This window comes from Microtus oregoni, unplaced genomic scaffold (genome assembly GCF_018167655.1).
Source record: "Microtus oregoni isolate MIOR12 unplaced genomic scaffold, Mior012 000021F_ref0000039, whole genome shotgun sequence".
Taxonomy (NCBI): domain Eukaryota; kingdom Metazoa; phylum Chordata; class Mammalia; order Rodentia; family Cricetidae; genus Microtus; species Microtus oregoni.
In genome coordinates this window covers 21,943,262-22,063,422 of record NW_024543080.1, presented here as the reverse complement: position 1 = coordinate 22,063,422, position 120,161 = coordinate 21,943,262, and the positions used below count along the sequence as shown (strand labels likewise).

Sequence of the window (120,161 nt, the reverse complement as noted above, 5' to 3'; positions counted from 1 at the left end):
TTTTAAGAATCTCACCACTGATGATTTCATAAATGCGTTGGAAGAGCAAACCAGAAAGTCTGCCTAGAAGTTAGCAGAAGTGAAACAAAACCAGGGAAGGAGAAATACAGGTGTTTATCTCACAGTGGAGATTCAGGAGTTTCCACGTTTGGGCAGAAGCAGACAATGAAAGTGGAGAAGCAGCAGAGCAGGGGTCAAGAAGGTTGGAGAGGCGGCTCAGGTAAGAGCTCTGGCTACGCTTCCTGAAGACGTGATGTGGGTTCCAAGCACCCACATCAGTTGACTCACAACTGCCTGGAGCTCTAGTCTTGGAAGATCTGATGCTCACCTCTGGCCTTCATGGGCACTCATTCATACACAATGTGCCGGACACTCACTCAGACACAGACACATTAAAAATACTATCATTAGGGCAAAGGCACTCACTTTCCAATCCTGGACAGGATGAAGGAGACAATATCTTCACTGAGACACAAACACCCTGGAGGCATCTTAGAAATGACAGTTCTTGTTGCGGGATCCAGAGAGAGAGTTCAGGAATATGGATTTGTGAGGTATTGCTTCAGACCTCACTGCTTGAAAGAGCGATTCCTATACTCAACTAGCCGATGATAGCAGTCTGATAGAAGTGCCTCAAGAGGGAAATACAAAAATAACCCATTTAGATTCGAGGCATAGCAACAGACGTAACAGCATACAAAATAATAGTAAGTGGGGCAAATAATAATTCATGGAGGAAATAGCTCTTTTCTATGTGTCCCACGGAAAGGAGACCAGGGAAGCCTGCCGCCTAGGCTCGGTGGAAGTCCTTACTAAGGAGAACTCTGACCTTGTCAGGATCTAGTAGCATCTCCAAAGAGGAAGTTAGGGAAGGGCAGTCATGGGGTCTCGAGTGTGAGAGACAGTCAGAGGGTAGTTTGAGGGCATGACTGACAGAATTTGTAAAGCTCATAAGTGACTGGCCTGGAACGTCCCCGTGTAGCACCCCCGTGACCTTGAATTTCTGTCCCTTCTAAGTGTGTGCTGCCCTGCCTGGTTTATGGGGCTCCGTGAATCAAACCCAGAGCCTCATGCAAGCCAGGCAAGCACTTTCGTTCACCCTACCAACGGAGCTACACCCCCGATTCAAGGAGGTTTTATCCTAGAATAGATTGGTTTGAATGAGCTGTTATTAAAATTATGCAAGTTTAGGCAGTTTGTGTTGCATAACATGGCCTGATGGGATTTGTCTGTTCTGCAAAGCTTGTTTACAAATTATGGCTTCCACTTATGTTCCCATTGCAGCATGTAGCGCAGTGTTTGTGTATGTACTCCATAGACGCTGGACTGAACTAGTAAGTCAGCTGTCAGAGAGAAACAAGGAGTTTCCCATGCCTGCGCTTGTAAGTTTAGGGCTGTGGATTGCTGAAAATGTGGATTCTTAAGTTGGATTTGATGGTCTAGATTTGGGGCAGGTGGTCCAGGGACTTCCCTGTTGAGGAATACTAGCACAGCTGTCTGGTGAGAAGAATGTACTTTAGTGTTGTTGGGTGGTAGTGGCACACGCCTCTAATCCCAGCACTTGGGAGGGAGGCAGACGCAGGTAAATCTCTGAGTTTGAGGCCAGCCTGGTCTACGGAATGAGTTCCAAACAGGGATACACAAAGAAACCCTACTGCCCCTCACACACACAAAGACTTTCAGTGTTAATTTGAGGGAAAAGACAAGACCTTAGAACTGTCTTTTAACATTTGGAGAGAAAGGCTTGATAAATGATTTCAGGTGATCTAAGAGTGCCATTTCCTTTACATCGAGCTGACTGACGGGAAGAAGCAGAGTGAACTGTGTATCTCAGAGTGCATGACCACTCGGCGAGCCAAGCATCTGCACACAGAGCACAGTTGTGAGTGCATGCGGGTAAAGGGGAGAATGGAGGGAAAGAAACTGAAGCAATATTGTCATAGGAAGACACTCTTGATTGTATCTGGTCACAGCAAATGCTGTCAGTATATTCTAAATTGTCTGGTTTATCAAGTATTTTTATTGAGGTGAAATTCACATAACACCAAACTGGCTGTTTGAAAGCAAACATTAGGTGTTCCCTGAGGGTTGTGCCGTTACCACCAACTTCTAGCTCAGAAATATTTCAACACCGTGATGAAAACCTTCTCTTGAAACAGCTCCTTCCAGTACTTTCTCTCTGTAGGTCCTTCCAGCCACCACAGCCTCTGCCTTGGTGGGTTTCCCGTTCTGAATATCTCCCCAGAGGTCCATCATACCATGTGTGACCTTGTCTGCCTGGCTTCTTTCACTTAGCCGGTGTTTCTGAGGTTTTCCCCAGTCCAGCATGGACCCATGTACAATTCATTCCCTTTTATGCTAGTGATGTCCTACTTAAGGGCAGACCCCCCCCTTTTTTTAATTGATTGATTGATTTATTTGTTTGTTTTTATTTACCCATCTGAAAACATTTGGGACTTTTTGGCTATTTTGAACTGTGCATTGTTTGTGTGCAGGTACCTGTTGAGAGTTTTTTCTTTCTTTTTCTTTCTTTCTTTCTTTCTTTTTTTTTTTTTTTTTGAGTATACCTCAGACTAGAGTTGCTGGGTCAGATGGTAAGTCTGTGTATAATTTTTTTTTTTTTTTTTAGTTTAGTTTTTCGAGACAGGGTTTCTCTGTAGCTTTGGAGCCTGTCCTGGCACTAGCTCTTGTAGACCAGGCTGGCCTCGAACTCACAGAGATCCGCCTGCCTCTGCCTCCCGAGTGCTGGGATTAAAGGCGTGCGCCACCACCGCCCGGCTATAATTTTTTTTTTTAAAGAAATGTCAAATTATTTCCCAGAGTGGCTGAAACATTTTACGCTGAATCGGAAGTAGAGAAAGATTTAAAGTTCCCCACACCTGACAGCTGTTATTTATTAGCTTTAAGCTGCAGCCATCCTCTGAGGAGTGTGCCGCTCCTTGTGGTTTTGATTTACCTCTTCCTGAAAGCTAATGGCCAATATTTGATTTGCTTGTTGATAATTTGTTTTTGTTTTTTGTTTTTTTTTTTTTTTTTTGGTTTTTTCGAGACAAGGTTTCTCTGTGGTTTTGGAGCCTGTCCTGGAACTAGCTCTGTAGACCAGGCTGGTCTCGAACTCACAGAGATCCACCTGCCTCTGCCTCCCGAGTGCTGGGATTACAGGCGTGTGCCACCACCGCCCAGCCTTGTTGATAATTTGTATTTATTATTTGGAGAAATGTTTATTTGAGACTTTTGTCCATTTTAAAATTTGTGGGGTTTTTTTGATGTAGTTATATTGTAAAAGTTGTGTGTGTGTGTGTGTGTGGTGTGTGGTGTTGCTGTGGATTGAAGCATTGAGTACATTCTTTCTCTCCTTTTAATTTTGAAGTAGGAGCTCACTGAGTTGTCCAGGCTGTCCTTGAATTTGTGTTCCTTCTGCCTCAGTCTCCCCAGTAGCCTGATTACAGGCCAGCTATTGCACCAGGCCTGGTATGAGAGTTCTTTAAATAGTCTGGATGCCAGGCCTTTGACGGATATGATTTGTATATATTTTCTTTCAATCTGTGAGTCATTCTAATTATTTTAGATAGATTTAAAATCATCCTTATTCTATCAACAAACTCACTCTATTGCATTCTGATATCCTTTGTTCTTTGTTTAATTTAACTGTATCTGTCTATTCTTTGAGAATTTCATACATGTGTACAATGCATTCCCATCATAGCTGCACATTCTGGTTGTTGGAGCTGCGGGCTGTGTTCCTGCCTCCCCAGCTCCTGGTCACCTGGCTAGCTTATGACCCGAAATAACAACACACAAATTATATTCTTTTAAACACTGCTTGACCCATTATATCTAGCCTCTTCTCGGCTAACTCTTGCACCTGGACTAGCCCATTTCTAATAATGTGTGCAGCACCCCGAGGTGTGCTTACCGGGAAGATTCTAGCCTACGTCCATCCTGGGTGGGAGCTTCATCACGTCTGCTAGGGCCAGCCGCAAATGCATGAAAACTAAAGTTATGATTTCCTCCTTTAAAAAATTTTTTTTATGTGTGCTGGTGCTTTGCCTGCATGTGTCTCTGTGAAGGTGCCAAATCCCCTGGAACTGGAGTTATAGACAGTTGTGAGCTGTCATGTGGGTGCTCGGAATTGAACCCAGGCCCTCCAGAAGAGCAGGCAGCACTCTTACCCACCAACGCCCCTCTCCAGCCCCTGTAATTTCCTCCTTCTTAATCCTAGTAAATGCAGGAAACAAGTTGCTCACGGGAACCTGTTTTGGAATGCATAAGTGGAAAAAGAAAAAAACAGGAGATTCATAATTGCTTTTCTAGAACAAATGTCCAGATTTTTTTTTATAAAGGGGGGGGGAGTTTGCGAGAGATGGTGGTTCATACCTTCAATCCCAGCACTCAGAGAGTGGTGGTCATTCCCTAAAGCTGGAGTTCTAATAGTTGGTTGCTGGGAGCCCATAGAAGGAATCGACGCTTCGCTTATTTTTAAAATTCCAGGGAAGGAAGCTGATTGGCCCAGCTGAGGTTACATGCTCTCTGGAGTTGGGGCGGGGCTTCTTGGTTTGATCCCCTTCACCGTGGCTTTGTTTAGAGTGCTGCAATTCCTGCAAAGAAGAGTCCTTCCGAGTAAAAATTGGGGTGTTCTAAACAGCAACTATTGGTGTCCCCCATCTATGCCTCTGCAGGCGGCACTGGAAGCTTCTGGGTCCTTGTTTCCACCCGCACACGTGGTGGGGGGAGAGCTCTCTGAGCTCAAGTCCAACGTGGCTCAGGCCCCTCGTTCCATCCCCATTGTCCTGGTTCTGTTCTGAGGCAAAATTCTGTTCCAGTGTTTATAGGCGATCCGTGGATAAAATCATGACTGTGAGCAGTGGTGGTCAAGCAAGGCTTAATGGAGGTGAGGGCCGGGAGAAGAACAAGGGGTGTGCGTGTGGAGGGGGCAGTGCTGGAGAAAGTACAGATTTCTTACCTGATCCCTGCTTTCCCCACAACCCAGTTTACCCAAGAACAGCAAGCCTGTCATCCACAAGGGGCTGAGGAAATGCGACATTGGAAAGGTAAGGTCTGACAGGCGCTAGTCGGTCGAAACATCCATCCATTGTCCCTTTAGTGCTCAATCTAACTGGCGCCCTGTAGGTCTGTACTCTGCTGGGAGTGGATGGCGCTAAAGTAGCCAGAACCCAGGTTCTGTGTGAGGAAGCCTTCTAATCGGAAGTGAAATAGCAGAGAAAATGAAGAGTCAAGGTTTATTTGGTGCCTGGCCCCTCGGTTCTGGTCCGTGATTGGTTGGCTTGTTGTTTTGGGCTGTGGTAAGGCTGCACACCACGGTAGAAGCTCCTAGCCAGCTGCAAAGACTCACATTGCAGGAAACACACGAGGTAAAGGAGGAATTGGAGTCCCACAGCCCTTTTCAAGGCCACACCAGTCCCTCCAGGACCCAAGCTTTGTGTCTAACTGAGGACTTAGCCTTTACATCATGAGCTTTTGGAGGTAGAGAGGCATCCCAGATTCAGAGGAAAACAGGGGAGGAGGGCAGCGGAAAGGAAGTGTTTCCACCTTGCAATGTTAAGCTGCAAGAGACTCTCTGCTCCTGTAACCAGCCCCAGCATCTTCCTAGAATCATTAAAGTTGGACCGCCTTGGATCTTGTCTGTTCATGCTCCAATTCTCCAACCTCCCCCTCCCCTCACCGGCCCATGGCTCTCCTCCACGCTGTTGTTCAAGCTCATTGTATCCTTTTCAACACAGATGGGGAGCCCTGAAGTTTGCCTTCACTCACTGAGGGCGGGTCAGCAATACAGGTCAAGCTGGGAAAGCCATTCGCCAGGTACCCTGGCACCTGAAAAGGGAACTGGGAAGGGCAGAAGCTCACAGGTAGGAGGATGGGGGCACAGATCTGCCCATGCCCCTCCTGAGACAACAGTACTGCTTTGAGTCCCACTTTAGATCTGCTGAGCTGCTTGACAAGGTCGGTAGGAAAGGCTTCTGTGCTGGACCAGAGAGGTATCTGTGATTCTTGTCAACACTTGATTGGGGGCAGAGAATGGGTTTTCCCCCAAGGACTGTGCTCAGTGTGTCTTTCTACCAGGGCTAGAAGAACAGACTCAGACCTATCCATTTTGTAGACAGAAACTACTCTTTGTTTCCCAACTGCTCAGCCCTGAATAATCATACAGAAACTATATTAATTACAACACTACTTGACCTATTAGCTCAGGCTTCTTATTAACGAACTCTTATATCTTAAATTAATCCATTTCGATTCCTCTTTGTAGTGCCACAAGGCTGTGGCTTACTGGAAAGTTTCCAGGCCCTTCTCCTTCGGCAGCTCCATTGTATCTTTGACTCCACATACTCTCTCTCTCTTTCAGCCTGGCTACATTCTGCCCTGCTACAGGCCGACGCAGCTTCTTTATTAACCAATGGTAAAAAAAGAAAAATAAAACGTATTCACAGCATACAGAGGGGAATCTCACATCACATCCATGTTCCAGGGCACCGAGTAGGTTTTAAGGGTGAACAAGCATTCCCTACCTAAAATATTGTGGAGAGAAATGATACAGTAATGGTGGTGGAAAAAGATATCACCAGAGGCAAGCCTGCTGGGTTTGCTTCTCTCAGCACAACACTGCGTTGCTGTGTGCCTTTGGAAAAGTTACTTTACCTCTCTGTGCTTTAGTCTCCTCCTTTGTGAAATGGCTTGTACAAAAGGACTTACTTCTCAGGACTGTTTGTGGGAGTCATTGAGTTAACATGGGGGTTCAGAACAGTATCTGGCACTAAACAGTGAGCTGTTTAGTAATATTGCTGTCCCCAAAGCTGTTATCTGTGGTATCTTGAGAAGCTCTGCAAAGCTGAAGTTACAGAATGTAGAGTTTGTGGTATTAGAGCTTTGGAGCCAGAACAAGTGACGAGGTAGAAGGATACAAATGACAACATGGGCCATTGTGGGCTCAAGGCTGGGTTCAGGGCAAATGGCTATAACTGCCTGGCAGGGACAGGCCAGCGAGGCGTCCTTGTGCTACTGGCTTTGGGGGAGAGGCCAGGAGTTGACCTGGGGTCCTGGAGCCAGCAGCCATTGGATGTCGCAGAAGGCAAGAGAACTGTACATGGAAAACACAGAGCCTGGATAAGGTGGCCTCAGAAAAAGTAACACTGGCTGGGGCCCAAAGCAGTTCCTTTATTAACCAATGATAGTCACAGCAGACAGAGAAAAAGCTGCAATGAGATGAAGTCTATTCTTGGCATTTCTGTCTCAAAGATCAAGTCCCCTCTTACCTAGTGCCCAGGCTCTTCCCACTGAAGGTGCTGGTAAGAGCCCTTCACCCTTGCCTTCAGCCTTGTCTCTCAGCCTTGTCCCCCAGCATTGCCCTCAGCCTTGCTCTTCTTGCTCCCCAGTCTTGCTGCTTTGCCTCACCCCCTAGTTTTGCCCCCAAGTCTGTTCCCCCAGCCTTGCTCTCTAGTCTTGCCCTCTAGCCTTGTTCCTTAGCCTTGCTCCCCAGCCTGCAAGCTGCTGCCTTTACCTATCAACTCTCCAGCAAAATTCTTGTTACTTGAGTACAGGAATCAGTGTCCGCAGTGCTCAGGAGGAAAGCTAACAGAAAGGAATTAACCCCACCCTGACAAAATTACAGATAGCCACCAACTTTTGCCTGAAGCTTCTGGACTTCAAGAAGGTAACAAATGTCTATTCTAATCTAGGCATTCTTTTCTTCTTCTTCTTCTTCTTCTTCTTCTTCTTCTTCTTCTTCTTCTTCTTCTTCTTCGTCTTCCTGAGACTTGATCTCACTCTGGTTGTCCTGGAATTCCTTCTGCAGACCAAGCTGGCCTTGAACTCAAAGAGATCCACCCACCTCTGCCTCCCAGGTGCTAGAATTGAAAGTGTGCACCACTATGCCTTGCTTGATAAAGTTATTCTTTTTTTAATTTTTTTATTGATATTTATTGAGCTCTACACTGTCCTCTGCTCCCCTCCCTGCCTCTCCCCTCCCCCCTTCAAACCTCCCCCAAGGTCCCCATGCTCCCAATTTACTCAGGAGATCTTGTCTTTTTCTATTTTCTACTTCCCATGTAGATTATATCTATGTAAATCTCTCTTAGTGTCTGCATTGTTGTCTAAGTTCTCTGGGATTGTGGTTTGTAGGCTGGCTTTCTTTGCTTTATGTTTAAAAACCACCTATGAGTGAGTACATGTGATAATTGTCTTTCTGTGTCTGGGTTACCTCACTCAAAATAATGTTTTCTAGTGATGTAGGTATGCTTAATGGAAGAAGGTGATGGGGTGATTATGGCTGGGTTTTATACCTTTGATAGAGAGTTATCAATGACTCTGAAAAGGGCCTGAGAACCCCCAAATGCTAAGGACATTGCCCCAACCTATCTTGGCTAAGGCAAGAAACTAAAGAAGTAGGTAAATATCTGGGTTCGTCGAAGGAAAGAGCCTTCAGGGAGATCAGTGAGTTCTGTTGTAGGTGAGCAGGCCTGCATTTGGACTACACAGGCATGTTTGTGTGTTCTGCTCCAAGTATGGAACCACTGATTTTTCTGGAGTGTAGAGGAAACTTGGCTTTCCTCCCAGCAACATGGCTTTCCTCCCAGCAACATGGCCCGAGTGGTGGTTTGTAGGTAGCAGCATCCATTGTAGGGGCGTGTGTGGTTGGAGGCACGAAGAGACTAAGGCAGCTTCATCCTGGTTGTAGGTGAGATTGGAATCTGCTGAGTCAGGGGTTTGGGCATCCTGCCTGCCAGAGCTTTCTAGAACAGGAAGTTCTTACCCCGTAGTGTAGTATCACCAAGAGAGTGAGCATCTATTTTCAAAGCTCCTGCCCTCCTCTCCACCTCCCCCCTTTCCTACTGCAGTCTGCCTCCTCCATCCAATCTCCCAGAATGCTTCACTCTGCCATAATGAGATGCTCGGTTGCCGCGCAGCCACTGAGATCTGGAGATGGATGGGGTCTCCTGTACTGCCCTGAGAGGATGTTAAAAAGACATTGTATTCATGAAAGCCGGCTAGAGGAGGCAGAGGGATGGAGAGCCTGACAACACACAGAAGCCATTGTCCAAGGAAAATAGTTATTCTTTCTGCCCATCTCCTGCTAGCTGCAGTAATTGAAGACATGCTATATTCATGGAAGTCACCACAAGGGTCAGGCATTGTTTAGACTGAATTGGAAAATTATTCCTTCTGAGATTGAATTAAATGCAACATCATTAGGACTTGATTAGCTCAATGTGGAGTAAGGAGAGAAAATCCAATTCAGAGACTACGTGGTAAGGAATGAATTCGTTTTTTTATTCAAACCCTGTTAATTCCCTAGGCAGGTGTAATCTCCTCAAAGTAAAAGGCCCTGGGTAGAAAGGAAGCAGCCAGCTTAAGCACCTCATATCTGCTTTAGAAAAAAAAAAAAAACTGTTAGTTAAAAAGGTCTATGTGAATGCAGCCTGATAGCTGTGTGACAAGAAATCTTGGAAGTTAGAAATATTTAAAAAAAAATAAATGAAAATTCCTTTATTGCTACTAGAGGCAAAACAAATTCATTGCTGAATGCAGCCCAACGGAACCTGGATGTTCAGTCTAATCGGAAGATTCTCAGTGCTGTTAAAGGATCCTTGAGATGCCTGCTTCATCTAGAAAGATTTTAGTTGAAATTATCCTTGAGCTGGGAAGTAGCTGACTGTACCCCCCAGCCATGCTTTGGGTCACCACAGAAAGAGGTCCCAAGCAGTGGGAGCTCAGATCCTTCTTCTTGCTTCACTCCCCTAGTGCTAGAGGTTATTTTATAGTCGTGACCCTGTCACCCTTAACTACTCCTTGATGAAATTATTCCTGTTTTTATAGACGAAGGAACTGAAACCCAGCCAATCTGGTGTATTGATTTTCCTTTTAGACAAGCCCTTGCTATGTAGCCCATGCCGGCCTTATCATCCTCCCGCCTCAGTGTTCTGACTGCCATCATGCTTGGCTCTCAGCTAAGCTGAGTGTGCTCATTTGATGCTTGTCAATGGTAGGGTCTGCCTAAATCCAACTTGGCTCGTGGGCATTTGCTTTCCCTTCCAGTTTACCGATTATGGGGTCTAAAGCAGGACTGGGAAGGATGCCCAAGGCCAGTGAAAAGCTAGGAGCGTTAGTGTGTGTTTGTAATCTCAACACTGGGAGGGTGGAGTCAGGCGGAATCTCTGTGACTTAGCCTTTCTAGGTGGCCAACAGGTTCAGATGACATACTATTTAAAAAAAATATTAGGCCGGGCGGTGGTGGCGCACGCCTTTAATCCCAGCACTCGGGAGGCAGAGGCAGGTGGATGTCTGTGAGTTCGAGACCAGCCTGGTCTACAAGAGCTAGTTCCAGGACAGGCTCCAAAACCACAGAGAAACCCTGTCTCGAAAAAAGAAAAAAAGAAAAAAAAAACAAAAAAAAATATTGTGGAGAACAATTAAGGAAGGCACTTGATAGCACCCTCTGGTCTCTACACATGTGCACTCAAGTGCATGCTTTTACACACACACACACACACACACACGTGCACACACAGAATGATGATAGTAACTGTGGCTTTCAAGGAAGAGAAATTACTTCAAAGTACAAAGAAGAGAAACTATTCATTATGGGAACACAATATGAGTCTCTAGTCATAGAAAATCTTCTAGAATGTATTACAATTGGCTTTTTTTTTGGATGCCTACTTTCTATACTTCCGTGTGAATTCCCAATATGAGCACAACTTTTTCTTGATTAGGCAAACGTTTGCATCTTCTGTCACAGTAGGCTATGTTGGTTGTGTTGGTGGCTTGTCTCAGTGAGCATGCTCTTGCATCCCTGTCTCTCCCTTCACTGTGCATTTTAGAGGCTAGAGAAGAAAGAATGCAAGTATCCCTGTTAAGTTTTTGTTGTTGTCATAGAGAACAGACCAAAAGTGACTTGGGAAGAAAAAGGTTTATTTGGTGTTCATATTTCAGTCTATCATCTAGGAAATCCAAGGCAGGAACTTTGAGCTAGGCTCTGAACCCAGATATTTTAGAGTCATGATGATTACTGGCTTCTTCCCCATGGGGCAAGCTTGCTTTCTTATAACAACCCAAGAACATGGTTCCAGTGAGCTGGGTTCGGCTTCATCAATCATTAATCAAGAAGATGCCCCACAGACAAGACCACAGGCCAATCTGATGGAGGCAAGCCCTCAAAGACATTCCCCCTTTCTCAAGTAACTTTAGTGTGTGTTGTGTTGCCAAAAACCAACCACTACAGCAAGTAATTAAATATAGTGACTACCCAGCAAGGGACTACCTAGCTAAGGGGAAAAGAAAAAGATGGTGAGAGAATCAGCCTGTGATGGAATGTGACGGGTGCTGTAGCCATATCAACAACCTCTCCATTAGGGGACATTCACTGGACTTGTGTTCTAGGACCCAGAGTCTAAGTGTCAACCATTATTACAAGATTGAACCATGCTTTGCCAAGTATTATAAATAACTACAGAGTCAATTGTTTTGTTTTTTGTTTTTCGAGATGGTTTCTCTATGTATCTTTGGAGCCTGTACTGGAACTCATCCTGCAGGCCAGGCTGGCCTTGAATTCACAGACATCTGCCTGTCTCTGCTTCCCAAGTGTCGGGATTAAAGGCTTGCACCATCCAGCTTGTTTTCACTATTTTGGAGAAGATGACAATAGTGATCCCCAGGCAAAAATATCTAGTGAGGAGCAGATTCAAGAAGGGTCTTAACAATTCTGTGTGTTAATTAAAAAAAAAGTCTTTAGGAGATATGTTATAAATACTTACCTTTTATTTTTATTCTGTGTCTGTGTGTGACTGTGTGTATGCATGACCTCCTCCCTCGGGAGAGGCAGAGGATCCCCAGATCTGAGTTAAGAGGCTATTACGAGCCGCCTGACATGGGTGCTAGGAACTGAACTTAGTTCTTTGCAAAAATAATACTCTTTCTTAACCACCGAGGCACCTTTCCAGTTTCTCATTTTGAGGATGTATTATAGATACAATGGTGGCTCATGAGGAGAAAGAAGCATCAATTAAAGTGTATTTTAAGCTGGCGTCCCACTAACATCAGTTCTATGAGTTACCTGCTTGTGACTTTCAGGAAATCAAGTATCCTGCCCTCTATGAATACATTTAAATTTTTATTCGGTTTTATTTCCATATCCTTAATCCTCACTTAGCCTATTTTTGATAACTTGCGGAGTTCACGCACTTTCTCTGGAATCAAAGGTTACATTAATTCCTCCATACTATTTTTTCTTTCTTCCTCCAAACTTTACCAGGGACACATTTGTCTATCAACTAAACTAGGCAGGTCCAATTCTATTCCCGTCTCCAGGGCTAAGCGGTTTTCCATTCCATAGCCCAAACCTAGCACACATGGGACACACATATCTATTGGGATTTGTAATATGGAGAGCAAAGTTTAAAGCCAAAAACGTGTGCTCTTCTTGCTCTCACTGGACTTCCATGTCAAATTCTCATCTGGTCTTCAGTTCCAAATGGATGTTCTGGAAATCGATACAATATAACTTACAAAATAGGAAGTTGCTGATTAAACACTCAGTGATTTGTTCATATTGTTTCAAGTGCAATGAAGTGTCACGTTGCACTCCCAAGCCTTTCTATCCCAGTCCCCAAGACACTCAATTATTCTCCCTTGGGATTTGAATTTAAAAGATATTATTTCAGGAACCATCTCTACAGGGACCTTGTTATTTGGAAATGTTATTGAATGAGAAAAAAATTAAAATAACATAATATATTGAAAGATTCCTCACTAGATATCATGAGACGGTCATATTCCAAATATGAAGAATAGAGTTTGGATTAGCCTGGTAGAAGTTTCAAGTAGGAGGGGACAGTAACCTCTTGGAAATCGGAGGTGTTCTCTCACTGGAGCAGGAGGTAAACAAGGAGCTGGAAGCTTGAGTTTTTTTGTTTTGTTTTGTTTTTCGAGACAGCATTTCTCTGTAGCGTTGGAGCCTGTCCTGGAACTAGCTCTTGTAGACCAGGCTGGCCTCCAACTCACAGAGATCCGCCTGCCTCTGCCTCCCGAGTGCTGGGATTAAAGGCTCGTGCATCACCACCCAGCCAGGAAACTTTTAAATACTGCTTTGTTCTTGTCCAGCTTGATGACTAGGATTAGATACTTAACCCCTTTCAAGTTCAAGTCTCATATTCTTATAAAGAGGAAGTTGGACCTGGTAATCTCCACAGTTTTGATATCAATTTGCGCATTCGTCGTCATCTAGTTAACTCGTAGGGACAGTGAGTCAGTGTCTAATCTTGGAAGCCACTGAACTAAGTGTTGGAGAACTGCAGGCGTAGCTCTAACAAGCTCCCCGACTGTGGAGAGTTATCACCTTGTGGGTGGTTGAATTGTCTGGGGCCTATGTCACAGAGCATCATGTAGTTGTATTATTCGTGAGACTTACAGAGCAGCAAGGCCCAGCTGACTAAGAATGCTGCCTCTCAGTTCCCAGGTTCTAGCTGACTCATTACCGTCGTCTGAGTACATTAAATCTGCATTATACTTGAAAATAATTAGTTTAACCCTACTGGTATGTAAGCTGAAAAACAGCAAAGGTTGTGAGTTCTACAGATTTTTTCCTCCCTGAGATTGTATGGATGAGTCAAGGAAGCGTTGAGAGCTAGGGAGAAAGCAAACTGGTAGGCCTTTTAGAGCTGATCACACAACAATAAAGTTGGCTGCAGATAAATCAAGTTGGAAAATTAATAGCTAAAATAATTCAAGGGCTTATTTTAATTTAGAAGTACCAAGAAGCAAGCCCTTTTCTGTGTGAAACAATATGGGAAACAAAACTCAAGCGCATACAAATATACACACAAACTTTCAGAAGCATGGGTAAACTAATTCTCGATTCTTTAGATTGGGTTGAAGTCAGAAATGGAATAACAACACAGGAACATTGCTGAGAGTCAGCACTTCTTTATTACAGGGGTCCCCTACATAGGGCTCCATAGATAATTTCCTTTGTCTATAAGGCTGTCTTGTTAACGGGACCCAAAAGGATGCTCTATGAAGGATTCATGTCTTCAGGTGTAATTCTGAGATTCTGCAATTTGATGAAGTGGCTTTTATGCATTTGAGTGATAAATATGAGAGATAAAATTATAGGGATGCCATCTATTACAAAGAAGTTGGGGATAAAATTATAGGGATGCCATCTATTACAAAGAAGATGATGGAGCTTGTCACAACTAGAGTGATGAGGAGGACAAGGACTCTCAGCTGACTTGTAAGGTCTGTCCTGATTTCAGAACCCTGCAGCTCAAAAGTCTAGGCTGTAGAATTCCGAATCCTAACGCCCTACCCCTTTGTTATCTTTGGTCATGTCAACCAGTCTCCGTGGCTGGATCTACAGAATGTCTAGGCTGTGGTGGGGTAAGGGTTATGGGACGTGTGGAAGTGGAGTGTTTGGGGTGTGTGGGAGGGTAGCCTTCCACGGACGTCTCTAAACATTATTACATTACCATAGTGATTGTGAAGAACTGATTTTCAAGTACTGAAAAAAGCAGAACGGAACTTTAAAAAAAATATACAGAATTTTGCTTTAAGGACTAGAACCCCATTAATGCTTCCCTCTGCCAAACAACAGTGGTCCACTTTCCGGCCAGGCTAGACTTAGGTTTCTTAGACTAACAATCTGGGGACTTGGCTTGCCCGGGTGCCAGGCTGACCCCAGAGCCTAATGTGGCACTGGGTTTTTCTCTCTGTTTGGACCGCAGAGGTGTCTGACGGACAATGCCTGCAGCACCAAACCTTTGGCGCAAGCAACACGTGACTCTAAAAAAAAAGCGTTATTTCCAAAGTTGGGGATAGAAAGCTTGTGGAATAAAAGGGAGGGTTTAGTTCGAAATGAAGAAGCGGAGATTTTTCTTTTTTCTAATTTCCTACAATGGGAAATGATTGATGAGAACCGGTGATAGCCGGACGCTGGCAGTAGCAGGATCGGGCCGGTCTCTTAGGAAGAACAGGTCCCGGTGGTCCCAAGCGTGGCTCCAGGTCACTTCGCCTGCTTTGTTTCGGACTCTTTACCGGGCTCTCGGTTGGTCTCCCTCTCCAAGGATCCGCCCGCTACAGGGCGGGGCTTCAGGGTCAAGGTGGACCAATTCCCCAGCCTCGCCCCTCCACGCGCTTTCGGATCCCGGGATGACTGACAGCAGCTGGGTCCAACCTGCGGCTCCAAAGCGTGGCCTCCGCCAGGGGCGGTCGGAGGCGAGGCGCCGGGGCCAATCGCGTTGCAGACTAGGGGGCGGGGCCTTCTTGCCAGCTCCAGGCGGGCGCAACCAGCACTCCCTCGGTCAAATGAGAACCGGAGAGGGGCGGTCCTCCGGTTGGGGTCCAGCCAATGAGGAAGGCGGGATGGGCGGGTCGGAGTGGCAGCCGCCGGTCCTCTGCTGCGAGCTAAGGTTTGGAGAGTCGGTGGGGGGACCGCGAGTGGAGCGCGGGAGCCCGGGCGGCGAGCGGGTGTGAGCTGCCCGAAAATGCACTCGGATGCTGCAGCTGTCAGTGAGTAGCGCAGCGCCAGCGGGTCGGATGCGGGCCCGCATACCCCGTCCGCTCCCGTCCTCCCCTCTCCGCCTCTCGGGTCCCGATTGCGCTGGAGTCCCTGGTCCAGGAGTGGGCTGATTCCCTCCCGGAGCCCGAGGGCCGTGACGCCGCGGGCGGCTGGGGCGGGGGCAGGGGCGTCGGGGAGGGGGTGGGGATTGGCTGGCTTTCCGCGGTGGGGGAAGGGGGGGACATGCTCTGAAGGCCGGGGGCCGAGAGTCTGTGGTGCATGGAGGTGGAGACGGTGGCGGGCGCTGGCAGCTGGGGCCGGGGGTGGCACGGGCGGACAGGGAGCGGGCCTATGGTCTGGGTGCAGGGTGAGGCTTGCGGGGCCCGAGCGGTGCGGTCGGCCGGTGAAGGCGGGGGAGAGCGAGGGGAGCGGGGGCGGGGACAATGGGAAGGAGGGCTGGGGGCGGGGGCGGGAACAATGGGTGGGGAGCGGGGGCCGCGGCCAGGCCGGTGAGGGGCTGCAAGCTGATGTAACGGGGGGCACGGAGTGGCGGCACCGCGGTGGGATGGGATAGTTGAGGAGTCCCGTACACCGGACGGCGGCCAGGGGTGGCGAGAGGGCTTGGGGGCAGGTGTTGGGACGTTGGGATCCCTAGAGAAGAGGATGGCGGATAGCGCTGCCATGCAGTTTAGGGACTGGAACAGGGGGCAGGGAGGTGTGTGGAGTGAGTTAGGAGGAAGAGGAGGTGGGGTTGGGGGGGGGGGAAGCGGGGACTAGGAGGGCTGTCATTCCGGGTTCGGTGCTCACGGGGCGGAGTGGGGGGGCGTTGGACTGTGCACTGGGGGAGGTGCTTCCTCCCGGGAGGGGCCAGGTCCTGCTTAGGAGGTGACCGCCCTGAGCCTGGGGGTGCGCGGAGGGGAGGGGGCGGGGCCGGGTACCCGGGAGGTGTCCCGAGGCTGGCAGTGGCCACCACGTTTGAGGAGCGGCGGCGAGCGAGGTCAGCTTGGGCTGGGGTTGTGGGACCGGGAGGCGGGGCAGGGACGCCGTCTGCAAGCTGACCCAGCCCGGTGGCGTCCTGGAGGTGTGGTGAGGGGGCCAAGCATAAGGGGGTGTTGGGGTCCTCGGCGGTCCATAGGTTTGGCAGTATGTGACGCAGTTGTCTTAATTTCTGGCCGTCAGGTGTGGAGGCTGATGAGTCAGGACCCGCTACCCTGTATGAAGGGCGGCTTCGGAGGCTCAGCACCATGCCTGCAGGAAGCCACCTCGGCCCGAAGCACCTGGAGGGCGCTTTTTGGGTTTCCTTTAGGGTCTGGCTCCTGGAGCCGGTGTGAAGGGAAAGGCAGGCTCGCGGAATTCTGGGACTTGTAGTCCCAGCCGCGCCGGGCCGCGGTTGGGTTGGTTGCACGTGGGTAACTGTGGAAACGAGTCCCAGAATGCAGCGCGTCCCTTGGAGCCTCCCTGCTTGGCTAACTCGTGCTTTAAGCCGCGGAGATCCTATGCGTTCTCTCCGGGGTTCATTGGGACAGTGTCCGTCTCAGAGGGAGAGCCCAGGCCAAACCCTGGCCCTTTTCTTAGTTAATTATTTTTCCCTGCATCTGGTAGCCTTGCGGAGCGAATGCTTAGTCTTGAACCATCCTGCACACACTTCGTTCTAACGCAACGTTTAGCTTGGAGCATTTAGAGTGGATTCAGCGTGTCGAAGCCTAGGGTGAAGTGTACAGCCTTACATAAGTATGGGAACTAAGTAGAGACATGTATATCCTTTGAGAAGAAAATACAGAGAACTGTACAGGTATTTCGTGGGCTGTTTGGTTTGCCCAAGAATTAGGGGATTTTTTTTTTTTTATGAATTGAGAAGAACAGCTTAATGAAATTAGGGGTTGAAATAGTCCCTTGCCTGAACCTGAAATGAACCCCCAAAGGTGAACAAAGGGAAAGTATGGTGTCTTCCGCTTTTAGGTAAGTGCAAAGCAAATGAGGCTATTGTTTGCTCCTTAGCTGCCCAGTTTGTAAAGATTTTACCTCTTGGCTGTTAAAGGTCTCTGAGTTTGTGGACTTAAAGCCACCACATCCTTGTAAAAGGAGACTGCTCATTCCTGACTGCCCAGACCCAAGTAATCACACCGAGACTATAATAATCACAACATTGTTTGACCAATGACTCAGGCGTATTTCTAGCAAGTCTTACATCTTAAATTAACCCATTTCCACTAATCTGTCTATCACCATGAAGCTGTGGCTTACTGGGTAAGGCTCTGTTCTGGCGTCTGTCTCCTTTGACAGCTATATGGCACCTCTCTGACTCCGCCTACTTTCTTTCTATATCTCTTCCAGCCTGGCTATATTCTGCCCTGTCATAGACCAAAGCAGCTTTATTCATTAACCAATAAAAGCAACACAAATATGGAAGGACATCCCACATCACATTATTTGCCGGTTCTTTTTAGTGATCACTCCCAAATCTAATGTAGGGGCTATAAGATTGGCTCAAAGGTGACCAATTATTTTTGTATGGTGAATTAGATATTATGAAACTATTGATAATAGTTAACAGAGGGGGCTTTTAATGACCGAATGATATATATCTTGCAGACAAGTTTTAAGATTTAGAAATCACTTAACATGGTTACTTAACATGCTTAAGACAGTCCTAAACTTGCATAGATATTTCACAATGCTTGTAAAATTTTGTTGTTATTATTTTAAATTATGTTTATGTGTGTGTGTATGTGTGCATGTGTGCAGATGCCATGGAGATCACAAGAGGGCATGGGATTCTTTAGAACTGGAGTTACAGGCGGTTGTGAGCTGCCCAACATGAGTGCTGGGAATGGAACTCAGGTCCTCTGCAAGAGCAGTAAGCACTCTTTACCGCTGAGCTGTCTCTTCAGCCCTTCCAGGATGGCTTTTAAAATAGTCTGAGAGACTGGTTAGTGTGTAATGTTTTGAGGAAACAATTTATGCCTCTCCTGTTTTGATTATATTGGCAAAATCTCTCAGAAAATTCTTGTAATATGTGTGTGTATGGAAATTTTTTCCAAAAAGTATTTAATCTTGGGATTTGCTCTTTCCAAATCATAAGGCCAAAAAAAAAATGCATGAGGTCTATAACTGTCTTCAAAATTTAAAGAAATATTAGTCTGCATTTCTTTTATTTTCATTTGTTCCATCGTATCCTGAAGGACAAACGCTCTTTCCACACATTTTCTTCATTCGGTCCACAAGCCCAAAGCTCTAGGCAGTATCGAGCCTGCACTGTCCACTCTAGTTTTGGGGGACCTGTGCTTTTTGGCCCTTGGCTGGGTCCTAATTTTTCTTTTGGATTTTGCTATGCATTAAAACAGTTAAAAATATTTTATCAATTTTTTTTTGTCTTTTGTATCAGAAAGGATATTTTGGGGGGCGGGGAGGGGGAGGCAGTTGTTTTAATCAGGGTTCTAGAATAACAGAACTTACAGAATGAATCTCAAGGGAATTTATTAGAGTGACTTACAGGCTGTGTGGTCCAGTTAATCCAACAATGGCTGTCTATGTGCAGAAGGTCCCAGAATCTAGTAACTGCTCAGTCGCTGAGGCTGGAAGTCTCAGCTGGTCTTCAGTACCTACCGAAGAAGTAGGCGCTAATGATGGTGAAGGAATGGACATTCTAGTGGGGCAAGAACAAGCAGGTGAAGGCCAAAAAGTTTCTTCCTTCTATGTCCTTATATAGGCTTCTAGCAGAAGGCATGCCTAGATTAAATCTCCAGCCCAGCAGTGTCTTCCCACTTCAAAGATCCAGGTTAGATATGGATCTTCCCACTTCAAAGTAAGCAAAATCCCTCACAAATTAAGCCAAAATCCCTCATAGACGTGCCCCTCCAGTTTAGATTTTAGTTAATTCCAGATGCAGTCAAGTTGACTACCAGTAGTCTTTCTACCACCGTGCCAGAGAGCAAAGCTCTCCTGTCCTTCTGTGAACATTGATGCTTCTTTCCCCATTCCTGGCTTGCAAAGGGGCCCTACTTGGTGCTTGATAGCAGCTGATTTTTCTTCAAACTTACCATATCTCCTTTGTTGTTATCTTGAGCTACTGCAACTTACTTCCTTCTTCTTGTTTTTTAGTCTCATCTTAATCACCGTCATGGGCATCCTTATAATTGTAGCTAATAATTAATAGCCAGTAATCCTGCTGACACAGCAGCAAACCGCCGTCTGTCAGAAACCTGGTTCTTCCTGGCCTGTCAGTGTGCCTTCGATAAGCACTGACTCCAGGGACATCTAGACTTCGGGTTGTGCCAAGGTGCGTCCATATATCAGATGGAGGCTGTTTATTTGGCCTAGTTCTGTAGTTAGGCCAGGCAAGAGGAAACCAGCACTGGTTGATTTTGTGCATTTAGTTCATGAAGCCACAGTAATTTTAGTCACCCTCCTTGGAGCCTTAGATACTTCTCATCTTTTTTCCTGTTTGGTAGTAGAAGGGAGAGTCTGTGTTTTCAATACTTATTTTGTTACTGTGACCACATTTTTGAGAAAAGCAACTTGAGGAAGTTTTTTTTTTTTTTCTTCTGGCTCACAGGTTTGATTGTATCTATAGGAGGAGAGATGACTCGCCATTTTATCTATAGTGAGGAGAGAGGATAGCCATTGTAGTGGTCACTTTTCTTCTTTTTTTTTTTTTTGCAGTTCATTCATGGACCCAGCCTAAGGGAAGGTGCTGCCCGCAATCGTAGTGGGTCTTCCTTCTTCTATTAAACCCTCTGAAAAATGCCTTCATAGAGATTCCACAGTGTGTCCCTTAGGTGATGTCAAATCCAGGGAAGCTAGCGAGAAGATAAATGACCACGGGCGGTATCTCTTTCTATGCTCCACAGTTATCCTCTCTTCCCAACTCTTTGCTAATGTCTTGGGTCTGACCCAGTCTTTTATTCTGGTAACCAGTGGTCCTGGGTGAGGCTTAGCCTTTGCTACATTGGTCTCTCACCAGTTGAATCATCTTGGCCTTTAGTAGATGTGCTGGAGAAGCAAGCACGAATCATCTTGGCTTTTAATATTTGCTTTTCTGCTCAAAAACTTCGAGGGCTTCCAGGTGCTCAGTTAAGTATGGCCTCCTCAGAACAAGAACTCAGGAGAGTTCAGGAAAGGCAGATGAATCTCTCTGAGTTCAAGGCTAGCCCAGTCTATAGAGTGAGTGTCAGGACAGCTGGGGCTACACAGGGAAACCCTGTCTCGAAAACAAAACAAAGTAATTGAAAGGTGCCTCGTGGTATAGCATGGCTTTTGTAGTTGAAGTCTGGTTTTTCTCCTCCCTGCCTGCCCTCAGAGCACATGACAATAAGGGGCCTGGACACAATTATAGTCCCTGAGACCCATTGCCAATGGCCTACTTCCTTCAGAGGTTCCATAGGTTTTACAACCTACCAAATAGTACCATTACCTGGACACCAAACATTTGCAATATGAACCTTTTGGGGCATTTCATATTCAAACCATAATACAGCTATATGTAACACTTAATTTTGATTGAAAGTGTCTAGTCTGGAGAGATTGACATGTTGGTATGTGTAAGGGACTAGGGAAAGTCTGTTTGGGACAGAAGGTTGGAGCTGTCAGCAGGTTTGTTTGGGAGATAGGTTGGTGTTATTTTGATTTTCTTTTTTCTGTCTTATGACCATACCCTGGTATTAAGGCTTTATTTCTTCATGAAATGAAGCGAAATAGTGAGCCAGGGGTTGGAGGGCTCAGTGGTTAAGAGCATTGGCTGCTCTTACAAAGGACCTGGGTTTGGTTCCCAGCACCCACATAGTGTCTAATCACAGTCTGTAATTCCAGTTCCAGAGGATCTAACGCCCTCTTTGGCTTCCGAGGACATCAGGCACACACATGCACAGACATACATGCAGGTAAAACATGCATGCACATAAAAACAGAGGACAGTGCGGTGAGATTATTAGTACATCCTCCCTTCCTGTGGTCCAGTGTGTAAGCTAAAGCTAAAGGTGACAGGCAAGGACTCGGCTTGAGAGCCTGAGTTGGTATTAATCGCTTCCTGCAGTTTGTTCTTACTGTGAAATTCAGGTTACAAGTACTCTTGAGAATTATTATTTTAAGAACGCATTTTTAAAAAAATGTGTCTTAGGAAGAAAAACACTGAAATGAATTTTAAATGGAATTGTGTGCTTTAGTGTCTGTCACAGGGCAGTTTTAGCGCCAAGGACTTATTTATTTATTTATTTATTCTTTCTGGAGTGTCCATGATTCTGCAGAGTGCCTGTTACCTGAGGTTTGGATTGCTTTTCTTTTAATTAGAAACAAGTTATTGTCACTTAGAAAGTTGTTTTTGAAACTAGTGACTATTTAGAATAAAACACAAGATGATAAGAAAAAGACCCCTCCTCCTGGGTGGCACTACTTCTTGGTGTGTGTGTGTGTGTGTGTGTGTTTTTAGGGGGGGGTAGGTTGTTCTTTGTGGATTCTTTTTTTCAGGAATGTCTAGCAAAGCTTTTTCTACCTGCTGCTTATATCTGCAAGGCTTGCAGAGCAGGGAGTCATGCAGCCTGACAGGGACAGCCCTGTCTTTCCTAGAGGGCTCTGCCTCTTCCCTAGGGAGGGAGCCTTACCCTAGCTGTGAACTGATGGGAGGTACCCCAACCCTCCCTCCTCTCTACAACCTGAAGGCGGAGGTGAGCAAGGAAAGAAAGCTGTAGCCTGGGGAGAACCATTGTGGTGGGTCCTCAGCCAAGGGCTCTGTTGGTTTCAGAGGCTGGGCCCAGCCCTGGGCCTGCCTGAGGAATCTCGCCATGTGCCTGTGGGGGTTCTTTTGGTTGTGTGGTTGGTTGGCAAGCCCGGCTTTCTAGTTTTCCAAATGAGTCTAGTGCTATATTTAAAGCCTGAACCCAAACAAAATGAACACTTTTCTGTTTAAACTCGCCACAGTTGGTTTCCAGTGCTGGCAACTAAGAACTCAGACATAGCCCTGTTGCTGGTCAGTTAACCTGGAAGAGGCTCTGAAGAAGAGTGGTTGTCTCCTTTCACTGGGTCTGCCCGCAGGCTCCACTTAGAGATGACCAAAGACTTGCCCAAAGGGTTCATGTGATGTCACTTGGAAGTGGGAGCCAGCATTGCGGTGTTCAGGACTCTGGATGTCACCTGGAGCCGTGTACTTCTGTCCCCAGTGACGGCCAGCCACTTTTGTCTCTGAGAGAACCAGTTCAGAAGGTGGGACACGTAGAAGCTGGCCCTTAATTCCTTGTGCATGTTCTGATTCTAGAATTCTAACTGGAAATATTTGCGGGTTTTTCTTGGGTGGGGTATTTTGTTTAGCCAGAAATAAGCTTGATCGTTCTAAAGTGTTCCTGGTCAACTTTATTGAGGTTATAATTTGCATATTATGAAATTATAGCCATGTAAGTATATAGTTGGGTAGACTGGTAAACAAAGACCCTGACAGAGCCCCTAGTAAACCAAGATACAGAACATATTTATCACTCCAAGAGCCTCTCTATGTCGCTCCCACCAGTCAGCGCTTCACCTAGACCCCACCCCAGATACTTGGCTCTTCAGATGTGTCTCTGGTCTCCTTCATGCTGATGCTTAGTTCTTTTTCTTTTCATGGACATATTACAGCATCACACACACCGAGTTAAAGGAAAGTGTCCATGCTGTGTGAACCACGTGTGTCAAGAGTGGTGCTTTCACCGCAGGGATAACTCCTCCAAAGGCTGCCCAGTGGGTTGCTTTTCTGCAACCCAGTGACACGCCACACCACTGTTCGCTCTCGGATGTCTTGGTGTCTTCCCATTGCTTGGTGGAAGGCGGTCTGGGAAGTGGGAAAGGGCTTGGCAGGCGCCAGCCCTTGAGTGAGACTGTCTGGACTCACGCTCTTGCTGTGACGCTTACTGTTTGTAAGATTGTGGGCGAGTTACCCCGCTCTTTGTGCTCAGAGATTTTATGTTTAGAAACTGCCTTCCCATTTAGGTGGAGGGCGGTGGTGCATGCCTTTTAAGCCCAGCAGTCGGGAGGCAGAGGCAGGTGGATCTCTGTGAGTGCAAGACTAGCCTTGTGTACAGAGTGAGTTCCAGAACAGCCAAAGCTACAGAGAGAAACCCTGTCTTAAAAACCTTAAAAAAAACCATGCCATCTCCGGGGGCATGGCGCTGTTGTCACCAGGTGTGTTCACCAGGTGTGAATATCGAGGACCTACTGTGCACAAGGCCCAGGTCTTCATTTGTCAGGAATTTTCATTCTGGTGTGGGTGAGGGGCAGATAGTAAGCAGGTCTGTTTTGTGGCGCTAAGTTCTGTAGAGAACAATAAAGCAGAGGAAGCATGTGTGGGGGGTGAGGGCAGTGGGAAGAGAGGGACACAGCACACAGGCTCTCCGTGTGTGGCAGGCCTGATCTGAGGAACAGCAAGGAGACTGGGATGCAGGGAGAAAAGATGAGAGAAACCTTCCTGAGGAACCTGTGAGCTGCACCCCCTGAGGTGCTTCTGTGGCTGTTGATTAGTGATGCTGGCCTCCTTGGTAGGCGTGGCATCAGAGAAACCAAGGAGGAAAAGAGACATTCTGTTATTTGGGCGACTGATATGTCAGTCAACTGTCTCCAGACCCTGTTGTAACTAACAGACAAGGTCCCCTGGAGCCTGCTTCTCCAGAGAATGTGCAGGGGACAGAAGGAGTGGGCAGGTGAGGGATGAATGGCAGCTGCTGGGTTAGTGGCTGTCCAGGGCATTTGGGACCAGGAGGAGGCTCACAGCTAGACTTCCTAGCAGGGGAGGAAGGGGAGGAGTTGCCCTGTCAGCTTAGCCTTTGGGGTTTTATTGGGAAAACAGTTCATGAGTGGGTGCACTTGGGAGGACAGAGGGAGCGGGCAGATCTGTGGCAGCCAGGTGGGGGTGTGGGGAGCCGAGTGCAGGAAGAGGTGAGGTTGCAGAGTGGGACCTGTGGATTGCCCGAGTGGACAGGAAGCAAGAGAGGGGAGGGGAGACAGGACACTTGGAAAGATACAAAGGGACTCGGGGGGGAGGGGGATAACGTCTCTTACCCCTGTGTTCTCCACTCCCACTCAGAGTAGATCTGTTGCACCCACATTTCACAGGTGAGGAAACTAGAGTACAGGAAAGGTAACCTCAAGGTCGTGAAGCTTTTATACAGTGGCTTGAGACTTGCTGGGCGTTCTGGCTCCAGGGTAGGGGTGCTCCACACTGCAGGTGGACGGGCCCCAGCATTGCATGCTTGTTTTAGCTGGGCCTTCCGGCTCCAGGGTCGGGGTGCTCCACACTGCAGGTGGACGGGCCCCAGCATCACCTGTTTGCTTTTCAGTTCCGCCTCCGAGGGAGCATGCTGTGTCCTGGCCGTTGACTGGCCAGGTCAGTGCCCATTGGCACCTCTGATTCTTCCTCTTGGAGTGACTTAGTGGGTAGGGTGCCTGAGGTTTTGCAGCTTGGTCCTCTATACCCCTTTCTTGGCAAGGCCACTTGAAGTGGCAACAGGAACTTAGCCCTGCTGGAGAACTGTGGCCCAGAAAAGTACTCTGTACTCTTACTTGTGGTGGAAACAGTCTTAGTTGCTGAGATTTCATCTTAAATAGGTGTAGTGGAAATACTCCTGTGAGTTTTAGAATATAGGTGATCCCTAGCAGCAGTGCAGAAAAAAGCCAGAAAAATGCGGCTCTCCTTAGGGCCACTCAGTAGCTTTTATAATTAAGTTAGCCTCACCCCCACTTTTCATTTTAGGTCCTGGTTAAGTGTTTATCTTTAACATCTCTAAGATGCCATTCCCCAAACTATGTCCTGAGCAATTATTAAATGGGACAGGGTGGTTTTCGGTCAGTCCAGGGGTATTGTACTGATGGCCTTAAGGATCCATCCCCTTGTTATCCCCTCTGACTTGTTTTTCTGGCCGTTCCAGGTCCAGGCCAGGGCTCTTCTGGATCACGATAGGGGGAGGTGGAGCTGGTGTGCGGTGTGGGCAGTGGAGCTGGCGTGGGCAGTGGAGCTGGTGTGGGCAGTGGAGCTGGTGTGCGGTGTGGGCAGTGGAGCTGGCGTGGGCAGTGGAGCTGGCGTGGGCAGTGGAGCTGGTGTGCGGTGTGGGCAGTGGAGCTGGTGTGTGGTGTGGGCAGTGGAGCTGGTGTGGGCAGTGGAGCTGGTGCATGGCGTGGGCAGTGGAGCTGGTGTGGGCAGTGGAGCTGGTGTGGGCAGTGGAGCTGGCGTGGGCAGTGGAGCTGGCGTGGGCAGTGGAGCTGGCGTGGGCAGTGGAGCTGGTGTGGGCAGTGGAGCTGGTGTGCGGTGTGGGCAGTGGAGCTGGCGTGGGCAGTGGAGCTGGCGTGGGCAGTGGAGCTGGTGTGCGGTGTGGGCAGTGGAGCTGGTGTGTGGTGTGGGCAGTGGAGCTGGTGTGCGGTGTGGGCAGTGGAGCTGGTGTGTGGTGTGGGCAGTGGAGCTGGTGCATGGCGTGGGCAGTGGAGCTGGTGTGGGCAGTGGAGCTGGCGTGGGCAGTGGAGCTGGCGTGGGCAGTGGAGCTGGCGTGGGCAGTGGAGCTGGCGTGGGCAGTGGAGCTGGTGTGCGGTGTGGGCAGTGGAGCTGGTGTGCGGTGTGGGCAGTGGAGCTGGTGTGCGGTGTGGGCAGTGGAGCTGGTGTGCGGTGTGGGCAGTGCTCTGCCAGTGCGCATTGCACACCAGCTCACTGATGCCTCCAGGAGTCTCTGGAGAGGATCCTGCCAATCTGGCTCAACAGATGGGGGCACTGAGGTACCGTGAGTTAGGTTGGTGATACATGAGGTGTCTCAGCTGGGACCCAGCAGTGGAGTTGGGACTCTGGCCTGGAGTGTACCAGACCTGACATTCTTTCCTCTAAACCTGGCTCCTGCAACCTTATCAAGATTGAAGGGTACTTTGTCTCTGAATGACCCCATGGAACTGTGTTCTCAATGGTAGACAGGGTGAGGAGACAGAATCTGGAGTCTTTTGTACCTTGGCACATTGGGAACACAGCCAGCTAGTATGTCCTGAAGTGACCGGATCCTTTGAGATGGCAGTGGCGTGTGCAGACACTGGGTGCTGGGTGGCATGCCTCCTCTTGGGGTGCCTGGTTGCTTCTCTCAGCCTCTTCCCTGGGTTCTGTGAGAGCGAGGGGGAAGGCGCCCGCCAACTGGATGCTTGGCTGGATTTAATTTTGGATCTTGTACTCTGCAAATGCAGTGACTGCTCATCAGTATTCCTTCTGTAGCTCCCTCCTTTGGCTTTTTGTCCAGTAGCGAGTGTGTGCTGGACAGAAGTTAACACTTTCCTCCCTTGCCTGGCTTGCCTGCTCTGGGTCTCAACCCTTCTCCACAGGGTGCTGGGTTAGTCTCCTCTGCAGAGTCCTGGTCAGTGGAGAGGCGTTGGCTGCTGGCAGGTGATGGCTGAGTTGAGGTGCTGGGTGTTAAAATCCGCTCTCCCATTTTCATTTATTGACTGGGTCAGACCCTGCTCCTCTGGGTGTCAAACCCTACTTCCCCGAGTGTCAGACCCTGCTTTTCTGGGTATCAGACCCTGCTCCTCTGGGCCTATAGGCTACTTGAATGTTACGTGGATAGCAAGCTGGGCTTGGTTTGACTCTGATGGGAGGAGGTTTAAAAGGTGTTGCCCCTCTGACTTGTAGCCAGCACCTAGTTGTCACCTACCATGCCCCAGGCACTGTTCTCTAAGCATTTTAATTGTTGCAATGTCCTTGTAAGATGGGCACCACTAGCCATTTAGTAGAAGAAGAAATGTCCACTTCTGGCAATGAAGGCCATGCGGTGTGGAACTAACTGTGACCTGGCTTCTTTTGGGGTCTCCTACCTAGTTTTAGTGTGAGAAAGCCTTTTTACAGCACTGTGTTTTTCCTTTCTTTCCTTTCCTTCCTTCTCCTCTTTTTTTTTTTTTTTTTTTTGTAGCCCAGCTGTCCTGGAACTTGCTCTGTAGACCAGGCTGCCCTTAAATTTACAGAGATCCACCTGCCTCTGCCTCCTGAGTGATGGGATTAAAGGCATGCACCACCACCGCCTGGCTAACACATTACTGTGTTTTAATAATTTTGCCTTAAAAGTAAGAATGTACAAATACATACATGGGAGACCTGTGCCATCTCATACAGTCAATAACTTAATTTGTGTGTGAAGTTGTAAGTTGGAATTAGATCACTTAAAACATTTTGTGTTTAGTTTTCACAAGAGTATAGGTTTCATTTTTAGAAGACACCGTATCCCAAGCCATTTTGGAATGAACTTATTTTACTGTAGTTTTTTAAAAAATTACATAGTGTACTTTTCAAATCCTGTGTCCTGTGTATCTCTGAGCTCAAGTTCCAGTCAGTAATGACTTTTGATTCCACCTGCCTTCTGCCCAGCTCAGACTCGCCTTGATCTTGGGATCCTCCTGCCTCTGCCTCCTTGAGTTCTGAGAGGGAGCAGCATTTTAAACAAGTTCAAGCTTCAAGCCTCACCCTCAGCCACATACAAGTCTGCTTTGCCTTCAGAGCTGTGCATCTTGACCACTCCGCTCACCTCTGCCCTCCTCAGCCTGCTGGGTGCTGACCTCTGCTCTGTCACTGTTGTCTTCGCTGTTGGCTGTGGTCTAAGATGTTCAGAATAAGCGGATCTGTAGAGGCAGGAAGGAGATTGGTGGTGGCCTCATGTTGAAGGGGGAGGGGACAAGTGAGGACCGGTGGTGAATGTGATAGAAATATGGTGACAGTCGGATAACTCCCTGAATATGCTAAAGCCACTGCATTGGCTACCTCCGATGGCGGATGACGTGGAATGAGAACCGCATGTCAACAGAGCTGTTCAAACACCATCCCAACAGGTGGCGAGGCCTGTGAGGATGCCTGATCCTCCTGGAGCGTGACAATCTGCTCTGGGTGGGGAGGTCAGATACGAGGAGGGCATGCTCCAGTAGATAACTCAGGGAAGACAGCCGCTGGGCCTGTGAATTCCAGGTGTCAGGGAGGCAGAGGGCAGAGTAAATTGCAAGGCCCTGCAGTAGGGCGGTCTGCTCTGGGTGGAGAAGTCAGATATGAGGAGGGCATGCTCTAATAGATAACTCAGGGAAGACAGCTGTTGGGTGTTCAATTACCTCGATTCGAGAAATAACCAGGCTAGCTGAAAGATAAAACAATTGCATTTTTATTTATTATAAGGGGTAAACTCACGAAACAGGAACGAGAAGTCCAAGCTCAGTTGTGTTGCCAGGAACCACAGAGAGAGCGCACCTGGGCCATGTGGCATTTTTCTCCAGTCCCAGAAAGCCACACCCTAACTTGGTCCCACCTCTTAAAGATAATTGGTTGACAAAGATTCCCCATCAGTTGGGCCTGTGAATTCCAGGGGTCAGGGAGCAGAGGGCAGAGTAAATTTCAAGGCCCAGCAGTAGGACATGACTTCAGTACTTGAGGAAGAATGTGGTTGGAGCAATGGAATGATCCAGAAGGAACAAGACAGTCAAATGGGGCCTTGCATGGACTTGTGGGAAGGGAAGGAAGCCAGGTAACCTTAACAGTGGCTGTCACTGAGTTTTCTTCTTCCATAACACTTAGAAAAGTGGAGGTCCTTCCGTGTGTTGGCGTTGAACCCTGTGGGAGAGGTGCAGCCCTGCAACGCATGGTCCCTATGATGCTGTGATTTTGATACCTTTCCTTCTGTTTTGCTTTTCTGGCAATACTGTGCCTGTTATTCTGCTCTTACCCAGAGCTCCTCCCCCTTACCCCCTCCCCTGCAGGGTCACCTCATGATTTTCATTGTCACAGAAAAGGCATTTATTGTGAGCACAGTGGCATATTTAAAATGTTTGTACCTGAGAACGCTGCTCGCTGTTTGGCAGGCTGGAATTTAGATAATAATCAGATACTTTTGTGAGTCTTCGACCAAGAGAACACGGCGCATTTGAGATGTCATGTGCCTCTCCTGTGAAATGCCGCAAATAACTGCTAGACAGTCGGACTGGCTTAGCACAGAGTAATAAATGGACCGCGCTCTCAAAGATGGGGAACAGATTAGACATTATTTGTAAGCATTAAGTTTTTAAAAATGTACTTTTAATTTTAACTGACACAGTAATTGTACATGTTTTGAGGGTACAGCATGACATTGTAGTGCATGTGTGTCATGAGTGGTGATCAGCTCATGGAGTGATTGGCACATCTGTCACCACAGACATACCATTCCCGTGGGCCTATTCAAAGTCCTCTTGACTGGGTAATTTGAAATATGCATGTATCTGTGGCCGAGCATATCGAGCCTCGTGTACTACGTAACACAAGAACTGATTCCCCTGGTGCGGCCCTGCCCCAGACTCTTGAACCATCTCTTCTTCATTCTTCCCTCAGACCCTTGGTAGGCTCTGCTGACCAATATTCTGTACTTTTTGGAGCAGGATCTAATTCTGCAGCCCCGGTGGCCTAGTGCTTACAGTGTATACCTCACTAAGCTGGCCTGGAGCGTGCTCTGAGGATAGGCTGGCTCTGGACTCCCACCAATCCTCTCATTGTCTCTTTGTGCCTTACTTCTCTCTAAATGCCCTCCAGTTCCATGTGTGTTGCTGCAGACGCCAGGGCTTCATTCTGTTGTGGCTGTGTAGTGTTCCACTGCATACATGGCTGTGTAGTGTTCCACTGTGTACATGGCTGTATAATGTTCTACTGCATATGTGGCTGTGTAGTGTTCCACCGCGTACATACACCATGTTTTCTGCATTCATCTGTTGCTGCATGCTGAGGCTGACTGCTTGCCTTAGTGAGCAGTGACTCATAAATATGCTGAGGCCCCCTGTGTCCTTCTCCCTTTAGCCTCCCTATGTACACCCAGCAGTGAGGGCGCATCATATGGGGCTCTATTTCCTAGTTTTTGAGGAGCCCCACACTGTTTCTTAATGGCTGTACTAATTTATTTCCACTAGGAACATTTAAGAGTTTTCCACATCCCATGCAGCAATGCTTGCTGTCTTTTGGATAATACTTTTTTTTTTTTTTTTTTTTTTAAAGACATGATTTCTCCGTGTAGCTCTGGCTGTCCTGGAACTCACTCTGTAGACCAGGGTCTACCTCTGCCTCCCAAGTGCTGGGATTAAAGGTGTGTGCCACCACTGCCCGGCTGGATAATATTATTTTAACCTGGTGAGATAATGTCCCATTATGACTTTGAAAGGCATTGCTCTGGTTACTGATGTTGAACTTTTTCATTTTTCATGCATTTGTTACTCATTTGTCTTATCTCTTAAGAAATCTCTTGAGCCAATATCCATGCAGGTCGTTTGTCCATTTTTTTTTTTTTTTTTTTTTTTTGTCCATAAAGGCTCTTTATTTATGTTTTACATCTCTAGAAAAAGAATCCCAGGATCTTCCCTCCTGTGTGCTTTCGTCTTGCCTCTTCATGGTCCATGATGCCAGCTGAGGTGGTCAGTACAATGAAGCCAAACTGACGGGATGGGAGCAGATTGTTCTGCCATTTTTCTAGGTCTTTGAGTTGCACATCAAATCTAGGGCTTATTACTCCACACTTGTTCAACCTGCCGGTGAGGTTCACGACGATCTTCCCAGCTCTGTGGTCGTCAATGATTTCAAATTCACCGATATAACCATGCTTCATCATCACGGTTAGGAACCGAACGATGACTTTGGAGCAGGGCCTGATGAGGACCTGGCGTTTGCCTCTCTTCTCTGCATTGTTGATGCTCTTGAGAGCATCGGCCAGGACGTTCATGCGCACCATGGTGGCGGCACGGGAAGATGGCCGAAAGAGCTCGTTTGTCCATTTTTAAATCGTGTTTTTCTTGTTTGTTCTTTTTTTGCTATTGGCATGTTTAAGATCATTCATGTCTTAATAAATTCCCAGGCAAGTGAAGAGGCTTGCAGACACTGTCTTCTCTTCTGTAGGCTGTCTCTTCCTGCATTGACTGCTTCCTTGCCTTGCCTTTTCATTTGCCGTTTGTCAATTTCTGCTTTTGCTACCTTTTTTGTTTGTTTTTGGGTCCAAAAACAAAAAATATCCAGATGTGTGCCCTGAAGCACTTTCCCTATTATTTTCATAGTAGTTGTGTAGTTTGGGGTATATGTTTAGGTCTTTGACCTATTTTGAATTGATTTTTAATTAATTAGTTAATCAATTTTTTTTGTTTATTTTTGAGGTATCGTCTCACTATATAGCCCTGGGATCTTGAAACTCACTGTATAGACCATGTGGGGCTCAAACTCACAGAGATCCACCTGCCTCAGCCTCCAGAGTACTGGGATTGGAGGCATACATAGGCCTTGATTTTTTTTTAATATCTCTCTCTCTCTCTCTCTCTCTCTCTCTCTCTCTCCCTCTCTCTCTCTCTCTCACACACACACACACACACACGCACACACACACACACACACAGAGAGAGAGAGAGAGAGAGAGAGAGAGAGAGAGATTCATTCCTTTAAGTTCTGTGACTCTAGAGAATACCAGAACATGCTATTTTGTTTACTGTTGCTTTGTAATTTCTTTGGTTCTTTGTTTTGTTTTTGTGTTTTCAAGACAGGGTTTCTTTGTATAGCCTGGCTGCCTTGGTCTCTTTGTAGACCAGACTGGCCTGGAGCTCAGATACCCACCTGCCTCTGCCTCCCGAGTGCTGGGATTAAAGGCGTGTGCCACCACCCAGCTTTGTTCTGAAGTCAGGTATTAGAGCCTCAAGCTTTTTTTTCCCTTTTTGCTCAGGAATTTTTTTGTTGTTCAGTCTTTTGTGAATTCCACACAGATTTTTAAACACTTTTCTATTTTTGTGAAAGGTGTTAATATTTTAATGGGAATTGATTTGTATCTTGAGGTTGCTTTGGGAAGCAGTATATTTTAGCAATATTCTAGTCCGTGAACATGGGGTTTTTCTGTTTCATGTTCTCCCCAGTTTCACCAGGATTTTGCATTTTTCAGTGTAAAATGATGGTTGATTTCCTTGCAGGTATTGTGGTCTTTGTTGATGCTTTCTTGGTTCTTCCCAAACAGTGATGTTCTTGCTGTTGAACAAAGGCTCTTTTCATGCTGTTTTATACCCTGGAGCATCCCTGAATTTATGAGATGTAACAACTATGGTATTAGTTATCTCTATGACCTGTCTGTCTCAGTCAGTTGAGCAATCAAATCTCTTGTCTGCAGATGGATAACTTGGATACCTCCCCTGTTTTATGTTGTTTTATTTTGTTCTCTTACGGCTCTGGTCCATTTTTCCCTTTAAAAGTTGGTGGAGTCTTTTCAGATTTAGCCAGTTTTAATATTTTTTAATATTGAAATGATTTACGTACTTGATAACTAAGGCAGTACATTTTATGTGGAATGTGGTCTTATCTTCATAAGGAGGTGGAGTGGAGGAAGTAGCTCTGAGCTAGCAGTGTATCTTAGTCAGTGGTCTATTGCTGTGAAGAGACACCGTGACCTTGGCTGCTCTAATAAAGGAAAAATGTTTAATTGGGGCTGGCTTACAGTTCAGAGGTTTAGTCCATTATTATCTTGGTGTGACATGGGGGTGTGTAGGCAGACATGGTGCTGGAGCCTAGAGTCCTACGTCTTGATATGCATGCAACAGGAAGTATTTGAGACTCTGGGCATGACTGGAGCATTTGTGAGACCTCGAAGCCCACCTCCACAGTGACACACTTCCTCTAAAAAGGCCACACCTACTCCAACAAAGCCATACTTCCTAATGGTGTCACTCCCTTTATTTCCTAATCTGTCTATCTCCTTGAGTACAGGCCTTAGCTCCATTCCACTCTGGTGCTCCTTTTCATTATAGATCTTCCTTAGAGTTAACACTGATAACCACACCACAGAGTCTATACTAGGCTGTTCTGAGATTTCCTCTGCTAAGGGAATTAATCCAAAACTCTTAAGACTCAGGCAAACTTTTTGGACAAGGCCACAGCAGCCACTTCCTTCACCAAAATATCACAAGAACGATCTTGAGGCAGCATGCTAAACACTCGAGCCAGCTGCTCACAGTCCAAATCACTCTTAACAACATTATCTTCCATGCTTTTACTGGTGTGACCCATTGAGCAGCGCTTAAAGCTTACAGCTGCTTTTCTCATCCACAGTCCCAAGGTCCTTTATCCTTCAAACAAAAGCATAGTCAAGCCTATCACAGCAATACCTCTGTCCCTGGTTCCAACTTCTTCCTCAGTTAGGGTTTCTGTTGCTGTGAAGAGACACCATGACCACAGCAACTCTGTTAAAAGAAAACATTTAATTGGTTTACATTTTTAGAGATTTAATCCATTATCATCATGGTGTGATATGGTAGCATGCAAGCCTTCATGTCTGCATGGTGCTGAAGAAATAGTCAAATGTTGTATATCTTGACTTTTCAGGCAACAGGAAGTGGACTGTCTCACTGGGTGTAGCTTGAGCATATATGAGACCTCAAAGCCCACTTCTACAGTGGCACATTTCCTCCAATGAGATCACACCTACTCCAACAAGTGCCATTCCTTTTGGGGGGCATTTTCTTTCAAACCACAACCACGTGTGACTTATTCCCAGCTTAGCCAGTGCTACCATCTGACCTGTTATCTGAGATAGTTAAAAGAAAAAGCCATCTCAGTGTGATCCCCTTTCCCCCATGCATTCCAGTAAAGATTTATGTGCAGATCATTTCCTTGCTAAGGTGAATAAAGACTTCATTTTGGCCTCATGAGGCCATGTGTTCTCTGAAGGAGTTAGCTCGCAGCAGTCAGTGCAGTTGGTGCAGTGGATGGTACAGTAGGCATGCATGCCAGGCGCTGGGAGCCCGGTGGCACCATGTGCAGCTTTATGCCATGCTCATGTTAGCTTTCATGTGAAGGTGTGGCAGATAAGTTGCCACTGGGTAGAGTTATGTCATGTGTACCTGCTCTGTCTGCATGCCCTCTGGCAGGAAAGTTGAGAACACAGAGTCTTGGGATGTTCCTTCTGAACTCTTAAGCAGGGTTCACAGGCTCATTACTTACCTTTCTGTTGTAGGGATAAGCGGCGGGCTGCTTCCCGCCACCTGGCTAGCTTTACCCGAAATAATTACATGGAAACTGTATTCTTTTGAATACTGCTTGGCCCATTAATTCCAGCCTCTTATTGGCTAATTCTCACATCTTGATTAGCCCATTTCTAATAATCTGTGTAGCACCATGAGCTGGTGGCTTACCAGGGAGATTCTTAACCTGCATCTGTGTTGGGTGGGAGAATCATGGCGACTGCCTGACTCCTCGGCTTCTTTTTCCCAGCATTCTGTCTGTCTACTCTGCCTACCTAATTTTCTGTCCTAGTAAAGGGCCAAGGCAGTCTCTTTATTTAACCAATGAAATTAACACAAAACAGAAGACTCTCCCCCATCACCTTTCTCATGCCACTTGTCACGTTTGAAGACGACTTGAAGCACCCCGACTGTATCACAGTTTGTTAGCTCTGTACCTGCATTCATTCACTGTTCTGAATCTTTGTTGAGCACTTTATATGAGCAAGTAGTGTTCTGGGTATTCGGGATACAGCAGAGGACCAGATCCTGGCTCTGTAGAGACGAGACAGTTTTTCAGCTTATGGTATGTGCCACACATGTAGCAGGGAAGAGCAGAGTGTCCATGGTGGCAGAGCGCAGATGACATCCTGTCTGTTGGTCTGCAAGATTGGGTTTATTTAAATGACACACTTAAGTGTGACGACACACCATTTTGTTCTTAGTGGGAGGAAGACTCAAGGCCAGGGAAGCATGTGCAAAGACTCTGAGGTATATGTGTGTGGCGTGCTCATGTACGCGTGTGGTGTGCTCGTGGACATGTGTGTGCTGTGCTCATAGATGCGTGTGCTGTGCTCGTGGACACATGGGTGTGTGTGTGGTGTGCTGGTGGGCACATGTGGTGTACTCGTGGACATTTGTGGTGTGCTCGTGGATGCGTGTGCTGTGCTGGTGGGCACGTGTGGTATATAAGTGGACACTCGTGGCATGCTGGTGGATGGGTGTGGCGTGCTCGCAGAGCGTCAGGAGATGGATCTATGAGCTGCAGGTAAGGCGAGTGCCTGCTCTGGGCCCAGATAAACCGCTGTCTTTGGCCTTGAACACCTTCCCCTTCTACTGTGGCTGAGTTTAGTTTGCTCCACATGCTCCCTGATTATTCTCTGTTCTTCTGAAAGACAACCTCTTTCTATTGATTAGCATGTGCCTTTAATCCCAGCATTTGGGAGGCAGAGACAGGAGGATCTTTGTGAGTTCCAGGCCATTCTGGTTTATATAGTAAGCTCCAGGCCAGCTAGGATGGTGTGTAGAGAGTTGGTGTTAAAAATCAAAAAGAGGGGCTCTTTTATCATGTTAATTATATGCATGTTTCTACGTAGAGACCCATGTTTATCTCTTCCCTTCCATCCACTGCAGTCCTGCACAGTCTACTGTTGTAGCTGTTGTGCTATTTTACCCCAGGCATTGGCAGGCAGTGACCTAGGGGCCAAGTCCTACCCACCGCCTACTTTCTACAAATGATATTTTGTTGGAAAACAGCCTCACTTTTTTGCTCATGTACCAGTTATCTGCACTGGAGCTGCAGTGGCCAAGTATGTGCACCACAGACCTATGGGATCCGCAAAGCCCCAGGTACATGCAGTCTGACCGTCAGCAGTTTCTCTGCCTCTGCTCCAGGCTTCATGCTCTTCCCTGTTCATTTTAGCTGTTGCTTGGCAGAGCTAGCGTCTTTGGTTTTAGAATTGCTTCCAAGTCTTCCTTTAGCCTGCTGTACTTTTTTCCAGGGGTAGGAGATGGCTGTAGGGTAAGGGATGGCTGTGGGGGTAGGGATGGCTGTGGGATAGGGATGGCTGTGGGGATAGGGATGGCTGTGGGATAGGGATGGCTGTGGGATAGGGATGGCTGTGGGATAGGGATGGCTGTGGGATAGGGATGGCTGTGGGGTAGGGATGGCTGTGGGATAGGGATGGCTGTGGGATAGGGATGGCTGTGGGGTAAGGATGGCTGTGGGATAGGGATGGCTGTGGGATAGGGATGGCTGTAGGGTAAGGGATGGCTGTGGGGTAGCGATGGCTGTGGGGGTAGGGATGGCTGTGGGATAGGGATGGCTGTGGGGATAGGGATGGCTGTGGGATAGGGATGGCTGTGGGATAGGGATGGCTGTGGGATAGGGATGGCTGTGGGATAGGGATGGCTGTGGGGGTAAGGATGGCTGTGGGGTAGGGATGGCTGTGGGATAGGGATGGCTGTGGGGTAGGGATGGCTGTGGGGGTAAGGATGGCTGTGGGGTAGGGATGGCTGTGGGGATAGGGATGGCTGTAGGGTAAGGGATGGCTGTGGGGGTAGGGATGTCTGGGGGTAAGGATGGTTGTGGGGGTAGGGATGGCTGTGGGGTAAGGGATGGCTGTGGGGATAGGGATGGCTGTGGGGGTAGGGATGGCTGTGGGGGTAGGGATGGCTGTAGGGTAAGGGATGGCTGTGGGGGTAGGGATGTCTGGGGGTAAGGATGGTTGTGGGGGTAGGGATGGCTGTGGGGTAAGGGATGGCTGTGGGGATAGGGATGGCTGTGGGGGTAGCGGATGTCTTGGGGTAAGGATGGTTGTGGGGGTAGGGATGGCTGTGGGAGTAAGAGGCTGGGGTAGGTAAAAAACTGCAGGACAGGCAGAATAGGAATTTGATTGCTTTTAATTTGTAGTTTACTGAAGGGAGAAGCCATTGCTTCATAATGTTGGCATTTTCCCTTCCAGAAATAACCATCTCTACAATTATGTTTTTCACTGAACATGACTGTTTCTGCATTTGTTTCACATTTTAGAGTTTATTCCTATGTGTATTATTGCTTTTTGATGCTATTATAATTGAGATATCTCAGCTATATTTTACAATTGGCATTATGGTAGGAAGGAAGGGTTGTGTTTACTGTGCATTTAAATTGTTTCTCATCGTTACAGATATATAAAGTATTAGAAATTAAAGTGTTGTTTGATGGTTATGTCTGAACTTAACCCGAAATCACGTGATCCCTGATAGTGATGTGTCGGCGAGTGCTGCAGAGTTCTAATCTACAGTGGTTTAGTGGAGTGGTCTGAGCCCTCCCTTCCCTTTCATCTTGCACAGATCACAGCAAATGGTAATTAAATCAGACGACATTTTCATACCCAGTCAGCGTTTGTTGGTGGGTTTGAAAATACCCAGAAGATAATTTAGGTGAGGTCTTCCTCAGGCAGGCGGGGCTGTGCTGTGCAGAGCTGACTGTGGCCTTGCTGTGGACTCTAGAGGGCCGCCTGTCACCTGCAGCCAGCCCACCCCGCTCGCTGTGCAGAGCCTTTGGGTCCCGGAGAACAGTTGACTTAACCTTGCATTTATCCTTTGGAACTGAAAGAAGAGCCAGAGATTTTTATGAATCTGTTAGTGCTTTCCTGAATTTATTCTCTGTAAAGCGTTTGATCTTTACCCTGACATCTCTGCCTTAAGGATGTGAAATCTATTTTAGATTTCAAGGTCTATTACTTACCCTGAGCTTGGAACAGATGAACCATAAATCCAGTATCTCTTAACCTCTGTGAATTTATCTTTTATTGCTATTTTTTTTCCTGCTAAATTCATGTCTTCTTAACTTACGCTATGAAACTAAAGGACTATTGGTGTTATTGGTTTCATCTGTTTTTCCTTTGCCTTTTTCAACCTAGCGGTTGTGGTAGGAATTGGGTATGGAAATGGATACTTGATATGGCATGTGACTTGTGAAATGGGACCTTTTCTTGACTTATATAGACTGTAGTTGTAAGCATTCCTGTGTCTTTTTCTGTGTGGAGATTTCCTGCCACCACACCGCTATGTCTGTCTGTCCATACTTCTGTGTGTATCAGTGCTGTTACAGGTTGAGGAGAGGTGTCAGGCCCCTTGCCGCAGTCACAGAGTTCTGACTTCGGGGTCTTTGATAGGTCTTTGGAGTTATACCTATGTAAATAGAAACTATTTCCTATGGTTGCTTGGTGTGGAGTTGGTAGTTTTAATTGAGTATTCCAGGCATTGTGGTTGGGGCCTGACCCGTCTTGGCATTGTGTAGACAGCCAGTTGCTTGGTTTCATTGTTATAGCACTATATAGGGTAACTTGTTTTAACTAAAACCCGTGGACTGGCAATTTGGACCAACTTCTAGACCCCAGGGTTGAGGTGTGAAGCACAGTGTTGCTTTTGGCTTACACTCCTGGGGACTGGGTTGAGTGTAGAGGGGAGAAGGTGGGTGTGGAGTAGGAAGAGAAGGATTTGTGGGCTGGTGTGAAAGACACTCAGAAGCCGGGGCAGGGTGTCGTAGCATGAAAGTGGGGTCTCCCTGTGAGGGTAACCTGCTTCCTCTCTCGTGCAGCTTCCATCTTTAGTACAGGAAAGGGGAAGGTTGAACAACCTCAGTTTGTGTAGGCATGCTAATGCAAAATCTGGCATGGGCTGAACAGCAGGCTAGTGAGGTGACATATGGTGGCCACAGGGATGTGTGCTACATGCGTGCTGGCCTTTGACATGTCCTTTCTGCCTTCCCTTCTGTTGTCCTCAGTTTCAAGACAGTCCATGGTCTGAGCCTTGGTTTCCGGTTGGGGTCTGGAGCAAAGTGATAAAGGAGTGTATAGGCCTGCTTTCCTGCTCTAAACAGGATGCTGAGTTGTTGTGGTGTGGGAGTTGTGGACTTCAGCTCCCCACTGCCTCTTGTAGGCCTGGTGAACACCATTGTTTCCAGCTTGGAGACTCTGTCCATTTTTATTTAGATAAACATGAGGAGGTGTGTGTACTGAGCACACACATGCACATACGTACGCTCTTCCCGTGTGTGCCTTTCTCAGCCTTTCCTGTGCAGGTGTGTGAAGTGCGCCATCTGGATTGACCCTGTGCCATTTACCTTAAGCATGACTGGATTACTCAGGTTCAAACAGTTAACAGGGGCCTTAGCTTTTGTTTGTTTGTGTTTCTAAGATTGGATCTTGGACATGGCCCCAGTGCACTGGGATTTCAGGGGATCACCACCACGCCTGGCCAGGAGTCCATCTTTCAGGTCTATTGTAGATTCTAGACCGCAGCGGCTGCTCGAACAGTGCAAGTGTGCATGTGTGTCCTCTGTTCCTGTGTCCCCCTGTGCATGTCAGGGACATCGTGTTGCCTGGCTCCCAGCCCTGCAGGGCTGCCCATGAAGGGATTCCTAGGGCAAGGGAGCCTTTTTGACAACCCAGCAGACAGCTCACAGGGTCGCATCTGACCCTGGGAGTGCTCTGTGCAGCTGGTCCATGTCCCCAGTGCTAGTGGTGAAGTGACTTAGAATGGTGTGACCCCAAGAGGGCCTCTTTTAGGCCACTTTCAGTCTAACACGTGTGATTGGAAAGAAATGGAATTAGTGTTAATCCTGCTGCTATTATAAAATATAAAAATACTTACTGATACTTTTTCAAATATCAAGTTATTAATAACCTTTCAGCTTCTTTCTGTAGGCTGCATATGTGGACATACTTTATAAATCTTGTCTGCATGTGTGTGATGCTAGGGATTGACCTGGGGCTTCATACGTGCTACGTCAGGTTCTACTGCAAACATTTGACGTGGGAGATTTCAAAGTCTGGTAGTGCACTGCAGTTGTTCTGTGCCGGGTTCTGGCATGGAGCAGCCTCCGGAGTCTCTCGTGCCTGCCTTAGCATGTAGTCCCGAAGTGGTTAGAGGTGGCACATGGATGCTCCTTAGCTTGGGGACTGCTTCCTCAGGAGTGTGACTTTTCAATCTGTGGTGTTTTCTCCTGTTGTGGGGCCTGCAGGTCACTGCACACCACCTGTGTTGTGGACCCCCCCTCCCCCCGCCCATAAGGCCGTTCTTTGTGTGTTTAAGGGAGGTGGAGGGGTAATGCCTGTGACAGATAGTACTGTATAATCAGCCACCGAAGAAATATGCTGTAAGGTTGCAAAGTGCCAAATATTGGGACACCATTCTGTCATTTTTCTGGCTGCGAGTGTGCTTATCATAACAAAATTCCGGGGGAAGGATGGGAAAGCGAGCCCATTTCCTCAGAGATCTGAGCCATTTTCGATTAGCATGGCTCCTTTGAGTTCCTGACATTATTTATGTCTTCCAGGGAAATGCAGGTTGGCTGCTGGCAGGATTTCGCAGCTCCTGCAGTATTCTCTTTGTACCTTAAGAGTTGACATGAACTCCCATGACCGTTAGCGTTTGGTTGCAGATGGGACTATGTGGTCAGAGCTGGTTCTGGGGAATGAGTCAGTAGTTGCATTTGTTGTTTACCTGTAAATATCCTGCTACTCGAGGCACCGAAACAACTGCTTACGTTTACTTTTGAGCTTTTGAAATTTCTTACTGTCTGAGAACCAGCTAACACTGATTTCTTTTCTCCCTTTTCTTTTAAAGACTTTCAGCTGAACTCTCATCTCTCAACACTGGCAAACATTCATAAGATCTACCATACCCTTAACAAGCTAGTAAGTCAGTCTTTAAAGATACAGTTGCCAGCTTTGATGTGGCCGCTTTGGGCAAACGCTTTTGATAAAAGAATTTACGCTCTGGCTGTCAATCGCTTATGAGAATACTGAGTTTTCGTGCTTGCTGTAGGGTGTGCAGTTTCTTGGTGTTAATGATCATGTTTCTTACAGAATCTGACAGAAGACGTTGGCCAAGACGATCACCAAACAGGTAAATGCAAACACTACTGACTTTTAAGTAAGGATGCTGAGGAATCATGGCGAAAGGGAAGCTGTGGCCACAGAGGCTTTGAGTTATCCACCTAGTGCCCTCTGTTAATGCGTCTTCACTGTTGAGGACCCCAGGTGAAAAGGCAGTCATGTGACAGTGCCTTCCCAGCAGGGAATCTGTCTCGAAGCTCTGGGTTGTGCTATTGCTCCCATTTCCTCAGAGGGCCTGAAGATTCTTTGTAGGTTTCAGGAGCAGTCCCTATGCTCACGCTGAAAGGCACTGGTAACGCAGCCCAAAGTTGTTCTTCAGTTGCACAGCAGAGGTGTTTGTGTCCTGTGGAGGTCCTGAGAGAATGACTACTCCTGGGTATGGTGGGGGAGAAGGTTTACTGTAGATAAGAGGGAGAGCATAGCCAGAGGCATCTGGAAGGGTCCAGAGTGACCAGCTGACTGAAGTGGGCCATCACAGCAGAGGAGGGAGGAGAGAGGGACAGAGGGGAGCCAGGAGCAGCGGCCAAGAGGGCAAGAGGCCAACAAAGGGAGGCTATAGAGGAAAGAGCAGCTGAGGGAAGGACAGCCCAGCCCAGGCTCTGGCCAGCAGAAGTTTAGGGTAGGGAGGGTAGGGTAGGGTGTGACAGTGGATTCAGGGTCTGAGGGATGCAGGGAGAACCTGGTGGCCACTTTAATAGGCACCTCAGCTTTTTGTCCTGGGTTTGAGACCTAACACCGAGGGTTCCTGAATGGGAAAGTGAGCACCTGCCTCTTAAAGTTGTTCTCTAGACCTGTGGTTCTGAAGGAGGAAGAAGTGTTATGCTCTCCTCACTTCAGCCTCTTCTGTAAGTTTGGGGTATGGGCTCAATGTTTGCCCAGCTGACAGGCACCCAGCCCATGATGCAACTGACCAGGGCGCTGCCCCCTGAGAACCACTTCTCTAAGCTAGTCATGATTCTAAAGACCAGGACCATGCATGTGAACTACAGCTACAAAATTTGTGGCAGAAATGATTAAAATGTATTGTGAAATAGAAAAATTACTTTATGGATTCAGGCTGCTGTGACAGAATACCCAAGAGTTAGTGACTTATAGTCATGTATGACTCTCGTTAGAGGCTGGAGAGCTAGTAACTTACAGTCACGTATGACTCTCGGTTCTAGAGGCTGGAGAGGCAGGCGGCAGATCACTGTTCTCCCTGGTGGCCTTTTGCTGTGTTCTATGTTCAGGAGAAGAGGCACCTTGCAGGATCTTTTCATGAGGTGGTTCTCAGTCGTCAGGGTTTCAGCTCATGATCCAGTCAGCCCCAGAGACCCCAGCTCTCCATCCCAGTACCCTGGGAAGTGGACGTCAGCATTTGAATTTTGGAGGGTCGCCTTCAAGCCAGAGCTTGTTGAAGAAATTTGAATGGCCCCAAAGTGAGTGGTGTGGAACTTGATGGCTTTTGATTTCCGAGTCTACCTCTTTCCCTAGTCCTTTGTTGAATGTTGTTTTTCCCCAGATGTTTTTATGCATGTATACATGTTTGTTTTTTTTGAAACATCCATGGTATTTAATTTTTCATTTAATGGTAGATTGTTGGCATGTAGACCTTACCCACATCATCCTTCCAGATTGATTCAGAGCTGATTGAAATGTAAGCATAGGAAGGACCTTGAAGAAATAGTCTGTTGGAGTGCACTGACTTTACACTACTCCCTGGGTCCAGACAGACACACCTGCTGTGTACTGTACACCAGCCCATGATGGAGACAGCTTCCTGCTCTGCTGGGGAGGGAGGCATCTCAGAGTAGCTGGGCTCTCTCTCTGCTCAGGTTCCTCTTTCTGCATCCCCAATTAGACCAGGCAGGGGAGGATGGGATGGGGAACAGACTGTGCCAGGTGTGTGGAGGAGGTCAGGGGCAAACATTTTCAGTAGCACGTTATAAAAGGATATGTTCTCTTTTGAAATTGCTGCTTAATTGTCCAATTCATGGACATATCATATGTTCTCCAGCTTCCTGATGAGCATTTGTGCTTGGGTTTAACTCTCAGCTATTTTCAGTAATACTGGAATAATATCTCCAGGGTCAAGTTCATAATTAAGGAAAGAAACACAGCTTTCTACTTGAAGCTGTTGGTGGTCATGAAGATTTTTTTGACTTAACAGTTGGTGGTGGTGTTTTAGTTTTTAAAATAAGATTTTGTATTAGTAAGACTCTAAGATTGTCTTAGCTATGGTAACAACACATTTCTGATTTCTGAATATTATATAGTTAATTTTGGAGTTTAGATTTAAATGAGTAATGGTTACTATGGAAATTTCGTATCTAACTGTTCAACTTAAAAATGACAATATAATAGCTGTAGGTTTCAATTAAGGAAGGTGACGGAGGAAGGAGTGTTTGTTCTGGTCCCCAGCTGTGTCTGAGGGCCTGGACAGTGTCGGTTGGTGCTCATGGTGTGTGTGTGTACTCTGTGCATATGTGCGTGTGCTCATAGAGTGCATGCACACTCATGATGTGTGTGAGCATGTGTGCTCATGGTGTATGTGTATGCTCATATGTTTTGGTGTGTATGCTATAGTATGTATACATATATATATGGTATATGTATGTGTGCAGATGTATACATGGTACACCATGTGGGTGTGCACCGAGGGGCCAGAGATTGACATCAAGATGTCATCACTAGCTTCTCTACCCTATTTTTTTTTTTTTTCTGATATAGGGTTTCTTTGTAGCTTTGGAGCCTGTCCTGGAATTAGCTCTTGTAGACCAGGCTGGCCTCGAACTCACAGAGATCCTTCTGCCTCTACCTCCTGAGTGCTGGGATTAAAGGCATGCACCACCACTGCCCAGCTCTGTACCCTATTTTTAAAAATAGGGTGTCTCACTGAATCTTGAGCCCACTGGTTTTGGCTAGCCTTGGTTGGCCAGCAAACACCCAGATCTGACTGTCTCTCTGTTCCCCTGGGGCAAAGGTTACAGGCACGCGCCACTGTGGTCATCTTTTTATGTGGGTGTTGGCAATCAAACTCGGGTCCTCATATTTGTAGGACAAGCACTTTACCCATCAAACCATATCCCTGGACCAGGGCTTGGTTACTAGTCTGTCACCACAGTTCCACATCTGCCTGTGGCATCTGTTGTGTTTCCTACTCTGCAGCATACACTGTAAAACTTAGAGTGGAAAATGAGAGAGGCTTGGAGACAAGCAAGTGTGTTGTTTCTTTGAATGTCTTGGCCCACCAGGAGTCTGAGCACCTACCATACCATAAGCATTGTGTTCGGGAGAAGCCAAGACCATGCCAGAAGGTGGGGCATCCCATCCCCTGCCTTGTGCTTCTGCTCTTCCACAAGGGAGCTAGGGAGGTGAGGATGAGGAAGAGTAGCTCTGAAATAGAGAATTGAATTAACAAAAGGAAAACACAGAGCGGGGAGCAAGTCAGAAAAGTGATTATGCGTGCCAGAGTCAGGGTTCCTTAGAGATAAAAGGAAAGGAATTCCGTTTGTCATAAATAGCAGGAAATTTTGTTCTTTTAAAAATTGCCAGTTTTGCCAGGCAGTGGGGGCGCAAGCCCTTAATCCCAGCAGTTGGGAGGCAGTGGCAGTCGGATCTCTGTGAGTTCGAGACCAGCCTGGTCTACAGCACGAGTTCCAGGACAGGCTTCAAAGCTACAGAGAAACCCTGTCTCGGAAAACTTAAAAGAAAAAAAAAATACTAGTTTTATTTGAACAGGTAATTCACCCGTATGTTTAAGAAAGTGAAATAAAGTCCTAGGTACTGGTGAGATGTCTATGTATTTGTCAATTGACACTGTGAAGTCTCTGACATTGAGTGAGCAGCGCAGCAAACTTTATGGAAACACTTGGTGGGGCAGAGTGAGCTGCGTGCAGTGTTGCGACATGAGACAGTGCTCACCAGCGTGAACAAGGCAGATTGAGGTGTGCGTTTTGAACGTGTGGTTAAGTTTGGACAAGTCAGAAACAGCCTTTGCCCCCTTTGGGGATGTGTGGGAGGACTAGTAATTGGGCCCATGAGTTGGTGGATCTTCTAAGAGATTAACTCTAGCAGGGCCTCTTGCTGAGGCCGGTCAAGGAAGATGACTGCACGAAGGGGGAAGGACCTGCTCAGGCAGCAGTTCAGAGTAGCATGCCAACTTAAACTGTTAGGAAAGCAGCAAGGTGGATAGCTGATCCAGGTGACTTCAAGTAGCCTTTAAAACTTGATTTTCTGGGACAGTACTAAAATAGACCTATTGAAAAATGTCAATAGTATTTTAAACTGTTTAATATGGGAAGAAAGACTATATTAATTGACTTAAATGAAAAGATAAAAAATAACTCGTTCTCTTAAAATACTAATCCCCCCAAAATGAATCAGAACATTCAGGTAAAAACCTTTATATACGATTGGGTTTTAAAGTTGTGTATAGTATGTGTGTGGTATGTGTATGTATGTGTGCGGTGTGTATATGTGGTGTGCAGTGTGTGAATGTGTGTGTGTGTGTGTGTGTGTGTATAAGGTGTATATGTGGAGGCCAGAGAACTTCCTGGAAAAGGTTCAAATCTTTTTTCCACCTTTATGTGAATTTGGGGGAATCAGACTCAGGTTGCCGAGTTTTCATGACAAATCCCTTTACTAGATGCACCATCTTGCTGGTCCTGAATTTTATTTTCATTGTCTCTTTAATGATGATCTTAATGTCATACCATTTAGAAGAAACTTGTGTCTGTAGTTTAGCTTTTTGGAGGCTGAGGCAGAAGGACCCAGGGTTCAAAGCCAGCCTGAGCCTGTTTGGAACGCTCAAGAGCTGGTGTGCTGGTCTGAGCAGAACATCTGCCTGGCTTGTGTGAGGTCGGGAGACCATGCTGCCAGGCAGAGAGTGCTCTGTGACTGAGAGCCGCAGAGCTGTGGCCTTGAGCCCCCTACCTGAGATGTCAGGTGGACTGTAGCAAAGAGGCCATAGGAGTTCGGATCTGGAAAAGTTCTAATTTTAGGCAGCTTGATTTGTACATATTGTAGGAACACATTCTGTAAATACTTCATTGTCTGGGGAACTCAAAGTATTTCTTTACTATCATAAATTATTATATATAGGAATGAACCCAAAAAGAAACTACAAAGAAAGATGTAGCCGGGTGATGGTGGCACACGCCTTTAATCCCAGAACTTGGGAGGCAGAGGCAGGCGGATCTCTGTGAGTTCGAGACCAGCCTGGTCTACAGAGCTAGTTCCAGGACAGGCTTCAAAGCCACAGAGAAACTCTGTCTCAAAAAACCAAAAAAAAAAAAAAAATAAAAAATAAAAAATAAAAAAATAAAAAAAAATACCAAAGAAAGATGTACCTTTTTCCTTTCCTGTGTTGTTGTTGTTTTGACACAGTGTCTTGATCTTCAACTCGAATTGGCCTTGAACTCTCTTAGGTAGCTAGTGTTGGTCTTGCAACCTTTCTGCCTTAGCCTCCTGAGTGTTGTGTGCAGTCGAGGTGATAGGCATTGACCACTCCTGCCCAAGATGCACGCGTGCCTGTGCGCTTTGCAAAGTCCTCGTAGGTTCTCTTGGCTGTGATCTGGCGGGCAAGAGAAGCAAGAGAAGGAGCAGAGGAGGCCGGATGCAGGTGTGCAGCAAATCCTGTGTATGTTGTTGACTCAGGTCTTGTTGGGAAATTGTTCTTGTAAGTAAACATGCAAAACACTGCTTTTCTTGTAACCTGGAAAGCTCTCCCTGGGTCTGTGTCCTCCCCACCTGTGCTGTGAAGCAGCTATGCAGGGGCAGACTTGGAGAGGGTTGTCATGGCTTATTTGTGGAAAATGGCCAGTAATAGTTACTATGCCAATACTTAGAACAGAAGATTGGGAAAAAAGTCATGTCTGTCTCTTAACTAGGAGAGAAAAGTGTTGAATAAAGTAAGGTTCCAAACTCGAGAACATGAGTAAGGTCTACACAGATATGAGATATTGATGCATGAAACTTATAGAAGAAAGCAGTCCTTGGTAAGAAAATTAGTTGATGTAAGGTGTTTGTGTGCTTACCCAAGATGCCCTGTTAGTGAAAGCAGACTTGGTGCTGCTGTTTCTAAAGAAGCCGGTGCTGAAGGAGCTAGTAAATTACCTTTTATTGGAGGAGACATTATTTTCAAGTGCTCATTTCTCATGGACTGAGGAGATAAGTGCCTTTTCCTGTGTTCTGTAAATACTGTGGGAGGGAGAGACTGCTGCCAGCCCAGACGCTCTTGGAAGGAACTGTCTGTCCCTCTGGTGTGTCCGTATCTAGGGTGGCTGAAGCCCGCTTGCAGTGGCAGGCATGTCTCAGTTCTGGACACTGTTTCTGGATCCATGACTAGGTAGTGCCAACATTTTCCTTCTTATGGCCTACCCGAGGCATCAGTGAGCAAGGATAGCATCATTATACATGCTGATCGTCTGCAGGAGCTCAGGACACTGCAATGTTTAAATGCTGGAGTACATTAGTGTGGTTTGTGACCAGGACACTTACCTGTAGGGAAGGTGAATGAGTGTGTGGGGTGGTAGGCACCCCCTCTCCACCCCCACCCTCCCCATCCCCGCTCTTTCCCTCTTCTCTGCTGCCATTGTGAGAGGTAGAAAGAACTCTGTGTCTCTGAGGAACCTTCCACTCTTGGACAGATGTAGTTAGGCTCCAGGCAGGGTTTCTGGGTATGATATGTCTAAGCCTCCTGGATATCACGTTCTAGACTGAGGGAGCAAGCGGACTCTGATGCCCAGGGAGTCTGCAGTTCCGGCTCTGGGCTTGAGTCCCTTTGGGACCCTGGAAGCATATCACCAAGGAAGTGCAGCGGGGCGGTAGAAACCCAAAAGTGGGGTTTGGTTCCAGCTCACCACTGCTCACAGCAGGTTGTGATTTGGGCTGCTGACCACACTTGCCCTGTCTCTCAAGCCTCCCAGTTGACTGTGATCTGACCTCAATCCATTTTCCTAGCTCTTTCCCAAATGTAGCTTGAGCCTTTGTTCCCGTGCTGTGGCCCCTACGTGGCCGTGGAGCCACTCCCGCACCCCAGACTCTCCTCTGGCTTCTGGGACATCATAGAGGCCGTTACCTTTCTTTCTTAGCCCTTTGATGGCTGCACTCCCTAGGGCTAGGAGTTATAGAGGTTGAGGCTGATAGTGACTGATAGTGGCTGTGTCACCGACCACCAGTTCCCTACCCTTCACCTGCACACACCTACACATAGTGTGTGCCATCGGGTGTTTGTTGAATGGGTGTTCATTCGCAAGAAAATTCTGAGAGGGCCAAAGAGAGAGAACACCTTTCCCATTCTTCAAATGATAAATGAAGAAGAGGCCTAAACTAGGCCAGCAGTTGCCCAGTCTACAGTTGAGTGTCCATCGAGTGCAGATTGCCAAGCCTAGCGTGCTTCCAGATGGATGTCCACAGCCTTTCAACTCAGGGGTTCTAGAGACTGTGGGAAGTCACCGAAAGCCTGTGCTGTGGTTTCTCCCAGCTATTATGTAGAGAACTGTCATTGTCCATCATGCACAGGGTTCTTGTGAGAACTAATTGGCATGTCTGGGGCACTTATGCCCTAATGGGGCATTTAATATCATCTAATGATGGTTTAAGACAGTGTGCAGTGAGACTGCCCAGATTTTACCATTTCCTTCCTTTGCTGAGGCAGTAATGCTTTCCTTCATAGTCCTTTTCATTAGGGGTGAGTTATGCAAGGGTTAAAAATAGGACGGGCATCACTGTGTGTGTGTATTCCCACTATTACTGAATATTGTCAGATTTTCATGTCCTTTTCTAAGTTACAGTTAGACAAGCCCTGTCTGAGGTTGGCAGTCCTTTGCAAGTGACAGAAACAAGGAACAGTTACTATGAAACTTTGTTTTGAAGTCTGATTTCTGTCCACCCTCCCAGTCCCCGCCCCCCGCCCCCCCCCCCCCCCCCCCCCGCCTCAACATCCCTTGAAGCCTGTGTTGGTACTGGTGTGCTGATTAGTCTGCTTGCCGCAGGAAGTGTGTGTATGTGTCGGCAAGACAGTTTGTCTTGAAGGAGCATTGACATGTAAGAAGTAGGGCATCTCGGTGACTTCTGTGTGCCATCTTTTCAGTAAAGCTCCCTTTTACTTCTGTTGCAGTGTGGGTTGCTGGGAGTAGTCACTTGTGTAATGGCAAGGTTTGTTTCTTGATAGAACATTTTCTCAAATAGGGGCTGAAAAGTCATTTTCTCTCTGTAATGGTGTTGACTGATACCACCTAACCACTCACAGGGTAGGCAGGCCCCGGGGTTAGTTATTTAGCAGTGGGATTGTTTGGAAGTCAGTGTATGCCATGCCTTAATTTTGTGTTGTGTGACTTTGTTCCGTAGGAAGCCTGCGGTCCTGCAGTTCCTCAGACTGCTTTAGTAAAGTGATGCCACCAAGGAAAAAGAGAAGACCTGCCTCTGGAGATGACCTATCTGCCAAGAAAAGCAGGCATGACAGGTAGAGTGCAGAGGCTGTCGATCCAGGTTCAGGGCGTATGCATGGAGGTTACAGGACTTCATGCAGTGAATGCAAGTGCTGACTGAAGTAGTCTTTGCTTCTGTGGGTGATGCTTCAAAGCGCAGTTATTTAAGGATGCTTATTGTATGTCTTGGTTTGTAGAACTTAAAAAGAAAACAGGCAATTTGAATTTTTAGAAATGAGTTTTATCTTTTTTGGTTTTTCAAGATAGGATTTTTCTGTGTAGCCCTGGCTGTCCTGTAACTGCCTCTGTAGACCAGGCTGGCCTTGAACTCACAGATCAGCCTGCCTCTGCCTCCCGAGTGCTGGAATTAAAGCGGGGCCTTTAATTTTATCTTAATCAATTATCCTCTGTAACCAGCATGGTGTCAGCTTCTTTACATTGACGCCTGGATGGCAGAGCCTGGGAAAGACAGAGCCTGGGGAAGCCTGTCCTTTGGAGAGGGTCTCACTAGCTACAGCCACAGGACCAGAGCGAGGCAGCTATTCTGAGTGTCCTCACCCACCAACCACTTGAAATTTCTTCTCATATTGCTGAGAATTTAATGAAAATGGAAAAACAAGGCTACTTAAATCACATGCAGACAAATCACGTGTTACCTATGATGGTGCAAAAGACTGTTCAATGTTTTTCTTAGGTATCTTTATTGTTTTGCCTTGATCTTAATAAGTAACTTTTTCTTTAATCACATGACAAATCATGTCTTTTCTCCTTTTTTCAATTGTTCCCCGTTCCCACTCTGGGTCATTTCATCATTTCACGAGTGGGCTGCATTCCATCTTTAAACAGAGGGACTGGGATGATTTTTGTTTCTTTTCTTGCTGTGCTGGTTCATTTGTTACAGCTCTGTTGGAGGAACAGAGACAGAGTGAAAAGGAAAGCAATGCCACAGTTGCTATCTCAGCAGAGATGTAACTAGCTGTTGTCAGAAGAGGGGGTTCCTAAGGCCCCCACCAGCTCTCTTCTGAGCAGTACTTTTCAGGTTTATGAGGCTAAGCACCGTGCATCAGGGAACCGATAAATTCTCACACTCTTGTAGCATTCTGTGCTATAATTTTTTTCAGTATAACTTGGTATGACACTAATGGACTATGAAGAAGCCAGTTTAAAAGCTGGCAGCAGTTCACGTGAAACTTTTGAGTTTGATTCTTGGCCTTTTAAGAACTCTGTTTATATACCGTGAAGTTGCTACATTTTAAGTAGATAATTCAGTTTGTTCTAGTGTTCACCGAGTTGGATAAGCTGTCACTGCGATCCAGTGATGGACATTCCACCGTTCCAGCCAGTCACTCCCAGCCCCAGGCAACCATCTTTCTACCTTATGGGATCGCCTTGATGGCATCTTGTCTAAGTGGGCTGGGTTTCACTCCTTACAGTTAGCGTGATGTTTCGGAGGCTCGTCTGTATGATAATGGGCACCAGTGTTTTGTTTCTTTTAGCTGCTGTATTATTTTTCCATTGTATGGTCTTAGGTAAGTTTTATTTCTAGGGAATTCTTACCTGGTGCTGCTATTCGGGAGAACTACAGTTTTTTGATGAATTACCAGCTTGGAGCTAAGATAGGAATGCTCAGTCCCTTTCTCTTTGAACCCCTGGTTGGTATCCATTGCATTTACATAGGAGAAGGAAGACTTGGGGTTTGTAGTTTCAATAACTTAATAACTTAATACCATCCAGCATGGTATCCTAGCATGATAGCTGCTGGAATTTCTGTCAGAGATCTGCTCCGGCAATCAGTCACTGTCTAGGCCACGGATCAGTGTTTATGAATAAATTTACTAAAATGGAAAGTTGTCTATGCTCTTTATGTTATTGTCTAAATAAAAATTATTATCCACAAATGTTAATAAGTCTGTATATATGTGATTTGTTAAAATATATACACGTTTTGTAGCCAAGTCACACTTGAAGCTCCTGCCCCTGCATGCTCCATGTGGGACGCTCCCCTCAGGCCTGTCACAAGATGCGGGGCTCCTGAGTTGCAGAAGGCTGCTCTGCTTTGAAAGCCAGGCCTCCAGCGCAGGCTGCCCAGCAGGCTTAGGATGGGGCCCCAGGAGCCGGGGAGCTGTCCTCCCTCTCCCAAGAGACTTTTTAAAGCCTTGCACCGGGATCAGTTTTGTTCTGGAAGCTTGGACATGAGTTGATGTTTACCTTTATTTGCTTAATGTTTTCTGGAATAACTGACTACTGACAAGTTCCTCCTCAGTCTGTGCCTGGGCTTAACCCCATTTTCATGACACAGAAATCAGGAGAATTTAATGGAGAGATAGGAGTAATTAGTGTTTTTTAAGGGTCCTTATGAATGCTTTATTTGACATGTTTTACTTAGAATCATCTCTAGTAACTTCTAGTGAGGCAAGTTTATCAAGTAACTAATATATTTTATTCTTACTGGTTGTTGATAAGTTAGTTGTATTCCTTACTGTTAAATTCTTTATTAAGATATTAAGATAGTTATGAAACTGCTTATGCTTGAAAAAGCAAAACCTTTAAAATGTGTTTAAAATCCCGGGTGAGTAGACGTCTGGCTTATACCAAAACCTGCTATGGAAAGTACCTGCTACCCGAACTCAGTGTCTTCAATAACGTAAAAACTGCTTTTTCAATTTGTAGCATGTATAGGAAATATGAGTCCACGAGAATAAAGACTGACGAAGAAGCCTTCTCTAGTAAGCGGTGTCTGGAGTGGTTTTATGAGTATGCAGGTAGGTAATGACCTGTGACGTGTAAAGCCGATCCTTAGGAAAACGGGAAGCGTTTTAGAAGAGATTGCAGAACTCTAGAAATGGGCTTTCCCAAGTGTGTGTGTGAGAGAGAGAGACTGCGTGGGGGTGGGGCATAGAGGCAGAACAGAAGCAAGGGGTATAGTTGGAGCCAATCACCAAATATCCTAGTTATAGCCAGCAACTAAACAAGAATTCAGAACCCTAGGTAGGAACTGAAAAGATGAAGTACACTCGGGAGCAACCCTTCGGATTGCTACGAAATCTAGTCAGAATGCTGATAATGGGTAACTATTTGGTTTAAGCATTGAAGTAAGCTTTGCTGTTTTGAACTTGGGATTTCCTTATATCCAGTTCCTCTATTCTGAAAAGATCACCTGACAGAAACTGTTTGTGCTCTTGGGTAAAATGTCTTCAAATCGCGCGGCCTCTTTGCAGTTTAAGTCACCAGTCGGACAGCTCGGTGGCAGCCTTGGCCTGTGGTCACTGCCTGGTGTTGACGGAGGGGAGGAAGGTCAGACAAAGTTCTGGCTGTATGGTTTTCGGCCTTTCAACTTTCTCCCCGTGTTTTAGTCCTTTCCAATGTGACTGGTGAACTTCAGCACGATCCCCTCGACTGTCTCAGTAGCCCTTAGCCGTTTTCCCATCACGGGTCTTGGTTCCAGACATGTGTCTCTGGTTGTCTTACTTAGAAGTAAGCAGAGCAGCTCATGTGTGCCATGCTCTGACATTATCCCCTCCTGCCCGCCGCTTAAAACATCCCAGTTGTCTCCAGGATGCAAGGCCTGGCTCTGCTGTCCTCTGATAGTAACTGTTCTTTTCACTTCTTACCGTATTTGCTGACTATGAAATCTGGGCTGGGGGCTCCTGGATTATGTTAACAACCTTACGGTCTTCCACAGGACTTTGGTATACAATTTAGGATCTGCGTTTTCCCTTGCTTGAGCTCTACCCTTTGCTCTCATGAGAGTCTTGCTCTTCTCACCACAGAGACTGATCCGGGGCACCAGACTCTCCTGGGCTTCGCAGGCGTACCCTGAGAGAAGAGCATGTTTCTTTTGGGTATGAACCCGCACAGGGCAGTTTGAAAGGATACAGCCCCTACTCTTAGTGTTCACTCGTGTAGAGCCTTTGTGAAGTTGAAGTACCTCTGTACTTGTAGTGAGTTCCTCTTCTCTAGGTCCAGCTGGATTTTGTGTGCACGGCATGGATACTGGGGCAGACACATCGTGGTATTAGAGTACATCTATTTTCTACCTTCCTTAGAACATGAATCTTTGAAGACAAGTTTAATTTAATGTAAAAGTGGTTGACAGTTTCCATGGGCTCAGAAAAGGTCTGAGTAGATGAAGACATATTCTATATTTTCTTTTTGTTTTGTTTTGTTTTTTGGGTTTTTTGTTTTGTTTTGTTTTGTTGTTTTTTTGATACAGGGTTTCTCTGTGTAACAGCCCTGGCTGTCCTGGTACTTGCTCTGTAGATCTGACTGGTCTTGCCTGCCTCCACCTCCCGACTGCTGGGATTAGAGGTGTGCACCACCATGGCCCGGCTGGTGTTCTGCATTCTTAATACATTAGGAAGATCTTTTGATTACCTATATTGATTCACATTTATTTCTTTGAAAATATGTTATATAATTATGGAAATTTAAACAAAACCTAGCAGAGTAGCATAGCAGTTTTGATGTATGTGCATGTATGTGTGGTTTTTGTTTTGTTTTTTAAGAGGGCAAGATGGAATTGCCTTTTTGCTTGCTTTTCTTTGACTGTAGAAGGTGACATTTTGGAAAAAAATAAAGACACCTTATTTAGGTTCCTTAGGGTCACTCATCCTTGTAGAGTTTGTGTGGATGAGTTTATGTGTGTATTTAAGTCCCTTAGCCCTCTCTCCCCATTGTTAGCCTTCTCTTCTTGTGTGCCTTATCAGTTGGAAAAATGGCTTCAGACTGGGAATGACCGCGAGTCCCAGTTGGTACCCTGTTCACTTTGACTGTCTCAGACTCTGAACTGGAAGTGCAGGTTGGGCACAGGCTCTGAGGCACCTGGTGGCCTTTGGGGAGAAGCCGGGAGGCTCCATGAGGATGACCTAAGAACAGATGTGCTGGTTTGAGCTGAGGACAAATGCTGACTCCCCGCCTTTGAGGCATGGTAGGCCCTCAGGTAGAGCGGTTCACAGGGGTGACCTTTGGTCCTTTCCAGAGCCCCCATTCCACCTACGGCCCAAAGCCAGCGTGGTTAAACACACGCTGATGTGGAGTTTCTCACCTTTCCACGCCAGTGTAAACCCAGTTACTGATTCCAGAAGCTGGATGAATAAGCCCTGTCCTCTGGGACTTCACTGTGTCTGGTTGTAGGCTTATTCCCCATTCTAATTCGGAACCGTTCTCTTTGTCAAAATAGGATTGGCCAGGGCAGATTCAGTGTTTAGTTTCAATTCCATCTGAAAATGGAAATGTTTACCTTTTCATTAGAATGAAAATAGCCAATTTTACATCAACAATCTATCAGGTGTCCTCTAAATTACAGCCAATGTGAAAGTAAGAAATCAGAGTGACATAGGTGTTTGATTTGTTTTAAACAGGACTCCAGTATAGCTCACATGTAGGTCATGTGATTTCTGTAGGCCATGATTGTAAGCTCTTAGGTTATTTTGAGTTAAATTCTGTAGTATTTGTCCTTTGATCTGTGAAAGCAGGATTAGGGACCAGAAGAGATGGTCACATAAGACATGGGTATTTATAAAAATGCTAACGTCTGGTTTTGGAAGATAGGTTAAAAGCTACCAAAGAGACCCAAGGGGAGCTTCTTTTGCTACAGTGGTATGTCCTGTATGGTCATGAGAATGTCAGTGTGATGGTCTTGGGGTATCAGAAATAGTTAGGTATGTTTAGTTAGAGGCCCTATTTAAAGGGGCAAGGGTCGGGGCATCACTTAGCTTTTTGACTTTTCTCCAAATCTGTCATTCCAAGTGTGTCTCCACCTCCTAGTGAGCCAGGATATGCATAGCTTCTTATTGGAGATACAGATGCATATGTTGTCCTGTCTCAGACTCTACTTTCAGAGTGCCCTGCCCGATCCAATGGTGTATTCTTGGCATAACCTTGCTTGGCAAAAGTTGTTTATTACCTTACTCTAGAGATGAATTGATAGATTTATTCTAAAATTTCATCAAAATCCCTCTGTTAGGGTTTCTTTTGCGTTGATACACATCATGACTGAAAGCAGCTTGGGGAGGAGCTTAAAACTTCCAGGTTACAATCCATCACTGAGGGAAGTCAGGATAGGCACTCAAGGCGAGACTGGAGGCAGGAACTGATGCAGAGGCCATGGAGTACGGCTTGCTCAGCCTGCTTTCTTACCGCACACAGGACCACCTGCCCAGGAGTGGCACCACCCATAGTGAGCTAGAAGGAAATACAGAGAGACAACTAAAACTCAGGGCCATTTGAGGGGTAATATGCAAACTAACACAGTAGAAGTTTCCTAAAATATATACGTACATGAAGGCGCTCTAGATGAAGTAGCCAAACAATGGGGGAGTCAAAGCCCACTGGCTGTCTCATGTCACCAGATGAAGCTCCCAGTCCAGTAATTAGATTGCATCTGATTGAGTTGTTGGCCACAGGGGTCTCATGGAAATCCCCAAACAACCCAGGCTGTTGCAAAATCGTAAGTTGTTCTCCACAAACTGATAGCAAGGCCCCATTGCTCAAAACAACACCTAACATTGAACCTGGAAACGTCAAGCTGGTACCTACCTAGAGCCTTCACTCCTACATTCTAGCATTTTTGGTACAGGAAGGTACTCTGCATTCTACCAAGAACACCATCCAGCCACAAACCCTCTGACAATGATGTCCTGCCTGAAAGACACGCTAGGGCAAAGATACACAAGGTCTGTGGGATTAACCAGTTAGTATCTGATTTGATTTAAGGCCCACTCCATGAGGCGGAATGCACTAAACACTGCTTAGTGTGACAGAGAACTTGAGACTAAACACCTAGGGTACAAGTACTACTGTTCTTAAAAAGAAAATAAAAAAGGAACATGCTATACTCATAGCTTCCTCCTGAAGCAGATGGGATCAAATGCAGAGACCACAGCCAGACAATGTGCAGAGAGTAAGAAGCCCAGGACATCCAGTCTAAACAGGAAGTCTATCAAATCTCTGGCCTCGGGTCTCAGGGAACCCTGAGGAAGAGGAGACAGACAGAGGGGTTGGAGACCATCAGAAAAACCAGGCCCTCTTAAACCAGCATGAAGAAAGCCCATGTGAGCTCACAGAGACTGAAGTAGCACGCACAGGGCCTGCCTGGGCCTGCACCACATCCTTTGTGAGTATGCTATGGCTTCCAGTTAGTGATTTTATGGGACTCCTGACTGCCAATGAGTGGGTCTCTGTTTCCTGTGCCTTTTCTTGGGCTCTTTACTTGTTTGTTTTGTACAATTCCAATATGTTAGTGTTTGTTTAATCATATATTTTATTATATTGCTTTATTACAGTTTTTATTATTTAAGACAGTTTTTAAATTTAAATAGATTTTGACCATAATTCTTCCCCTTCCCCAAGTCCTTCTAGACCCTTCCCCTGCCACTTTTATGTTCTTTCTCAAAAATAAAAAACCCCATACAACAATAAAATCTTTCAAAACCAAGAAAAAAAATAAAACCACACCCCAAAAGAAACAGAATACCAAACTATAACCAAATCAAAGCATCTAAAAAAAAAAAAAAGAAAGAAAGAAAGAAAGGAAAAGAAAAACCACAAAAACTTGTAGAGTCCATTATATATTGGTCAGTTAGTTACTCCTGAGCATGAGGCCTCTCGTGGAGTGGCTCAAATACCCAGTGTCATTCTGGAGAAAATGGATTCTCCCTCTCCTGGCAGGTTTAAGTGACAGTTCAGTTGTTAACCTTTACCCTAGTGGATAGGTTTTCACACATTCAGTCATTAAAGAAGATGTTCTATAGACTTTAGGCCAGTCCTATGGGGACATTTCTCATTTAGGATTCCTTTTTCCCAAATGACCCTGGCTGTGTCAAGTTGACATAAAAATTAGCCAGCACACTCCCAGTGAGCCGTCTTCTCACAACTAGATTGAGAGTAGTGTTAAATGGCAGAGTGATGAGCATATTTTAAGTAGTGTGTATTAAGAAGCTATGTTTTACAATATTCAGAATATATTCTTGAGCATTATATTCTATATGGTGAAATCATAGTTTATAATACACAGACATGTGTTTGTAGCTCATACAATGATTGTGTGTGCACAGAGTTTGTAGAGTTGGGGTCATTTACGTCATCACTGCAAACCTTTTTTGTAGGGGTTCTTTTTTTGTTGGCCCTGGCTGTCCTGGAACTTGATATCTAGACCAGGGTGGCCTTTAACTCAGCATAGAGCCACCTGCCTTTGTCTCTCGAGTGCCCCAGCTTGTGCTACCACACCCAGCTACAAGCGCCTGCTCAAGTATTTCTTGAGCAGTGTTCATTTCGAGTGTGGCTAGCAGGCTAGTAAGTTGAAAACCATCATTTTTGTAAGAATGTGGATGGTAGTGTCCGATTGGAGGTCCCAGAGGACCAGAGCAAGCAAGACACATACAGGGCAGGAGCGTACGTTTAGTGGTTGGCATCAGTGGAAGATTTTTAAAGTCAGGTAGAATAGGAACCTAGAGGAGAATGAAGCAACAGATCCCAAGAGTATCTGTGGATAGCAGAAAGGCAGCTGTTCCTCAAGAGCAAACCTTGTAGCAAAATGTAAAATAATGGGTGTTTCCTTAAGTCATCTTCAGTCTTCCAGCTCTTGTCTCTGTTGGCAAGAATAAAGTCAGGGTCACAAGGACAAAAACTGAGGTACAGGTAAAGGGAGAAAAAGCTTTAGAATCGTCTGTATTGTACATTTGCATGCATGCAGTGAGAAATCTAGGAGGATGGCCTACCTGGTAAGGAGAGGGAAACACAGCTTCCAGTTTTTATACTGTGTATCTTTTATACCCGAGCATTTTGTCATGGAAGTGCATTAATGTGTAATTCCTGTGGGTGTGCACACATGTAGACATGTGTGCTCGAGCCTGAGCTGCATGTCTATCAGCATGGACTCCTAAATGTCTTCCCGTTTGAGTTACAAGTGATGTGATCGTGCTCATTCTCACTGCTCTTACTTACATTACTTGGAGGTTACTACTTGGAAGGGGGATAGGCAAGTGATTATCCGCAAAGGTGATAGTAAATTATGATATTGCTGGATGCCCAAAGAGAATTATCTGGACCAAGGTAGAGTGTGATGCAAGTATGTATATATTCCATACATACACATTTTTGTGAAGGGCTTATTTGGGAAGGATACTTAGAGAAATGCTTTAATAAATTATCATGTCTAAGGAGTTGAGAGGGCAGAGAGTAAATCTGCTTTTTAAACTTTTTTGTATTCATGGTTAGATGATATTTGCACTATATATTAATGTATAACCCCATCTCCTCCCCAAATTGGCTAAACTTTTGATTTCTCTCATGGTCAAGGTAAAATTAAGGAATGCAGAAAAAAATAACATAAAAAAGATGACCCAGGAGTCTTAACTGGGGACATCCTTGCTGATTCATGGGAGTTTTCCTTGCACCAGGTTTCTGCCTGACTCCGAAATGCACCTCCATCAAGACATGTCTTTCATTACTCTTCCCTCTATCCCGCCCAGCCCCATCCTTCATGTTCCCATCCCCACCTGCCCCCAGTCTGCTCAGGAGATCTCTTCAATTTCCTTTTCCCAGAGAAATCCATGCATCCCCTGTGGGCCTTCCTTGTTACCTAGCCTCGCTACAATCTTGTGGATTGTAGCATAGTTATTTATTTTACATCTAATATCCACTTACGAGTGAGTACAAACCATGTTTGTCTTTCTGCATTTGGGATACCTTAATTAGGATTATTTTTTCTAGTTACATCTATTTGCCTTTAAATTTCCTGATATCATTATTTTTAACAACTAATACTCAGTAAATGTACCATATGTAAATACTGAGTAAATAAACCATATTTTCTTTGTCCATTCTTCGGCTGAGGGCCATCTAGGTTGTTTCCAGGTTCTGGATATTACAAATAAAGCTGCTATGAACATAATTGAGCAAGTGTCTGTGTGGTATGATTGAGCATCTTTTGGGTATATGCCCCAAATATTGGTATAGCTGGGTCTATAAGAGGTCTCATAGGAGCTCACAGACCCCGGACCAGCAGCTAAGAAGCCCACATGGGACTAACCTAGGCTCGCTATATATGTGAGACAATTGTTTAGCTTGGTCTACTTATAGGACTCCAACTGTGGAAGTGGGGTCTGTCCCTGAAGCTTTGGCAGGCTTTTGGGAACCTGTTCCTCATACTGGGTTTTCTTAATATGAGGAAAGAGCTCAGTCCTACCTCAGCTTGTTATGCCACGCTCTATTGACACCATGGGAGGTCTGCCCCTTTCTGAACAGAAACAGAGGAGGAGTGGGTTCAGGGATGGGAGGGCAGGGAGGTGGTGTGAGGGGAGGGGAACTGCAGTCAGGCTGTAAAATGAAGGAGAAAGTTTAATTACAAAAATGAAAACAAAATCCCAGAAAAAGACGGCAGTTGACTATGGAGAGCAGAGCTTCTGCTGTTCCTCAAACACAGAACATCTATGAGTACAGAGAAGATGGCAGCACCAAGAGCATGCTTTCCTTTGTTGAGATTGAGAGGAAGAGGCTGAGCTTGGGCAGGAAGTGACGTAGGACTTTGCGGCAGGTGCTTCCTTGGATGCTCAGGTTCATCCTTTGGAGAGCAGCACTGTGTGCTTTTCCTGTGGCTTAGTCATTGCTCTGATGTTCTGCCTTGGCAGATGCAGGGCTGAGGCACCACTGCCCTTTTTGAGTCCCAAGCATCGCCACAGTGCATGTCCTGTGACTTGTCTGATAAACATCGCTTGATACAGACATAGGAAGATTATAGATTCTGCTGGACTCAGCGGCTTACTGGATCCAGGCGCAAAAGGACATTCTGTGGTACTAAGAGTACTACTTCACTCATTGAGTAAACTCTCTGAGGTTGTAGGAAGAACAAATAAGTCTCGCTCTTGAGCTTTTGGGGAAGGAAATCTGGCTGGCACTTTTGAATGCAGCGTCCCGAGTGGAGAAAACCAGCGTTGCATGGAGTCACGGTGGGCATGGTTAGTGTGGCCTGCAGGTGGAGTTGGGGGAGATTGTTTGGTTTCACTCTCAATGGTTGAGTGAGTTATCTGGGGAAGAAAGAGAAGGACTGAGAGGGAGGGCAGGCTGAGACACAAAGTGTATTATTACTCCTAGCATATGTGCTACTCCTAACCACCTGTGACTCCAATTCAAGTGGATCCTTTGCCCTCGCCTAGAATGCATGTGCACATGTGCATACACAGACAAAATCATAAAAGAGAACAGAATGATACATGCGGGACATGTATCCTGGCTCTAGGACTGGAGGGGATCAAATTCCACAGTACTCGGGTCTCTAATATCAAATGAGCTAGTAGCTGAATCATATGACCAATGAAAATCTCCTGTTACTTTAAATCATTTCCAGATTTTATTTATAAAACTAAATATACAGTATTCTGTATATACTGTGTCAATAGATAATATGTCCTATTTAATGGCAAGAAAAAATCAATATGGATTTAATTAGACAGTCTTTTCAAATACTTTGAATTGGTTGAATTTAGAGATGTGGGACTTTATTTGGTGTTTTTTTTTCTATGAAAGAAACATATATTTTATAGAGACCAGTATGTGATTCTTTGTGATGATCCTAAAATTTTTTACATGTGTTTATTATTGGTATCGTTGCCAAATAAGAATGTAGAGTTTTTAGATGCTTTAAAAAGTTGTTGAAATGGCCTTGTCCTTAGATAGTACTGACTACCTTATCCAAAGGTTGGAGGATACAGTGGTGATTCAATTCAAAGTACAAAATAGAATCCCTAAAGACTCAATCCTTATGGGTTTAATTGAGTATTTTCCAATTTGTACTTGATTTCTTCCCAAAGGAGTTAGTAACGGCCTTGGATTATATTTGATACAGTGCCAAATCTAACTCATGTGACACTGCATTCTACAGGAACTGATGATGTGGTGGGTCCCGAAGGCATGGAGAAATTCTGTGAAGACATCGGTGTTGAACCAGAAAATGTAAGTCTGCCTTTCAGGACAGCAATGTGCTCTTTCTTGTCTTTATTTGTCTTTTCCCAAGTAAGGCAATAATAAAAGAAGCTTGTATTGAAGTTTGTGTAAAGACGCTTGTGTTGGCTTGCTATTCTGGTTCTAGTTCAATCCATAAGTGAATTTTTTTCTTTCTGTTTATTTTATTTTATGTATGTATGTATGTATGTATGTATGTATGTATATTGTTATATGTATATATTTAAGGCAGAGTTTCTCTGTGTTGTCCTAGATATCCTGGAATTCACTCACTGTCTAGACCAGGCTGGCCTCAAACTCAAGAGATCCACCTGCCTCTGCATCATGAGTTCTGGGATCAAAGGTGTGCATTATGGTTAGATTGGGGGGGGGGCTGCTAGCTCCCAAATAATGACATGGAAACTTCCTATTAGTTATGAAAGTTTGGCTCTTGTAACTTGAATTAGTCCATTTATATTAGTCTGCATTCTGCCACGTGGCGTTATCTCTCTTCCATCTTGCACATCCTCCATGTCTGAGTGGCAACTCCATCTTTCCTTCTCTCAGAGTCCTCTCTGTCCCTGGAAGCCCTGCTTTACCTCTTCCTGCCTAGCTGTTGGCCATTCAGCTCTTTATTAGTCAATCACAGTGACACATCTTCACACTGTGTACAAATATTCCACCACAGTTCACCAGCACTGTCTACCCTGAATTTTTCCTTTTTAAGTCTTGTGGTGTAATTGTGGTCATTTGCTGGTTTGGTTTCTTGTATCTAAGAGGTACATTAAGTGATTAATCTCGGTGTGTTAAGAAGGGTGTGGGCACACACACCCACAGTGGCAGATGAACAGTGGGTACCAGTCACTGTGTGCTGTGTACCTTTAGCCCCCTCAGTAGCTTTTCAACTTAATACAGTTCCGGATTTTAAATAATTACCCATCAAGGGTTGAGTAGGTAGTAATTACCATAAATTTCCCACAGGTCTTTCACTTCTAATTGAACTTAGCTCAGGAAGTGACTGATTTTTAGTGTAAAAGCACTAAATATTTCCCTTAGAATTTGGAGGTTTTTAAATGTTTAATTATTTTTGCCTGGTTCTTTGTCTAGTTCATGATAGTGTTAAATATTCTTTCTTGTTCTCACATAACATATTACACTAAAATGAAAAGTTACGTTCACGCATGTGCCCTGGTTCATAAGTGATGCAGCTTAGTTTTACAGTAGCTGCCAGTATAACAAGCATGGCAGACCCTAAAGGAGTCTGTGGTCTGGACGAGGCCTCAAGGGACCATCTCCTTTGTTGAGACGTTTAAAGACTTCTGCTGCCCACGGTAAATGCTGTGCTTTTAATAAGAACTAGGGATTGAGGTTTTACCCCTTTTGGTCTTCCTTTCCCATCTCACCCTTGCTGTTTCTGTGGCCCTCTGGCTGCTCTCTCCCCACAGCGCCACCAAGACAACAGTTAAATGCTCTAAGGTACCTTTGGATGTGTCCGTTATGTGGGGTTTTGTCTTGTAATTTTTCAAAATTAAGGTTTTTTTAGTTCCATTAATTTGATAAATTATTCACGTGGGTGTAGAAGTTTAGAGACGAACAGGTTATTAGTATTTCACCTGCCGGCATCCATGGGTACAGGGAAAATGGTGGCGCTGGCATTCAGGAGGTAGTTTCTCCAGGTGTTAGCTGAAGGGTGGAAGGGAGAGACAGAAGAGGGACAGGCTGCAGGTCAGAGGAGCATGGGAGGCCAGGGTTAAGCTGCAGGACTCTGAGGGATGGGCTGAACATTTAGCCTGAGGCGGAAAGCCTGTCTCTGTGTGGGCTGTCCTGGCATTGATTCTGACTGGAAAAGGAAAAGTGCTCAAAGCTCCTCGCCTGTAGCAGTTCTCAAGAAAAGGCCGCTATTCTTGCCATCCTTGTTGGCGGTTAGGAACCTTAGAGAACTCTGTTTCTGTAGGAATAGAGACAGTCTTGATATGTGAAATTATCTCGAAGACTAAAAGACTAAATTCAGCACTGGGTTGTTTCCAAGCATGTGTTAGCGTGCTTCTGTTCTGATGGCAGAGTAGAAGAGGTGCTGTCTCACATCCCGAAGAGAAGATGTGTTCAGTGAGCCCGATAGCCGTCATCACCCCTTTGCCTCCACTAGCAAGCACTTTAAAGGTATTTTAACTCTCCACCTCCTGGTAGTCATAGCTAGGAAATTTTATCATGCCCACAAAATTCAAGTCTCCTTTCTTTTACTACATGTTTTACCTTAAAAACATGTAGCTTTCTTACTGGTTTAAACCAAGGACATCTGCCAGGTTATTTCCCCAGGGTGACTGTCCCCTGTGGCTGTTTAGCCAAACCTGGTGTGTGCATGTGTGTGAGTGTTCATGTTTGCAAGTTCACGTTCCTTCACCCTCTCCTTCTTATTAAACACATTTTGATGTAGAATGTTAAAAACATGATTACATCACTTCCTCCTTCTCTTTCCTTCCTCTAAACCCGTCCATATAGCTCCTCTTTGCACTTTCAGATTCATGGGCTTTTCCCCATTAGTTGTTACGTGCACGCACACGTGTGTGTGTGTGTGTGTGTGTGTGTGTGCGTGTGTGTGTGTGTGTGTGTGAGTGAGACACTCTTCCACAGGGAAGACTATTTCTCGCACTCTCCGTACTGGCTTTCCTTAGTTGCTTGAAGTTCTTTGAATAGGGTTAAGGTCTTCTGCACATTCCCTATCCACATGAGCATGTCCATTGGTGCCGTCCATGATCTGCTCATTCCCTATCCATGTTATCCACGTTAACATGTCCATTGGTGCCGTCCATGATCTGCTCATTCCCGATCCGTGTTAGCATGTCCTCATGTTCTGCTCATGTTTGTTTTACTTTGTGCCTGAGTTTTGGGCTAAATAGAGGCCTAGCTTGATAATACGTGTAGTTTACATAAGCATGTGGGTTGGTTCACCTGAGGAAGTAGAAGTTAACTTGTCAGAGTGCAGGACATCTGAGCTGTGGAGAAAATCTGCTATGTGTAGTCTGAAAAACATCCCTTAGCAATCATGTTTTGACCTCTTTAAATAAAAATAAAAAACCCTACTGACTTCTTAATTTTTTTTTATCACTAGTTTTTTTTTTTTTATTATATTATCTGACATTTTGTAGGTGTTTGTCAAACCCAGACTAACTCAGTTTTAAAGCCACCGTTCATATGTTGGTGACTGGACAGCGGTGAGCAGAAGCTCTTGTAGGACGCTGGAGTGGTTAGTGGCTGAGGTCTGCTTTGTCACTGTGTCTGTGTATTTTAACAGGTGGTCATGCTTGTCCTCGCTTGGAAGTTGGATGCACAGAACATGGGCTATTTTACTCTGCAGGAGTGGCTGAAAGGAATGACCGCTCTCCAGTAAGTCCCGGGGCTGCAAGGGTCACGGTGGTTAGCAGTTAGAAGATGGCTGGGATACAGGAAGGGGCTCTCCTGGTCTCCTCTGGTGCTTACCTCACCCCTGGGAACTCAGGATGTGGTAGTCCGAGAGAAGAGAAGCCTGCTAGTGTGGCAAGCCTCCCTTCGGCCAGAGATGGAATACACCCATCCTGAGGACAACGATGGGTGCCTTTTAGTAACTGAAGTGTTTGTATATTGGTTGTGTGGCAAAGAGAGCATTAGTATTTTCCTGGAATATCTCTGGGAAGAGATTGGTCTGCCTTCCCCATGCGTGTGAGCCATGTATGTAATATAAAATTTTATAATAGCCAAATTTAAAAAAATTGACAGTTTTCACAGAGAAACCCTGCCCCTAAAAATAAATAAATAATAAATATTGTCAGTTTCAAACCTTTTTATTTCATCAAAGATACCCAAAACATTATTGTTCTAATATATATCACTCTTTAAAAATTAAGCTATTTTCTTTCTCTTTAAATTTTCAAAATTTAGTGTGTATTTTATATTTTCAGTCCATCCAGTCAGTCTTATTAACTATGTTGGACCCCTTAGTCCAGATTAAGAAAAAACAGCCTTATGTATTTACTTGGTGTGTGTGTGTGTGTGTGTGTGTGTGTGTGTGTGTGTGGTGTGTAGGTGCACACTTGCTTAGAGTTTCATTCAGAAAGATACATCCTTCTACTAACTAGGAGGGAGAGAGTTGTGGGGGGGACCCCAATTCAGATGGTGTTGAAGAAGAAGCTCTGGCTTTGGCCTAAGAACCAGGAATGTTTATCGTTTTCTTTCCCCCTAACTAGGAGTAATGGACTTGACTGTTGCTGTATTAAACTTGTAACTGAAATGGTTTCCTGATTTTATTTAAATCATGGTGGGGTTGTCGGCTTTGCTATCACTGCCCTGTTGATACCAGCCTCCACTGTGTATTCCGCCTTCATAACTCATGCCCTCTCTGCTGTTTGCCCATCTGAACCTCACGATGTAAGACATGCCTGGCTTTATTTTGACTGTGGCACAGATGAGGAGACCAAGGACTTAAGGACAGCTGTGTGTAACTCGTGAAGGTAGAACTGGGAAGAAAAGCCAAGACGTTTGGTTCCTAACTCACAACCGTGGTCTCGAGCGTGGCCAGTGGCAGAGGACTGTTAGGTGGAAGTTATCGTCCTTGTACAGATACACAGTCCTTGCCTGTGGGCGCTACGGTTTTGGGGTGCTGGCCTCTGGATCCCCTGGGTAGTACTGTCTGTCATGGTGGAGAAGGCTGCCGCAGGACTTTGAAGCCTGCTGGCTCATCATTTTCCTTGCTGCCTTCTGAGAAGATTATTTCCCAGCTGTCCTTTTTAAGTGTCCTTGTGATGCAAACGCATGGCCATGCCACGATTCGGCTTCCAGGCTTCAGAGGCAGCCAAGGCATCTTTCAGGTCCAGTTGCATTTGTACTTAGGGGATAAGATGCCCATATATATGATTCTCTCAGATGTTTATCTTTATAAAAATTCTTATCCATGCCAGGCCTTGCCTGTGTTTGAGCGCTGTACTTCCTGGAAGAGGCCTGTGTCTCCATCCTAAGGGGACAGGGGGGCCCACAAAACTCTTAGCTGTGAGTTCTGGTCTGTGGTGCAGTGCACTTGGTGTCAACAAGTGGATTCTCGAAGGTGGCGATGACCTAATCGTAGAAATTCAGGGTTCAGTAGTATGACTCACTGTGAAAGTGGAGGAATCTGCTCTCTCTCTTTTGTGGTTTAAAATTTGGAGACTGGTTTCCTTATCCAAGATGGAGGTAATCATTTAGGATAGAATTACTACAATCTCAAATTTTTAAGAACCTTCTATGCAGGAAACATTTGAATGACACTGAAATGCTAAGTGTCACATCCTGGACAAAGGAAACTGTGAATAAGATCAAGATTCTCTCTCAGTGGTTCTCAACCTGTGGGTCACAGTCTTTTTGGAGGGCAGGTCGAATGACCCCATCACAAGGGTCACCTAAGGCTATCAGAAAACACAGACATTTATACTACTGTTCCTAACAGTAGCAAAATTACAGTTATGAAGAAGTAATGAGAATAATTTTATGGTTGGGGTCACCACAATATGAGGAACTGTATTGAAGGGTCGCAGCTCTAGGAAGGTTGAGGACCACTGCTCTATTGTATTGCCGTGATCTGACAGGTGTGTTGGTTTAAATGAGAATGTGCCCCACAGCCTGCATATTTGAATACTTGGTCCCCAAACTGGTGGCACTGTTTAAGGACGTTTAGGAGGTATGGCCTTGCTGGAGGAAATCTGTCACTGGGTTAAGCTTCGAGATTTTATAACCCTGCCTTGCTTCTAGTTAACCTCAGTGTTAACAGAGTTCAAGCCCCTTTCTGGCCAGACTGGCTCGGTTCTGTCTTCTGCTCTAGCCATATTCCCACTCCTTTCTTCCTGCTCCCCTGACTGTGAATGTGGGCAGGTGCAGTGAACAGTAACTATGCCACAGCTTGAACATCATACTGCTGTTAAGTTTCCTCTGTTAGACAGTATAGACTGATACTTTCGATTCAACCCCACTCAGGTTTTTAGGACGTTTCCTTGGCAAATATAGATGATTGTCTCCAGTACAGTTTCCAGAGCTGTCTGTGTCCATCCCGCCCCCACCCCCACCCCCAAGAGCTGGCAAGTACAGACTTTCCTGTATGCAGCTCTCTTGGCACTCTAGTCTTCTATGCTTGGGGTCAGGATCACCCACTAAGGTCCGTCTATGGCATCTAGGACTTTTCCTAACCCCTGGCTTTAAACCCTTCTACATTCCTCTAGTAAACCCATCCAGAGACATCTGAACCACACTGTCAGGTGACAGCCTTGTCCATCTTCCTTTTGGTTCAGTTCAGGACTCCAGTGCATGGGGCGGGGTGGGCCAGGCACTGAAAGTTATGCTTCCTGGGTGATCCAAAGTGCAGCCAGGGTGACAGCGAAGGGAACTGTCCCCAAGACAAAGTCCATCGGGGGCAGGGCCTGGAAATAACACTTAGAGGTTCAGAAGTAATAGTCACTCTGCTAGGTGAATCAGCTAAGTCCTGTTTATAAGATAGCTTTACCGAGGCCACAGGAAACACAGGGGAACACACTTGCATTACCCGATGGAAGGCGGCCTGTCTGTCTTTCATCTGTTAATGCTTTTGTCATATCTTAGATTTCTGTTTGGAGATCTGTTTTTTAAGAAATCTGTTTTAGATGTCTTCTCCTGGTTTTAGTCATTTTCTTTGTTTGTTTGTTTGTTTGTTTTTCTAGTCAGGGTTTCTTTGTGTAGCCATGGCTGTCATAGAACTAGCTCTATAGACCAGGCTGGTCTCTAACTCAGAGATCTGCTTGCCTCTGCCTCCTGAGTACTGGGATTAAAGGCGTGCGCCACCACTGCCTGGCTGGTCATTTTCATTTTGTTAAACCTGTGCTATGAAGTGCTTTAGACTGAAGTTGCAGCTCATGTACGTTGATACAAACCTGTACTTATACGCAGTGACACACATTTTGGGTCACTTAAATCCCTATCGCACAGCACCAGACACAGAGCTGCTTATAAACAATGGGAGTTTATTTCTTACAGTTCTGGAGGGAAGCCCGGGCCAAGGCTCCAGCGGCCCTGGCATCTAGCCGCAGCTTGGATTTGGCTAGTTGTGTTGTGTGTTGTGGGGTGCCTTACCGCTGCTTTGTGCTCACAGGTGGTCAGGGCAAACAAGCTGCCTTAGGCTGCTTTGTTAAGGACGCTAATCCCCTTCATAAAGGTTTGCCTTCGTGACTCAGTCACCTCCAAAACTTTAAAAATAATGGTTTTATTTACTTGTTCAAAATCCCATTAACCATTTTTACAGCATATTCTGATCACTGCCATCCACTGCTGTTCCCACCGTCCCTTGGTGCCCTCACCCCGTCTCCCTCCTAGCTTCACATCCTCCCTTCTGTAGTATTATTTTTTGGTTATTAATTCTTACCTTTGTGCCTGGATGTGGGCCCCCCACTGAGCAGGATGCCCACATTTTCATACGATTGCCTTGGGGGTTAAGATTCAGCATACAGCTGTGAGTGGGAGAGGAGGGGCGACCAGGGCTATTGCCCCACGGTGGGACTGTATTAGAACTAGACGTGCCTTGAGCTTGGAGAAGGGTTAGATCAGTGGCCAGTTTTGTGTAAACTAAAAAGGTGGCCTAGAAAAATAGCTTGGACTAAGTGAAGGGGCTGTAGAGAGGGCAGTCTGTACTTAGAAGTGTGTTTCACTCACTGGGTTTTGTGACTTTATCCTGTATATACAGTTAAGGTGGAAACATGCCTACTTCTAGAAAGCTCTCTCTGGTTCTTCACTCTCCCTTTCCTATATATAATCTTATCCTGGGAAAGGGTCCTTGTTGAATGGCCACTAGATGGCAACCTATTGTTCCAAGCAGGGTGAGCTCATCTCCTTGTAGCATGTGTTGTGAGTTTTTAGGGAAGCGCCTGTGTGGCGGAATGTACCTACTGGATACATGAGGTGTACTTCTGTATGTGCATTTGATATTTATCTCATTTAAGTAAGAGATTTGTTCATTTCTCACAATTGGATGTAAGTTCCAGGTGTCTGTAAACATGGGGCATCTTTCTTTAGGGATGCAAAGGTCACGCCCAGGCGGGTCACAGATCCTGTGTTTGGTTTCACTGCTGCTCTGCCCAGCACCCAGGGCTACTTTGTCTTCTGGTTCTTGTGCTTGAGTCTGTGAAAACACTGTTGCCTGGGATTAAACAAAACACTCCATTTCAGTCTGGCCCTTGGGTTTCCTTTCCAGTGAAGAGTAAACTTGTTTAGATATACTGGCTTCCTCCTCCGTAAGCCATTGCTGTTTATAATAATGCTATTAATTTTTTCTTTAATAAGATCTTGGTCTGCAGTAGTACATTCAATGCCAACTAAGCCAGCTGCTGCTCTTGTATCTCAGACATACCTGCCCGTATGCTGCCTTGGGTGTTTTTCTCATCTCTGCCATCCTCGTTTGGGTCCTGACGCTAGTGCTAAGACTAGCGTTAGACTCTCAGCATCTCGACTCTTCCTGCCCCCACACTCTTGAGAGATTCCCAGAGCTGTGGAGAGTGCAATCCTGACCTCTCCTGTGGTGGGAGGACTCTCCATGGCGGGAGGACTCTCCATTGTGGGAGGACTCTCCATTGTGGGCTCTGTTTGTAGGACCCAGTATAAAACCTCGCACAGGGGAGCACGGGAGACTTGAAGGTCTGACCCTACCTCCTCCTCTCTGTGTGCACTTTCCCTCTGTTTATCTTCTCTAGCGCGATGCATTGTTTTTTAAGCTTTAGGACTTGCCATGCTCCGTTTGCCACTGGTGCTTTGCACCTGCCATCCCTGACATCTGGAGAACACCACTTCTCCAGAAACATGCATCTCGTTCTTGGGTATTTCTCAGCTTTCATGTTAGTCCCTTGAAGAAACTTTTTTCTTACTTCTAATTTTAATATTTTATTTTTTGACACTGGAAGAAATATGGGAATTCTAGATTGTTCAGTTCTTGAGAAGTAAATCCTCTAGTTTTGGGATTCTAGACAGTATATTTTAGGAGAGAGATGCAAGACTCACTTATATTTGTACTTTGCCACCAAAAAAGAGCTTTTGCAGATTTTACTAAAAACAAAAGTAGTGTACTATATTTTGAGCTATATTATAGTTTTTAAAGTAAGCACTCATTTGATAATAATAGATTATATACTATCTATTCTAGCAAATAAATAAAGGCTCTGCAGAGAAACACAAGAAGCCACCCTCCGCATCGGGCATCTTTAGTGTTGCTGGGGAAAGGGAGTTGGTGTGTGCAGGCACACGGGTCACTGTGCATGTGGAGGTCTAATCTAGACAGTCAGGAGAATGAGCCGTGGTAGCCATCCTTTTGGTTTCAAATGAGTGAGTTTATTAAGTATGTCATAGCAGATGTAAGTAAAAAAATAAGTCTATAGTAACAAACATCAGCAAATTGGGTGCACAAACCATTCAGCGGGATTGACTGGAAAAGCCATTCCGTAGCCCGGAATGATAGACAGAGACCCAGGCAGAGAAGACCCCTTAGATGACACTTCCATAAACAAAAGCAGCAGGAAAGTTAAGTCCGGGGCTTGCGGCAACCCAGCAGCATTGCTAGAGTTCCTGATTGGGTGGTCCAGGCGGAGCAGTGTCCCTCCGGTGGACTTCCAAGTAAAAGAGCAAACAGAGACCTCATCAGATCTTCTGGAAACAGACTGGATTGGAGAACTGAGGTGGTCAGCTGGAGTCACCCGTCCACCTTGAGTTGTGTCCTGTCCTGAACTTTCAGCCTCTCCCTGGCCACCTCCTCTCCCTCACTTCAGGCCCTTTTATATTATAGGGTAACCCGTGGTAACCCTGGTGGAAAGAAGTGATTTTTGCCTTCCAGCACTTTTTATACTTGGCCTGTTCTATTGTTCTCTTTAGTCCCTGTCACAGTTGGGGGTGGGCAGGCGCATCCATGCCCCCGGCAAGCATGACATAAAGTCTGTTTGAGTGAGGGCTGGGACCGGAGGAGAGTCAACCCCTCTTCCAGAGCCAGCTTCTCAGTGAGTTCAAACAGTACAGGACAGCTCACCAGTAGAACACAAGGTCAGAGGAGGACTTTGTTGTCGATTCTTGGTGATGCTAAGTGAGTTCTAGGGATAGGACCTGGGTCACCAGACCTTGTGCCACAAGTGCTCCACCCCCACACCCCCCGCCAGCCATCCTATTGGCCTGGTTCTCATCTTTAAGGCTTATGTGTTGCAAAGAGAAAGTTAATTTGTAAAAATAACTAATTAGCTGCTTCCTTATCAAAAGTATAAACACTGTTGCTCACTGGTAAAAACACATTGTCATCGTCAGGGCTCCCTGGAGAAACAGCTGTTTTCAAGTCTGGGGCTGGAACATTCTGTGCCAGAGAGCAAGGAAATGCTCGGAGATTGGTAGAGGCATGTCAGGAGGATGCAGACAGGGTCAGTGACCCCCTGTCCAAACTGAGACTGCTTGTGCATTGCAGAGAATAGAGAGAGCAGCAGATGGAACCTGCTCAGTGAAAAAAAAACGGCACACTAAGTCCACAGAGAGACAGAGAGGACGGTGTAGCCCAGAGCTCCTCAGGGTTGCAGGTCAGGAGCTGTTGCTCTGCACCTTTGGGGATGGCCCTAGCAAGGATATAAAACAGCTGTGTGTGGATGAGTTGGGGTGTGGAGTGGCCATCCAGCCCCGCTGCCCTTGCTGCACTGGGAGAGGCCTGGGAGATGACAGAGGCTGGGGTGGGGCACAGGGTTGGCACTTGGAGTGACTACCAGGTGCATTCACTAGGGGCTGTAGGAGAGCACCAGCTGAAGGCATGAGGGGCCTTCACTGATGTACCCGAATGTCACTGATTTGCAGGCTAGGTCAGTGTCACCACGCTAGTCCGTCTTTCTCATCTGGAAGTGGATTTACAACCTACTTCTGGGGATGTTGAGGCATCAGAGAAACAGCAAGTCAGAAAAAAACCTGATGAACTGGGTAATCAACAGTCTTGAGATGTCATCACACAGACCATTTTGTATTTCGAAGACCTTGAGATGGACACTCTGGGGCTGGGAGAAGGCTCGGTTCATTTGCTGCACACTGCAGTAGGGTTGAGTTGCTCCTCAGACCCCATATAAAAAGTCAAGCACAGTGGCATGTACTTGGAAATCCGGCACAGGGAGATGAAGACAAGTGGGTTTCCTGGGGGTCCATGGGGCTCTCCGACAAGCCAGTCTAGCTTACTCAGTAGATTTCTGGCTAGTCAGAGACCCTGTCTCCACAAGCAAGTGGACACCTGAGAAATGACGACTGAAGCCACCCTCTGGCTCCTGCATGCATACACATGTGAACACACAAATAAATGCTAAGTGGGGAATCCGGTGCTTACTCCTCCCCCCAGCCATACAAATTGATTTCAGCAACAGGGAACAGCTTGATGTGGCAAGCTTCCTCACAGTATGCCCTGGAAGGACATGGGGACACAGTGCCATGTTCCCATCAGCAGCACGCATAACCACGGGGAAACTACCTGACAGAGTGAGAGGCTCCAGAGACAGCTAGAATGGCCTCTAAAGCAGCGACAAGGGCACTTTGTCAAGCAGCTGGCGATGATCCAGCTTGTGTGCTTGCTAGCTGAGAAACGTTGGCAGGACACCGAGATGGCATGAGGGTTGATGGGAAGTGGCACAGCACAGGCGCACACATGTGAGAGGAGTGTAAATGTGAAGGGTGTGTGCATGTGTGCTTGGTTGCTGTGTATCCATGTTCCGGTGCCTTTATCACTTCCTAAAGAGCGCAGAAAGCAACTGGTCATGATGGACACAGTCCAGCTTCTGGTGTTTTTATTCTTTTGGTTTTATATTACTCCAATTTAAAAAAAAAAAGCAAGCAAACACCCACTCAGGTTGTAATTTGCCTTTATTCTGTTTCCTAGATGTGACACAACAGAAAAACTCAGAGCTACTTTGGATTACTTAAGATCATTATTAAACGATACAGCAAACTTTAAGCTCATTTACAGATACGCGTTTGACTTTGCACGGGTGAGTTCTCTGGAACCTGTCCAGATGTCCCCCCTCCCCACCCCTCTTTTATTGCCTTTGGAGATTTGCTTTTTACAAAGACCTTGAAAAGTTACTCCTAGGGCATGAATAGGTTTCTAATGCTTTGAAAAACTGATTCTGGGCCAAGGTGTGTGTTAGCTAAAAACTTGAGTGGCAGCCATTCCGAAATCCAGCTCCTGTGCCTGGCTGAGGCACAGCTGTATCGGAGCACACAATATCAGAACGGTCAGATAGGTTTGAAAGGCTGTCCCTTCTCATACCACAGACCTTTGTCCATTGAGGGAATAGAGTACTGATCAACCTAATCCAGTCTCGCTTGGAAACTGTTACTATATTTGGAAAGAATGTGAATTCAAACCAAGGCTGATTTCCTGTTTGTTTCTTTAGTGATTCAAGTCCAAGTTTGTGGCGGTTCCCTGGGGTGGGGGTGAGGGGTGGGAAGTCTGCTGTATGTTCCCAGAGACCCGGTCACAGCCCTTGTAATTGTGCTTTATTCCAGATTAGTGTTTTCTGTGTGTTTATATGTTTGTTGGGTTCAGATGGCTAGACTTCACTTGGCTGCTTTCTTAATAGTTCTGTTTGTTTTTTAGTTGTGAGGAGGGCTTCTCCCTTCTCTGTGCTCTTTTTATTCTTCACTCTTTGGTTCTACCACTTTAGCACTAAAAATGTATTCCATGGTGAATTCTAGTTTGTCTGCAGTGGTACTTTAGTACTGCTCTGTGGAGCCCTAGTTCTTGTCATACTGCCATCTAAGTCACCATGTGCATGGAATTTACTGACGCTAGAAATAGAGAGATGAGATTACATGTAATGTTTGCCGGAATGGCATTTGTGTAATTAAATGTAGGAGGTAGAGGTTAGGTACCTTGATTGTCCTTGAACTAGCGTTGTAGACCGTGCTGGTCTTAAACTCACAGAAATCTGCCTGCCTCTGCCTCCTGAGGACTGGGAATAAAGGTGCATGCCACCACCACCCGGTTCCCCTGGATTTTTATAATACATGTCGAGGTCTCTTCAGGAATATCCTAACTTTCTGCACACACAGGTCAACTCTTTGTGACTTCCTGCTTAGGTGTTAGAATTTTCTCAGCTGCCCTCTGTGCTTTAGATTCATGTCTCACTGCTTCTTTCTAGCTTCATTCATTCTGGATCAGTCCCTGCAGCCCACCTGGCAGGAGCTCCTTGGGTCTCCTCTTTCTTGGTGCCTCCAGACCACCTCTCATGGTCTATATACATGGTGTATGTTAGTATGTGCATCCTGTTGCCCCATGACAACAAGGTGTTGTGTTTCTTTTTTTTTTTTTTTTTTTTTTTTTTTTTTTTGGTTTTTCGAGACAGGGTTTCTCTGTGGCTTTGGAGCCTGTCCTGGAACTAGCTCTTGTAGACCAGGCTGGTCTCGAACTCGCAGAGATCCGCCTGCCTCTGCCTCCCGAGTGCTGGGATTAAAGGCGTGCACCACCACCGCCTGGCCAACAAGGTGTTTTATCCACGTTAGACAGGAGGTGGCCAGAGGCAAATGGAGAAATTGACCTCTGTCGTGCTGTTAATAGACAGTAGATCACACTGAAACAGAAGACTTAACAGAGAACTTGAATCTGTGGCTTCCTCCAGCCCCAAATAACCATGTCCCAAGCTGCTCGCCTTGTGATGTCGTGATGTTGCCTGACTGTCCAGCCTGTCTGCTTTCTGCTTCTGCTTCTAGTCACCCGTTCTGCTCATGGTGGGCCATTCTGTTTGCGGTGGGCTGTTCTCCTCACGATGGGCTGGTCTGCTCACTGTGGGCTGTTCTCCTCACGATGGGCTGGTCTGCTCACTGTGGGCCGTTCTCCTCACGATGGGCCGTTCTGCTCATGGTGGGCCGTTCTGTTCACGGTGGGTCGTTCTCCTCACGGTGGGCTGGTCTGTTCACGGTGGGCCGTTCTCACGGTGGGCTGTTATCCTCACGGTGGACTGGTCTGCTCACTGTGGGCTGGTCTGCTCACTGTGGGCCGTTCTCACTGTGGGCCGTTCTCACAGTTCTGTCTGTGCGCTTACATTTCTGCACATCTCCAGGGCATCGGCCCAGCCACTTGCAGCCTCCTGGGCCAGTGTGTCCTGCAGGGTTCGTGTCACAGTCACTTACACAGCCCCAGTGATTGCTTGATGTGACATAGGGGTTTGGGTTCAGACTGTTCATGCTCCTGGTAGATTGAGGACCATGAATTTTATGTGTGTTCCGTAGAGTTCTTTGCTTTTAAGGAACATCTCAGTAGATACTGGTGAACTTTCCTTTTTATAGGATGATGAATACCAACTACTCATATTTTATCATTTAACAACCAAACAATTCAGTCCAGCCTGAATATACGCTAAGGCGAACTTATTAATAAGCCTTTATTTTGTTTAGCTATATCCTACGAGTCTGTTGTAGGTACCCAGGTTGATGCTACTTCTGAGCTCTTTCCTCTTATGCGGACCAGTCTCTAATACCGAACCAGACTTCCTTAGCAGTCCTTTCAGGACAGAGCTGCTGTGGAGGAAGAGGAGGAGGAGGATTCCACTAAGATTTCGGCTTTGCCTTCAGTTTTGCAAGCTGCTTCTCTGGGTACAGACTCGGAGACTGACACTGCCGTCCCTGTGCTCTTTCTGTCGTCTCCAGCACTGTAGCTTCTGGTGTCATTCCCATCTTTATTTTTTGAGCGTATTGTCTGTTTACTGAGATAGTTTTTCTCTTTTCTCTCCTTTCCAGCAAGTAGTCAATGATGCCCCTGGCACGGTCCTCCTGGTTATTGTTCTGATTGGGATTTGTTGGGTTTTTTGAATCTGTGGGTTCATAGTTTATACTAACATGGAAAATCTTTTAAGTGTTACCCTTTAAATGTATTTTATGTTCTGTATCTTTCTTCAGTTACAAGATGTTTGTTATGTTTCTTGATACTGTTCCGCAGGCACTGATAGCACATTCTGCTCATTTTAAAGTTTTATTGCTGTGTCTTCCATTATTTATCTTTTCTTTTACATTGTCCAATCTCCTGTTAACGTCTTTCATTGCAGAGACTATTTTTCATTTCAGAAGTTCCATTTTTTTTTTTAACACCTTCCATTTTTCTCTTCCTCAGGACAGTATCCTTGTGCCTCCTCAAGCATCTCGAGTTTGTTTACGAGAAACACTTGACAACTTTATCTGCTTTTTCCAGTGTCTTCTGGGTGCTGTGTTGGGCACGGTTCTCTTAATGGCGACTCTTGTCATAGGGTGTGGTCACTGCCCTGGTGGTTGCCTGGGAGTGTGATGTGAGTTCTGTGTTGGCTGTGGGTTTGCCTTTCCTTGCCTCTGCTTGGAGTCGGTGTGGCTTTGAAGGGGTGGTGCAGAGCAGCCTTTGTCCTAGCGGTGACTTGGTGTGTCAAGGCAGAGCCTGCTCGTGCCCAGCGTGGACACTTCCCAGGCTGGCCGTGGAAACACACGCCCCCATCTTCAGTCCTTGGTCCACTCATTTTCTCCTTAGTTCCCATAGTCCTTCTGGAGACCCTGACTGCGCACAAGAAGTGTGTGGCCAAAGACCAGAGGAGACGGTTCAGAGACTTCCAGGCTTTGGGTTGCGCCTCTCAGCTCCTTTCCCTCTTCAGCCTCCAGACTTTCCTCTAACGCAGGAAAACCCCTGGGCTCTGATTGAGTTTCCTTTTCCTTTGCTGGGGCCTGGAAACCACCTCCATGGTGAAGGTGTCCTGTAGGGCTTCCCTTGCTTCCTCATGGGAAGTTAGGGTCTATTTTCAGAGTGGGAGAGCAGGCACTTCTATCTTCTTTCGGTTCAGAAAGCAACCAGGGTTGTTTCTAAGTGAAAGTCAAGTCTGGACTTGGTTGAAAGCAGAATACAGGCTGTAGCAGGCTTCCTGCGACCACCAGCTCCCTGCCATGGCTCTGATGCTTACTGTTTGCTATGACTGTTCCACCTTAGCTTAATGCTTGTCCCACCAGCCCTTATCACCTGTTTCTCTTCCTTTCACTCTGAATGTCCTATTCCGTGTCTGACTGGCTGGCACTGGGCATCTCCTTCTCTTTCTCCCTTCTCTAGTTCTCTGTCTCTTCCTCCTACTTAGCCTACTTCCTCCCACCAGCCCTGCCTATCCTTCTACTGCCTAGCTATTGGCCGTTCAGCCTTTTGTTAGACCAATCAGGTGCCTTAGGCAGGCAAGGTGAAACAACATATTCTATATAATTAATCAAGTGCAGCATAAACAAATGTAACACATCTTTGCCTAGTTAAACTAATATCCCATAATAACAAACCTCTTTCTCCTACTCTTTTTTTTAACCTGCTAGAGAAATAACTCCTAGGAGTAATAAGTTGTAGTTAACACAGCAGATCTTTTTTATTGCATTTCAATGAAAATTGAAATACTTGACAATGTTAATAGTATCTTAAATATTGAAAAGCAACTGTACATTAAGTATTCTGAGTGGTACTTTAATATACTAGAAAGGGACTATAGTACAGTAGCTCTCAACCTGTGGGTCCTGACCTCTTTGGGGTTTGCAAGCAACCTTTACACAGGGGTCGCCTAAGACCATTGGAAAACACAAGTCTTTACACTATGGTCATAACAGTAGCAAAGTTACAGTTATGAAGTAGCGACAAAAATAATAATTTTATGGCTGGGGGTCAGCATAATATGAAGAACTGTATTAAAGGGTCACAGTGTTAGGAAGGCTGAAATCCATTGCTATAATATTAGAGAATGATAAAATGGTTCTTCTGACATTCTTCACCAAAATTGGAGTTCCAGGGGAATCATTCTCTCACTTTTAAAGCTTGACTCTGAAGAGGTAGTTCATTAGACTGCTTGTTCTTGCCCAGGACCTGGGTTTGGTTTCCAGAACCCACATGGCAGCTCACAGCTACCTATGACTCCAGTTCTGTGGGTTCTGATGTCCTCTTCTGTCCTCTGAGGCCACTTGCACATGTGGTACACATATATACATATGCAAACACTAATAAACATAAAATGTTTAAAAATAAAATTAAAAATTTGCAGCCAACTAGAAATGAATCCAGCTATAAGTGTGTATTTTTCCTCTGAGTCTCACTATCCTGTAGTTTTGTAGATGTCATACAATTACGATACTTCAGAGGTCGCCTGGCCCAGTCTTGTCCGTACTTGGTGATGAAGTAGTGTCAGACTAGAGGGGCAGCTGAGAGCCTTTGCCCTGCCAGCCCTTTCCACGGTGATGCTGCCTTTCCTGACTCACTGTGCTTGGACCGAGTTTGCCTGCTTGTGTGCCTCTGTGACCTGGAGTTAGAGACAGTTGTGAGCCGCTAAAAGGGTGCTGGGAATTGAACCTGGGTTCTCTGGAAGATCAGTCAGTGCTCTTAACGGCTGAGCCATATTTCCAGCCCTCCTCTGGGGTCTTATAAAGGGAAAAATAAAGGAATAAAAAACACAAAGCCTGCAACAGTTCTCTTCCGTAACTGGAATTTTCTCTTAGTATTTCCTGCATAAGATTTCCTCCTTGGTATAAGTTGTGTTTCTTATATAACTGGCACCATGTGGCCTCCTCCCAGTTGACAGTGTTTTCCCTCAGTTCCCTTGGGCTTTTTAAGATGGCATCTTACAGACTGATCCCAAACAACTGGTCCTCCTGCCTTAGCCTCCCAAAGAGCTGCAATTGCCTCTGCCACTGCAGATGGCTTTGGCTCCTTTGAAAAGGACCTGGTGAAAACAACTTGCTATTGGATGAAGAAAATGAGATAGAAAGCTAAGTAGAGTAATTTTTCATTTTGGTGTGAGACTGACAAGTGTATTTGGCTCTTTTATGTTCTCCCTAAGTGGAGGCAGGCTGCTGTGATCAAAGTCGGGAGGGCTGGCATTGTGAGTACTGAGTAGAATCTGGCTGCTGTTAGCAGCAGTGGCAGAGGCCATGAGTTTGCAATGTGGCCGGGGTCCAGTGTCCCCTGAGAGAGCTTCCTCCAGCAGAGCCTTCCTGTCCCGACACAAAACAGCCATGGCCTCAAGAGAGAAGTGTGTCAGACTTGGAGCCCAGGAGTTGGAGGGGCCTGGTGGGGGATGCACTGAGGGACACTTGGAGGGAGTAGGCTTGGAGCAGAGCTGGTCTTTGGAGAGAAGTAGGCCTTCAAGATGAGGAAGGCCGAGAGCAAGCCAGCGGGCAGAAGAATGAGTGATGGGCCTGTGGGGAGGTGTCTGTTTTCCTTCTTGACATAGGCTGTAGCATTTGAATGGAGGATTTTTTTTAAAATATTTATTTATTTACTATGTATACAATAGTCTGTCTACATGTATGCCTGCAGGCCAGAAGAGGGCACCAGACCTCATTACAGATGGTTGTGAGCCACCATGTGGTTGCTGGGAATTGAACTCAGGACCTTTGGAAGAGCAGGCAATGCTCTTAACCACTGAGCCATCTCTCCAGCCCTGAATGGAGGATTTTTATGGGCAGAAGATGCATACATGTTTGATGGGAAAGGGTCCTGTGGCAGGTTAGCTGGATACCAGATCATACTGGTCAGGGCCTTGGTGTCCTCTCCCTGTTTGCAGTCGCTGTCAGTCACTGCTGCTTAGCAGCTCTGCTTACGTGATTTGGGAAGTTCAAGAGTTTACACACAACCAGCAGTACCTTCTCTCTCCCAGGACAACACACTGCACCTGATTATGGATGCCACAGGCTACGCTAGGTCTTGTGCTTAACAGAATTCTTGTTCACCATAAGCAGAATCTGCTGTGAACACGAGGATTTCCTTCTCTAATCTCCACTGAACTCACTAACCAATGTATTCACCTAGTTTCTGCACAACTCACAACATAGACTGTGACAGCTGCCCCCACCCCCATAATTTTCCCTCGTACTTCACTATAAATTGCAGGGAAAACAAGCTAGGCCTGGCCAGGTGAGAGACAGGATGGGGATAATATGACCCTGTTGTCTACTCTCAAGCCCGTAAACCCCCAGAACCAGGTTAGTTTCAGCTTTGGACTCTTCTGTGGGTACCCAGTTTGATTAGCAGTTGCTTGTCCAACCATTTGGCTTGTGAGTATCTTCGTACTCCAAGCTCTCCTCATGTGCCCAGGGAAGTAGTGCAGGCACCCAAGAGTGACCGCTCATGCCCGGAACCAGAACACACCTTGAGTGTGAATCTCCAGGTTCTACTACCTCCAGCTGCCACTCCCGGTCCTGGGGATGAGAGCGGTGTCTGTCCTGATCGCTGTCGTGAGTTGAATGAGTTTGATTGTAAAGGTTGGAGATAGATTCACAGAAGTGGAAGTAGCTGTGGGTCCTTCTCTGACACAGGCCTCAGGAAAGTGCCACTGTTTGCTGAGGGCAGTGCTCACAGTAGTAGGTTCTGTTTGACCAGACCCAGTGGTAAGGGAGGGAGGCAGTGCCTGCTGGAGGTAAGTTGAGCTTACTTAAAGCCTTGCAAATGTTGTGATCTCTCTGTGCGCTAATGTTGTTGGCTCAGTTCTAAGCATAGTTCTTTTTAGTTTTTTTTTTTTCAGTGAGAGGGTATTTCTCAGGTTTTGTGACTTGTGTGTGTGTGTGTATGTGCCTTTTAAAAAATATTCTACTCAAAACCAAACCAAACCAAAACTGAGTTGTCATATCTTCAAGTTTCATGAACTGAGTCACAGTAGTGATGATGTCTTTGAGGTCTACCGAGACCTCTGTTTTCACTTTACATTTATTTCTTGGCTGTATAAGTTGGGCTGTCTCCCCTACCCCCACCCCCGCCCCCAGACCAGGATATATCAGATTGGTCTTTACTTTCGGCCTTTGATTTCATATGCCAATTTGTAGCCTGGTTTCCACCATTCATCTTAGGAGTCATGGCTGCTTCTGTGGTTTCTTGAGTCCAGAAAGCCTCTTAAAAAACTTTGGACTTTTTTTTTTCATTGATGATTTTATCTTTTCATTGTAAGTTTAATAACCCAGGACTTTTTTCCCCCATCTAAATCTCAAGCCATTAAAACGTGAAACCCGATCAAAGGCAGCCAGGAGCCTTAGCGGTCTCTGATAAAGCAGTACAGAAGGGATGGAGCTTTAAAGGGATTTTTGTAACACTGTAACATTGGAGTTACTTTTACTTCTTAAGATTCTTTGTTTCAGTTTGTGGTAAGGCCTTTGTGCCACTTGAGAAAAAAATAATTACCACACCTAACAAGAGGGTCTGCCCAGAGGTGCTCGACACAATCAAAGGCACTTAACAGACCCACCTCAGCAAAGCCTGATTATTCCTGGCGTCTGCCATCAGCCTTCGGCATCTGGAGTGCTTTCCTTCCAGGCAGCATAGCGTCTTGGACTAAGGCTCTGAGGTTGAGGGCTGCTGGAGAGCTTGGCGCTGTGTGCAGCCGCTGTGTTTATTCTCTGAGGAAGATGGGACCCTGTTAGAGTATGAGCGTGGGGAGGGGCGGTCAGACCTGCTGTGCTTCTGTTACTTGAAAATTTACTCTCTTGTATTAGAAAGTTAGCATTCCCAAAGCATTTACTCAAAGAGGAGAGTGTGCTTCCTTCTCCTTCAGCCCCTTTGTGCCTCCTGGGTTATGACCGAGGGCCATCTCGGAGCTGTTACCTTCTGTTCTGACCTGTCTGCCTCTGCTTCTCTGTGTCCAGGAGCAGTCACTCTCAGACCCATGGCGACTGTGCTACTTTATTCCCTTACTAAGAGCTCTTGGATGACCCTGCTGTGTCCCTTGAACTTGAAAGGTGATTTAAAAAAGAAATAGAAAAAAAAGGCCCGTTCATGCCGATGACTACCTGGTGGCATCCCGGCAGAACCGTTTCATTTGAATCAGGAGCTCCCTTACAGGGTGTGACTTCAGGGATCATTGCTGAAGTGTCTCTGTTTCAGTGCATGAGAAGGCTTTTGCTGTGGCCCTTCACCGTGGCGTTTCCCCGGTCTGTGTGATGTTTACCACTTTGGTTACTGCATTTTGCCACAAGGCCAGCATGCGCACTGTTGGTTGTCAGGGAGAACTGTTCAGGTGGTGAGTGCATCCATAATATCTCTCTCTTGTTTGCTAGGCAGAAGATGGTGTTAGTGATTGGGAGCTGCTGGCTGCACCCTGCACAGCAGGAGTGAGCAAGTGCTGTTCCGCTGTCCTCGTGTGAGTCTCCTGCCCTCCTGCCTCCCTTCCCTCCGTGTTCCGGCATGGCCACCCAACGCGTGCAGCACAACCTTCCCTGAGTAAAGTTTGTCAGGCAGTGGCAATGTTGCAGAGTCTGTCCAAGTCTTCTGTACCTTTTTTTATTTCCGTGTGTCTCCTGTATGACAAGGCTGTTGATGATGAGAGAAGTCACAAGGTCGTTCAAGACCAGATGAGACACCGGGGACAAACAAATGGTTATAAACTCCAGCGAAAGGGAACTTTGTACAGTGCCAGTGTGGTCAGTTGGTGCCGAACACGATTTTGCTAAATGGGCTTTGGCTAGATCTTGTGGTCCCACGTGTGTTTCTCAGTAACTTATTAGTTTTCTTGTGGCTTGCTTCACGGCACAGTGCACTGTTGCTGTCTGCCACACCCACTTCTCAGGCTAAGCGATGTTTTGTGTTCACTTCTGCAGTGCTTCATAGAAGCAGAAATACAGCCCACCTGCTGGGGTCGGTGGAAGACTGCCAGTCTTTAGATCACCCCTGCTCTCCTCTTCCCCTGACAGAGCTAGTGCTGCCAAGACATGATGGACCGTCTGCTTCGCCAAAGGATAGGCGGAGGACATTGTAGAAAGGAGCATGTCACCCCCATGCACAAAGAGCTGCCACCGGGATGTCTTCCCCCATCACCAGGCTTAAGTTGCGTAGCCGTTAACAGGGAAGGGTGGTGCAGTGCTGTTTGACCTGGCTTGTTCGTGAACAGCTTTGTACTAAGCGACTATGACCAGAAGCCTCTTTGAATGTCTTTCCAAAGTGGCAATTTTCCCCTTGTTGGCTTGTTGAACGAGCCTCACATAGCTGTATTGCTTTAATTCTGCTGGAGATCAGTGGCATAGATGGGAAACTGACCATGTGCTAAACAGCACTTGTGTCTGAAGGCGCATGTGGCCAAGGGTGGTTGTAGCGTGGTTCCCTGACGTGGTGAGGTGAGCACTGACCTGCTGCCGTGGATAGCCAAGCACTTCTCCCTGTCATAGACACGGCCGTCCTCTTGCAGACTTCCCCTCCAGGTGATGGGCCGCATGAAGGAGTGCTATAGATGTGTGAGATTGCCTCCTGGGATGAGAACACATTTTTCCCCTGTAGGAATCGATCGCTTAAGTTTTAGAATGGAAATGTGGAAGAAGAATATAATGAGAAGTAGAGTCTTTAGAAGTAAAAGTGGAGTGAGCTTACTTTGTGTGTGTATGAGGTCTGTCTCCAGCTTCCCATAGTCACTAGCTGCTGTCCTAGGAGTCACATGTGACCCTGCTAGGTAAGTTCCGTGGAACTGGAGACCCTGTTGCCCTAGAGCAGGTGCATGAGCATGGCTTCCGATTGGGAGAGATGCTCCAGGGCTCCAACCCTTTCGAGGAGCTGCATAGAGTTTCAATATATTTAGGAGGAAGAACAGTATTTACCACATGAAGTAAAGCTGTAGGAAAACTGAGTCTCTGAGGAAAGTCACTTCTAAGCTCTTAAAAGCAACCCACTTGCACGTCCCTGAGTCCACCTGAGGGCTTTTGGATCAGAAGTTATAACTCTGGTAATTATCATAGTGGAGAGCAAGCAGGCTATGGTTTTTATTTGCCGAGGAAATGATTGTAGCTACTACTACATAATGGATTTGGCATTAGGGTAAAGTTATTCACATCAGTCTTTCTCAAAATAAACTTCTATGTGACATTCAAATGTCAGGCCTTCCATTGTGTTTGGCTACCATTTCCTTAGTCCCCTTCAGGGTTTTATGCTGTGTAATAAACGAACTGTTTGTTTGCCAATTTCTTGCTGAAGTGAAATGCATGTTTGAGTTATCAGAGTTTGTGATTTAGAAGCATCTGGCTTACTCTTGTTTTTGTTTGTTAAACAGGAAAAGGACCAGCGCAGCCTAGACATAAACACTGCCAAGTGCATGTTGGGACTGTTACTAGGGAAAATCTGGCCCCTTTTTCCAGTTTTTCACCAGTTCTTAGAGGTACCAAATTTATTACTTTATGAAATGTGTGTTTGCTTGCTTAGGACTACCACGTTTTACCTGACTATTTTCTGTGATTTTTCTTGTCCTAACTTTCTGCTCATAGGAGTTATGGTTGCTGATTGCTCAGTTAGCAGCTGCGTGTCTTGGAGTGTGTGTATGTGTGTGTGTGCGTGTGTGTGTGTGTGTGTGTGTGTGTGTATATGCATGTGTGTTGTGGGAGCTGTGGGCCTGCTCTTCGTCCCACCCGGCTCCCGCACGGCTAGCTTTACACCAGAAATAACAACACACAAACTGTATTCTTTTAAACACTGCTTGGCCCATTAACTCTAGCCCTTACAGGCTAATTCTCATATCCTGTTCAACCCATCTCTAATAATCTGTGTAGCATCAGTCTTACCGGGAAAGATTCAGCATGTCTGACCTGGCAGCTTGCTTCATGGCGTCTGCCCGGGAGAGGGGAGCATGGCCTCTGAGCTCACTTCCTCTTCCTCCCTGCATTCTGTTCTGTTTACTCCTCCCACCTATGTTTTAACCTAGGCCAAGCAGTTTCTTTATTACTTAACCAATGACCTTCCTCCATCACATGTGTCTGTGTGTGCGTGCATGCATGCATCCATGTGTGTGTGTGTGTGTGTGTGTGTGTGTGTGTGTGTAAAGTTGTGTGTATCTGAACAGTCAAGCATTCTTCTCTTAGCCCCATGTAGAGACCCCACTAGTGTTAGACTCCCAGCTCTTTGTAACAACAGAAATTGAGACTTACTTTCTTTCAGATGAATTTCCAGTTTTAAGCCAGCTGTAAATATCAGCCACCAGCCTCTCACTAAAATGAGTTTGTAATTTGTTCTTAACTATTTTCGTCTACAAGTGCCTGGTGGAGTTCTTGGATAGCTGTGAACACTGGATTAGGCATGGCATCTGCTATGCCCCCCTCCCCATGCGAGCCCCTTAAACATGACCTTTGCTTTCAAGAATGATGTAGGATCTTTGAGGAAAAACGTGTCTTGCCCAGTTCCAACTCCTGCTTGAAATAATCTCCCTTTACGACTTGCTTTATGTAGTGGTCCAGAAAGCTGAGCAACTGATGTGATTTTTGAAGACTGTCACTAGAAACCACTTGTAGTAGAAAACCCAGTTGTCTACTAACTGGGACTCCGTAAGGCAGGAAAAGCTGCTCGCTAGTATAAGTACCGCTGCTGCGAGGGCACTCTCCCTGGGGTCTGTCCCAGCCTCTCTGTCCATCGCTGAGACTAAGCCCTCACTGTCAGAACAGGAGTAGGACTGGTTCTTGTACGCAGTGAGTCTAGTAGGATTTGAACCTTCAGGTGAAGGGTCTTTGGTTAAAAGACGTGGCTCTGAGTAAGTTTGACATTGCTCAGTCCCAGACAGCTAACTGGCTGTTTTGAGACTGATTTTCACTTTTGTGCTTCAGAAGTTAAAGCCTGTGCATTGCTCTGACATTAGATTGTGTTTTCCTTTTAGAGGGTGAAAGCAGCCCTTCCATCCCAGTCCATCTCTTGCCTGCACCCTCAAAACCATCAGCTTGACTCTTTGCCCTTTTAAGATTTATATTATTTTGCTATTTTTGATTTTATTTTTTTTTTCACAAGGATTTTTAAAATGTTAGCTCTGGATTTTGCATTTAAGCCTTTAGGATACTGTATTATTCCCCCTGTGGCAGGTTTCTTGTTTTGCAGTGATAGAGCTACCACTTCATGGCTATCCCAGTTTCGTCCATGATGAGACTGGCGGCCGGCATGTGCATAGCTCTCAGCAGTGACTGCCTGACGCATGCCCTTGAAGTAAGCAGCTTGGCAGTGGGCAGGACTGTTGCGCCGGGTTGCCAGTGGGACCAACGCCTTGATTAGCACTTACTTTGTGCTTTATATAAACTCTGTGGCCCTCTCATTTAGTCTTCGCAGCGTTGCTGTGTGGTGCACGCTACTACTAGCTTAGGTGTGTCCTTAGAATGATATTGCCATGAAAAATTCTACTCTTGCTCTGTGTCACTGTTTCCTAGACTGCTGCTTCAGTTGAGTTAACCCTGCATGGATTTTCTTATGTGGGCTCATACAGAAACTGAATGCATCCCACTTGTTCATTTTGTGTCAGTAACCATATTGCTTTCCCCCGTCAGCAATCAAAATATAAAGTGATAAACAAAGACCAGTGGTGCAATGTGCTGGAGTTTAGCAGAACCATTAGCCTGGACCTCAGCAACTATGATGAAGATGGAGCGTGTGAGTACTGGCTGCTGGGTGATCCCTCTTTCCTCCTCTTCCTCCCACTCTTCCCTCTCCCTTCTTCCCTCCCCGCTTCCAGTTGAGCCCAGTGCCCCAAGCGTGTTAGGTAAGTGCTGTACCTCCACAACACCTCCAGCCCTCACACTTCTGCTTCTCTCTCTCCAGGGCCAGTTTTGTTGGACGAATTTGTGGAATGGTATAAAGACAAACAGATGTCCTAGGACTGTATGCATAGCAGCGAGAGAGTCACTGTTACCACGGTTACGTCACCCATTAGCCATAAACTGCTGTTTGTAACGAAGCGCATGCTGCTTTTCTTGCACAGTCTCCCTCCTGCAGGGTGTTTTGGTGTTTGCTATTGAATGGGCCTCTCTGCTTGCTGTGTAGCACTGTTCTCCTGGAGGCTGCTCTGCAGTCCATTTCACACTACAGATTGGTGAACTGGCCAACGTCCTCACTGTGATTATGTGTACATTGCTGTTTCAATTTTGTATATGTGTATAAAATGAAAAGCTTCACCTAGAGATTATTTCTGCAAAAATGTATTGTAAAAATAATTTTGTGGCATATTTCTAGTCCCCTTTTTTCCCCCAAATGAGCCAATTATACTTTATTTGGTCTCAAATGTAGCATTTCAGAAAGTGTTGTAACTGTCCCCGTGAGCAGATATTGCCAGAATTAACCTCATTGCTTCTGGAAGAAGTGGGAGTCATGACTTACAGTGGCACATACCAAATCTGACTTGGTTTCCATGACAACTTGGGTATTTTAAAGTGATAAAAAGTTATAACTATTTGAGCACACAGACATATAACATGCTACAAAGCATTTCTAACACAAAGCTATAGGCTTATGAGTTTCTTAAATTATTATTTTCTTCATTTTTTAAATGTTAACACTGTTCGTAGCTTGACCATAGGTACAAGTGAACAAATTAAAATTGCTCCTTTTAAATTTTAAATTGAAGCTTAGGTTTTCCTAAACCTTTTGCTGTTTCTCCCTTTGCGTTCCTCTAGCAGTGATTGGTCTGCTGAAGCTCTCTGTGCCACTGTAAGTAAAACGTCTTTGCCACCCCCGTGAGCCTACTGGCTTGCTGGCAGTTCATAGCTGCAAAGCACTTTTTACTGTGTCTTGAGTTTCCAGTTACTCTTTTACAGTGTCTGTAACCTCCCAGGGTTTTGTTTTTGTTTTTTGTTTTTGTTCGTTTTTTTTTAAAGACCACAAGTGAGAGATGTTTTGTTTTCTGTCTTTGTTCTTCTGTGCTAGGCATTTCCTGGCAGCATGTCCATTGCAGGCAGTGGACCCAAAACCACCAGCATTGAGCTAACCCTGTTCACACTGGGACCTTTCCCAGAGAGGCCACTTGTCATTCCCTGAGTCACGTGTTCAGAAGGGTGATAGCCATTATGTGGATACGAAAACCAGAGCAAACACAATGGTGTTTCTGGGTTTGTATTTTATGTCTTTCTTTTATTTGTTTGCCTTGCCCCTCTTGAGGAAGTGTGTAGTTAACAGGCTTTCCCCCAATCATTTGGTGCTATGACTCACTCAGTCCCCAAAGTTTGTGAAAACCCATCTGAAGACTTAGCCCAGTAAGGAGCTAATGGCTTGTTTGCTGGGTGAATGGTGTAGCGGGGTAAGATCTGTGCCTGCCCAGGCGAGCGATGACCAGAAGATGTTGGGCCAAAAAAAAGTCGTCTCCATTAAATGTGAACCTTAAATGGCATTAAATGAGCGAAGCACACAGACAATGCTACCCTCGATCACTGTTTCAGTTCCTTCCCAAAGTGTTGCGATTTTCATCTTATTTCGTCCCCCGATTGAACCACCAAAGACAGAGATGTTGTATGTATATATCGTGTGCGTGCATATACACAATTGGGATGTGGTAGAATGCAGCTACTTGCCTTTTTCTACCAAATAATGAGGTTTAGTTTGCTGTGAAACAAACCAGAAGTTTTTTTTTTTTTTTAAAAAAAACAAAAACAAAAAAACAACAGCTCAATATTGCTTTAGCTTCCTCCATCATCCCTTGTCTGTAGTCTCACAAATTAGTAGCTGAACACAATGTAAGCTTCCTGGGAAACCACAGCTGTTGAGACTGCTATGTGACGGGGTTCCAGTGCACGCAGGTACATGACAATGGGGGCCGGCTCAAGGCAGGTGCGGCCCCGTGGAGGGTGATTCCTCTTCAGGTACACCCGAGGTGAAAGAATCACCCTTGAGCTGGATCAGCTGTCGATTGCCTCAGTGCAAAGACAGATCGTAGATGGAATTGTTTTAAATGTTGCGTGAGAATCTGGAGAATGTTTTAAACACTAAGCACAGCGATTCTGGGAATAAAGGGTTGTTACCAGGGTGAAACATTGTATTTCATCCACAGTGAACATTTTGATGATAGAGACTCAAGTAACAACCCTCAGGATATATGGTATGGAAGCCCGCATTCCGGAGGGGATAATCAATATTTGGAACTCCAAATACTCTCTAAACTGCCGTGAGAACTGAACCTCTGTGACTGCTGCTTGCCCTTGGTTTTCTCGATTTTGCGGAGCTGTTTTTAAGGGAGGCAGACCAAGTCATAAGACACCTTTTCTTGAAGAATTGCCAAGTCATGCAAGTTGAAGGATCACCAAGAGCACTTAGGGCCGGCATTGGAAGAAGTCGGGGGCTTTGGGGTCACCAGTCCCTGAGCTCCACCCACCTTTCCTCTCTTCATTTGTGTTCCAGGCCCTGCAGTGCCCTCTGCTAGGGAATACGGCTTGTAGATGTTTACACAGCACTAGATAGAAGTCAGCTGGCTAGATTTCCCAGGTACCCTGATAGCCTTAGGCGTGCCCCTTTTGAAGTATGAACTCTGAGTTCAGTATTTATAAGTCTAACTAGACAAACCTCTAGGTTCTGGTTTAACAAATTTCTGTTGCCTCTGAGTCTCCACCTAACCATACTTTTGAAGTCTATACAGAAAGCTTTAAGAGTTTAGTTTGTGCCCTTGGTTTTTATTTTTTACAACTGCTAAAATACCTCTGTAAGCCTTATCGTTTATCCTTTCATATGTTGTATAAAAGTGTATAGAATTCATTGACCAACTGGTAACGTTGGGTATCTGTAAATGAGACCAAAATGTGGGTTGCTTTTTTTCATCAGATGATTTCTCTTGGGCGTTGCTGTGAAATGAGCAGTAGCCAGCCTAGAACTGTGAATAATGCCTTGTGTCGTCAGTATTTGCGTTCCCTTCATGAAAGTGCAAGTCCTGTGACTCCAGCTTAACCAATACACTGTTATGCCACCCAACGAGCACAGCAAACTGGTTTAGGTTCTAATGGAATTGATGTAAAATGATATCCATAAATAAACAGATATTTGTGTTTGGTTTCAGAACTGATTTTTGGGTTCTTTGTCCTCTTGGTTTCTCCACCCAGAACATTTTAGGGTAGTTTAAAGTATTTTTTTTTCTTACAACCATTTGCTTTCTACCAGCCTTTTCTATTAAAAAATGTTTACAGTACAGGGGAAGAATGCAAGAATAATACAATGAACATGTATATTCCTGTTACTTAGACATATTTTATGGCATTTACCTGTGTGTGTGTGTGTGTGTGTGTGTGTGTGTGTGTGTGTGAGAGAGAGAGAGGGGGGGGGAGGGAGAGAAAGAGGAAAGAGATTGATTCTCTGTTTACATCACTTTTTGAATTGTTTGAGAGTAAATTACATTATAAAACATCACACAGATTTTGGAATACGTTATAATCTATACCACTGTGTGTGTGTGTGTGTGTGTGTGTGGTGTGATGGGGTAATCTATATAGTGCTCACACTCAATTTTAACAATGGTAATGTTGCTTGATACACAGAGTTGATATTTCCCTAATTGTATGAACGATGGTCTTTATGGGTGCCTTATTTTCCATCCAAGGATAGGAATTGTATTTGGCCTTCATAGCTCCAGTGTCCCAGAGTCAGAGGCAGGGGGATCTCTGAGTATGAGACTAGTCTGAAATGCATAGTGAGTCCTAGAACAGCCAGGGATAGATAGACAGTGAGACCCTGTCTGGAAAAGGTATTTATCATGTCTCAATTTCTTTTGAAAAGAATGTTTCCACATAGAGCATCAGAAATGTTGGCAAGAGTCAACACTCCTCACCAAATTGTGATGGCAGAACAATTTGCTGTCGTCTATTGGTGTGTTTCTAAGCATTGAATGCTAATAAGAATTGACATGGCCAAGAACTAAGCAGTAACGACCATTTTACTGCCCCGAAGGGCACCATCCAGTTAAGCTGTTTGTATCAGCCTGCTCTCCACTCGTCCTGTACTACAGTGTGAGCCGAGGACAGGCCTTTGACAAATCCTGGAGGACTAGAAAGCGTGTGTGGAAGAAAGCAAGTCGGAGTTTCCAGGCTGGCAAAACACTATCAGCACATAAAGGCATCCAGGAAGACCTGGATGCGAAGAAAGGCCAGGAAGTGATAGCTCTTGGAGTCTCATAAACTTCGGGGAGGAAGAAAATAGCGAAATAGATGAGAAGCGAGTCCAGCAGCACACTCTTCAGATTGGAGACACACATGGTTCTTAACACTATCATTTGGCCCGAAAGCTAAGGGTCAAGCTAAGAAAGCCGTATTCTTCCAGACTCGGGAGAGAAGATGGCAAGTGGATATACAAAGAAATTTAATCTCAAGTTAATGGGAAGGAACATGGGTTGGTTCTGGCTTCCAGTAGGGCATGAACCTGTGGTGTGGTCAGCAGAGAAGTATGCAGTATGTTATCTAGTAGTAGACCCTTGGACAGTGTTGCATACACATGGAGAGAGACACGGCACACAAAGCTCTCCAGCAGTGTGATTGAACCAAAAGGTAAATGGGAACAATCACCAAGGCCTAGTCAGAGCAGCTGAGGTGCATGGCAGACATGGGCGGGGAAGAAAGTTACAAGGTGGTTCTCAGGGACTTTTTAGGCTGAAAGAGCTGGACATGGGACACGGGGTAGAAATTGAAGCTGAAGATAGAGCTTGGAGGGGGCTGGAGAGATGGCTCAGAGGTTAAGAGCACTGGCTGTTCTTCCAGAGGTCCTGAGTTCAATTCCCAGCAACCACATGATGGCTCACAACCATCTGTAATTCTATCTGGTCCCCTCTTCTGGCATGCAAATAGAACACTATAAATTTTAAAAAAAAAAAAAGAGCTTGGAGATAGGGTACTCTCCCAGCATGCACAAGGTCTTGGTTACAGCAGCACATATGAGATTCATGCTAAAGCCGTGGTTCTCAACCTGTGGGCCATGACCCCTTTGGCAAATCTATCTTCAAAAATATTTATATTATGATTCATAATTCTAGCAAAATTATAGTTATGATGAATCAACAAAAATAATTTTACAGTTGGGGTCACCACAACAGGAGGAACAGAAAGGGTTGCAGCATTAGCAAGGTTGAGAACCACTGTTCTAGAGCGGACTTTACGGTGCGCAGGGTGGTATTCATGCCTCTAAGCTCTTGGGAGGCTGAGGCAGGATAGCACAAGGCCGGCCTGGGCTACAGTTTGAGATCCTTTTTGAGAAAGTTAAGAAAACCAGGACTGGAGAGATGGCTCAGCAGTTAAGAGCACTGGCTGCCCTTCCAGAGACCAGGTTCAATTCCTCGCACCCACATGGTGGCTCAGAATCATCTTTAACACCAGTTACAGGGGATCTGATGTGTGCTGGCCTTGGCAGACACTAGTCAAACATACACATGGTGCATAAACATTCTTACGCAGAAAATAATTTGTTAATATTTTTTTTTAAAGAAACAGATGAACATTGGGTTGAACCCAGGGTTACAGAAATGAATAAAGTCGACACTGTGTGTGATCTGTTTATACCTAAGAAAGTCATGTGCACTTTCCATGGATGCTGTAGTGTGTGTGTGTGTGTGTGTGTGTGTGAGAGAGAGAGAGAGAGAGAGAGAGAGAGAATACCAAATTCTTATAGCTCCAAATCCTTCTATGAAAAGTAACTTTTATGTAGAAATTCAGAGAAAAGTGTGTTCCCAGTTCTGTTAGAAATGACTTGTCTTTGCAGTTCTGTCAGCCAGAAAGACAACTAATGACCCATGTGGACATGACACCTCGGGCTTCCTGACCCCAACCACAGCTTGTGAGGCAGAGGGCTACCCAACAAGGGCACACATACTACTTTCGGCAGAAGAGTTTAATTTCTTTCCTGGTTTAAATTCATTCCTGGTGTTTAATCTCCAATCCTTTAACAGAAAAGAAGTACGTTTTTAGATGTTACAGAGGCCCTGGTGAGACTTGGAAACTGAAGGTAACTGGGGAATTGTAAAGAGCACATAAAAGTCCCATCTCCGGAAGAAATGTTTAGTGCTCAAATTCCTTTGAAGGCACTCTAGAAAATAAAAAAGTTCTGTGGTGAGCCTGGACTGTGGGAAGGTTAGCTCTCCAGTCTCTGGGTGCTTCTCCTTTAGTGACTTTGAAATGGTGACATTGGGGATTGCCCCAATTTGCAGTTCTAAGATGACAGACTCATGTTCCTCAGAAATTAGATGGGTCCATGAGGAGAGGCTGCAGCTGTGCCTGCCACCAGTGAACTGCATCGCTAGAGGGCCGGCTTCTCAAGCCACACTCCGTGTCTTTCTCTGCACTTAGTCATTCGTTCGCGCTCCTTGGCCTGTGGTGGCTCTTTTGTGTTCCATCCTGAGAGACGGTTGGCTCACACGGTAATCCTTTGGTAGTCTGAAATCATAAGCGAAATAGCACACATTTCCTGGCAGCCTGGCTGCAGGTCTCAGTGCTCGTGAGCCCTGACGTCTACTCTTCCACCTCAAGGTCGATTTTCAGATTCTCAGTGAAACTGCCAAACTTTGATTGTGTGTTAGGCAGAATATCCATGTAAAATTGTTAAGAATGTGTAGAAGTTTCCAAAAAGTTGAAATTCAACAAACTGATGAGTGAGAGGGCCACTGTGGTGGTATTTTATTTGTGATCTAGCAAATAAAGCTTGCCTGAAGATCAGAGTGCAAAACTAAGCCACTAGTTAGCCGTAGAGGTCAGGCAGTGATGGCACACACCTTTAATCCCAGTACTCGGGAGGCAGAGGCAGACAGATCTCTGTGAGTTCAAGGCCAACCTGAGCTACACAAATTAATCCAGTCTAAAAGAGAAACAGTCAGGCAGTAATGGCTCACATCTTTAATCCCAGAACTAGGAAGGTAGAGACAGGAAGGGGTATGGAATTTAAGGTGGGAGGACATAGGAGAGCAGAACATATATTCAGTCTGAGGATTCGTAGAGACAGGATCGCCTTTCAGCCTGGGGTAAGAACTCTAGTGGCTGGCTGCTGTGCTTCTCTGATCTTTGAGTCCCTGCCCCCCAATATCTGACTCTGGGTTTTTATTATTAAGACCGACTAGAATCTGTGCTATGGACCTCTGAGTACAGTCTTAAATCAGAGGTTATTAGTTATTTTCTGTTACTGAGATAAAATATCACGACTGAAAATAACTCATAAACAAAAGAGTTTATTTGGGCTTGTGGTTCCAGAGGAATAAGAGTCCATCATGGCTGGGAGTCTAGCAGCAGGCAGTCATGGTGACCAAAGCAGGAAGCCAAAAGGTCACATCCCGAACTACAAATATGAACAGAGAACTAGAAGTAGGGTGAGGTTATATGATGTCAAAGCTCACCCCCAAGGGATGTACTCCCTCAAGCAAGGCTGCATGATCTAAACTGCTGCAAACAGCGCCATCAAGTGGAAACCACATGTTCAAATGTCTGAGACTATGGGGAACATTTCTCGTTCAAACCACCACAGTGGGCGTGCGCCGCTAGCCCGCAGTAGACCAGAAGGATACTGACTCAGCTCGGCTGAGGCACCCTGCTGTGTAGGCGGAGGGGTACATGGATGATGCAAAGAGGGTCTCCTCAGAGGTCAGATGAACACTGTGGGTCTAGCTTTGCTGGTTAGTGTGCAGTCTGGATGTCTGCAAGTTGTGAGTTCACAGATGAAGTTGAGTCTAGTTGGTGGCTTACCGGCACAACAGCTGTCTCTTGAAGACAAGACAGCCATGCAGTACTCTACTCTGGTCTCTTGACTGTCCTATAACATTTTAGGAAATATATAGAGCATTTTCTGTATCACCCATTTTGGGTAAAGAGGGTGATATATTTAGGTTTTGGTTTTCCTACATGGTTCTTGAATTACCCCTCCCCAAGGTAGGCCCTACAAGCTTAGAACATCTCTTACTCAAGTCATGGAAGCTCTTGGTCTTGGGTTACCCATGTTGTCTGATAGTCACAGGCCTATTCCTTCTAAAGCAGAGCTTCCCCATAACCTGGAGAGAAGAATTCTGTCCCAAAGACCAAGAGGAATCTGGCAAGGCCTTGCTGTGTTTCAACCCAGCCCGCTAATGCTAGATCATACACTTCTCCCATCCCGTTTCAATGCAGTTCCCCATGCCTCATCCGAAGGACAGGAGTTCTTCAACACCTGAACATTGACAGTTACTGGGATATGATGGTCCCCGAGAGGACCTGGGAGCCCCACACCCTTGCCATCCCATTTGTGGCATTTGTAGCATCCTTTATACTGGTAGATAGGAGTGTATCCCCAAGTTCTGTGTCCTTACACAAGTTAACTCATGGAGCAGGTGTGGAAACCCCTTTAATAGCCAGCCAATGAAAAGCACCAGTAAAACATGACTGACATTTGGAAGTCAAGGAGAGAATCCTAGGACCTGAGCCTCCACTACAGGAGCTGATGCTGTCTCTGGGAAACAGTGTCAAAGCTGAATTACAGGACATCTAGCCAGTGTGTGTGCCAGCACCATCTGTGCTGTAAGGATTTGTTAGAAAAAAAAAATGATTTCTTTTTTTTCCAACACAGAATATAGATTTTTTTTTTCTAAGTTAAGTCCTTTATCTGAACAACTGGGAAGCTGAGATTTCTCTCCATTCCTGTTTGGTAGGAAAGTTAAAGATACTACAGACATCTGTCAGGAGCTAGGAAGGCTGGAGTGGGTTACCTCTGTGGGCTGCTTGGTTCACTTAAGGATCTCACACGCCCTCTACAGGAGTCCTCTCTTTCTTCTGTCAAGCCTTTCTTATCCATGCTTCCTTCCCTCCCTGAATTTTCCAGAATCCCTTATAAATGGAATCCTATAGTAACTATTCTGGTTAACGTTCAGATGTGAGACCAGGACTCTGGAACGCCATGAGCGCTAAGGATGAACAGAAAGTAGTCCTGGACTCCGAGGACTAACGCCCAGTCCTAAATCAGAACACTCCCTGGTGGGACTGTGGTGGTCACCCTAGCCTAAGTCTTGCCACAACCAGAAATAAAGCCTTTCTGGAAAAAAAATCCATCACCCCTTGAAGTAATAAGGGCAGCGGCGGGGCTGCGTCCCCAACACCCCAGCCGCCTGCCCAGCTAGCTTATGCCCCGAAATAATTACACGGACACTGTATTCCTCCAAACACTGCCTGGCCCATTCTCTTCTAGGCTAATTCTCACATATTAATTTAGCCCACCTCTAATCATCTGTATGTAGCACCCCAAGGTGCGCTTACCGGGGAGATTCCAGCCTAGTCCATCCTGGGTCGGAGCTTCATCCCGGGAGCGGGGCATGGCGTCTCTCTCAGGCGTCTGCTCCCGAGAGAGCTGTGGAGCCTCTGAGCTCACTTCCTCTTCCTCCCAGCATTTTGTTCTGTTTACTCCTCCCACCTATCCTCTAACCAATAAAATGGGCCAGGGCAGTGCCTTTATTAGCCAATGACCTTCCTCCATCAACTCCTAAGTGATACATATATGAACTAAAGCTCAGCTTGGCCAGTGAAAAAGAATTCAGAGTCAAAGCAGTGAGGCGCATTTTCACTTCATGACCCTAGCAGGTAAAAACAAAACCACAAAATCTAGTGACAGGCACACAGCTCATTTCATATAACCCCACAGTGGTTTTTCTTCCTGTCCACTGAGGTTTTCCTCTCAACGCTATCATCTCTCTTGGATGTTCATCCTAGTCTTTCCGCTATAAACGACCGACCAGCGTGCATAGTTATCTCAGGGAGAACTGCTATATGCAGTCTCAAACATTGTGATGGATTAACTTGTGATTTATTTTCTCAATTTACAAAAGCAATATGTACAAAAGCAATATGCATTTAGAGGAAAACACATTTTTGGTTTTGAATTTTGATTCCCCACCGCCCCGGGCTCATGATATAAAGAACAGTACTCTTAAGATGGTAGGCAGAGATCCACAACTTGAATCAGCCAGGAGGCTGCACAGTGAAACAGATCAAAGGAGAGTCCCAAACCCTGTGTATGAAATCTGTCCAAGCCGCCAACGAATTGCTGCAGGACTGATTGCAACTGGCTCTGGTAAATCTACTAACATAAAATTGGAGTTTTCACTCAGTATCCAGAGGCTATTATTTGAACCAAAGCAAGTTTATTAACATGCTTTGGAGGAAGTGGGTACAGTCTAGAGTTTTCACCTTATGATAATCACCAGATCCAGGAGGAAAATCTATATGAGTAAGAGGTAATCTCCAGAGATGAGACTATCAACAAAGACTAGGGGAGCCAGGGTTAGAATGAATGGAAAGGAGTTTTAAAGAATGTAATTTTTTACCTACAAAAAAGAGAGAAAGGAGGGAGCGAGGGAGGACGGAAGGAAAGAAGAAAAATATGGTAATAATAAGTGCCAGGTGGTGGTGGCGCACACCTTTAATCCCAGCACTCAGGAGAGAGAGGCAGGTGGATCTCTGTGAGTTCGAGCCCAGCCTGGTCTACAGAGTGAGTTCCAGAACAGTCAAGGCTACACAGAGTAACCCTGTCTCAAAAAGCTAAAATAATAATAATAGTAATAAAAATAATAATAGTAGTGGCAGCAGCAATTGCAGCAATGCGGAAAAAGAAAGCTCCAGCAGAACTGAAATATTAACTATGGAATGTAATTCTAGGGCCAAAACATGCAATACTACAAATACTAAACCCATGGTGGAAAAAGTCAGTGGAACCAAAGACTGGTCAGTCAGTCCAATCTGACAGACAGGGTGTGAGAAAGGATTGAAAGATGAACATAAACACAGAATTATGTGGTGTAAAAAAATCTGCTCTTCAGAGAGTTGGAGTTATAGACAGTGAGAGAAAGAAGAGAGAAAATGAATATTAGACTTCCGTGAGAATTGATAAAACACAAATATTCACAAATTAAAGGAGACTGGAAAACCCAAAGTGGTGTGAATACGTATGTGTATATTTAGTGTGTACGTATGCATCTGTAGAGATGTAGAGATGAGTGGTTCTCAACCATAGTGCTACAACTCTTTAATACAGTTCCTTATGTTGTGGTGACCCCATAAAACTAATTTTCTTGTTACTTCATAGCTGTAATTTTGCTACTGCTATGAAGTGTAACGTAAATATTAGATATGTAGGATATCAGATATGCTACCCCATGAAAGGGTCATTTGATCTTCAAAGAGGTGAAGGGTCTCGGCTCACTGGTGGTGAACTACTGGTATAGATCATTGTCAACCCCCTGAACATCAAAGAAAGCAGAGACAGTACAAACAACATGTTATAGGATCCCAGCACTCAGGAGGCTGAGGCAGGACAGCTAGCTGTTGGAGGGTAGCCTGGTTATATAGCAAACATGAGGAAAGTCTGGGTCTATACTGTAAGACCTTGTCTCTAACAAAACCAAACAATAAAAGAAGGAAAACATGATAAAAGTAAAAAAGAGAAAAAGATGCGTCTCCAGCCCAGAGGGTCATGCTAACATGTTTATCCATGTTATCCCATAGATTAGACACCAAGTGTGGAGGTTTGAATAGGAATGGTCCCCGTAGACTCATGTGTCTGAATATTTGATCCATAGGGAATGGCACTATTAGGAGGTGTGTTCTTGGAGGAATTATGTCACGCTGCGGGTGGGCTTTGAGGTTTCAGAAGTTCAAGCCAATTTGTTTCCTGCTGCCTACAGATCAAGATGTAGAACTCTCGGCTCCTTCTCTAGAGCCATGTCTACCTATTTACCATCATCCTTCCTGCCATAATGATAATGGACTAACCCTCTGAACTGTAGGTCAGCCCCAATGAAATGTTTCCTTTATGAGAGTTGCCGTGGTCATGGTATCTCTTCACAGCTGTAGAAACCCTAACTAAAACGTTGGAGTAGTAGTTTCATTTGGCCATTGTCTTAGTCACTGTTCTGCTGTGAAGAGACATCACAACCAAGGCATTTATAAAAAAAAGTGTTTAACTGGGGACTGGCTTACAGTGTCAGAAACTTAGCAGGAAGCAGACAGGCGTGGCACTGGAACAGTGGCTGAGAGATTTACATCCTGAGCTGCAGGTGCTGGGGGCTGGTATGGGCCTTGAAACCTCAAAGCCCACTCCTAGTGACAGACCTCCCCCAGCAAGGACAAAACTACCCCAATATGGCCATCCATACCTCCTAATTCTTCCCAAACAGCTTCATGTAGTGACATTTTATTTGTTATCTAACACATAAAGCTTGTCTAAAGATCAGAGTGGAGAACTAAGCCACTAGTTAGCCAGAGAAGGCAGTCAGAGGTGGCTCACACCTTTAATCCCAGCACTAGGTAGGTAGAGACAGGAGTAACATGGCTGGGCGGAGAGAGAATTATCAGGCAGGAGGAGACAGGAGCTCAGATGCAGTCTGAGCATGCAGTCTGAGGATTCATAGAGACTGGATCACCCCTTTGGTCTAGCACTGGTAAGAACTCTGGTATCTGGTCACTCTGTTTCTCTGATCTTTCAGCTTTCATCCCCTAATATCTGTCTCTGGGTTTTTATTATTAAGAACAATTAGAACTCGTGTTATAGTTTCACTCCCTGGTGACTAAGTATTCCAACGTGTGAGTCAATGGGGCCATTCTCAGTCACGCTGCCATAGTCCTGGAAGTGAGGACTGAGACAAGACCAGAGGTGATCATTTGGGGTGCTGCAGTGCTTTTTTTCTCCATCTAGATGCTCGTCATATGACTGTATTCCGTTTATCAAAAATGTATTGCATTAGCAAGTCTGTGTGCGTGTTCCTGTATGTTTTGCATAGTAAGTGTCTTGGATAGTTTTATGTTAACTTGACACAAACTAAAATCATCAGAGAGGAGGGAACTTCTGTTTTCAATTGACATAATATCTCTATAAGATCAGGTTGGAGGCAAGTCTTTAGGGCATTTTCTTTTCTTTCTTCCCTCCCTTCCTTCCTTCCTTCCTTCCTTCCTTCCTTCCTTTCTATTTTGGTTGTTCAAGACAGGGTTTCTCTGTAGCTTTGGGGTCTGTCCTGAAACTTGCTCTGTAGACCAGGCTAGCCTCAAACTCACAGAGATCCACCTGCTTCTATCTCTCTAGTGCTGAGATTAAAGGCATGTGCCACTACTGCCCGACAATAGGGCATTTTCTTAATTAGTGATTGATGGGGGAGGGCCTAGACCATTGTGGGTGCTGCCACCCCTGGGCTGTTGGTTCTGGGTTCTATAAGAAAGCAGACTGAGTAAGCCATGAGGAGCAAGCCAGTAAGCAACATTCCTCCATGGCCTCTGCATCAGCTCCAGGTTCCTACCCCGCTTGAGCTTCTGTCCTGACTGCTTTTGGTCATGAGCTGTGATGTGGAAGCATAAGCTGAATAAACCCTCCCGTCCCTAACTTGCGTTGGTCATCGTGTTTCATCAAAGTAATAGTAATCCTAACCAAGACAGTAAGATAACACCGAAATTTGCTCACAAAATACAATAGAGAAAACTACCCAGCCCCACTGGCCTCAGCAACAAAGTCTAACATTTAAGAAGGCAAGAACACTAACATTCTGAAATCATTTTAGATAATATCACTGCAAGCTAAGAGCTTTATATTAAAGACTAGCATGCCCAGGGGTTTGCTTGTTTGTTTTGTTTTGTTTGATGAAACAACAACAAAAAGGTATAGAAGTCTTTGGCAAAATATTGTAAAATTAAATTGAACAAAAAATATAAAGATCATCAAATTAGGTTTGTTCTAAGAATGAAAACTTGGATTAACTTTGAAAGGCCATGCAATCTGCTGTGTTTGTCAGAGAAAGGAAAAGAAACAAGGACAGTCGTTCCCATCTGGAATCCCAGCCCTCGGGAGCCTGAGACAGGAGGACAGCTGTGAGCTCCAGGACAGCTATGACTATGTAGTTTGTCCTATTCCACCCTGGGCTGCAGAGTGAGACCCAATCTCAAACACAAGAGAAGGCATAGTGATACACTTCAGCAGCGCCTGTGCTGGGGGCGGGGGTGGAGACAGATGATTAGACAGCCTAGATGAGCCAGTGAGTGCCAGCTTCCGCAAATGATGCTGTCTCGAAAACAAACAAGGTGGAGAGAAATCTAGGAAGACCATCTGAACTGAATCTCTGGCCTCCGCACACATGTGCACAGATGAGTGTATACATACACACATAGATACTATATTATGTATGGATATATAATATATACCACCCTAGAAAATCTTTAAATTAGGTGACTTTACAGCTCTAAATGGTCACAGAATCTTCTCTTTTCTGTTCAAAACACTGGGGGATGAGTGGATGGCTTAGTAAGTAAGAGCTACGGAAGTGTGAGGACCTGAGTTCAAATCTCTAGTATCTATGTAAAAAAAAGCTGTGCACAGCTCAGAGCTGGGGAAGCAGGGATAGCTGATGGGGGAGAGTCTTCTGTTTTGTGTTAATTTCATTGGTTAAATAAAGAGACTGTCTTGGCCCTTTAATAGGACATAAAATTAGGTAGGCGGAGTAAACAGAACAGAATGCTGGGAGAAAGAAGCCAAGTCAGGGAGTTGTCATGGTTCTCCCACTCCAGACAGACGCAGGTTAAGATCTTTTCTGGTAAGCCAGCTCATGGTGCTACATAGATTATTAGAAATGGGTTAAGAGGCTGAAACTAATGGGCCAGGCAGTGTTTAAAAGAATACAGTTTTTGTGTAATTATTTCGGGTAAAGCTAGCCGTGCGGGCAGCCGGGTGCCGGGAACGCAGCCCCGCTGCTCATATTAAAACAGATAGCAGTATCCTGGGAGCCTACTGCAGCCAGCCTAGCCGAAACAACAGGCTTCAAGTTCAGTGACCCTCTCTCAAAGTTATAGGGTGGAGAGTGATAGGGCATGCAACATCCTCCTCCCGCTTTTATAGGTCATGAACTGGGCACAGTTACACACACACACACACACACACACACACACACACATAGATACAGATACACACAGACATACACACATAAAACACACAGGCACACACAAACACATATAGACACAGACACACACAGACACAGACAGAGACACACATGGCCACAGACACACACAGAGACATATACACATACACAGACACAGAGACACACATAGACACAGAGACTCACATAGACACAGACACACACACAGACATATACAGACATACACTGTTGTATGAGCTGTGGGCCTGCTTTTCGTCCCGCCCAGCTCCTGCACGACCAGCTTTACCCCAGAAATAACAACACACAAACTGTATTCTTTTAAACACTGCTTGGCCCATTATATCTAGCCTCTTCTCAGCTAACTCTCACACCTGGACTAGCCCATTTCTAATAATGTGTGTAGCACCCCAAGGTGCGCTTACCGGGAAGATTCTAGCCTACGTCCATCCTGGGTTGGAGTTCATTGCGTCTGCCTCAGAGAGCAGAGCTATCGCGTCTGCCCGGGAGAGGGGAGCATGGCGTCTCTGCTCCAGAGAGCAGAGCTGTCGAGTCTGAGTTCATTCCTCTTCCTCCCTGCATTCTGTTCTGTTTACTCCACCCACCTATGTTCTAACCAATAAAATGGGCCAAGGCAGTTTCTTTATTAGCCAATGACCTTCCTCCATCATTTCCCCTTTTTCTGTTTAAACAAAAAAAAAGGAAGGCATAGCAAAATTACATATAACAAAACAGTTATCAAGTAAAAATTACAATATTTACATCTATTTTATCTTTATCATAACTAAGGAAAACTATAACTATTCTTTAACTCCATCAAAGACTCCAGAAAGATACAATATTACCTAAGCAAACAAGAAATAAGCAACTTCCAAACTCTAGAAATGACAGAGACATCTTGCTGCCTGGACAGTCACCCAAAGTTTCTCTGTACCGTTGGGGCATCCATCTTTGGCCTACAGGCCCATAATTTCCAGCAGACATTTCCATGAAGCAGGAAATTTCAAAGGCAGTTCAGTCACTATCTGTTGTGTCCTGCAGAATGTCTCGCAGACTCTCTTAGATGAGAGCGCTTGCTTGCCTCTAGCAAGCAGAGTAGACCGGAGAAATTGTTGCTCCCAAGAAAACATGCTTTACTCTTTCCCAAGATTTCTCAGGCTTTCAGTGGATTCAGTTGTCCACACGTCTGGGTGCCAATATACACACATAGACATACACAGGCACACACACAGACACACACCAAGAGACACATACAGATACACACAGACACAGACAAACACACACAGAGGTATACACACAGGCATACACACGTGCACAGACACACACACGGACATAGATACACACACAGACATATACAGACACACACACACATACTCCTGCATAAGTTGGAAGGAGAGAGGTTTCACTATCAGACTTTCCTCAACTTCCCTCGACTCTGCTCTGTGCAGCTCCCCACAGTTTCTTTTGGTTCAGGCTGTTTAGCTTTCATTGGTCCATATATTTGGGTATATGAAATCAATGACTGTCTACTTTCTGCGCTTGTTTCTCTTATGCACCACTCTTATGCAGGAGTGTGGGGCCTAGTGACATAGATTTGGACACCTTTCCCCAATCTAAGACATTAAGAACATTCTGCACCTTCCAAGCATCCACTCGGTCGATTCATCTTCCAGTAGGTGAAAGCCAATGACTTCTTCAAATGACTGTCTAAGAAACTAGGTGGAAGGTGCCTGAGGAGTTTTCTAGATGGCAAATGCCACCTCATGCTTTTGACTCATTTCTTTGCGTGATCCCGTGTTTCTGGAAATGTTTGCTTAGAGAAAGTGCTGTGAGAGGAGACCTGGCTCAGGCTGGGGTGCCAGGCTGGCTGAGAACTCTTCTTCCAACCCAGGTGACAGCTGAGCACCGGCAGATAGCTGAACATTTATGTATTCGCTGGGATGAAGCTTGGCTGAAGACACCTAGACTCTTGTAAACATTGCCCAGGAATGATCGCAACACACAAGACCTGCTGCTACTTACGGCTCATCTCAGGCAATTTAATTTTGTAACAACCGATTTTAAGAATACCCTAACATACCGAGTCAGTGTAACAACCAAGTTCCAATTTCTTTTTTCCCTATCATCAATTTGATAAAGCCGAGGCTTAGAAATGCCAGGTGTACAAGAGCCAGCACTTCCTTGGCTTGTGCGTTTGTTTCTTGGACAGGAGTCGACTCAGATTCTCTTAATAACGTGGGCTCGTTTCTGATACTGCTGGAACCAAAGGCAGGTTCCCATCTCCATGAGAGCAAAGCTGAAATAAGAGCAGCTGAGATTAAAAAGGAAGAACAGCGGAAGAATTTATCACCCATAGCAGTGTTCCTCTCCAAAGGAAGCCTGAGGCTGCCATTCAGGGGCCCAGCGCATGTCCATACAGGGGGCCCGTCCATTCCTAAACCTACTCAGGTTAAGTTCATAGAGATTAAAGCGAGCACAGGAGATTAAAATGATGGGCACGCCCAGCGCTTGTACCATTGAGTTCACTCCAATAAATGAACGGGCTCTTTGAAGGCTAACACAGGAGTCTGACCCTGTTCCCAGTGACCAACACTGTCCCCGAACAACAGCAGTGACTCAACAGTGTGTAACTGAGATCCTTCGATTACTGCTCATGGCTTAGCGACAATGCCATTCTCTGTCCCTTGCAACAGCATTACCATCACTTTACCAAAATAGTGTGAACGTGGCCCCATGGATTGAGTCATTCACAAATGAATCCCCACAGCCATCTGCACCGCCACTCTTGGCTTGATCCACTGCCTGTGCTCACATCCAAGAGCGTTCTCTTGCCAATTGTTCAAATCTTCTCCCACTTGCATTTCCCGCTGATTCATTTTACTCAGTCGGCTTGTTGTGGGCATGTTCCTGAACATTAGGAGACTTTATGGTAAGGGATGAGCTGCCAGAAAGATCCTCACATTCAGCTCTTCCTGAGCCCATCAGAAGGCCCGGGCTGCCAGGCCAACAGCTGACTTGAAAGCCAAGAGAGGTGGGTGTTTTCAAGGAAGAGTGGGCCGTGAGCAGAGCAGCTGCTTCTGGACTCCATTCAGATGGGTAAGACTGCCACTAAGATGCTCAGTACAATATGGAGGAGTTGGAGGATGCTGGAAGAGCAGCCCAACATGCCGTCTCCTTTGGCCTCTACCAAGCGCCCACCAGATAGCCTGCGGCAGGGGAGGAGCGATCAGTGTCACGGCCAAGGAACTCCGAGAGAGGGAGTCAGCCTCCTCTACAGTTAGCTGCTGGGAAAGATGTCCCTTTATCCCTCGAGCATCTCCTTGGTAACGGGACCCCAGAGAAGTCGCCTGGGACAATGATGAGAGCATCATGTTCTTGAACTCATGGCAGATGCCTCTCCCATAGATGCAGTCTCTATGGACATGACTTAGAGCTCTTTAGAGCACAGAGTTGTCCAATACACAGATAGATGGCATCTATCTCAAATGTTACTTGGAGCAGGCTTTGTGTCTCAGGCAAGAGAAACGGAACTCGAGCTGGAACCAGGGACTAGAGGCAGAGACCCTTTACTTGGGGTAATTTCTCTGGATTGTGGCGCCCGTACTATGTGTACTACAGTACTATGCCTGCCTTGCTGCGCCTGCACTACAGGACCATTCACTAGGCAGGAAAGGGCCTGGAGATTTAAACACACAAAGACACACAGACAGAGACACGAGTCATCCTTAAAACAGGAATGCCCCCAAGAATGCCCCCTTTATTGTATCCAGGGGCAGCTTATATAGGGATCCTTAACTGATAGCCACACCCCAGCCAAACCCACCAGAGCAGCTGCAAGCATAACACGCTGCTTACAAGAAGTTCAGGATCTGGGGGTTCACAGCTCCCAACACTGGATAAGGTTTGTGATGACTAGGTGATGGGTCAGTATCCTTGCCACACCTCAGTCTTGAGGTATTCCTTCTTTTACAGTCCCTCATGAGGGGGATAATACCATTACAGGCCTGGCTGTGTCCATCCACTCCTGAACAGTCATAGTTAAGTTTGTGTGTGTGTTATTGATCAGCCTACATCTTGTGGTTTATGCTGGGGAGATCGTGGCTATTCATCACACAAACAACGTACAAAGTCTTTCTGCTGAGCATCCATGCTCACAATGGGGCATGCTGCTGTCTTCCAGGGTAGGGTCAGTCTGAACAAGATGCAGAGGGAAAGCCTTGGGCCACACACTAGAGAGTAGCTCAGCTGGGAGCCCCGCTTAACCTTCCCAACCCTCAAAGCTTTCGTTCTGTGCAAATGTTTCTTGTTTCTGGTGATTTATTTGCAACTTAGTTTCGCTTTGTCAGCTTCTGCCGGGAGTCTATCACTTAGCAATTGAAAATAGTAAAGTGTCACAGAATCGCAGCCTTTTAGAACAAGAAAGGATTTGGGGAATGAGTTAGTCCATTTTTTGTGCAGCAGAAACAAGCGCAGTGTCCTGGAACCAAGGTCGCTAGGGCACCGGTCAGGGCTGTGACTAGAATGTAATCCGAAGCTGTTAAGAGTGAGCCACGTGGAACTTCATGGATATTAAACCAAGCACCAAATAACCAGGTGTCCATCGCCTCCATCAAGCCAAGGCTTTTGCTGTGTGTCCAAGGCTAAGTGCGGAAGCCTGTGGAAGGATCCGGAGAGTATGCCAACACTATCATCGTACTTGGCTTTGCACGACTTACAGAAACCTGACTCTTGAACCGTGTGGCCCCGAGAGCTGTCACAGAGCTGCCATCTTTGTGGTGCTCTCCCTGGCACAGGTGGAATCCTACCGCATGCTCCTCTCCCACTTGTCCTGTAATAGAGGGCGTCAATTACAGAGCGAGAAGATCAGTTTCTACAAAACTCATATGTTCCACAGTGGGAGCATGAGGATTAGAATTATTAAGCAAAAGGAACAGAGATGTGAGAGAAATAAGAGGCAGAAATACAGAGCAGCATTGGGAGGGACTTTCGGTGAACGCTGAATCCGCCTCGTTTATTCTCCACATGCTCCTACACTTCACTCCAAAACGGGAAGGGGAGGCTGAAGACTTCATTAACATGATATAAGGAATAGACTTGAATTCTCTGACCTTAGGTCCTGGTGGAGCGGATCCACCCTATATCCAGAATTAACCACACCCTAGGTCAGAATCTCTTATTTGTAGCTACACCTGTTGTCAACAACTTTGAGAGAGTAAAAGTAAGCTCAGACTCTCTGACCTCCAGTCAAGGTGGAACAGGCTCACACCTGTGGGCCCTCACACATCCCCAGACAGGGAATCCGCCAGAACCATTATAAATTACCCAGTTGATACTTTGTTATAACACCTCGTAGAGACCAAGCTAACCTCGGTGTTAGTCTCACATTAACCCATGACTCATTCATTCAATGGCCATCATAAGGGGCCCTGCCATGCTCTAGGTAATCCCTCTTACGTCCATTTCCCCACACCTTCCTATTGTTGTGATAATTTTCTCAAACCCAACTATACTGCAATCCTATTTGAAGCCGTGAGTCTTGCAAGTGAGTTGAGGAAAGAGGGAATGTGTAAGAGAGGAAGGTGGGTGTCAAGTCAGCATGGCCAGATGGCTTTGCTACTTCTTGTTGAGTCCTCCATTAATCGTGTGCTGTTCTGGCAATATGATGCTTTCTACACACCCGACTTAACTACCAGCAAAGTATGAGCAGCCATGCCTGGACCACTGGTATGCACGGTACATCCACCTCAGCCCCATTAGGTGTGGGGAAGTTTGAACCACGAAGCCCGGGGCTTCTCCATGGAAGCTATTCCACTTGCCACCGCGGGGTTGAACCTAGGACCCGGAAAGTGCTAGGCAAATGCTCTAACACTGAGTTCCGCCCATAGCTGGCTCTCGAGGGGGCTTCCCCCACTCCATCTCTGTGCTTCCTTCTATCTGGAAGAAGGGGAGACTGGTCACCCTGAGACTATAACCTGGAATGCCCAGACATTGCTGAGCTGAATGTCTATGAATGTTAATTTTTCCCTGAGGCAACCAGACCTTACAACTCCGAATAAGCTCCCCTGGTGTGGTGGGAGAAAACAGAGGCTGTCCTTACCTTAAATGTTTGTGAAGTTAATTATTTATGCCAGGCTTGTGTGGATGCCCTTGAGCAGAGGGTAGGGAAAGGTGTTTTTCCACTTTCTCTGTCCGGTTCCTCCTCCAGGTCCACATCATTACTGCAACTTACCTGTTCCTCCCTGGCTTTCCAGTCAGGCTAGTGGCCCTCCTCCATCATTCCTGATGCTTCAGGCCACTTTGCTTCCTATCACCAACCTGCTAGAACAGACTCTTGATCCATGGCAGCAGGCTGGGGAATTTACAGAAGGACCTCAGTTAAGAAGCTAAAAGATAAGGCTGGTATTGAATGACTCTTCACCATTATACTCCAGCGGTTTTGACCATGGTGAAACCTTGGCATCCATGCCCAGCCTTCTCTCCCCTGGAAAGGCCCTCATCAAGGGTGGGGCACCTGGCTCAGTGGCTTGATAACTTTGCTAGTAGGTGGCAAGCATCCATTCAGCTGATTTGTGCCTAGCTTTCAGAAGAGTAGAGTTTCATTTGCCATCTGTCTATACAATCATGCATCCCGGTGTTCAGAATTCTTGGAACTGAGGATGGATAGAGACGGACACTGCCCTGCCTGGGACACATACCAAGGCTCCTCCCACAGAGCTGCCTGGACACTGTGCTCCTTTCTGGTTGAGGCCAGACTGCTTTGCCCTGTGCCTTTGCCAGCCTACATCATAGGCATGAAGCCTCTTGGTCCAAAGGTTCCCAAGCAGGTTCTGGAGCAGTGCCCATGTGTCAAGAAGGTTTCGTCGGCCTGCTGAGATGGGGGACATATTCATGGAAACTTTACTTTTTAAAAAAGGAGGTTGGTGGCTTCATTTGCTTTCACTTGTAGTGATCCCCACACAACATAAAACCTTCCTCCTTCATCAGAAGTAGTTTAGGGGAAGAAAGGGTTTGTTTCAGTTTATAGACTTTAGTCCATCCCTGATAAGTCAGGGCAGGAAATCAAATAGGTGCTTGAAACAGAAACCATGGAGGAACAGTGCTTGTCGGCTGGGCTGCAGACTCATGGTTAGCTACCTTTCTGTTACAACCTAGAACTACATGCCCAGGGGATGGTGCCACCCATAGTGGGCTGGGCCCTTCTACATCAATTAATAATAAAGACAGTACCCCCACAGACACAGATCTGATCTGGAAAGTTCCTCAGTTAAGACTTTCTTCCAAAGTGGCTTGTGTTGTGAAGTTAAAGCTTGTTAAGTTGGCATCCGGCTAACCAGGACAATATTCCATTGCATGCACACACTACCCTTTGCTCGTCTGTTTCTCTGTCGATGTGCACACAATAGAATTGCTTCCACTTTTGGGCTCCTGTGGGCGTGTTATAGAGATTGTGCATATCTATCTCAGTCTCCATTTTCAGTCCTTTGGCATCTATATCCAGAAGCAGAATGGCTGAATCATACGATAATTGCATTTTCTTGTTTTGAGGAGCCTGCACCCAGCTTTTCACAGTGACTGAACCATTTAATGCCCTTACTGATTGTGCATAAGCATTCCAGTATCTCTTCTATCTCCTTTCTAATACTTGCTATTTTTACATTTTTCTTAACAGTAACTGTCCTAACAGATATGATTATATAGATGATTATATGGGTTTTTGTTGTTGTGTTGTTTGTGTTTTTGAGACAAGGTTCATTTTCCTAGCCCTGACTGTGCTGGAACTCACTCTGTAGACTAGATTGGCCTTGAACTCACAGAGATCCTCCTGCCTCTGCCTCCTGAGTGCGGGATTAAAAGTGTGTGCTACCATTATCCCCCACCCCCGCTTGCTTGCTCTTGCTCTCACTCTCAGTCTCTCTCACTCACTCCCCATCCTCCCTTTCTCATTGTTTAGACAGTCTGCCTTTAAACTCACTATGTAGCTGAGGATGGCCTTGGACTGGAGATCCACCTGCCTCATATCCCCGGATGTTGGGTTTACAAGTATGTGTCACTACCTGGCAGGTTTGTTACTTCCTTGTCCTCCTCCTCCCCTCCTCTTCACTTTCCATTTTCTGCTTAAGCTAATTTTTTTTTCTTTTATGGCAATTGTAGGTCATCTTTAAAAAATATTCTTACTTGGTCAGGTATAGTGATGCACACCTTTAATCTCAGCACTCAGGAGGAAGAGGCAGGGGGATCTCTTTGAGTTCGAGGACAACTTTGAACTATATAGTAAAAAAAAAATCCTGTCTCAGGAACACACACACACACACACACACACACACACACTCCCAAATAAAAAAGTTGCTATCATTATATTATCTCCTTAAGATGAAAGATGAATTTCATGTCACGAACTCAAATTTAGGAACCTGCAGGAAAAGAGTAGAGGGATTCTGCAGGAAAGAGCAGGCCACCCCTCAAGCATTGTCGGGGATCAAAAGAGAACGTTTAGGAAGAGAGAGCTGGTAGGGGGGCAGCTTCCTCAATAAAATGCTTGCCTTGCAAGCGGGAGGACAACATTTGATGCCTGGGATGCACATCAAAATGCCTGTCACCAGTGGTGCGCTTGTGACTTCAGCACTGAGGAGATGGAGATGGGAAGTCTTTTGGGCTTACTGGATAACCAGCCTAGCCAACCGAGAGATTCCCCAAGCCAGGGGAAGGCTGGGTCTCAAAAGCCAAGGTGCGTAGAGCCTGAGGGAAGACACTTGTGGCTGATTTCTGTCCTCTTTCTGCACCCCTACAAAGACATGTGCACTTGCACACACATACACACACACACACACACACACACACACACACACACACACAAATAAAGAAATAAAAATTCAGAGAAAAGTGATAGAGAGCCGGGCGGTGGTGGCACACGCCTTTAATTCCAGCACTTGGGAGGCAGAGGCAGGAGGATCTCTGTGAGTTCGAGACCAGCCTGGTCTACAAGAGCTAGTTCCAGGACAGGCTCCATAACCACAGAGAAACCCTGTCTCGAAAAACAAAACAAAACAAAACAAAACAAAACAAAAAAAGTGATAGAGAGAAAGTGAACTTATTCCAACACAGATTTAACAAGAGACCGAATGACTAATAGGTGGCCAGGTTTAAAGCCACTCCTAACAGCTTTGGTCTACCGTGGTTATTGGATAGACACGGACAACCCCAGGGTATCGCCATCTTCTCCCCACCCCCATCTCCAGTGAGGCCAGAAGTCACAGACGGATCTGTCCATGGACTGTCTCTCAGATTCTCTTCATTTCTCCCTGCCTCGGTCGCTTACAGAAGCCGCACTTCTTGTGTGGCCTGTAACTATACCAGGACGTGCTCCAGGTCTCAGGAGTGAGGGGGAAGCTGCATAGGACAGATGCTGCCGATCCTGCCATGTCACACACAGCCACCAGCACTGCAAAGGCCTGCAGAGATGATCTAATGTGCACGGATCCTCCTTCCCAGGCTTTTGCTGTTTGATAAATGCTGTAGCAAACAGCACTTTCTGTGGGCATCATTTCCTTCAAGCCTCTGTCCCTTGTGGACAATTCTCAGCGCTAGAATAAGAGATAACTGATGTCATAGGGCAGAATCTATAAGGGATAATATCACAGTGTGACCCAGACTCTCCAGCCCAGGTAAAATTAATGGGGTGGATGGAGACTCACATTTGTGACAGCTTCTTTTTTCATTTTTTTCTTTTTGTAATTAATAAAAACATGAGCAGGTGGATTGACGTGTATCTTTAAATGTTGTTGCCTTGAAGGCTCTGAGCAAGGCTCCATGGATTCTGGACCACCCTCCCCCAAATGATCCTCTAGGCAGTGTAACACTGTACAGTCGGGATGAATGTGGATTCTGAAAACAGGCAGAAGTGGTGCAGAGCCACACCTGGTGAAGATGATAGGAACCATGCTGGGAGATGCCAGTTTAGCTGCAAAATAACCTAAGTGATTTGTAAACCTCTTTGAAAGTGATTCTAACAGAAGACATCTGGGAATATTTTAGGCAATGGAAATTCTATCAGAAAAATGTTTCCAGGCATCCCAACTTGGCCACTCTAAGTTGTGCTGTGAGTATCTTGGGAAAGACACACACACACACACCACACACATGCACATACACACATACACACGCACACATTTTAATCTCTGAGTAAATGGGGTACTTGATAAAGTGTACCATGAGGGTTGAGTGTGCACTGTAATGGTCGAGTGTGCCCTGCTGCCAGATCACTTGAGTCTGAATCCCAGCTCTGTCACTTCCTATTTGGGGGACCATGTTCAAGTTCTTAGACCCCTTGGTGGAAATAATGCAGTCTAGTCTTCATCTTAAAATAGGGCCAATAGCAGCAGCTCCCATGTCACTGTGAGCTGTGAATGAGATCAGCTACATGTTAATACATGGTATATATAATCCAGCGTGAAAACACTGCCTTTCCCGTCTGCTGTAATCAGACTGTCACCATCCTGTGTGGACAAGGCAGAGCCCTCCACCCCCACCCCAGGACCCTGCTGATTTCTATCTGGCCAGCTTTACCCACCGATATTACTCGCCTGGTCCTCATAGGCATTTGTAGCTTGCAGCCCCTGACTTACAGTCATGGATCTGATCAGATGGACGGGAAGTAAAGTGTTAGCCTCATCGCCAAGTAGCAGATCAGCATGGCCAATTTCTGTCTGTCGAGGGTCATTTTGGGACCCCTAATCTCTACGATGCTGTGGAATATTCCTTTACACTCTGTGACTATGTGTCACTATGATTGGTTTAATAAACAAGCTGACTGGCCAATAGCTGAACAGGATACAGTTAGATGGGAAAGCCAAACTGAGAATGGGGGGGTGAGGAAGGGTGGGTGGAGTCAGAGGAGCCGCCAGCCAGACACAGAGGGAGCAGATGAACGTGCCATGCTAACAAAGGTGCCACCACGTAGCAGACCATACATAAGGATTATGGGTTAACTTAAATGTAAGAGCTAGTTAGTAATAAGCCTAAGCTATTGACCGAGCATTTGTAATTAATATAAGCCTCTGAGTGGTAATTTGGGAACAGGTGGGTGGGAGGGAAATGTCTGACTATGCCATGATCTTGGCCTACCACTAAGGTTCCCTTCCGTCACTTCAGGGATTACATTAGAGCCTCTGAATCACACTCTTTCCATCTAAATCATCAACTTTTGAATCAAAACTTTAATCTCTTAAAAATTAATATTGACTTTCTGTCAACACTGCTGGGACAGTCTCACCAGGACGACACTTATCTCTGCGATGTTCACCCGCCCTCCATTTCTCCCTCAGGTCAGAGAAGATAAGGCCATGCTCTGTTGAGGGGCTATTATGAAGTATCTTCAGATCTGGTACTGCAGGAGTTACCTCTGGACCGTCCAGTGGCTGCTCATCCCATTGGCACTCTCGGTCTGAAAGCAGCGGTCACTTGTGTCTGCTTAGTCAAGGTCTGGAACTTTCTCTGGCTAAACCTGGGGGGTTTATTTCGTTGGTGGGGTCATTTCGTTGCACAGTCTCCTGAGCCTGAGCTGCGCTATCCCATAGCAACAGAGGCTGCTCTGGAAAGCCTGCAGCCAGTCCCCCAACTTCCTTATCAAGTACACTACTGAGTCTCCTCAGCTGTCCTGAGGCTGTTCTTGCCCAGGCCACTGTGTGTGTGTGTGTGTGTATGTGTATAGCCTCTGAGGTAGTCCCAGAACATCCTCCCCCAAGTTCTCATAGAGTCTCCCAGTGTTTCTCTGATCTGCACCTCACTCTCTGCTCCTTCTTCTTCCCATCTCCCACAATTCTCCAAGACTGGAAGGGGCAGCTTCCTAACCATTCACTCCAGCTCTTCACAGCCTCCCTCCTCCACAACTTTATGGCCTGGGCATCAAGGGCCCAAGTCTTCCTGGGTCACTGGAAGAAACTCTGGGTCCCGTCCTTGGTGACACTGTTGAAAGAGGGGACAGCCATGCAATTCCCTGCAAACCCTTAGTGAGCATCCAATGAATGTGGGGCTCTTATCCCTGTTCCAGGTCACTTTCCAGGTAGGAACATGAGGGAGGAAGTGACACAACCCCCAGCAGAGATCAACTTGGTCTAGAAGAAGCAGGCTCCCTCCTCTCTGAGTTCCCTGGGCCAATGAAAGTGCCATTTCTATTTGGTTCATTCATATTCAAGACTTATTTATTCAAACAGTAAATATGAATAATAGATTAATTACTGTATGTCAGTTACTATCCAAGCCTGGGGATGCTGGCTCACTATATTTGTCTGCTATAGCACATAAGGTTTTTGTCCTTATTGGAAAGTCATGGAAGAAAGCATCATTTTGTGTATCATTCTGGGCAGTGCAAAGATAGTAAACACCAAAGCTGATGAAGATTGTGTGGGTTTACTGCCCTGGACATGGTAGGATAGAAAGGCTCGTGTTTAGAGGTAAGACATGAGCTGGGATCTTCATTACAATAGAAAACCTGTTGTTTGTTTGTATTTGTTTTTTATGGTAGCAGGGGTTCAGTTCATAAGGTGCTTGCCCCACAAATATTAGGACCCAAGTTTAATCCTGGGATCCACATCCAAGTGTGGTACATGAGTTTGTAATCCTAGCACATGGGAGGTGGAGTCAGGAAAATCCCTAGGACTCACTGGCAAGCCTCACCTAATTAGAGGGCCCCAGGTCTCTGTGAGAGACTCTGTCTCAATGAAACAAAATAGCCAGAACACCTGAGGAATGACATTGAGGTTGACCTCTGGCTTCCACATGCACACATATATACAAATATACACACTCACACACAGAGAGACGCACGAAGGAAACCATAAGCAGGAACTACAGATGATACATCCATTACTGAGAAGATGGTGAAGCAATTGTCATGCTCCAGAAACAGAGAGGAGCCAATGCACCCTAAATGTTGCACCAAGGGGAACAGCAAATGATAAGGCCAGGGTGGAGTTGGCCAGGGCAACTAGCAAGGGCCAGGGGAGAAGCTGAGCTAGAAGGTTTTCTATCAGGCAGCAGCGTGCTCAGATTGCCCAGTGGAAACGTATTGTCTCTGCTGCTTAAATGGAGCATAAGAAAGGCCATCTGTGAGTTCGCCTCAGGGTCAGAATTCACAGTGCTCTTAAAGGAATTATTTTATTTCTCGTTTAATGGTAATCTTATTCATATACAAATGAATGTACATTTTCATTTCTTCCAGCGTGTTGAATTTTGCCCACATATTGAGTTTTAGAATATTACATGCTCAAAAACAGAATTTCTGCAAGCTTCCATCTGTAGATTTAGATTGTCCGAAGTTGTTGGATCTTCATAACTAAATGTAAATAGAATTTTGTTCATGAATTTGCAAATTGATTTTCTCTTTAGTGACCCAAGTGGGCCTGTAGCCCATTTTCCTCTGCAGGCAATTTTACTGCTATTATTTAGATGTGTGGTTTAAACAATACACTGGCATTCCCTCTGCATAAATCCATAAATTATATTAAAATGCCAGTAGCAGTCTAGCACATAGCTTTCTACCTCCCTTCCTTCCTATTCCCCTTTCCTCATTCCTTTCTTCCCAAACCTGAAGCTGATCTCCCTCCACGGCACATGCCTGGATTTCTGGAAAGTCTCTCCTACTAATACTAAGAATCCAAGCTCTCTGGAGGCAATGACTTGGTCCAGTCTTTATATCCTGCCTCCTTTACATCCCACCCTCATCCTTGGGGTTCAGGAGCATTGTGGGCATGGGCACCATGCACATTAGAAGTGTTTGGCTTGACTGACTGATAAATACCAGAGGGTTTTCCTACACCTGTGCACATAATTTAGCAAGTCAGAGAAATGCTTACGGTAGTGTAGGGTTTTTCTCTTTGAGATGGGTTCTCACTTAGCCAAGGATGATCTTAAACTTCTGATCCTACATCTCCTAAGTGCTGGGATTAGAGGCATGTGAGTGCTGTGATTACAGGCAGGCATGCACCTCCTGGGATTGCAGGCATGCACCTCTGAGGATTGCGGGCATCCACCTCCTGGGATTGCGGGCATCCACCTCCTGGGATTGCGGGCATGCACCTCTGGGGATTGTGGGCATCCACCTCCTGGGACTGCAGGCATGTACCTACTGGGATTGCAGGAATGTACCTCCTGGGATTATGGGCATCCACCTCCTGGGATTGCAGGAATGCACCTCCTGGGATTGCGGGCATGCACCTCCTGGGGTTGCAGGCATGTACCTCCTTGGATTGTAGGCATGCACCTCCTGGGATTGTGGGCATGCACCTCCTGGGATTGCGGGCATGCACTACCACTCCCAGTTAATGTGATGCTGAGAATTGAACCAGGGCTTCCTGTAGGCTAGGCAAGTACTCTACCAAGGTGAGCTATGTCCCCAGCCAGACTGTAGTTTTTCACGTGTTTTGTAGTGAATAAAATGGAGGAAGGTAATCCCTCTAGCTTGCTGAGTCAGCCAGAATCAAGACTGATGCGTCTTGAAGCCAGGAGGTCCACAGGGAGGTGAAGGATGGACTTTGATGTCTTTAGTTAGAACTTAATAGACTGAGAGGCTCTCGGGAAAGCTCTTTGCAAATTGCAAGTTTTACCTGACTCACTCTCTCTGAATAACTCTGCTTCTAGGCAAGAGACCAATCACATTTACAAATATTTCATTTTGTCACATTTTGGTTTTTCCTTGGCAATCGCAGGGAGGACTTGGTATTCTGAAATTCCACACCCGGGTCTGGGTGCGAGTGAACTTCTGCTTTAACTACTGTGTGAGTCATTGCTCAGACTCTGACAGAGGCATTTCTGCAAGCAGGCATGTCTGATACCACATGTAGGTCATCCCAATAGCTGAAAACTTCTTTGCTACAGCAAGGGAAGCTCATGATTCTCTCTTTCTTCCATCCTTGCTGCAAGTGCAGAAAGTGTTCTCACATTGCATGGAAGTGATGTTTTTTGTTTTGTTTTGTTTCCCGGTTTGTTTGTTTGGATATTAAAATAGGGTTTTCAGATAAAATACAGGTCACAAAGCAGAGCTTGAAGTTCAAATAAGCAATACATGCTATAATGTACATCGCATATGCTTAAATAATAAGAAAGTATTATTTTTCTGAGATGGGAACTTAACTGGACAGCCTGTACTTTTATTTGTTAAATTTGGTAGCATGAATTAAAAAAAAAAACTAACTAAACCATTGCTGCAGTCAGCACTGTTAGCTATATGCTTCCCTTGGGAAGCAGAAGGGAATTGATGGAACATTTTTCTTTCTCAGCATCCTCTGAACTGCTCTATCTTTCCTTGGAAAGGGAGTAAGGCCTGCTGGGTATAGACAGTCATGCTGGCTGGGCTGACAGAGACCTGGATAAGGAGGCAGACAGACTGATGTTAGCAGGAGAAGGGCCTCCCCTAGCTGCCTTGAGACTACTGAAGACAGTAACGATTTCAGAATAAGCACACGTGAGCTGCTAAAATTAAGAGGGCAAGGGGGAGGGCCAATTGATGCATCTGGTTCATGGTCGTGGCTGCTGCCTGGTATAATCTGTGTCCAGGTAAACCTGGGGGAAACCAGTAGTGGCGAATTGCAGGAAGCAGGAGGGAGTGAGCCACAAGGCTCCCTGAATCTGAAGGGTAGTTATGGAGAAGGGAGGAGGAGAAGCAGGCAGAAGCCCTGGCATCCGAAATGGGTGGGCTCTCCAAGGTCATCTCAGATGGCAGAAACGTGATGGTTCAGGCTGGCAACTGTGGATGAAATCCACCTGCAAGACGTAGCCAGCTGTCACAGTGAGGGGGCAATCAGGGCCATCTGCCACCACAGATAGCTGCTTATTTCAGGAAGGAGTGTCTGCAGCATGCTGTGCCATCCTGCAGAGTCTTTTTAAAGTCACCTGGTCCAGTGGGCAGGCAAACAGCAAGGGCGGTGGCCGTGAGGAGAAAGGGTAGGGCAGATTCATTTGACACCAGGCACCCCAAGGGAATTCTGGTTGGAAACAAGAGCTAACTAGGTGACCTGGGCACAACACGTTACAGCCTGTGGTTCAGGTTCCTCATCTTTAGAACAGGGGCTGGTCAGTGGCTGGCTATGTCAGACTGATATCACTGTTCCACTAGGAGCTGCTGCAAGCCGGAATGATACCTCGCCAGTGTCAGTTCAGGTACTACATCAGCTGTGAGAAAGAACAGATGGACGAGCCAGGAAACAGAGCGGCGGGGGGGGGGGGGTGTGTGTGTTCTTACCCTCTGCATAATTCTCACATCTCCTTCCACCTGCCAGCATCAGAACTTCTCTTAATTGCTGAAGGGTGTGAGGAGGGTACCCGGGGGATGTGATAAACACTTACGAATTGATGTTGAGGCAATTACCATATTGACAAGGTGTCTGAAGAGTCTGGAAACACCTATAATACGTTTCAGATGGAAAATATTTAACATTATGTGCCTTTGCCTAGGCTTCTGGGTGTTATGCATATCTTCTATCAGTAACTGATGAGTGTATACAACATTTATTACATGAAAATTTATGAATTAGGAGTGTCTTCTTAGGTTTGTAAGCCCAGCACTCCTGAGACTGAGGCAGGAGGATTGTCACCAATTTGAAGCAAGCCTGTGCTACACAGTGAACTCAAAGTCATCCTGGGTTATATATATATATATATATATATATATATATATATATATATAGCAAGACCCTGTCTTAAAAACAAGCAAACACATTTATGTATGTATAGAAAATACGAATACTGTTTTTCAGAGAGAGAAACATATATTCAGAGAGAAGAACACAAGTTCTGGGAAAATATTAATTGGAAAATCCAAAACTTGTCCATAGTACTGGGGATCTAACTCAGGGATTCACTGTTGGCCTTGCATCCTGGAGGGCCTGGCTTTCATCACCAGCAACACGGTGGCTATAAATTTAAAAAAAAAAATTACACTGTCAATTGTGGTCACTTTGAACACATTTATAATGCCTGCAGAGTCACCAATAATGCATTAGTGCCACATTAAGGAAACAAATCGAAGCACTGCCTCTTACTGTCAGGGGAACCAAGATTTCAATCCTCTTAGCTCTCCCTGTGTCTTCCATCCTCTCTGTCCGTTATCTGAGTCAGAGTCTGTGTCTGCCTGAAGGCTGGCCTGCGAATCTGTCCCTGTGCAAAGGGCTTTGTTCTCTCTTTCATTGTCACATGTGGAAGGAATGAGGAACACTTTATAGAAATATTTAAAAGAGTTTTACAAGGGATTAGGTTACTAACTCCAACTGACCACAACTGACCTAATAACAATATTGCAAGCATCATTGTTTATCAAGCAGTATCTGTATATCGCCTTCAATGTTTTTGGTGGGTATTTATTTTATAAGGTTGTTTTTCACCTACAGTCGCTGTTTTCAGCTAATGATGACCTTCACACACGTTGACACTCAAATGCGTTACTCTTGGGCCAGGGGCATGGAAGAGTAAATAGTTTCAGATTGCAGCTTTGTGTTAGCTTAGGTTGTAAAAGTTGGTTACATGGGAATTCCAGACAAGTAAGGCTGGCTATTACTTTGCTCTCCTCAAGGCAGGTTAAACAAACGACTGAGCACACAGTAGAAGAGCAGTCTTAAGACCTCGAGACCTGACTTTAACCCTGGCTGTGTGTTCCAGCAAAAGTTCCAGCTCTTAGAGAGGAAGCGATATTTTTATCATAAAGCGTTGCCACCATCAATGAAGGTGTAACTCCATGTTCTCTTCATAGATGCATTTAGGAAATTACTAAGCAGTCAAATAAATAGAACTCGAGTGAAAAATTCATTACTGAGATATAAAAATAGCAATATTTGCACTGGGGGGTCAAGGACATCTCTCGTAGAGGATGAGATTTCACATGAAAAGAAGGAATTTATGAAACTGTCAAGGACTCATAAGTAGCCATGCTCCCCAAAGATACATAGTTTGGAACTTCCCATCTGGTTTGGAAACATTGCTAACCTCTATGCCAAGTCCTGGCTTGATATTTTGGGACTCCTGGGTCCATTCGTCCCAGCTCCATCTTCACTGAGTGTGCTATGATAAATGGGTTGATGACTAAAATGTTGGAGGAAGTTCTGCAGGCTCTCCTTGTCTACTTAAAGCAACAGCGTCACTAGCCTCCATGGCAATTCCCAGT

The 120,161-nt window shown here is 45.8% G+C and overlaps 2 protein-coding genes across 3 annotated transcripts; one reads left to right on the top strand and one right to left on the bottom strand.

Moving 5' to 3' along the window:
- Positions 1-15,398: 15,398 nt before the first annotated feature.
- Dcun1d4 (defective in cullin neddylation 1 domain containing 4) lies at positions 15,399-90,190 on the top strand. 2 transcript variants are annotated; one of them, XM_041671304.1, is made up of 11 exons: positions 15,399-15,519; positions 40,835-40,905; positions 41,077-41,116; positions 49,438-49,552; positions 52,188-52,279; positions 61,396-61,466; positions 64,747-64,838; positions 73,345-73,453; positions 84,458-84,562; positions 86,700-86,802; positions 86,971-90,190. In XM_041671304.1, exons 1-11 carry the CDS (start codon positions 15,495-15,497, stop codon positions 87,024-87,026), a joined length of 879 nt encoding a protein of 292 aa, XP_041527238.1. In that variant the 5' UTR covers positions 15,399-15,494; the 3' UTR covers positions 87,027-90,190. The 2 variants fall into 2 exon arrangements, with proteins under 2 accessions (XP_041527238.1, XP_041527239.1); XM_041671305.1 differs by lacking the exon at positions 84,458-84,562.
- LOC121460761 (40S ribosomal protein S15a) lies at positions 30,799-31,231 on the bottom strand. Its single transcript, XM_041671306.1, has one exon. It carries the CDS (start codon positions 31,204-31,206, stop codon positions 30,814-30,816), a length of 393 nt encoding a protein of 130 aa, XP_041527240.1. The 5' UTR covers positions 31,207-31,231; the 3' UTR covers positions 30,799-30,813.
- Positions 90,191-120,161: the final 29,971 nt, after the last annotated feature.

What these genes read in the sequence shown, in the direction of transcription:
- LOC121460761 (XM_041671306.1), bottom strand. Translation starts at nt 31,206, where the DNA reads ATGGTGCGCATGAACGTCCTGGCCGATGCTCTCAAGAGCATCAACAAT.
- Dcun1d4 (XM_041671304.1), top strand. Translation starts at nt 15,495, where the DNA reads ATGCACTCGGATGCTGCAGCTGTCA. An exon ending in CTCGGATGCTGCAGCTGTCA is followed by an intron (nt 15,520 to 40,834) that starts GTGAGTAGCGCA and finishes TTTCTTTTAAAG; the next exon opens with ACTTTCAGCTGAACTCTCAT. An exon ending in ACCATACCCTTAACAAGCTA is followed by an intron (nt 40,906 to 41,076) that starts GTAAGTCAGTCT and finishes TGTTTCTTACAG; the next exon opens with AATCTGACAGAAGACGTTGG.